This window comes from Grampus griseus (assembly GCF_964374135.1).
Source record: "Grampus griseus genome assembly, chromosome: 17".
In the NCBI taxonomy this organism is placed as follows: Eukaryota; Metazoa; Chordata; class Mammalia; order Artiodactyla; family Delphinidae; genus Grampus; species Grampus griseus.
The window spans coordinates 730,474-839,831 of NC_139011.1; the positions used below are offsets into that span (position 1 = coordinate 730,474).

Genomic DNA, 109,358 nt, shown 5'->3' on the forward strand with positions numbered 1-109,358 from the left:
TTGCACCTGGCCGGACAGGAGGAGCAGGGTGAGAGGTGTGTGGCCGGGATGCAGTGGTGGGATGGGCAGTGCCCCAAACGGTGAGGTCCCTAAGTGGGAGGCTGGTCTGGTCCATTCCCAGAGCACCTGGGCTGCGGGGAGCCTCAGTGGGCCTTGGTTTGGGAGCCTGCAGGTCAGGAGGTGAGCTCGCTGTGGGGGAAGGAGGGTGAAATCCTGCGGGGAAGTGAGCATGCAGAGCCGGAGCCGGAGCCTGCGGCACTCAGCGGCTGAGAATCAGGGGAGGGCTGGGGAGGGCTGGGTGACTGCTGAGGGCAGCACGGAAGTGGGGAGAATGAAGGAAAAGAAGGCCAGCAGAGACTCGGTGAGTGGGACCTTCCAAGAAGCACGTGGAAGGGCCTGCGCCGGCAGAAGTGGCAACAGATGACGGACAGACACTTGGAGACGATGTTAGAAATGGCAAATTCAGAGGGAAGTGAGAGCAGGGCACAGTCAGCGGGGAAGTGTCTCGCCCACCGACACAGTGCGGGGGATGGAGTGCACTTCTGGGTGGCCTGGACGCTCCCTGAGGCCCCTTGAGGGAATCACCCACGGGAGGCTAATCCTTTTCCTTCGTGTGTCACCTGTACCTTGAGGGAGCCCTCCCATTCCCACACTCCCTCCACTCTGGACTCGGGCAGTGCTGTGTGCTCTTTGACACACAAGGCAATTCAACAGGGACTAGATTTACTGAGCAGCAGTTGTGTGCCATACACCGTGCTGGGTATCCAGGTGGCCATGGTGGCATCACAAGCATTACAGAGAATTACAGTAAGTGGAGCACACAGATCGACAGACAGCGACCACACAGTGGGCGAGGGCTTTGCTGGGGAAGCCGAGGCAAAGGGCATCTAGCCCTGGCTGGGGGTCAGGGGTGCGCCCCAGGGGAATGACTTCTGAAGATCTAAACCCTGGAAGGAGCCAGCCAGGTTAGAGGAATATCGGGTGGGGAAAGGGAGGGGAAGGTACAAAGACCCAGAGTCAAGGGAGTTTGGGGCAGCTGAAGTGTACAGAGCAGGGACAAGAGACGGGGAGGCCGGGCAATCGTCAAGGCCCTGAGGCCCCGTCAGACAGCCTGGACTTTATCCTGGGTGCTGGGTGCTGGGTGGAGGGGCGGGCAGTGCTTGTCACCCAAGGGGGCTGTCCATTTGCAAGTGCGTGTGGGCTTTCTCGTGTCACACGGACGGTGGGGTGTCAGTACCCAAAATGCTAAGCCCTCCTGCGCTGTGCTGGGCGGTCCAGCACCACATGTTTTCTGCCCAAACGCAGGAGTGTCTCTGTTAGAAACACTGCGTCTTCAATGGGCAGCCAACAAAGAGTATTTTAGTTTCCAAACGTTCGTTTTTAATCTTGTTGTTAATTTAAAATTTTGTTACCTTGTGGTCAGAGAGCAAAATTGTTACAATATTGTTCCATGTAGCTGCCATTTCTTTCATTTCGACTGTTGGACACTCTGCCCTTCTGTGCATGTACCACAGTTTATACATCCATAATCTTGTCTGTGGACGTCTGAGTTGCTTACAGGTTTTCGCTAATACGAACAAAGACACTGTGAACATTCTTTTACGTGTCCCCAGGCATACAAGTGCAAAAATTTATGTTGGGCATACCTAGGAGTAGAATTCTGGGTTGTAGAAATGTAAGTTTCCAACTTCACAAGATAATGTCAAATTGATTTGCTAATTGGCTTGCTCACCAGCAAAGCTCAAGTGATCCTGTTGCTGTGTATCTTCTCCAACGCTTGGTATTGTCAGAATTCTTGATTTTTTTTTCCCATTGGATGGATGGTACTGGTATCTCATTGTAGTCTTGGTTTCATTCAGCCAGTGCCAGCCACTGCTTTACGACTAGACTTGCATCCTCTTGATAATTTATAAATTTATTTATTTTATTTTTGGCTGCGTTGGGTCTTCGTCGCTGTGCGTGGGCTTTCTCTAGTTGCAGCGAGCGGGGGCTACTCTTCGTTGCGGTGCGCCGGCTTCTCATCACGGTGGCTTCTCTTGTTGCGGAGCACGGCTTCTAGGCACGCGGGCTTCAGTAGTTGTGGCTCGCGGGTTCTAGAGTGCAGGCTCAGTAGTTGTGGCGCACAGGCCCAGTTGTTCCGCGGCATGTGGGATCTTCCCGGACCAGCGCTCGAATCCGTGTCCCCTGCATTGGCAGGTGGACTCTCAACCACTGCACCACTGGGGAATCCCCCCTTGATAATTTCTGAGGTTAACAGGTCATCCGTCATATGTTTCATGGCCATTTCTCTTACTCTTCTGTGAGATACACACTGCAGTGTCCATCGGGGGATCTTCTTAGTCCACTAAATCCCCAGCCCCATCTGTAAGATGACCAAGGGCCACCCTTGGCAACCGTCTGCTCAGATGTGCAGGAAATACAGTTGGCCAGCAGGGGAGCTACATCTTCTTTTTCTGAAGGAATCATGGAGCGATTTATACAGCCATCAAGGCTACATCTTTGGACCCACAGGTGACAGCTCACACGCAAGGGGATGAGATTCATGCTGGGCAGGGCTTCCAAACCTTACGCCTCACAGGAGCCATATATCTTGCGACAGTTGCATAGGTGTAGCTTCCAGCGTCTCCACAAGAGACGTGCTCTGCTTCAAGAGTCACTGTCCTCCAGGAAGCCAGAGTTATGGCTTCTCTCAGGCGTTCATAGTTCATTTCTAGTTCCTGCCTGTCCACATCGTGCATCTTCTAATAGGGGCGATTGTTACCGTAAGCAGTGTTGCCTAGTTAAATTGTTGACATTCTACCTTTATCTGGTTACCAGGGGAACATAGCTAGACAATTAACCAAAGGGCAAATTCTCAAGCAGAAGAGGAAGCGGTTTTGTTATACTTTTGCCTACATTCATTTAAAAAAATCAACTCTATCAAGGTGTAATTCTCGTGCAATAAAATGTACCCATTTTAAGCATACAATCTGATGAGTTTTGACAAACCTGTATACCATGTGAGCACCACTGCAACAGGGTATAGAATTTTTCTATTACTCCAAAGTTTCCCCGTGCCTTTTCCTAGCAATTCTCACCTCCCATCCCTGGTCCTAATAGATTAGTCTTCTCTGGAGTAGTAATCATACAGTATATGTTCTTTTGTGTTTGCATGGTGTTTTTGAGGTCCGCCCTTGTGGTTGTGTGTGCTACTAGTTTGTTCCTTTTTTATGGCTAAGTAGTATTCTGTTACGTGACTATCACGATTAGTTTATTCCTTCACCCGTCGATGGGCATTTCAGTCATTCCTATTTTTGGTAATTATGAATAAAGCTGCTATGAACACGTGTATAAATCTTTGGTTAAAAATCTAGGAGTAGAACTGCTAGATCATATGGTAAATATGTATTATAAACTACCAAATTGTTTTCCAAAGTGGTTATACCATTTTACTTTTCCACCAGCAGTAAATGAGAGTTCCAGTTGCTCTACATCCTTGCCAGTATGTTAATGTAAATCTTTAAATTTCAGCTATTCTAGTGAATGTAGAGTGGCATCTCATTGTGGCTTTAATTTGCATGTCCTTGATGGCTAATGATTTTGAAAATAATTCATGTGCTTACTGGCCATTTCTATATCTTCTTTTATGAGGTTCCTGAAATCTTTTGCCCATTTAAAAAAATTAGGTTGCGTGTCTTCTAATTATGAAGTTGTAAAAGCACTTGTATGTCTGGATACAAATTCTTTGCCAAATATATGTATTGAAAATATTTTCTCCAAGTTGTGCCTTGTCTTTTCATTTCCTTTTTATTTATTTATTTACTTATTTATTTGGTTGCATTGGGTCTTAGTTGCAGCAAGCAGGCTCCTTATTTGGGGTTCGAGGGCTCCTTAGTTGTGGCAGACGGACTCCTTAGTTGCAGCATGCATGTGGGATCTAGTTCCCGGACCAGCGATCGAACCTGGGCCCCCTGCATTGGGAGTGTGGGGTCTTAACCACTGCGCCACCAGGGCATTTCCTTTTGAGGAGCAAAAGGTTTTAAGTTTATCCAAAAAAATGTGCTAAATGGTCTGTGCTTTTTGTGTCCTATCTAAGAAATCTGCCTACTCTAGGGCCATGAAGATATTCACCTACATTTTCATGTCGAAGTTTTTGTAATTTTAGTTTTTACATTTAGGTCTATGATCCATTTTAAGTTAATTTTTGTGTATGACGTGAGGTAAGGGTTGAGGTTGTTCTTCTTTAATATTGATATCTAATTTTTCCATTATCATTTTTAAAAGAAATATGTGTAGGTCTATTTCTCTATTCTCTAGGTCTGTAGGTCTCTAGGTCTGTAGGTCTCTATTCTCTATTCTGTTCCACTGATCTATATGTCCCTCCTTAGGACAGTATCACACTGTCTTGATTATTATAGCCTTAGAGTGAATTTTGAAATCAGGTCTTCCAACTTTTTTCTTCTTTTTCAAAATTCTTTTGGCTTTTCTAATTCTTTTGCATTTCCATATAAATTTTTTAAAGTATTTTTCATTTACCTTTGCATTAGCACTTAAAATACACACTTCTATTTCAAAATGCCATTTAAAAATTATTCTAATATAACAGCAGCAAACTATAATTCTGCAATTACAAAAGAGCTAAACAGGGATCTATAGTTAAGTTATTCTCATGTTTACAACTATGATTCTGAAACAGATACTACTTCAAAGCAGCTGTTACCAGCTCTTTAGGTTTGGTTTAAAAACACACACATAGTTGCTGGGAGGTTTATAATGTTGTATTCCGTGCACTGTTCTGAAAGGTTTCTTCAAGAGCCAGCCAGACCTTAAAAACAGTACTCAGTCCACAAGGCAGTCAGAAAGAGTTAAATTAAATGGGGTAGATAGGACTCCTACATTACATCAAAAGCATATGACAGTCTGCAGCGACTGGGAGCATGTTGTCCTCTTTACAACTAATTTTATCAGAAGAGTTTAAGAAGGTGGACATTGTACCACTATCAAGTGCATTTAAAAGTGACATGTTTTTGTGCTAATCTGACTCCCCTGAATGACCTATAGCTAGTGAACTAGTCACTAGGCAAATCAAGCCTGCAAGAAAGGAAGCCAGTATTCAAATTACCATGTTATTGTCTGACCCGCAGAATTTATTTTCAACATAAACATATAACCTCAATATGAGATGTCTAACTAAAGCAAGCGCCACCGAGACCAAGACAGCATCTCCTCTTCCAAGGTTTAGGTTTTGCCCAGAATTCTCAATACATGGAATAGCCCATACCAAGAGCCACTGCTCCCACAACAAAGCCTTGGGCTGCCACACGCATGTGGATCAGGTGAACAGACATTTTAGTATTGCCCCTGCTCTTCAATTTATATAATCCATATGCAGCGATTGCTGCAAAACCTGCCATTGCAATGGGGACAAATGGTGCCTCTCTAGCTTTTCGGATGAGTTTAAATCCCTGATCTTCATCATATGAAGAAAGAGAAACATCTGTGTCACTTGACATAGTGATTGAAGAATAGACACCTGCACGACACCGCAGGCTCCAACCGGCTTCTCTCCATATAACTTTAAGGTGTTTGTCAATGTCTACGATAAAGCCTGCTAGGATTTTTTTTTTTTGCGGTACGCGGGCCTCTCACTGCTGTGGCCTCTCCTGTTGCGGAGCACAGGCTCCAGACGCGCAGGCTCAGCGGCCATGGCTCACGGGCCCAGCCGCTCCGCGGCATGTGGGATCTTCCCGGACCGGGGCACGAACCCGTGTCCCCTGCATCTGCAGGCGGACTCTCAACCACTGCGCCACCAGGGAAGCCCACCTGCTAGGATTTTGACTGGGATTGTGTTGAACTTCTAGATCAATTTGTGAAGACTTGCCATCAGTATTGAGTCTGAGGCGCGAATTTGGTACATTCCTCTATTTATTTAGGTCTTCTAAAATTTCTCTCAGAAGTGTTTTGTAGTTTTCAGTAGACAGGCATTGCACATATTTGTTTAGTTTATCACTGTGAAGAAAAGAGTTAACGCAGCAGGCCTGAGACTGCTGTCCTTAGAAAGGTCTGCTTGGAACACAGGCAGGAGTGGCAGCTGCCCCCTCTCCCCGGGGTATGCAGCCCTTAGACATTGCCTCAGAGCCCCCTCCCAGCCAGCGGGGAGATGGACCCCTCCCTTGCTCAGTGCCTCCTGGGCGGGGCCTCTCACCCCAGGGGGTCTATATATACATTTTGTAAGCCCACCCCTCCCGTGCTGCATGCATGCTATACTCTAGAGCCAAAGTATAGCCTTCCCCCTGTAGCCTCTGCCCTGCCTCCTCCTGCTGGGGTTGGGCGGGGGTGACTGCAGTGTCATCCTCGGTGGATTTTGTGGAGGTGGGAAGCGGGGCATTGAGACTCGAAAGCAATAGTCAATCCTCAGATACCACAGTAGATTTGGAACTGCATTTATGTTTTATTTTATATGCATGTATTTTAGGGCTGTAGATTTACTTTCCTAATTTGTTTTCCATCGCTTATTCCTGAGCACACAATGATAATAATCGATTTATACATCACCTTTTTGACTTTTCAAAGCCCTTTTACAACTATCGGCATTTTCCTCACCCCGGCCTTTGCCAGTAGCGTTATCTTTTCTGAGAGACCAGAGGTTGAGAGAGTTCGAGTGTGAGCTAGGACTAGAGAAACTTGGACCTCCCACGCAAGGCTGGGAGGCAGAAGTTTGGCTGAATGAGTGTTAGTTCCACACGGGGTGGGTGGGCGGGCGGGACACTTAAAACCTGCAGTTACTGAATCCCTTCCCCAGGCGGGTCCAGCCGCAGCTACAGGGGTGCAAGCCCTGCTCTGTCCTTAGGCCTTATGGATAAGGGAGCGTGGACTATCGAAATCCTCACCTCCCTTTTTTTCTTTTCTTTTTGTTTGGATGTTTTCACAGGTCTCACTTATACCAAAGGGAAAGAATCTTCATTAAAGTCCATATTTCTTCAAAAAAAAAAAAAAGAAAAAAGGAAAGTCTGCTTGGCCTTGGTTGTCATCTGGAAATTTGATTTCGGGAGAGTTCCCATAATCCTCAGAACTGATAAACTGCTAAGAATGGCTCACTGTGCCTAAGCTGTTGGTTCAAACAACATGGCTCATGCTCAGCTTCTGAGTTCCTTCTGGGAGTCTGGAATTTTGGTACCTGCTAGGCAGAGGGTGCCTGTATGATCAGCCCCCTATGAGAACCTTGGGTGCTGAGTCTCTAATAATCTTCCTTGACAGACAGCATTGCACGTGTGTGGTCCCAACTCATTGCTCAAGGAATTAAGTTCGTCCTGTGTGACTCCACAGGGAGAAGACTGTTGAAAGCTTGTGCCGGGTTTCCTTCACATTTGGCCCCCTGAGTCTATTTTCTGTGCTGATTTTGCTTTATATCCTTTCTCTGTAATAAATCGTAGCTGTAAGCAGGAGTATATGCTGAATCCCCTGAATTGTCAAACCTGGGAGTGGTCTTAGGGAGCCTCTGCCATAATCCCTAAGCGTTTTTAAAAAATAATTGATTAATTAATTTTAATTTTGGGCTGTGTTGGGTCTTCATTGCTGCACACGGGCTTTCTCTAGTTGCGGCGAGCGGGGGCTACTCTTCATTGCAGTGCGCAGGCTTCTCATTGTGATGGCTTCTCTTGTTTTGGCTTCTAGGCGCGCAGACTTCAGTAGTTGTGGCACATGAGCTGAGTAGTAGTTGTGACTTGCGGCCTTTAGAGCACAGGCTCAGTAGTTGTGGCGCACGGGCTTAGCTGCTCCGTAGCATGTGGGATCTTCCTGGGCCAGGGCTTGAACCCGTGTGCCCTGCATTGGCGGGCGGATTCTTAACCACTGCGCCACCAGGGAAGACCTATTTATCCATTATAAATGTAATAGTTTGCATCTACCAACCCCAAACTCCCAGTCTATCCCTCTCCCCCACCCCCACTTGGCAACCACAAGTCTATTCTCTATGTCTGTGAGTCTGTTTCTGTTTTGTAGATAAGTTCATTTGTGTCATATTTTAGATTCCTCATATAAGTGATATCATATGGTATTTGTCGTTCTCTGTCTGACTTCACTTAGAATTATAATCTCTAGGTCCACCGATGTTGCTACAAATGACATTATTGCATTCTTTTTTATGGCTGAGTGATATTCCACTGTATAAGTGTATCACATCTTCTTTATCCATTCATCTGTCAGTGGACACAGGTTGCTTCCATGTCTTGGCTATTGTGAATAGTGCTGCTATGAATGTTGGGGTGCATGTATCTTTTCTTTTCTTTTTTTTTTTTTTTGCAGTATGCGGGCCTCTCACTGTTGTGGCCTCTCCCGTTGCGGAGCACAGGCTCCGGACGCACAGGCTCAGCGGCCATGGCTCACGGGCCTAGCTGCTCCGCGGCATGTGGGATCTTCCCCGACCGGGGCACGAACCTGCGTCCCCTGCATCGGCAGGCGGACTCTCAACCACTGTGCCACCAGGGAAGCCCCTATCTTTTCGAATTAGAGTTTTCTCTGGATATATGCCCAAGAGTGGGATTGCAGGATCGTATGATAACTCTGTTTTTAGTTTTTTAAGGAACTTCTGTACTGTTTTCTATAGTCACTGCACCAATTTACAGTCCCATCAACAGTGTAGGAAGGTTCCCTGTTCTCCACACCATTTCCAGCATTTATTATTTGTAGACTTTTTTTTTTTTTTTTTTTTTTTTTTTTTTTTGCGGTGCGCGGGCCTCTCACTGTTGTGGCATCTCCCGTTGCGGAGCACAGGCTCCAGACGCGCAGGCTCAGTGGCCATGGCTCACGGGCCCAGCCGCTCCGCGGCATGTGGGATCTTTCCAGACCGGGGCACGAACCCGTGTCCCCTGCATCGGCAGGTGGACTCTCAACCACTGCGCCACCAGGGAAGCCCCTGTAGACTTTTTAATGATGCCCATTCTGACTGGTGTAAGATGATACCTCACTGTAGTTTTGATTTGCATTTCTCTAATAATTAGCAATGTTGAGCATCTTTTCCTGTGCCTGCTGGCCATCTATATGTCTTCTTCTTTTTTTTTTTTTGCGGTACGCAGGCCTCTCACTGTTGTGGCCTCTCCCTTTGCGTAGCACAGGCTCCGGACGCGCAGGCTCAGCAGCCATGGCTCACGGGCCCAGCCACTCCGCGGCATGTGGGATCATCCCGGACCGGGGCACGAACCCGTGTCCCCTGCATCGGCAGGCGGACCCTCAACCACTGCGCCACCAGGGAAGCCCTTCTCTCTTTTTTTTTTAGAAATTTATTTTTTATTTATTTATTTATTTTTGGCTGCGTTGGGTCTTCGTTGCTGTGCGTAGGCTGTCTCTAGTTGCGGCCAGCAGGAGCTACTCTTCTCTGGGGTGTGCGGGCTTCTCACTGTGGTGGCTTCTCTTGTTGTGGAGCATGGGCTTTAGGCGCACGGGCTTCAGTAGTTGTGGCACGCCAGCTCAGTAGTTGTGGCTCAAGGGCTCTAGAGCACAGGCTTAGTAGTTGCGGTGCACAGGCTTAGCTGCTCCTCGGCATGTGGGATCTTCCCGGACCAGGTCTCAAACCCGTGTCCCCTGCACTGGCAGGTGAATTCTTAATCACTGCATCACCAGGGAATTCCCCTATATGTTCTCTTTGGATAAATGTCTATTTATATCTTCTGCCCATTTTTTGACTGGATTGTTTGAGTTGTATGAGTTGTTTCTATATTTTGGAAGTAAAGCCCTTGTCGGTCGCATCATTTGCAAATGTTTTCTCCCATGCCGTAGGTTGTCTTTTTGTTTTGTTTATGGTTTCCTATGCTGTGCAGAAGCTTATAAGTTTGACTAGGTCCCATTTGTTTATTTTTGCTTTTATTTATTTGGCCTTGGGAGACCTAAGAAAACATTACTATGAGTTATGTCAGAGAACGTTTTGCCTATGTTCTCTTCTAGGAGTTTTATGGCGTCATGTCTTATATTTAAGTCTTTAAGCCATTTTGAGTTTATTTTTGTGTATGGTGTGAGGGACTGTTCTAACTTCATTGATTTATATACAGCTGTCCAGCATTCCAAGCACCACTTGCTGAAGAGACTGTCTTTTTCCCATTGTATATTCTTGCCTCCTTTCTCTAAGATTAATTGACTGTAGGTGTGTGTGTTTCTTTCTGGGCTATCTATTCTGTTCCATTGATCCATACATCTGTTTTTGTCCCAGTACCACTCTGTTTTGATCACTGTTGCTTTGTAGTATGGTCTGAAGTCTGGGAGACTTATGCCTCCTGCTTTGTTCTTTTTCTTCAGGATTGCTTTGGCAATTCTGGGTCTTTTATGATTCCATATAAATTTTAGGATTGTTTTTTCTAGTTCTGTGAAAAACGTCATGGGTAATTTGATAGGGATCACATTAAATCTGTCGATTGCTTTGAGTAGTATGGCCATTTTAACAATATTAATTCTTCCAGTCCAAGAACATGGGATATCTTCCCATTTCTTTGAATCATCTTCAGTTTCCTTTATCAGTGATTTATAGTTCTCAGCATATAAGTCTGTCACCTCCTTGGTCAGGTTTATTCCTAAGTTTTTTTTTTAATGGGGTTTTTAAAGGGATTGCTTTTTTACTTTCTCTTTCTGATATTTCATTGTTAGTATAAGGAATACAATAGATTTCTGTATGTTAATCTTGTATCCTGCTACCTTGCTGAATTTGTTTATCAGTTCTAGTAGTTTTCGCATGGAGTCTTTAGGGTTTTCTATATATAGTGTCATGTCATCTGCATATAATGACAATTTTTCCTCTTCCCTTCCAATTTGGATACGTTTTATTTCTTTTTCTTGTCTGATTGCTGTTGCTAGGACTTCTAATACTACGTTGAATAGAAGTGGTGAGAGTGGGCATCCTTGTCTTGTTCCAGATTTTTGCAGGGAGGCTTTCAGCTTTTCACCATTGAGTATTATGTTGGCTATGGGTTTGTCATAAATAGATTTTATTATGTTGAGATATGTTCCCTGTACAGTAAGTCCCCTACATACAAACCTTCAAGTTGTGAACTTTCAAAGATGCAAACGTGCATTCACATGTCCAATCACGTAAGTTAGTTCACACGTTTGGCATATTTTGTCACGTGTATGCATCCTCTACAAATGGTTGTGCTTTTGTGCACTTTATTGTACAGAACTGTATAGAGTATAGTAGTACAGTAGCTTTATTTCAAGCCCAGGCTGTCTGGAAGCAACCGTAAAAACGGCGGTGTGTAGCTGGTACTGCTAAGAAGCGCCAAGCGATAACGATGGAAACAAAAGTGAAAATAATTGAGAGGGTGGAGTGACAAGAGGAAGAAGAAGTAACTGAAGAACCGAAGAGATTCACGATGCAGGAAATGGCAAGGGCATTTTCTTTATTTGAGGAGACACTGTTAGTTTTTGAGGCACAGGACCCGAATGTAGAATGGTACACGAAGGTTGTAGCAGCCGTTCAGAATGCAATCCAGTGCTACCGTGTCATCTACGATGAGAAAAAAAGAGCTACTACCCAGAAATCACTGGATCGTTTTTTCAAGAGGGTAGATAGAATTGAATCCAGCAAGGAACCAGAGCCTGTGCCATCAATGTCAGGTGTGAGTGAGATTGCAGCTTGCCTTCCATTTCCTGTTGCTGACGATCCTTTGGCTCTACCATCTCCCACCTCCTCTCCCTCCTCCAGTCAGTAACTCTTCTTGCCTGTTCACTTGATGCCAGCCCCTGTATGCCAGCTGTTGTACTGTACTACTGTACTTTTCAAGGTACTGTACTGTAAGATTTAAAATGTTTTCTTTCTTTCTCCTTTCTTTATTATTATTATTATTTTGCGGTACGTGGGCCTCTCACTGTTGTGGCCTCTCCCGTTGCGGAGCACAGGCTCCAGACGCGCAGGCTCAGCGGCCATGGCTCATGGACCCAGCCACTCTGCGGCATGTGGGAACTTCCTGGAACGGGGCACGAACCCATATCCCCTGCATCGGCAGGTGGACTCTCAACCACTGTGCCACCAGGGAAGCCCATTTTTGTTTGTTTTTTTATGTATTATTTGTGTGAAAAGTATTATAAACCTATTACAGTACAGTACTATATAGCTGATTGTGTTAGTTGGGTACCTAGGCTAACTTTGTTGGACTTACAAACAAATTGGATTTAAGAAGGCGCTCTCGGAATGGAACTCGTTCGTATGTAGGGGACTTACTGTATACCCACTTTGGTAAGAGTTTCTATCATTAATCGATGTTGAATTTTATCAGAAGCTTTTTCTGCATCTATTGAGATGATCATGTGGTTTTTGTCTTTTCTTCTGTTGATGTGGTGTATCACATTGACTGATTTGCGTATGTTGAACCGTCCTTGTGACCCTGGGATGAATCTATCTTGATCGTGGTGTATGATCCTCTTTATGTGTTGTTGGATTCGGTTTGCTAATATTTTGTTGAGAATTTTTGCATCTATATTCATCAAAGATATTGGCCTATAATTTTCTCCTTTGGTAATGTCTTTGGTTTTAGTATCAGAGTGATGGTGGCTTCATAGAATGACTTTGGGAATGTTCCTTCCTCTTCAATCTTAGGGAGTTTTTTTGTTTTTTGTTTTTTTTAAATTACAGATTCTATTTCACTTCTAGTGATTGGTCTGTTCAAATGATCTATTTCTTCTTGATTCAGTTTTCATGGGATGTATCCTTCTAGAAACTTGTTCATTTCTTCTAGTTTGTCCAATTTGTTGGCATATAATTGTTCATAGTATTCTCTTATGGTTTTTTGTATTTCTGCAGTATTGCTTGTTATTTCTCCTCCTTCATTTCTTATTGTGTTTGTTTGGGTCCTCTCTCTTTTCTTCTTGGTGAGCCTGGCCAGAGGTTTGTAAATTTTGTTTACCCTTTCAAAGAACCAGTTCTTGATTTTATTGATTTTTTTCTATTGTTTCTCAAATCTCTATTTTATTTGTTTCCTCTCTGATCGTTATTATTTCCTTCCTTCTGCTGACTTTAGGTTTTATTTGTTTTTGTTTTTCTAATTCTTTTAGGTGGTAGGTTAGGTTGTTTATTTGAGATTTTTCCTGTTTTTTGAGGAAGGCCTATATCGCAATGAACTTCCCTCTAAGGACTGCTTTTGCTGCATCCCATAGATTTTGTATGGTTGTATTTTCATTGTCATTTGTCTCAAGGTATTTTTAAATTTCTTCTTTGATTTCATCATTGACCCATTGGTTTTCTTATTTCTTATTAATTTTCTTATTAAATAAGAAATACTTATTGGTATTTCTTATTTCTCTTTCTATGGTTGATTTCTAGTTTCATGCTGTTGTGGTCAGAAAAGATGCTTGAAATAATTTCTATCCTCTTAAATTTGTTAAGGCTTGCTTTGTGTCCTAGTATGAGGAAGTATGACCATATCTTAATTAATTATATCTGCAATGACCTCATTTCCAAGTAAGGTCACATAATGAGGTACTGGAGATTGGGACTTCAACATTTGAATTTTGAGGGGACACAATTCAATTCATGACAGTGGACTCTTAAAAAAATTGGAAAATTTTAGAGGTAAGCATAACCTTCTTTTTGTGTCAGTTTTGGTAGATTGTGGGTTGATGTCCTATTGTTTGGGGAAATTTTCAGGTGTTATCTCTTCAGACATTACTTCTCCATTCTTTCTCTCTTCTCCTCTGGGACTCTACATATGTGTATTTTTTACTCTTTCCCCACCTATTATACTATTTCCTCTATCCATTCTTTTTTTCCCTTTGTAAGTTTGGATATTTTCTATTGACCTTTCAGTTCACTAATCCTTTCTTCTGACTTGTCTAATTGACCCTTAAACCCATCTATTGAATTTTTAGTTTCAGTTAATTGTATTTTTCCATTCAAGATGCTCAGTTTGATTCTTTTTATAGAATTCAATTCTCTGGGAAATCTCCATATTATCTGCCATGTATCTCCATTTCCCCCTGCATTTTGCTTAACATATCAATCATATTTATTTTAAAGTCCTTTTTTGCTATCTCCCATCTTTGAGTCACTTTTAGGTCTGTTTCTGTCATCTCATTTTTCCTCTTGGTTTTCAGTCATATAGTTCTGTCTTTTGAAATGCCTAGCAATTTCTAACTGACAGCTTGTGTGTTGAAAGACCGTAGAGGTTCCGGGTGATGTTATCTTCTTACAGGAAGATAGAGTCCGCAGATAAAGTGGGGCCAATTACATTCAACCCTTGGGGCAGAGATGAGGCAAGTCCGGATTGTGGCTTTGGTAAGGCTCTGTTCTTAAGGCTCCCTGAGAGTTGAGAGCCTGCGGTTTCGCCAGGGCTCCTTCCCCTGGTAGGTCCTAAATGCTAATTCTTGTTTCCTCAGCACAACCTCTCTAAATCCCATAGCTGTAAGTCTTCCCTCACAGCCGCAGGGTCTCCCTTCACATTTATTTTTGCATTCCGGCTCATTTGTTTAAAAGTTTAGAAGTATTTTATCTGGCAGTTTTATGTGTTAAGAGTAGGAGTCAGGATCTCGGGTCAGTCAGTCCGCCATCCTGACAGGAAGTCCTCTGAAGGCATTTAAGCAGGGACATGCCATCATCTCTTTGTCTGTGGTGCCGAGGATGGTTTGGGTCTGCTCAGAGGTGGTCATGGCCTTGACTCGAGAGAAGGGCATAGGTGAGAGAGGCACTTGGAAGATACCACCCAAAATGCCCCAGGGTCGTCATAGCAGTTGCGGTGGAGAGGAGGATTCTGAACCTGGTGCTAGAGCCCTCCCACATCCGGGAAGCTGCTGGATACCAGCGAAAAGCAGACCAGAGTTGGATGAAGGAGAGGAGAGGGCACAGGTTTCAAAGGAGGAAGTTGCTGCACAAGAGCCCGAAGGTTTGCGGGGGTGGACATGTGGGTGACCTTGTGAACTGGGTCCCGGGGGATGAGGGCCCACGGGGAGAAGAGGCCTTCTTTAGCAGTGAAGGTGGGAGTTGAGAGGTTGTGGGTGTGCATGTGTGTGTGTGTTTGTGGTGGGTGGTTTGCATCTGGGGCGTTCTGAAAGGTCTCCAGTGCCTGACAAGCCTGAGACGAAGGAGACATTCAGGAACACAGAACGTTTGGCAGCAGACGGGCCAAGCCATGCTGCTGGCCGGGGTGCAGCGTCTGGGCCCCGATGGGGAAGGGCTGCCTTGGGAGCTACAGCCCCGGGACCAGGCCTGCACCCATGCCTCCCCTCCCAAGCGCCCTCTGCTCCCCAGGCCCGGCCCTCCCTGCCGCCCCGTCACTGTGGTCCTCGCCGATTTTCCTGCCTTTATTCAAACCACTTCTGGGCTCTTCCCTGGAAAACCCCAGTGGCTCGTCACTGCCTGAGAAATAGAGTTCAGACTCGAGCTTTACATCCACAGCTGTCACACCCAACCTCGACCCCTCAACTCTCCCACATCCACTTTCTTCCACCTGGCTCCCCCAAGTGGGCCTCCATGCGTTTCCTGGGCTTTCAGTCTTGCTGCCTGCACTCCTGAAATGCCCCCTCCTGATGCCGATGCTGAGCCAGAGTCCGGAAGTCTGCAGCGTTCTCTGCCCCGCTCTTGGGGCAGTTGGTGCCTGTGCGGCTCGTGCCATGTAGAGTTCCTCCGCTCATCGCGCGGTCGACACCAATGGCACGCCCACTCTGGACTAGATGCTGGCCTGGGCGTTACAATGCACAGGTCACAGTCCCTGTCCTGAAGGCACTACCAGCTCTGAGATGCTGACGGTAGCCCTGGTTAGCAGGGCAGGTGGCACAAGGCATCTGTGGGCATGCTGAGTGAGCTGGGGTCCTGGGCTGGCCTCTCACCGTGGTTTTCAGCAGGCACCAGCGATGGTGTTGCTTTTTTTGCAGGGCAGGGAATGTGACGGAGACTTTGTGTCGTTTAATCTTTTTTTTCCTTTATAAATTTATTTATTTTAGGCTGCGTTGGGTCTTTGTTGCTGCGCGCGGCCTTTCCCTAGTTGCGGGGAGTGGGGGCTACTCTTTGTTGTGGTGCGCGGGCTTCTCACTGCGGTGGCTTTCCTTTTTTGTGGAGCACGGGCTCTAGGCACGTGGGCTTCAGTACTTGCAGCACGTGGGCTCAGCAGTTGTGGCTCACAGGCTCCAGAGCGCAGGCTTAGAAGCTGTGGCGCATGGGCTTAGTTGCTTCACGGCATGTGGGATCTTCCTGGCCCAGGGCTCGAACCCGTGTCCCCTGCATTGGCAGGTGGATTCTTAACCACTGAGCCACCAGGGATGTCCTGTGTCGTTTAATCTTGAAAACAAGAATGGACTTAATGATTACTCATGTAAATACACACTTTTGATTGGAGAATAAATTAGTCCTCCTCACATAGTGGCCTTAGTATAGCGAGCTGTGTCCAGGCTCCAGAGGAAGCCCACAGGACACCCTGTGGCTGAACAGGTCAGGCTTACTGCTCACTGCGGCACGCGGCGGGGGACCACAGGAAGGGGGCCTGGAAGGATTTCCTGTGGGACTTGGCTTGTTTGGGTGAACTGGGGTGGGCTTAAAGAAGCAGTGCTTTGCTTGGGATTCCATACTGGGTATCTCAACACCTCTTCTTTGGAAGGGGGACGGACTAGGGGAGTCATCCGTGACTGGGTATCTCAACACCTCTTCTTTGGAAGGGGGACGGACTAGGGGCCGGCTCAAGCTGTCCATTCTGAAGAGCCAGCAGCTGCTCAGATGAGGCAGGACAGGATGCACGCAGTAGGTCTTCTTTATGGCTTGGACAATGCCTGCCTCTGGTCTGTGTTCAGACATGATTACAGAAGAGTCCTCTCCTCTTGACCCAATCCGGCACAGAGGGGCCTTGTCTGATGCAGTTCTGCATGTGAAACTGCATATTCTGAACAGCAGCCCACCAGGGCCTGTATCTGAGTGTGCCAGGCTGGCCCCTACAACGCTAGGGCCTCGCTGATGGGACCAGGCCAGCCCCTGGATGTTGGGGGCTGCTCCTCTCCTCACCTGAACAATCTCCCCTGCCGACCTCCCCACTGCTGTGGCTGCTTCTGCACACTCACCCACCCGGTCAGATCACAAGCTGCCCTTTTCTCCTTTCCAGGGGGACACAGCAGACAGCAGGCCAAACTCCATCGGCAGAGATGCCCTGCCCGCCTCGACCAGGCCCATCCTGAGCCCTTTGTGGCACTGCCAGCTGCCCCAGCCCCGAGCCCCACCTGATCCCCTCTCTGCACACCTCATCTGCTTCCTCCCTGCTTTCTTCACCTGTTGGCACCCACCCCTTCTCCTGGACATTCTCTTGCCGGACGCATCTTCCTGAACCCACAGCCAGCTGTGGCTCCTGCCAGAGGCCCCTTCACCGGCAGGACAGGTCCAAGCCCTCACCCACGTGCAGCCCTGGCCTTCCCTCCTGCGGTGGCCCCGCCCTGGCCCACACCTGCAGCCCCTGGTCGTCCCCAGGGAGCCTCTCCCAGGGACTAGCTCAGCCAAGAGTTTGTCCTCCTTGAACTCCCTGAGAAAACACCGTCCCTGCACATCTCGCTCGGCATTTATTCCTGAGCCGCTCCTCTTGCCTCTGCTGGCGTTCTCTTCAACCACCCGGATGCTCCGTGTTTTCTCCCCTGCGTGGAATCCTCACGGGCCTGTGGGCTACCGCGGAGCAGGTTCCCGTGCGCTTGGAGCGCCTGCAGGCGGGGTCCCTTGGATGAGGAGCCGCGCCTGCTCGAGGAGAGGTGGGGAAGGGGAGCCGCGTCGCCTGCCCGCGCTTGGCAGGTGAGCAAAGCAGAGGGACCGAGGGTAGCCGTGAGGCGCGAGGTGGTCTCCAGGAAGGGCCCCGGTGGTGAGGACGGCGGTGTGCGTCGGGCCTGGGGAAGTGGGGCCCGCCTGTGGCTCAGGCCGAGGAGCTCGGGGACAGCGGAAGGCCAACGCAGGCAGCCATCGGGGAAGGGGGACTGCATCCCGCTGGCGACCATCAGGCGGGTGGTGTGATCAGTGTGTCGGAAGCACACCTGGCAGCTGGGCAGAGGCTTGGTGGAGGTGAGCTGACAGATGAGCACGAGGAGGGTGGGCAGGGAGAGGGGGTGGGGCAGGATGGGCGAGGGCAGAGAGGACAGACCCGTTTCCGGCCTGGGGGTCGGGTGGACGCCGACGGAGCTTACGCAGGAGCAGCAGGTACGGGGCAGGCCACAGCCGAGGCGCCCGCGGGCACGGGGGTGCTGGCTCGCAGTGTGGGGGGCCCTTCAGAGATGCTGGGGTGCTGGCGCCAGTTAAAGGAGTGGGTTGATGGGCTCGCGGGGAGGAGGTGAGAGAGGGCTGGATAGCGGGCCCTGTGGGGGAAGGCCACGGTCAGGAGTGTCCCCTGGGGCTAGGAGCTCAGGAGAGCTCAGTGCAGGGAGGCGCTCAAAGCGACCGAGCCCCGGGCAGCGGAGGGACCCCTCTGTGGGAGGCTGAGGATAAGGACAGCTGGCTGACCTCTGAGCGCACATCCCAGGGCCAGGGGTAGGTGCGCACGGCTCTGGAGCTGAGACAGCACGAGCCACGAGGGAGGCCGCGCAGCACCAGCTGAGGCTGAGGGCCACGGCAGGGTGGGGCCTGGAGAGCTGCGGAAGGTGCCAGAGGCAGGCCAGGGGCCCTCAGAGCCTCCGGCCAGCTCTCCCCTGGGGGCTCCGGTGTGCAGGTTTCTCGGGGGGCATGGGGGAGGGGTGCGGAGGGCCTTCGTCTGAGCCAGGCCTGGGCCACGTGTCAGGTGCCCGCTGATGGGCTCCCTGGGGGCCCTTCAGAGCCAGAGGAGCAGGACAGGCCTGCCTGGGGGCGGTCAGTGACCTATGCCGCTGCCCATCAGGCCCGAGGCGAGATGATGAGGGTGTCGCAGCCCCCGCCCCCCCATCATGCCGTGCAGTTCCCAGGCACGAGTGGCAGACACCGTGTGACCCAGGCACCACGCGTAACCACCGGGAGCCTTGGGGTCCCCGTCCATCAGCTGGGAATACCGGCATACAGCTCATGACGTGGCTGGGAAGATTGCAAAAACGGAGGTGGAAGCACCGAGAGAGAAAGATTAGCTGCTGTCGTTAACCTCCACGACCTCCACCCCGAGCCGAGCCCCGCCGTCCATGCCTGTCCTGCTCGCTGCCTCACACTGGCAGTGCCTAGACCCCTCCCCACCTTGTGGAGGAAGTGGCAGTGACGACAGTGATGAAGGGAACACAGAGCGTGGAAGGTCCCATTTATTGTTTAAAGACAGCAGAATGAGAGGAAGGCGTCCTCCTCCCCTGAAACATACCCGTCCTCTCTGCCCTCAGGGCTCAGCACAGGGACGAGACCCTCACACCCCGCAGGTCCCCCAGAGGGCAGCACGCTAGTATGGGGCTGGGGAGGGGAAAGGGACACTTTATGGCAGGCGGGGGAGCTGGACAGGAGGGGGGACGCGCACCCTCACCTCTTGGCTCCATCCCTCTCCCCTGGGACCTGGTGTTGCCCCCAGACCTGGGGTGGGCTGGCAGACAGGGCTCATGCAACACTGAGTGGGCAGGAGGTGGCACAGAAACCTGGCCCCACTGCCCTCTGGCAGGGCGGGAGGGCTACAAGGGGCCATGCTGGCCACAGCGGGTCCGAACAGAAGTGTCTGCAGTGTACACACAGGAGGGTTGGGGAGGGGCTCCCTCTGTCCCAGGCTGCGCGCAGGGATGAGAGAGGGGAGGTACAGAGGAACTGCCACGCTGGGGGCAGGGTCCAGGTCAGCCATGCCACCTGAGTGGGGCCCCGCATGTGCCAGGGGCTCGGGCTACTCCTTGGCACGGCCAATGATGGTAAGGATGTACAGGAAGATGTTGATGATGTCCGTGTACAGGTTCAGCGCAGCAAACACGTACTCTTCCGGGCTCAGGGACAGCTGCTTGTTCCCCAGCAGCAGCTGGGTGTCCACTGCCAGGAACTGGGGGTGGCAGGACGGTCATGTTGAAAGACATCCCACCCCGCCCAGCATCCGCCCACACCGCCCACCCCCATCACTCACGCAGGTGAAGAGCAGAGCGCCGAGTGAGGCGTACACGATCTCCAGGATGCGGTTGCGGACAAAGATGCAGAGGATGGCGAAGACGAGGAGCACCGCCATGCTCACCAGCAGCACGCCCACGCACGACGTGAAGTCGTAGCGCGTCTGAGGGCACAGGGGCACACGGGGCCTGGGTACCGCAGCCCTGGAAGGCCTCTGGGCCCTCAGGACCGGCAGCCCTGCCTCGGGGGGCCCCTTACCTGCATGGAGAAGATGACCACCGTGAAGCAGACGGTCGTGGTGATGCCTACGGCCATGATGACCGCCTCAGTATTGTAGAAGCTGGCGATCATGCCCACCATGTAGGACAGGCTGACGGTCAGGACCGACTGAGGGGAGACGGAGACTTGAGCATGTGGAGCCGCTGCCCCACTCCCGTCCCCCTCTGTCGCTCCAAAGCGTGAGTCACGGGGTGTGAAGGCCTTAGGGTCTGGGGGTTACCAGGGCAACGAGGTTCCAGGGGTGCTTTCGCCGGAAGTCCCCACAGCAGCTGAGGACAATGAGGGAGATGAAGAAGACGGCGTAGGAGACGTAGTAGGTCCAGACGTTCTCCCGGACAAAGCCCTTCACCTCCCCGACGAATGTGAACACGGCCACGGTGGACAGAGTCACGGACAGCTGCAGGGTCAGCACCAGGAACACCTGGGGAGGGAGGCGGCTCAGAGCTCCGGCCAGCACAGCTGCCCACGCCCTCCGCAGCCCCCGTGGCCCACCTTCCGGATGAAGGCCTGTCGGATGCTCTTGTCATCCCAGTTGGTGGCAGGGAAGTCCTGGTTGTCGTAGTAAGATGGGGGACCCTCCTCGTGATAGTTCCCATGCTGAGGTGCTGAGGAGCACGGTGGGCTGGGTCAGCACCCCTCACTGGTGCCAGGAGCCCCTGCCCTCCCCTGCCCCTGCCCCACTACTCACTGCCAGAATCCTGTGCCGGGAAGGCCTGTGGTTGTCCATAGGGGTTGGGGGGAAAGGGGCTCTGTGGATACGGCCCCTGAGGGTAGCCCCCTTGTGGGTAGGGGCCCTGAGGGTAGCCTCCTGGGGGGTAGGGGCCCTGGGGGTAGCCTCCTGGGGGGTAGGGACCCTGAGGGTAGCCCCCCTGGGGGTAGGGGCTGGGGCCCTGGGGATACCCTGGCTGGCCATAGGGGGAAGGCTGGAACGGGGGCTGTGGGTAAGGGGCCCCTGGGTAGGGAGGCAAGGAGGGCTGGGGCCCCCCAGGATATCCAGGGTTGGGGGGAGGATAGCTGTCCGCGGACACCAAGAAACTCTTTTCATGGGACATGGCCTCAGGTTCTGTGGTCTCCCCCTAGAGGACAGAGAGAGAACGGTTAGCCCTGAGGTGACAGGAACCAGCCAGGGGCCTCTCCACCTGCTACCGGGAAACGGGACGGAAGGAGGGGGTTTCGTGACCTTTGCCCCAGGGCTGTCCGGAGCCCGAGCTGGGGGGCCAGGAGAGGCGGGTGGGTATCGGGTGGCTGGCCGTGTGGCTTCAGGAGGGGCCCCTACAGGCCGACCCCAAAGATGGAGGAGGGGATGGACGAGGGGATGACTTTGGCAGCCTCAGGATTTTGGGCTTCTGCCGTTTCTTGCAAGCAACTGGAGGGGCCGTCTCACCGCTGCTGGCCTCTCCGGGTCAGAGCTCAGCGCGGGTCGGGGCTGGGGGCGCGGTCGGGGAGGTGCGGGGGTGTGCCCGGACCCTCCCCTTCACATCCCGCCCCTTAAGCAGCTTTAAGGGGCCAGAGCCGGCGGCTATTTCTATCCCAGGAAATCCCCACGCCATCTGTGACCAGCCAGAACCCTGACCGCCCCCCCCCCCTCCAAGAGCAGGGCCCTAGCGTCCCTCGCTCCCGGGGTGGGGGCAGCAGGCCTGGATCGGCTGCCGGCTGCCGGGGTGCCTGCCAGCGGGGTACGCCAGGAACAGCGGGTTGCGGGGGGATGGGGGGGTGGGGGATGGAAGCGACCAGAGGGCGTGCGGGGGAACAAAGCGGACGTGGGGACGAGGCGGGTGGTGGCGGCGGCCACGGAACCCGCACCGAGGGCGGGGTGGGCCTCCTGCCCGTTCGGGGGGCGCTCGGACCGCCCGTCCGGCTGTCGCCGCAGTGCGCCGCCCCCGCTCGCCCTGGGCCCTCCGGCTTCCCGGCCCCGCCGCCACCGCCCCCCGGCCCCCGCGGGCCGCGCGCCCGGCGGGACCTACTGACCCACCGCAACGCCTGTCTGCTGCGCAGGGCCCGCGCGGGGGCGGCAGTGGCCGGCCGGCTGAGCGAGTAGACGCGCTGCTGGGCTAGGGCCGGGGACTCACCAGTCGCGCGAGTCGCCTCAGGCCTGTGCGCCCGGTGTCCGCTGCGCGACCGCGCGCGCAGTCGACGGCCGCTGTGCCCGCGCCCGCACCCGCACCCGCTCCGCGACCGGCTGGGCTGGGCTTGCGCCTGCGGCTCGGGAGACGCAGCGGGGCCTTGTGACGGGGCGGGGCCGGCGGTGCGGGGGCGGGGCCGTGGGCTGGGCTCCGCGGGGAACGCGGGGGCTTCTCCCGGATGGACCCTACCCGACTGGGTTTCCCTGCTGGCTTCTTTCAGAGCCCCAGGCCCGAGACCCGCGTCCTGTCCTGTCCGCTGAGGGGTGGCCTTGGGCCGTGAGGGCTGTAGACCTCTGGAGGCTGAGACCTAGCCTCTCCAATTTGGGTCAGGGAATTTTGAGAAATTTATTCCTAAATCTGGGATTTGCTAAGTCTGACAAGCACTCTCCATCCCTCCTTGGCCTTAAAACTCCGCTTCCCCTTTCATCCAGGTCTATTCCAAATCAAGAGGCCTAATTCTTTAAATGCTCTATCCTCTCTAGGAAACTAGTCCAGGTCCTCACTAGACCAGTTATCCTTACTTGTCTTGATCACAGTACCACAAGCTGTAACGGTGGCATTTTTTTTTTTTTTTTTTTTTTTTTTTGCGGTACGCGGGCCTCTCACTGTTGTGGCCTCTCCCGTTGCGGAGCACAGGCTCAGGACGCACAGGCTCAGTGGCCATGGCTCACGGGCCCAGCCGCTCCTCAGCATGTGGGATCTTCCCGGACCGGGGCACGAACCTGTGTCCCCTGCATCGGCAGGCAGATTCTCAACCACTGCGCCACCAGGGAAGTCCAACGGTGGCATTCTTAGCCCTGTTTCGCTGCTAAGGGGCTGAGGCTTAGAGATGCCCCAGGACTGGAGGCCAAGTTAAATTCCCTCGGCTTCAGCGGTCCTGAGGAAGTGCTGCCTGCCACCTCCAGGGACATCCCTGCGACGTGGTCCCCTGGAGCCCTCTGCAGGAGTGCCTGTCCACCTGGGGCCTAGGAATCTTACTGTACTTTCCGGCCTTTTGGACAGTGGCCTCTCCCAGGCCCAGCAGTGATTGGGAAGAGGCTCTGTCCTATGCAGCTGGTGTGCTGGTTCATCGTTGAACGGCGGGCCCCAGGGAGGGCAAACCCTGATCGGTACCTTTGCAGTTGTCCTTCATATAAATACCCCACGGTGGCTGATTTCAAGCGACCACCAGTTTAGCAACTGCTTCACAAAGACTCCTGAAAATTGAACAATGTAGTCATGATGTGAGTTGCTCCAGCACACTGCTGCCTGTGGTAGCAGGGATTGGTGTAATAAGTAAATTATACAGTATGTTAGAAGAGGATGAGTTCCATGAGAGGAGAAAATATAGAGCAGGCAGGGATGACTTCAGGTTTTGTAGAACTAGAAGCTCATACAATTTGAGGGGTCTTTTTTTAAGGAAACTAATTTAAAATGACAAATGTGAAGTTGAGGCCAGGGCCCTAGGAGGGGCCCGTGCAAGTCACAGTTCCTGACGGAGGATGGGGGATGCAGGAGGGATGCAGCAGAAGGGACTGGGGCCCGGTCAGTCCAGCCTGGCAGGTCCTCCAAAGGACTCTGGCTTTACTGTGGACCCAGCTGTAGCAGCTGTCGGTGCCACTTATAAGGCTCACGCTGCCCTCTGTTGAGGAGGGACAGTGCGAGTGGGCAGGAGTGGCAGAGAGAGATCAGTTAAGAGGTCAGAGTAGTGATCCAGGCAAGAGATGATGGAGGCTCAGATCAGGGTGGGGGCAGCCAGGGTGCTGGGTGTACAGCTCGGGGCACAGACTGGACAGGTCCTCAATTCCTTGGAGGAGTAGCAGGGCCGGAGGCTGGGTTTTAGTGGCTGAGGGATAAGTGGGAGGTGCGAGATGGAGAGCAGTGGGGGGCACAACTCTCTGAGAGGCTGGAAGCCAATGGAGCACAGGCAAGGGGGGTACGCGGCGGCAGCAAGAGGGATTGTGGACTGTAAAGGTGCAGCTGAGCATGAGGCTCCACGTCCCCTCTGTCACGGGGATGTGCTGCAGCAAGGCCCGTGAGCACAGCATCAGCCCCTTCTGGGGTCAGCCTTGGTGCCGCCGCCACCTCCGAGGACAGTGTAGGCTGGGGAGGCGGGGAGGAAGCTCTCGTAGGTCAGGAGTGGGAACTGCCGACCCACCCTCGCGGGATGGGAGGTCGGTCCCCTGTGTGTTGTTTAAGGGTGAGTGCGGGTGCCGTCACCCAGCTTGCTGGGGCGAGTTGAAAGCCAGCCGTAGCCAGGCCGGCCAGAGCCCCAAGGTGCTCGTGCAATGGGGGAGGGTAACACGGAGGCTTGAGGTCTTGAGTGGAGGGCGATGATTCGAGCCCCCCGTGTGGATTTACCAGGGAGGGTGACTGGCCGTACTGAGGTTCACAGGGCCAGGCCCACGGGAGTGGGGGACCGTGAGCCTACACGCGCCCCACCCTGCCAGCCACTGGGCTGAGGTCAGACAGGTGGGGCGGGTGGGCTGGGCAGAGGGCTGAGGAGCTGGGGGTGGGGCTGGAAAGTTCTGCAGGAGGGGCCGGAGAAGGGAAGCACCCGAGAGGCAGACGCTCTCCCTGGCACTGTGGGCCCCTCCCTCCCTCCGACGGTTTCGCTTTTGTTTTCTTGTCCCAGCCCTTTGGCTTTAGGGCGAAGGGGAAGGAGTCCGGCTGAAGGCCTAGGCTGCGGCGGCCCAGGCAGCTGGGGGAGCGTGAGTGCAGGATGTGGGCCAGCCCCACAGTGAGGGGGGTGCCAGGGAACGCTGCTCAGGGGCCTGCGAGGGGTGAGGCGGGGCTGTGGGCGGCTACCCCACCTGTTCCTTCGGCCCAGGCTGTGATGATGGGTGAGGAAGCGGAGCTGGGGGCAGCCGTGGAACTCAGAGGCCTGCCCCCCGACGTCCCAGACGAGCTGCTCACGCTCTATTTCGAGAACCGTCGAAGCTCTGGGGGTGGACCTGTGTCGAGTTGGCAGAGACTTGGCCGCGGGGGCATCCTCACCTTCCAGGAGGCTGCAGGTGAGTGGACCCATTCAAAGGGGCAGCCTGGGCCCCCACCGGCCGCCGGCCCTGACACCCCCTCCCCCTGCCTGCAGATGCAGCGAGGGTCTTGGCCCAGGAGGAGCACACTCTGCAAGGCGCTCGGCTGAGCCTGCGGCCAGCCCCACCACGCGCCCCTTCGCGCCTACTGCTCCAAGGGCTGTCTGCTGGCACGGGACCCCAGCACCTGGAGCAGTATGTCCAAGCCCTGCTTTGTGCCGCAGGGCAGCCAGTGCAGCCGTGCCGTGCCCTGGCCAGTCCCCGACCAGACCGGGCCCTGGTGCAGCTGCCCAAGCCCCTTTCAGACGCAGGTGAGAGGTGGGATCGGGGCAGACGCGCCTTTCAGGGGAGATGCCCCGAGCTGACTTGCACCCTCCCCACAGAAGCCCGCGTCCTGGAGGAGCACGCCCAGTCCCTGGGCCTGAAGGGGGCTGAGGTCTCCCTGGCCTGGGTGCCTCAGGCCCGGGCGGTGCGTGTCGTGGGGGGCATCCCCCCTGCAGACCTGCTGCTGCTGGAGCTGTACCTGGAGAATGAGCGCCGCAGTGGCGGGGGGCCCCTGGAGGGCGTGCGCAGCCTGCCAGGGCACCTGGGCACCATCGCTTCCTTCCAGCAGTGGCAGGGTGAGTGGGGCTGGACACGGCGGCCCACCCTCCCTATACCTTGGAGCCCTGACGACTTCTGTCCTTTCCCTTCCTCCAAGTGGCCGAACGGGTGCTGCAGCGGGCCCACCAGCTGCAGGGTTCAGAGCTGATCCTTGTCCCCCACTACGATGTCCTGGAGCCCGAGGAGCTCAGCGAGCACACCAGTGGAGGGAGCCGCTTGGCCGAGTTGGGGCCTGGGGCCCCCAAGCATGCTCTCCTGGAGGCTGGAGGGCCAGCAAGGGCACAGAATTGTGCAGGGAATGTGACACTGGGCTCTGAGGAGGCACCGGGGCAAACAGGAGCCTTGCTGAGGACAGGGCATCTCTGGGACAGGTCCTCTCTGGGACAGGCCAGGCCAGTCAGCTCCAGGCCCGTGGGGTCTTCAGAACAGGAGGGGTTGGTGAGCCCGGGGCCTACGGGGTCTCCAGGCCCAGTGGAGATTGCCGTGGAGTCTCTGGAGCAGGTGGTGTCAATGAGCCTGGGCCCTGTAGGGTCACCGGGGCAGGAGGGCCTGGTGGAGGCAGTGCTGCCGATGGAGCTGGGAGCAATGCGCTTCATTCAACTCTATCATGAGGACCTTCTTGCTGGCCTGGGAGACGTCGCCCTCTTCCCACTCGAGGGATCAGATACGACTGGATTTCGGGTAAGCGACCCCTGAGGATTCCTCACCTCTACTACTGGGGGCTCTGGGTGCCTCTCCTGTGCCCCAACCTGCCAAGTGCTCCTCCTCACCCCGCCCCGTGGTCCTGCAGCTCTGCGGAGCCCTGGCCCCATGCCAGGCAGCCGAGGAGTTCCTGCAAAGTCTGCTGGGCAGCGTGAGCTGTCACGTGCTGAGCCTGAAGCACCCAGGCAGTGCCAGGTTCCTGCTGAGCCCAGAGGGGCAGCACCTTCTGCGGGGGATGGAAGCTCAGTTCCAGTGCGTCTTTGGGACAGAGCGTCTGGCCAGGGCTGCCCTGGACACAGACCTGGGAGAGGTAGACATGGAGCCCTCCCCTCCCTTCCCCTCCCCTTTTTCACTCCTCAGCCCCCCCCCCCGTACCTCCTCCACCCTTGCTCAGAGGCCTGGGAGGGGTATGTGTCTGGGGGGTACTGGCATTCTTTCCCAACAGGTGGACCCCACTGAGGCCCTACAGGTGCTCCCTGGCCACTCCCACACCCTGTGGCCTCCAGACAGTACAGACGGTGGCCAGGAGAATGTGAACCTAGGTAGGGCTGCCGGGGGACCCCGGCACATCCTGCGGCCCTTTCTTGACCTCACCCCCTGCTGCTCTGCCCTGTGACCCTATACCCTCTAACCCCGTCTCCATCTTCCACCCGGCCCCTGACTAGTCCTCTCCTTCAGCCCCATCCTGGCTGGACTTGACCCCTGACCTGGTGCCTCTCCCTGTCCCCAGAGGAGGTCCGAGAGCTGCTGGCCGCCCTGGAGGGCCTGGACGGGGAAGACTGGCTGCCACTGGAGCTGGGGGAGGAGGAGCCCGCGGGGCAGCCGGAGGAGGAGAAGACTCCCAGGGCTGGGGAGGGGCCTGTGGCACCCCGCACCGGGGTGCCTGGGCGGCTGCAGGAGGAGGCTGAGCTGCAGCTGGCTCTCTGCCGCTCGCTGGAGCCACAAGGCCAGGTGGCCAAGCGGGAGGAGGCTGTGGCGCTGCAGTGGGCCCTGGCCCTCTCCCTCCAGCCGCCCCCGCTGGAGGAAGAACCGGAGCCCCGGGGTGGGGGGCCTGGCGGCTGGGCCCAGCTGGAGGTGCACGCGGCCTTCGAGCAGGATATGGATGAGCTGGGCCGGGCCCTAGAGGCGGCCTTGGAGGTGCACCTCCGGGAGGAGACGGTGGGGCCCCGGGGCTGCGTGCTGCCCGTGGAGCTGTGTGCCTGCCTGGAGCAGCGCCACGGCGTGAGCGTCGCCCTTCGTGGTGACCGCACCGTCCTCCGTGGCTTTGGGACCCAGCCCACCCGTGCGGCCCACCACTTAGCAGCGCTGTGGGCTGGCCCCCGGGATCAGAGCTTGGCCTTTCCCTTGGAGGCTTCGGGCCCCACTTGTGAGTCTGCAGCCCGCATGGGGGAGGGCAGGGTGGACCGGTGCCCCAGGCATGGCCCACATGCCCTTTCTCCCTGTGTGTCAGTGCCACAGCAGAGGCCGAGGGAGCTCTTGGGCAGGCTGGAGTGTGTGGCCGAGAGCAGCAGTGAGTTCCATACGGTAGTGCAGGCCTTCTACGACACACTGGACGCTGCCCATGGCAGGATCCGTGTTGTCCAGGTGAGTCCACGCCCTGCCTTGCCAGCCGCTGGCCTCCTGGGCTCCTGGCACCATCTTGGCCTTGCAGAGCCTGTGGGCTATCACTCTTGCCTACGTCAGGATCGGCTGGCCAGAAGCTGCCCAGCAGGCTGAAAGCTGTTCGGGGGCAGGGGAGCACCAGGGCTCCGCAGCCCCATTCCCTGCCCGAAGTGTGTTCACGAGTGTGCGGCCAGAGAGACAGAAGGCTGTAGAGCTTAGGGGGTCCCAGCACAGGTCCCCACTTCGCCGGTTACAGCCCGATGCCGGCCAGTTTCTTCCTCTAGAACATGGGGTGGTGATGCCATCTCGTGGCTACTGTGAGGATGACTCATTCCCCCAGTTGTCCTGGGTGCTGTTCTGGGGCCCGTCTGCCTCCCAAGGGGTCTGCTCCAGCAGGAAGAGGGCTGGCTGCAGCGAGGCAGCCTCCTCCTACATTTTCACTTGTTGAACGTGGCAACTCTGAGCACGGTTGGGTTGCGGAAAGGGCTGGGCACCACGGGTGGGGGACCCGAATGAAGCTCTGGGAGCCCCAGTGAGCCCTGGCCACCCAGGCAGGTGGGGAGCGGAGGCTGAGAAGGAGGGGCTCAGAGGCGGGGTGCTGGAGGCAGCGAGGGCGGGAGCGCCTGCAGGGCCAGAAGGAAGGACTGAGGAGGGGCTGTGCGCCAGGCAGGGGTGGAGAGCGGCGGGAGGTGAGAGCTAGGCCGGGCTGAAATGAGCTGGCTGCAGAAGCGAGGAGGCAGAGAGGAGCTGGAGCAGAGTGCAGGGCTGAGTGCTTCCGGCTCAGGGGAAGGAATCTCGGGGCGGTGGAGAGCTGGGCTCACGGTGCGGGGGAAGCCAGGTGGCCCTCTTGACGCACCAACTTGTGGGTGGGTGGGCCTGGGGGCAGGGGGCGGTGAGCAGCAATAGCAACCCGGATCTGTTCAGATACGCAGACCCTCACGCCTTTCCCAGACCGGGCCCAGTCCGCCACCAGCAGCACCACCACCGCTTTCCTGGGGATGACCACTGTAACTCTGGGTGGACTTAGCAGCTGTCACTTCTGCACTTGGAGAGAGGAGGACGCCCTGCACTCATGCCCCGTGCTCCTCCCGAGGCTCTGTTAGTCAGTCACGTGCGCTTGATTCTTCTAGCAGGACCTTTGTGACTTTACGTGGTACACTTGAGTCTTTTTTCCACTTAACGATTTTAGAGACTGTTTCTTGCCTCCCTGCATGGAAGATCAGGAGAATGGGCTTCCCTTCCCCCTTTCACCTCTTCCTCCCTCTTCCATCTCACAGTTTGGCCAGTGACATTACTTTTAAGTTGGCAAGGTTGACAAATGTCATCTTCTATTCTGCATGGCACGCTTCTATTCCAAGCATGAAGCTCCAAACTTGGGCCATAGGTTGATCGAAATATAATGACAATGAACAAATATTTACCACTGGACCAGAGAGGAAAGGGGGAAATGAAAAACCTAGTTATTGAAACCATGTTGCATGAAAGAGAATATTCTAGGATTCAAGGACTAATGGCTCTTTTTTTTTATAATAGACTTATTTTATTTATTTATTTTATACGCTGTGTTGGGTCTTCATTGCTGTGTGCGTGGGCTTTCTCTAGTTGCAGCGAGCTGGGGCTACTCTTCGTTGCAGTGCACGGGCTTTTCATTGCGGTGGCTTCTCTTGTTGCGGAGCACAGGCTCTAGGCCTGCAGGCTTCAGTAGTTGTGGCATGTGGGCTTCAGTAGTTGTGGCTCGCGGGCTCTAGAGCGCAGGCTCAGTAGCTGTGGCGCACGGGCTTAGTTGCTCCGCGGTATGTGGGATCATCCCGGACCAGGGCTTGAACCCGTGTCCCCTGCACTGGCAGGCAGATTCTTAACCACTGTGCCACCAGGGATGCCCAACTAATGGCTCTTGATTTTGTTTACTTTCTTCGTTTTTCTCTGTGGTGCTTGGCTGCTGGCTTACTCTTGGTGACCGTGTCACCTTCTTGCCTAGATTCCTTTTCTGTGTAGTAAAAGTATCTCCTTGAGTGAGTAGTCAACATTTTGGACTTTTAAATGTGTTTTGCCTTTTGCAATTAGAAGTAATTTGCAACTATAATTTGATATTGGTATTTTTTTCAAACAAAAGATGCTATGTGTTTATTAAGACATTTCTGTTAACTTAAGCACAGCTGGTTCTTGCATACCTTAATCTGTCCTTATTTTGTCCTCATCATTAATAGTTTGGTTGGATATAGGGTTCAAGATCAAAATATGTTTTGCTTCAGATCTTTTGAGAGACTTAACTCTTTTTGTTTCCTCCTTAAAATTTTTTGTTCTTGGAAAGGCAAGAAAAAAAATCCTTCTATGGTCTCTTAGCATCCAATATTGCTGGTGAGGACCCCAATATGAAAACGTGAGGTTTTTTTCCATGTCTGTATGTCGACTTTGGGGTGTGTGTGTGTGCACGCGTGCGTCTGGACGCTTGTAGACTTCTCTTTCACTTTGAAGGTTGAAGTTTTCCCATCAGGTAGGTGCCTTTCCACATTGTCTTTGGCATTTTATGGCAAGATCCTTTCCATCTGAAGATGCTCCCTTCAGCTCAGGCAAACTGTCTTCCATTAAGTCCTCACTTGCTCCCATCACCTGTTGGGTGTCTTCTTATGGAGCTCCTATGACTCAGATCATAGAGCTCCTCCCCCCTCCCTCATCTGTCCTCTCACAGTTCCCAACTCTTTTCTTTAGCTCTGCACTCTGAGTCACTTCCTGAACTCCATCTTCATCATCTTATTATTATCCACACCCACTGGATGCAGTTCAGCAATTCCATTCTTAATGTAAGAACTCTCTAATTTTCAGACTGTTTCTTTTTCACAGTAGGTCGTCTTGTTTCATGGATATAATATTCATTTGCATCCCTCTGAAGTAACTAGTTAGAATTTCTTTAGAAACTTTTTGGGTCCCTGAGTTGGCTCCTCTTCGGTTGACTACTGGGTTGGTCACCTTGGTCTCCCATCACTGAGAGGTCCGGGGCATCTCCTGGTGTTGGGAGTGAAGTCCTGCGGGCAATGCAGGCGGGCGGCTCAGCTTTTCTCTGCAGAGGCCTGGCTGTGGGTGCAGGGTTCTGGTGAGTGGATGGGTTGCCTACCCGCAGACCCCCCTGGAAGCCCTCCAATGCCACTTGGGGCTCCGTGGAGGTGGCGAACGTCCGCCTAATGTCTGCTACTGGGCAGAGCATGACAGGAGCTGTGAGGTCTCCCCAGGCCCTGAACTCCTCCAGGAGAGGGCTCTTGATTTCCGGGCTCAGCCCTGTGCCCTGTGGCCCAGGGGATACAATAGCCTGGTTCTGACCAAGGCCGCCCGCAGGTGGAGCGTGTGTTGCACCCGCTGCTGCAGCAGCAGTACGAACTGCACCGGGAGCGCCTGGAGCAGTGCTGTGACCGGCGGCCGGCGGAGCAGGTCCTGTACCACGGCACGTCGGTGGCCACCGTCCCGGACATCTGCGCGCACGGCTTCAACCGCAGCTTTTGCGGCCGCAACGGTGAGGCCTGGGTCCCTGAAGGGGCGCGGTCTCTGCCCACCGTAACCACCCTGACCCCCGTGCCTACCCCCCCGCAGGCACGCTCTACGGACAGGGCGTGTACTTCGCCAAGCGCGCCTCCCTGTCGGTGCTGGACCGCTACTCGCCCCCCGACTCCGAGGGCCACAAGGCGGTGTTCGTGGCGCGGGTGCTGACCGGCGACTACGGGCAGGGCCGCCGCGGGCTGCGGGCACCCCCCCCGCGGCCCCCCGGCCACGCGCTCCTGCGCTACGACAGCGCGGTGGACTGCCTCCCCCGGCCCAGCATCTTCGTCATCTTTCACGACACCCAGGCGCTGCCCACTCACCTCATCACTTGCAAGCACATGTCCCGGTCTCCCCCTGGAGACCCCCCTGAGCTCTTGAGCAACTCCCCAGCCACCTAACCCTAGAGGCCCCGCCCCCTCGGCCCAGCCGCTGGCCTCCCGCTCCCCAGGCTCCCCGCTCCGCACAGCCCCACCGCCCCCTCCCCCGCCCGAGCTGCCCCCGGGGGCGCCCCTGCCTCCTGCAGTGGTGCCCATAGGGGCGACCGGGCGAGGACGGCTTGGGCAGTGTTCCCCGCCCCCACCCCCACCCCGGGCCGGCCCAACCACCAGGGGTCAGCAGAGCCCAGGAGGAGGGGGGCCGGCCCTCGCCCGAGCGCGACCGTGTTGTTTGAATAAATGTGTACGTGAAACCAGGCGCGGGGGACCTGCGAACTTCGGGTCCGACCTGTTTGCGGGGGTGGCTAGGGGCGGGGGCCGGGGCGCAGAGTCCGCTGGTGCTTTCGGGAGGCCCTGGGCAGCCGGCAGAGGCCGGACCCGGCGCGCACCCGAGCGCCCCCGCGTCGCCTTAGTGTCACGCACGCTCCGCTTCCCTAACGACGTCTCCTTGCCGACCGCCCCGCCCTCTGCGCGCGGGGAGGGGGCCGTACCGGGCGGTGGGGGTGCGCGCGGGGGACGGTACCCGGGAGAAGCCGCGCTCGCGCTCAGGCCCCGCGCGCACTCGGACGCAGGGGCCGCACGGGCGGCGCTCGGTTCGCGGCCGGGGCGGGGCTCCGGGCTCGCCCCGCCCGCGCAGCCTGCGCAGCTCTCCCGGCAGCAGCCGTCCGGCCGCACTGGCCGAGCCCAGCGGAGCTGAGCCACCGGGCACGTAAGACCGGGGCCGGGACAGAGAGGCGCGCGGCGGGCGGGAGCCGCGGGGTGGGGTAGGGGCTCTCCCTCCGCAGGCATCGCGGAACCAGAGGCTGCGTCGCTGCCCATCCTCCCTCGGGAGGACGCCACCTCCGCGCGCGGAGACTGCGGAACTGGACGGGCGGTGCCCGGGGTGTGGGCAGGAAAGGCGGCTGGGGTGGTGCGGCTGGCGGTGGGGCGCCGGGCGGGGGGCTGGAGCGGAGGCGCCTTGCGGACGGGCTGTAGGGGGCGGGGCAGGGTGGCCCCCAGCTCGGTGCCCGTCGTCTCCTCCCCAGCCCTTAGCCTAGGGGCGGAGGCACAGAGCCCACATTGTGCCCCCGCGCCAGCCCGGCCCCGCCGGGACAGAGCCGCATTCACCTCCTGCACGGCAGCGCTTGTGGGGCCCGGGAGCTGAGGGGCGTGCACGCGCGGGTGTGGGTGCCCCGCGGCAGCTCCGCGCAGGGCGGGCTGCTGGAGGGGCAGCCCGGGCTCCCACGCAGCCTTGCGGCAGCACAGCTCCCGCGGCCCACGCTGATGCGGCTCTGGCTATTTATAGGCGTTCACTGCGGAGACCGAGGTGGGACTGCGCGGGGGCTGGGCTGGGGTAAGGCGACGGGGAGCGCTATTGGCTCAGACAGCTTGGAGGTAGAGCCAGTGTGCGAGGTGCGGGGTCTGGGAGGGGAGGGGCAGCAGCCAGTGCTTCCTCATGGCCTGGCTTGCTTGCTGAGTCGAGGAGTAGAGGAGATGGGGTCCAGGTTTGGGATGGAGGGGTCAGAGGCCAGTGTCCGAGTGACGGGGTGGAGGGGGGATCTGTCCTCTGATTGGGTGAACCCCTGGGTGACAGCGTGGAGGGTCAGTGTTTGGGTGACTAAGAGAAGAGAGTGGCAGTGAATGTTGGGGGGTGGGGGGTATCAGTGTCCCAGTGATAGACTGGAGGGAGTGAGGTCAATGTCTGGGGGGGGTCTCCGTGTGGGTATCGGAGGAATGAGCTGGAGCAGGTGAGGCCAGCTGTGGATGGCTGCAAAGAGTTGTCCGTGTCTGGGTTGAGAGGGTCGGGGTTCAGTATGTAGGTGAAGCGGGACATAGGAGCGGTGTGGGTGTCAGTGTCCAGATGACAGGGTGGATGGGGTGGGTCCATGTTTAGGTTAAGCATGTGGTGGTCGGTATGCAGTATCCCCCCCATACACGGTGGTGTGACACCCCCTCCCCCCGCTCCCTCTCCAGGAGGCCATGTCGGGCGAGGACCACGAGGTTCGGGCAGTGGTTGAGGATGGCTCCAACGGAGGCAGTGGCTCGCCCAACCCTGGGGACACACTGCCCTGGAACCTGGAGAAAACACAGCGGAGCCGGCTAAGCGGAGGTGGCCCTGGGGGGAATGGGAGTGTCTTGGACCCTGCCGAGCGGGCAGTCATCCGCATTGCAGGTAACGACGCTGAAAAGCTTCGTCTGTCCAATTCATAAACATTTGCTTGTTGACTGAGCACGTGCTGTGTGCTCTGTGCAGGTATAGGACTGGGATGAGAGACGTGAGGGTGATATGCGGGTCAGAGAGGGGCCTCTCCTGTCCCAGGTGGTTGCAGACAGCACAGCGCCACCTGCTGGCTCCACCCGGTCAGCTGCATGAGGCCTGAGGTTGAGCTTGCTGAGCTGGCACCATCATTGGTCTCAGGACAAGGGTCCAGTGCCCAGATGTGATGATGACACTTTCTTGAGATCCTGCGGCAAAGCCGCCTTCGAGGCCCCTGGTCTTGGCTGCCACCATGGGGGTGGGGTGGGTAGAAGCATATAGGAGCAGGACAGGAGGGGCCACCTGGTTGGCGAGAGCCCCAGCCCCTCCCTGAGCCAGGGTCCGGCCTTGCCCTCTAGTAGCTGCCATTCTTGCGGGGAGGATGGGGAAGGCCCAGTGCAAGGCCCCTGACAGTGTCGGGCTGGCAGCTGGACAGTGGCTCCTCCCTTTGGGAAGTAGGTGACCTAGGGCTTGAGGCTATTGGGCAGGGCGTGCTGGGAAGGGAGGAGCAGCTGAGGGTCTCTGGATCAGTCTGTGGACTACTGACCCTGTCCCGTTGGCTAGGACAGAATGATGATGAGGGTCTGGGGGATGGGCTGACCCTGCAGGAGACTGGGAGGGTGGACCGAGGTGCGTGGGAAGAGGCCTGGAAGCCCAGTGCTGGGCGAGGATGGTGGCGGGGGCAGCAAGGAACTCTGTGGGTGGAAGCACAAGCAAGAGCTTGTGGGGACGCAGGGGAGCGGGACAGCGTGAAGGGAAACCTCACCGTCTGCCCCACCCCCGGGAGCCGGTGTGGACATGGCACGGGACCGCCAGTCCTTTTCACATGTCACATCCGGATGTTAAAGGACGAGGTTCTTTTTCACTCACGTGAAAGTGAACCCTGAATGTCCTCTCGCAGCCCTGGACCCTCTTCACTAGCAGGCCCTGCGGGCGCTCTTTGTGTACGCCTGGCGACCCTCTTAGCCCTGAGCCCTGGAAGTGGGGCTTCTGGCCACAGTGTTTGTGGCATTTCCAGTGAGAGGAACACTGCCGGGGGCATTCTGGAGAGGGCATTTCTCAACACTGGGAGATGGGGGATTGCCAATCTGATGAGTGGCAAAGAATTTGTCTTTTTTTTTTTAACCAATCATTTTTTCTTCTGTAAATTCCCTATTTCAGTCCTTTTATTCGTAGTTAAGTTTTTGTGTGTAAGGGTTTCATGTTGAAGATACCCACTCCACCTCCCAGGTTGCAATAGAAGGATCCTAGGTAGCGGCGGTTGGAGCAGAAGGTGGGGGGGGGGCGGCCAGGTGAGGTCGCTGGGTCTGGCAGGGTGGTGGAGAGCTCGCGGCTGGGGACGGAGGGTGCCCCTGCAGCGCCGGGTGCGGAGAACTCGGGCTGTCGGCAGGCCGGCGACTGGGGGGGGCGGGGGCGGGGAGGGGGTGTGCGCCCGCCGGGACGGGCGCGGGACGCAGACTCGTAGCCTCCCAGCCCGCTCCGCTGCGGCTGCCGAGCCGACGCCGGGAGGCGCCCGGGCGCGCTGCCGCCTCTCCCCCGGGCCCCGCCCGCCCGTGGGGCATCCTGGGTGCGGGGCGGGGCGGGGGCGGCCCCTTTAAGCGGCGCGCGCGGCCGCAGGGACCGAGTGGCCGCCGGGGGCAGGAGGCTCGCTCTGCGCCGCAGCGCTGCGCTGTGTCCCGCGCCTGCCGCCGGCATGGCTGCCCTGCTGCCGCCTCGTCCGCCGCCCGACGAGCAGGACTTCATCCAGGCCTACGAGGAGGTGCGGGAGAAGTACAAAGGTACGGCGCCCCCGCCCCCCCTGCGGGCTGCCTGCCGTCTGGCCGGCCCTGACAGGTCCTCCGGCCGGACAGTCCGGCCTCTGACACCTCGTCCGCGGTAGTCGTCCCGATCGGAGCCCAGCCCCGCCCCCCGCCGCCAGCCTCGCTCGACCCGCGCGGCCGCCGGCGCCCGAGGAAGAGGCAGCGCGCTCGGCGGAGCCCCATAGTCATGTCCTTAATAGGCATCGTGCAGCGTGGGTGGGGTGGGTGGGGTGGGCCGCCCCGCTGGGGTGGGCCGCCCCGCCCCGCCCCAGCCAATGTCCTGTGTCCGGAGTCTGTGCACAGCAGACACGTGGTTCAAGGCAGAGCTGTCCTCTGCCTCTCAGTTAGGTGCTTCCCCCAGGGGTGCGGGTGGCTGCCACTGCCTGGCAGTGTGGGTCGCATAGTTGCTGCCTTTCCTCACCTTCCCTAGCTGGTGAGCACCTAGGCCACCACCCGCCTCGGCAGGGACTCCTGTTACGCCCTTCTACTGTTCCCTGGGGAGCAGCTGTGGGCTGGGGAAGTTAGGGCGGCCCCCTCCTGCTCTTCAGAGGAGCTACTCTGTGCCTTTGGCAGACCCCCCTGGCCCTGCTGCACACCCCCTCAGACCTCTGGACCTGCCCAGGCCTTACTGCTGTCAGCTGCCCACAGCCCAGCTGCCTGGGGCGCTGGGCTCTGAGCAGGCATGGACACAGCCCTGGCTCCTGGCCCGCAGAGGCTTAGAGAGGGTCGAGGTGGGGCCCTGGACAGAGCTGACCCAGAGCAGGTCCCAGCTCCACATGGCTGGTTATGCTGGCTCTGCCCCCAAGGGCAGTTCAGGGAGAGAGGTCCTGCTGGGACCTTGCCTGGAGCCTGGGCAGCCGCTGTCCATCCACTGACCTCACCCAGGCAAGCAGGGGAGGTTTCACGGGGCCCAGGGCTCGCCTCCGCCAGGCAGTCCTCCACTCACAGCTTTCCTGGGTCCAGGGCGGTGGATGTGCTGTGTGCTTCTTGTCAGCTTCTTGTCAGCACTGTTGTCGCCGATCCGTTGCCTCTGTGACCAGTTCGCTGGGGCCCGGTAGAGACACTCGTGACAGTGGGCTCCTGAGCCTGACCGCCGCACCTGCAGGGAGGGAGGGTATGCCTCTGGAGGGCTGGCCTGGCCTGGGAGGGTCCATCTGGACAGGTCCAGGGCAAGGAAGCAGCTGCCCACTGGGCCACAGCTCTCCTGGCAAACCCCCAGGACGAAACTGTTTATGAACTGGCCACTCTAGTGAAAGTGGGGACACTTACACAGAATGACTAGTGCTTTGTTCCAGCATCTTCCTCGGTCACATAACGTCGCAGGGCCGTGTGTGGTTCCAGAGGCCGTCAGGGCATCAAGCTAAAGCATCCCAGCCTGAGGAGCTGTGTCCCTCTGCTCCCGGGATGCCAGCCCATCTCTCAGGAGTGAGTCCTGAGGACCCTGTGGGCTTCCAGGGTGGCTGTGAGGGCACACCGGGCTGCCGTGGCCCGTGCCCCCTCCCGGGCTCGCCTGGTTCCTGCCTGCGGGTGCTGGGCCACGAGCCCAAAGTGGACTGGCCACCTCCACGGTGAAGCCCCCCTAGCGTGTGGCACTGGCCGGAGGGCGGGTGAGAGTGGCGAAGTGGGAGCGTAGGAGCCGGGGACGGCCGAGTGGGGCCGAGGGGAGGGGAGCCTTCTGGGGTACCCCGAGTCACCTCCCCTCCTGGCTTGAGGCAAGGGAATGGGGGGGCGGGGCTGTGCCTGTGGCTGGGCCGGGGCCACTGCCAAGGCCCAGGAGTGGCCTAGAGGAGCAGAAGCGGCCAGGCTCTGGGCCGCGGCCTGATCCTGTGAGCCCCTTGGGCCTCCTGGAGGCCTGAGGCCCTGGCCCATCCTGCCCCAGAGAGGAGGCCGCCCCTAGTGAGGGAGCAGAGCGAAGCCCCTGATTCCTCCGCCATTGGGTGACTGCTGGGGGCTGGGGGGGCGCCGCAAGCACTAGCAGGCTCTGCCCTCGGGGACCCCTGGCCCACTGCTGGGCCCACGAAGGGCCCTGGCTTCTGCCTCCTGGCCTCTTCCCTGCACCTGCACTCACCCCCAGCCCCACCTTTGCCCTGCTCGCGCTCGTGAGATGCACTTGCCCATCTGCCTCCAAAACCCAGCTTCTTCGCCCCTCACCTTTATGTCCCCCCACCCCACAGAAGTGGAGGTGTCACTCCCCAGCTCTCCCTGTGGAAATCCCCAGTCCTCCCCACTGGGCCCTGCTCCTTCCAGAACAATCTCCACTTCCTGTCTGCCGGAACCGCTTGCCCCTCCCCATCCTCCCTGCCTTCGCTCCAGGACAAATTCCTGCAGGGCTGAGGCCGCCTGGGCCTGTGGTTGGAGAGCTCCCTGTGGGCTGGCTGGGGTCTGCAGAGCCTGGCCTGCGACAGTTCCGGAGGCGGGGCGCCCGGGGGAGCCCAGGGGGGCCTGTGGTCCCCGTGCACGGGCAGGGCTGGGGGTGGGGGCGAGAGTTCAGGTGCGGGGGAAGGGTGTGTGGGGAAGGAGCCCCCTAAGCTTCCGAGCTCTTTGCACGCAGAGCCAAAGGCCTGTCCAGGCGGACAGGGCATGAAGTACAGGCCAGGGCGTGGGGAGCGCCAGCGGGAGTGTCTGGTCGGTGTGTGTAGACTTCAAGGTTGTGTCATCAGGGCTGGGAGCAGAGTCAGTGTGGATGGGGGTGGGGAGGGGCAGTGGGTGTAGAGAGGGGAGGGCAGAGGGGAGGAATGTTGGTGGGGTGGGGGTTTGGGGGGGCAGGTGCTCCAGGCAGGGCTGGGGTAGGGAGCCTGCAGGAGGCACCCACCTGGAAGGCCTGCGTTGGTCTAGAGAAGGTGGGGCTGGAGAGGCGGACGGGGGTGGGGAGTGTCAGCGCATCTGCAGGGCACGTGCTTTCTTTAAGACTCAGCTGGAAGGGTTGCCCCACCTCCCTATCAGGCCCTGGGCCTGCCTGGTGCCATTGCGCCTGATGTCCTCCTCACGTGTCCCACCGTCTCCCATCCTGGACTCAGAGCTTGGTTATCTGTGTCCCTGGCACCAGCCCCAGGCCCTCAGCCAGCTCTTGCAGGGTGCTTGCATGGGTGAGTGGGTGAGAGCATGGGGTGTCATCCTTGGCGGCCAGAGCTCAGCTGGCAGGATCAGAGGCTGGCAGTTGGGCTTTTGGTCTGTGTTTATGGTCAAAAGCAAAACGTGCTGGGACTTCCCTGATGGTCCAGTGGCTAGGACTCTGTGCTCCCAGTGCAGGGGGCCCAGGTTCGATCCCTGGTCAGGGAACTAGATCCCACATGCTGCAGCTAAGAGTTCGCATGCCGCAACTGGAGACCCCGCATGCCTCAACTAAGACCCAATGCAGGCAAATAAAGAAGTAAATACTAAAAAAATTTAAAAAAGCAAAATGTGCTAGAAACAAACAAACAAGCATTGTGGAAGTATATGAAGAAAAAAGGTCAAAGTCACACCTTGGGCCCCTAGTCTCGCTGGCTGGGGTGACCATAGTGTGTGTGTGTGAGAGAGAGAGAGAGAGGGAAGGAGAGGGAGGGAGGGAAAGAATTCAGTGGTTTTTAGTGTATTAATAGACTTGTGAAACGGTCAGCACAACCCATTTCAGAGCATTTCCATTCCCAGCCCCTGGCAAACGCTGGTCTACTTTAGGTCCCTATGGATTTGCCTATACTGGATATTTCATATAAATGGAATCATACAATTTTGTGCCTGGCTTCTTTCACGTAGCGTAACGTTTTATCCATGTCACAGTGTGTACTGGTTCTTCATTCCATTTCATGGAATAACGTTCCATGGTATGGATAACCTGCATTTTGTTTCTCTCTGGTTAGGTTGATGGCTATTCGTGTTGTTTCCACCTTTTGGCTATTATGAATGTGCTGCTATGAACAGTGGGCCAGTTTTTGTGTGGATGTATGTTTTCATCTCTCTTGGATATATACCAAGGAGTGGAATTGCTGGAACATGTGATAATTCTATATTTAACTGTTTGAAGAACTGTCAGATTGCTTTCCACAGCAACTACACCATTCTACGATCTCATGAGCAGTGTATGAAGCTTCCAATCTCTTCACATCCTCGCCAGCACTTATTATCTGCCTTTTTGATTACAGGCATTTAGTCCTAGTGGGTGTGAAGTGGTTTCTCTTGATTTTGATTTGCATTTCCTGATGACTAATGTTGTTGAGCACCTTTTCTTTTGCATATTGGTTATTTCTATATCTTCTTTCCAGAAATGTCTATCCAGAGGCTTTGTCCATTTTTAAATTGGGTTTTTAGCTTTTTATTATTGAGTTGTAAGTGTTCTTCATGTATTCTAGATATAAGTCCCTTATCAGATAGATATGGTTTGCAAAAATATTTTCTGATTCTGTGGGTTGGCTTTTTATTTTTTTGATGGTGTCCTTTGGAACACAAAGGATTTTAATGGTGAGTTCGATTTACCTATTTCTTTCTTGGTTGCTTGTGCTTTTAGTGTCATATCTAAGCACTGTTGCCTATTTCAAAGTCATGAAGATTTATGGCAATATTTTCTTCCAAGAGTTTTATAGTTTTAGCTGTTACATTTAGGTCTTTGATCTATTTTGAATTAATTTTTGAGTATGGTGTGAGGTAGGGGTCCAACTTTATTCTTTTTTTTTTAAACTGTGCCTTGAGGCTTGCTGGGTCTTAGTTCCCCAACCAGGGATCGAACCCGGGACCCCCAGCAGTGAGAGTGCTTAGTCCTAACCACTGGACCGCCACATAATTACCCCAACTTTACTCTTTTGCACGAGGATACCCAGTTGTTCCTGAACCATTTGTTGAAAAGATTATTCTTTCCCCATTGAATGGTCTTGGCACCCTCATGCTTTTTAATGGGTACTATGTGTTCCATTGCATGGAAGTATCTCTGCTTGCTTATCTGGTCCCTTTACATGAACATGTGGGCTTATCGTTAAAAATGATTGTATTTCTAAATTGTCCTCTGGCGTAGATGAGCCAGCAGATACAAGGCAGACTAGTTCCAATCCCTTGCCAATTGATGGATGAGAAAATTCTAATTTGTTTTAAGTTGCATTCTTTGACTAAGTGATCATCATTTCATAGTTATTCACTCTTTGTATTGAAAAGCATTGTTCATTTCTCTGTAAGGTGTTTTGTTTTGAATTATAAGAGTTCTTTATTTATTATGAGTGTTAACTTCCTTGTGTGTTATCAGTGTTTCTAATTTTTCTTTCAGTTTGTTACATTTTTAAAAATAAATTTATTTATTTATTTATAGCTGCATTGGGTCTTCATTGCTGCACGCGGGCTTTCTCTAGTTGCGGCGAATGGGGGCTACTCTTCATTGCGGTGCGCGGGCTTCTCATTGCGGTGGCTTCTCTTGTTGCGGAGCGCGGGCTCTAGGTGCGCAGGCTTCAGTAGTTGCGGCGCATGGGCTCAGTAGTTGTGGCTCGTGGGCTCTAGAGCGCAGGCTCAGTAGTTGTGGTGCACGGGCTTAGTTGCTGCGCAGCATGTGGGATCTTCCCGGACCAGGGCTCGAACCCGTGTTCCCTGCATTGGCAGGCAGATTCTTAACCACTGTGCCACCAGGGAAGCCCAACAAAGAGGATTTTAAATATCTTTTCTCCCGCCTAACTCAGCTTCCCGAGGGCAAGGTCTGTGTCCTGTTGCACCTCCTTAATGTGGTTTGAAAATGAGCAGGTGAATGGGAGGGAAAGTGGACCCCGAGCTGGACCCCTGCAGAAACCCAGACCCCAGACTGGGCTGCCATAGAGTGGGAATGGAGGTGGGGGTGGGGAGCAGCGGGGGGGGTGGGGTGGGGGGGTGGGGGGTGGAGTGGTGCCTCTGCAGCAGGGGCGGTGGAAGAACAGGAGCTTAGCTTGGGGGCAAATAAACTGAGATGATCGTTGAGCCGGGCACCATGTGAAGACTCGAGTTGCTGGGGGACCAGGCTGGGCACTGTGCTTGGGGCCCTCGCGGTGCGGGGGAGGGGGAAAGCCTGAGGCAGAGGGGGAGCCTTCCCCAGGGGGTGGTCTGGACAGCCCAGTGAAAGGGAAGGAGCGATGAGCCAGGAGCCGGCTGCCCTTAGAGCGCCTGGCGTGGTCATAAGGGATATCGGGACCTTAGGGAGACCTGTTTGGGGGCGTGGTCAGATTGGGGGTGCCAAGGGGTGTGTAGGAAGTGAGAAGGGAGGTGGAGACGGTGAGGGGTCCGGCAGTATGTGAGAGGGAGACCGCCATCCAGGACGGGGCAGTGACCCGGAGGCCGAGCTGTCAGCAGAATGCAGCCTGGGCAGAACACTGGCTGGCAGGGGCCTGGGTGGCCCGAGTGCTGTGTGACCCTTCTCATTTGCCCAACCGCACATGCTGGGGGTGGGTGTGACAGCCCCTTGCCACCCAGGGCCCTGTGGTTCAGAAGGGGTAGAGGCTTCTACAGGTGTGGGGATGGGAAGGCGTGGGGGAGGGGAAGGCGTGGGGGAGGGGAAGGCGTGGGGGAGGGAAGGTGTGGGCGATGTTGCCTCCTGGCCTCCGTTTCCCCAGTGAGACCTGAGGGGAGCCGGCAGCAGGGCAGGGGTTGGCAGCAGGATCTGGGCACCTTGGGAACAGATGCAATGAGGCTGGAGAGGGCTGATGCAGGTGGGAGGCCAGGCGCCCCCGCCCGGCGTGGGGCCAAGGGCAGTGGCCAGAAGCAGGCTCACACTGGACAGGGAGATGCAGGGCTGGGAGAGCTGGTGCTGTGGCTGCCTGCAGGGGCTGTGGGTGGTGAGGTCTGGGACCTAACAGGGGCCTTGGGCTGGGTCATCTGGTGGTGGCCCCAGGTGATGGTGGCTGGGTGGAGGGGGAGTCAGGAACCCCTTCTCAGGTGATGGGAGGCAGGTGCCCACTTGCTCTCCATTTGTGGACCTGTGAAACTAGAACACATGTTGTATACTTCCAAAATACATTGGTGGGACAGGCATAGAGTAGACATCTCCTTTCTCAAAGGGAGAAAGAGAAAAGAATAAAGGGGTAACAAAGAGAAAAGAATAAAGGAGTCCCAAGCAAGTTTGAAATCCAGCAGGGCAAGTTCAATAGGTTTGAAGGCCTGAGAATACTCCTCTGTGGCTTGATGCTTTGCTCTGTACACGTTCAGCTCTGCCGGCCTCTGCCTCTGTGCCCATGGCTCCACCCTCTGGGCCCAAAGCTGTGCCCTTGAAGTCATTTTTCCTTTTTCTTGCCGGGCAGCATATGTTTGAAGCTGAGTAGCTCTGTCACCCCATTTCCTGCCTGTAGTATCCCAGAATTCCAACAGCTTTCCTTCCTTTCATTCTGTCTCTATCCTCTTGCATCCAAGCTGGCAGTGTTTCTGCTGATACAACATTCTTATACACCTTGTGGGTCTCCCATGTATGACACAGAGATCTGTGCCATCAGGTTAGAGGCTTCTCCACAGAGCTTTCCTGGATGACCCTCTCTATCCCCAGCTTGTGCTGCGAGGTTTGAATGCATCTGTGAGTCAGAGATCAAATCTCTTCAGAGGAAGATTGTCCAGTTGCATCCTTGTCTCTCTCTCCTAACAGTGAGTCTCCCCACATTAGCATCTTCTGCAGTCTGAACAGGCCTTGAGTTTCCCAATCACCAGTGCTGGTTCTTTTTTTGCTTAACAGTTCCTTCCACAGTTTACGTCTTTCCTCCTGCACTTTACCGTAAGGAACAGGTTAAAACCAGGTCACACCTTCCACACTTTGCTTTGAAATCTCCTCAGCTAAAGATCCAAGTTCATCACTTATAAGTTCTGCTTTCCACCCAACAGCGGAACACAGTTCAGCCACATTTTTTGCACTGTTTAATCGCGATCACCTTTCCTCCAGCTTCTGGCAGTATGTGCCTCATTTCCTTCTAAGTCATCACCAGCAGCATCTTTAACATCCATATTTCTTCCAACAGCCTGTTCAAGGCAATCTAGGCTTTTTCTATCATGCTCCTCAAAATTCTCCAGCCTCTGTCCATTACCCAATTCCAAAACCAGTGCCATGCTTTTAAATATTTGTCACTCCTGGTAAAAATGTCTTCATTAGTTTCCTGTGTCTGCTGTAACAAATGACCACAAACAGGTGGTCTAAAACAACAGAAGTTTATTCTCTCATACTTCTGGAGGCCAGAGGCCAAAATCAAGGTGTTGGCATGGCTGTAGTTTCTGTGACGGCTCTAGAGAAGACCCTTCCTGCCCCTTCCAGCTTCTGGTGGCTGTTGGTGTTCCTCGGTTTGTGGCTGCACCATTCCAGTCTCTGCCCCATCTTCACATGGCTTCTCCTCTGTGTATCTCTCTTCTGTCTGTTATGAGGACACTTGTCATTAGATTTAGGTCCCACCCAGATAATCCAGGGTGATCTCATCGTGACATCCTTAACTTAATCACATCTGCAAAGACCCTATTTCCCAATAAGGCCACAGTCACGGGTCCCAGGGATTTAGATGTGAACATATCTTCCAGGGGCCACCGTTCAGTGCTTTCCCTTCAAGCTGCCCTGCTGCAATGGTTGATTGGTGTTTTGTAAAACCTCCACATCTTTTTGTTTTATGCTTGTTGTTTGATTTTTTTTAATTAAAAAAAATATTTATTTAGGATGCACTGGGTCTTAGTTGCGGCAGGCGGGCTCCTTAGTTGTGGCATGTGGGCTCCTTAGTTGTGGCTCACTGGCTCCTTAGTTGCAGCTTGCCAGCTCTTTGGTTGTAGCTCGACGGCTCCTTAGTTGCAGCAGGAGGACTCCTTAGTTGTGGCTTGCCGGCTCCATAGTTGTCGCTTGTCAGCTCCTTAGTTGTGGCACTCAGGCTCCTTAGTTGTGGCATGTGAACTCTTAGTTGCGGCATGCATATGGGATCTAGTTCCCTGACCAGGGATTGAACCCTAGCCCCCTGCACTGGGAGCATGGAGTCTTAACCACTCCACCACCAGGGAAGTCCCTATGCTTGTTTAAAAAAAATGTGCACAGGGCTTCCCTGGTGGCGCAATGGTTGGGAGTCCGTCTGCCGATGCAGGGGACGCGGGTATGTGCCCCGGTCTGGGAGGAGCCCGCATGCCGCAGAGCCGCTGGGCCCGTGAGCGATGGCCGCTGAGCCTGCGCGTCCGGAGCCTGTGCTCCGCAGCGGGAGAGGCCACAACAGTGAGAGGCCCGTGTACCGCAAAAACAAAAACAACAAAAAATAATGTGCACAGTATTTTATAGTATAATTTAATTTATTTATAACTTTATAATTTAATATTATGAAGTATTTTAGGTACGTGTAACTTCTTTTTACTTAATGTTACAAGTACATCTTTCTATGACATTAATTTATAATATAATATTCTTTTATATGGTAATCATATCCTATTTAATCTCTTCCCATGGAACATTAGGTTTAGTTTTGTTTAGTTTTGTGCGGTTTTTTGGTATTGTAAACTGCTACATAGAAGAGCTTTGTGGCTGGATCATTGTGTGTCTATGGCTATTGTTAGAAATAGAATTTCTGGGTCAAGTAGTATGCAAAATTTAAGCTCTAGCTACACCAGGGTGCCGTGTTTTCACCTATCAGATTGGTAAAAATCCAGAAACCCAGAATTTCTGGATTGCATTAGTGAACTGGTGGAAACCAGGCCAATGAAAATGTCTGTCAGACCTAAGAACGCAGTGTGTGTGTGAGAGCCAAGGATGGCAGCCAGCGCCCTGAGGTAGGGCGGAGGCAGGGGTGCAGCGGGAGACCTCCCAGGTGTGGGGTCGGATGGTGCAGGCGAGGTGTCACTTTTTTAAAAATTAATTTATTTATTCATTTATTTATTTTTGGCTGCGTTGGGTCTTCGTTGCTGTGATCGGGCTTTCTCTGGTTGGGGCTACTCTTTGTTGCTGTGCAAGAGCTTCTCATTGCAGTGGCTTCTCTTGTTGTGGAGCACGGGCTCTAGGCATGCAGGCTTCAGTAGTTCTGACACACGGGCATAGTTGCTCCGCAGCATGTGAGATCTTCCCGGATCAAGGCTCAAACCCATGTCCCCTGCATTGGCAGGCGGATTCTTAACCACTGTGCCACCAGGGAAGCCCCGAGGTGTCACTTTTTGTGTTAAAAGGGGGGAAAACCAAGAATCATGTTTGTATTTATGTGACTTTCCACATAAAGAAATTTCAGAGGGATAAAGAGGAAGCCAATCCTGACAGTGATTTCCACACTGTGTGCGGGGTGGAGAGGGGACAATCTTGGGGGGAGACTTTTCCCTGTATGGCCCATGTTTGCGTCCGGGGAATAGTTCCTATTCAAACACAATATTTTTAAAAAGTTCCTGAGGTGTTCGCTAGGTACTACAGCAGCGCCCGAAAGGGCTCACTCCCTACACCTGCCCAGCACCCAGTGACAGGGTTTCAAACAGACAACAGAAGCTCGCCGATCTGATATAAAATCATGTGAGTGTCTGAAGGAGGCAATTATTAAGAGTCGGTGCAGCGGGGCTTCCCTGGTGGCGCAGTGGTTAAGAATCCGCCTGCCAACGCAGGGAACACGGGTTCGGGCGCTGGTCCGCGAAGATCCCACATGCCACGGAGCAACTAAGCCCGTGCGCCACAACTACTGAAGCCCGCGCGCCACAACTACTGAACCCACGCGCCTAGAGCCCGTGCTCCGCAACAAGAGAAGCCACCGCAATGAGAAGCCCGCGCACCACAACAAAGAGTAGCCCCCACTCGCCGCAACTAGAGAAAGCCCGCGCACAGCAACAAAGACCCAACGCAGCCAAAACTTAATTAATTAATTAATTAAAAAAGAAAGAGTCGGCTCAGGGCTGGCGGGGCCGGCGGTGGGGTGCGGGGGTGGGTCAGAAGCGCAGTTCTAGCTCGGGGCACAGTGGTCCTGCGAGGTCGGACCTCTGCATTGGGAATGTGAGTCTCCCCATGGGTCTGGTTCTTGCTTTGTGCTTGTGGGCTTTCTGAAGTTAAGTTCTCGCTGATTTTTATTTATCTTGTTCCAGAGTAGTTTCTGTCCTGCACTGCGAATGAAGGTTTTTCCCACCCTCTTTTGCCAGCTCGTTATTGGCCTATAAGAAATGTCTTGGGCCTTTAGAAGGGTGCTGAAAGGCGGCCACTCGAGTGAGCGCCTTTGTCGGTGCTGGTAGGTGGTCAGAGGCACTGGTTCAGGTGCTGAGGAGGTGCAGACTCTGAACGCTTGGCAGATCAGGTTAGAGGCTTCTCCGCATCCGGAGCCTAGGTTCTTTCCCCTCACACGCCCTGGATCAGCCTCACCCGCAGCTGAGCCCGGAGGCTTGCCCTGGCCGCCTGTGGGAGTGGCTTTGGGGGTGTCCCGGCCACCATGCTGAGCCTACAGCCCTGCTACTCCTGCTTCCAGTACTTCCTATGGGCGAGGCCCCTGGGGCGGTGGCGGTGGCCACTCAGATTTGGAGGGACGTCTGTTCTCATGTTAACGGTATGCAGCCAGCCGTCCCCATCCACGGTCTGCAACTGGGGATTTAAGTAATAGATCAAAAGTACTATTGGGGGGCTCCCCTGGTGGTGCAGTGGTTGAGAGTCCACCTGCCGATGCAGGGTACACAGGTTCGTGCCCCAGTCCGGGAGGATCCCACATGCCGCGGAGCGGCTGGGCCCGTGAGCCATGGCCGCTGAGCCTGCGCGTCCGGAGCCTGTGCTCCTCAATGGGAGAGGCCACAGCAGTGAGAGGCCCACGTACTGCAAAAAAAAAAAAGTACTATTGGGGTGGGACTTCCCTGCTGGTCCAGCGGTTAAGATTCTGTGCACCCAATGTAGGGGGCCAGGGTTCAATCCCTGGTCAGGGAACTAGATCCCGCGTGCTGCAACTAAGACCTGGTGCAGCCAAGTAAATAAATAAATAAATGTTTTTTTTTTAAAAAAAGAAGTACTGTGGGGGGGGGATTCTGGAAAGTTCCAAAAGGCAAAACTTGAATTTGCTGTGGGTGCTCAAAGACAGCTATTTACATTGTATTTTTTTTTTTAAAAATTTATTTTTGGCCACGTCGTGTCTTTGTTGCTGCGCGGGCTTTCTCTAGTTGCGGTGAGCGGGCGCTATTCTTCGTTGTGGTGCACAGGTTTCTCATTGCGGTGGCTTCTCGTTGCGGAGCACGGGCTCTAGGTGCGCAGGCTTCAGTAGTTGTGGCATGCAGGCTCAGTGGTTGTGGCGCATGGGCTTAGTTGCTCCATGGCATGTGGGATCTCCGCGGACCAGGGCTTGAACCCATGTCCCCTGCATTGACAGGTGGATTCACTGCACCACCAGGGAAGTCCCTGCATTGTGTTTACAACTATTTACATAGCATTTGCACTGTATTAGGTTATATACAAATACTACTCCAGTTTTTTTGTGTTTTGTTTTTTGCGGTACGCGGGCCTCTCACTGTTGTGGCCCCTCCCGTTGCTGGGCTGCGGCATGTGGGATCTTCCTGGACCGGGGCACGAACCCGTGTCCCCTGCATTGGCAGGCGGACTCTCAACCACCCGCCACCAGGGAAGCCCTACTCCAGTTTTTATAAGGGACTTGAGCATCCGAGGCTTTTGGTGTTGGCTGGGGTCCTGGAATCAATCCCCTTCAGATACTGAGGGTGCCTGGACCTCCTTTCCCAGTTTACTGGGTCACTTTGTAGAAATCAGAAATATTGGTGAGTTTTTATCAAATGAGTTATCAACAGTTTTGAGATCAATATACAGGTTTTCTCCTTCAATCTATTAACGAAGTAAACCTCTATTAATAGCGTTCCTGGGAAGTACCTCATCCTTGAACTGCAAGCATCCACTGCTTGGTTTCCCTGCGTGGACGCCTCTGACCAGGCCTGGGGTGCAGGGGTGCTGAGACAGTCATCCCTGTGTGAGAGCACTGTCCCCACTGTCCCTGCTGGAGGAAACCGCAGAGGGGTCTGTGCAGCAGGACGACACAGGACAGGACAGGACCGGGAGGCTCTCTGTAGCCCTGAGATAGAGCAGGTGTGGCAGCGGGGCTGTGGCCGCTGAGTGCCTGGTGGTGGAAGGCAGCGAGGAGGCCAGGGCTGTCTCCAAGGGGAGGAGGGTGGCGGTGGAGACAGTGGGAAGAGGACAGGTTTGCGAGATATTTGGGGGGGCAGAATGATGGGACCTCCTGATGGACGGAACATGGGGGTGGGACCCAGGGTCCCTGCCCGAGGTCTCTGGCGGACACCTGGTAACGGTGCAATTTTTGAACTGGGCTACAGGGAGAGAGAGCTGGATGGGGCCCAAACGGGAACCCTCTATGCCTCCTGGGCCATCACCAGGACCCTTGGGGCCCTGGCGGCACCCACCGCAGTGCTGTGGACCTGGCCCTGTGGGTGGAGCCGCACAGGGTGGCTGGTCTAGCTGAGCTCCCGCCTTCGTCAGCCAGTGGCTGCCCACGTGGAGGAGCGTTCTCCTCCTGCCCAGCCTGGTAGCTTCCCCAGGTCAGGGTCAATGCCAGGTGACGGCTGTGGGGTGAGGCCTGGTGGTGCAGGTGAGATGGCCCTTGTTCCCACTGCAGGGAACAGGCACAGTCTGTAGCGGGGTCTCACTGGGTGATTATGGGGGACCCTGTGTGGATGGTGTCTACCGGCAGGGCCGACAGCTGTCACATATCACCCCTGCACAGGATCACCTGCCCACCAGTCACTAGTGAGCCCCGGTAGGGCAGGCTGCCCAGGGCTGGGCACAGGAGTGAAGCTGGGGAGCCTTGGTGAGGAACACGGACGGGAAGGCGGACCGGGCCTTGGGAGCAGGGGTGTGGTCTGAATGGTGGGGGCTGTGACCTGGGGCCACACCTGCCAGGGTCTCAGGAGGCTTGTGAGGAGGGGGTGCTTTGTCGCAGACAGAGGGGCTGGGAAGGAGGGGGCCTGGCTGTGGCGTAGGGGCTCAGCTTGGGTCGCAGGAACCACAGGGGTGTCAGCTGCCTCCTGGAATTTGCAGTAAAGCTTCAAGAGCGTTCAGCCTTGCGCATGAGGCGAGTCCCTGGTGCAGGCGACCTGACAGGACCCCGGCTGGGCGTGGGGAAGCCGTGCCGGGTCAGACAGCCTGCTTTCTTGAGGACCCTGGGACTAGATCTCCTGGCAGCGAGACCGTGAAAGCTGAGGACTGTCGGGAGGGCCAGGGCCGTTGCATCTCACCCACCAGAGCCACACTGCCCCCATCTCTTACCCCCAGGCCCTTGCCCACTGCAGTCCGAGGGGCCTCCCTGGTCCAGGGGAACCCCGCCTACAGCTCTGTGTCCAGGTGCCCTCCACGCACACGTTCTCTGGGGTTGGCCAGACTCCTCTTCTCTTGACCTGGGGCCTTCGTATGTGCGTCCGCCTCCTTTGCTGGCTAGCTGCAGCCTGTCTTTCCACGGCCCCACTTTAGCTGCCCCTTTCTCTGGGAAGAAACCAAGGAATGGGCTCAGTGTGTCCCGTGGACTCTATCCTGGGGCCGTGGCCACAGCCCACTTCCCAGGCCACACCATGTGGCTGCCGTTTGGGGCAGACTGGGCAGGGGCAGGCCAAAGGCCTCTTCACTGGCCACCCCTTCTCTGTGAGCCCTCATTTGCAAGTGGCTGCCGGTGACTGCAGTGGCCACTCTCGGGTGGGCAGCGTGACTTGAGGGGGCAGTTAAGGGCCTGGGACATTCCTTCTCTGTCCCCATGGTTCTGAAAAGTTAGGAAAAGCCACCTAATTGCGCCTGATCCTTGTGTTACCCCATTACTTGCTTTCTGCCCTCATCTTTTCAGTAGCTTAAAATTATAATCTTATAAAATTCAATTATACGCAGTTTTGTTTGTTTTTTTGGCCGTGCCGTGTGGCTTGTGGGATCTTGGTTCCCCGACCAGGGATTGAACCCTGGCCCACAGCAGTGAAAGCGCTGAGTCCTAACCACTGGACCGCCAGGGAACTCTCAATTATATGCAGTTTTAAAACTAGAACCAGCACTAATTTTGTGTGTGGGTGAGTTTTCCTATAGTTTTTAGTTCTGTTTAAGTATCTATCTGTTTCATTTGAGATCTAGTTAGGAAGTACTCTTCAGTTACAGTTTGGATTTAGGTTCATCTGGACGTGGCTAATAAAAAAGTAATAGGAATTTAGATGTAAGGAATCACAAAGTCCTCTATTAATTTCTCATATTCCTGTTTATCCCAGGTCTGCCGCTGTTTTTTCCTGAGACCTGCCTGTGCCCCGGACTGGCTGAGTCCTGAGAGGGGCAGGGATGGGGTTGTGAGGGATCCTAGAACATCAGGCCTTCAGCCAGTATAGGGCTGCACCCGCTTCTTTGCTCATCAGCCGGTACCTGCGGGCACCGCGCTCCCCCCCACCACGTCCTGACCCAACACATGGTGGGCCTGCCTGTAGGAAGAGTGGTCGCCTAAAGGCAGCGGCCTGGCTGGGCAAGGTGTGGGCCTCAAGGGGCCGGGAGGGGCCTTGGGGTGAGGATGGAGGAAGAATCTGGATGTGGGCCTGGCAGGAGACGGAGGCTGTGTCTGTCCCCCACAGCCCAGCACAGAGGACCAGGGTGGGGCGGGAGGGCCCAATCCTGGGGCTTACGTTGAAGCCGCGCTTGGGTGCGCGTGCCCGAGGTGTGGGTGAGGCTTGCGCGGCTTCCTGCGGCACCGTGAGGAGGGCAGAGCTGACCCCACACCAGCAGTGCCAGCGCTGTCATTCTCCCCAGGGGGCAGGCAGTGACAGTCAGTGGCCAGGAGGCTGATCCTGTCAGCAGTAGGGGTGGTGGTGCAAGGAGACTGCTGAGCCGGACAGTTGGTGGCAGGTGGACAGACTGGAAGGTGGAGCCACCAGGACCTGTGGGGCTGACCCATGGGGGTGAGGACCCTAGGGTGTTGGCCTGAGCTGCTGGGTGGTAGATGGTGGTACATCCGCAGAGCCGGGAAGACAGGAACTTCCCAAGACAAGCTTCGTGGGTCTTTGCTGAGTTGGAGAGGCAGAGGCTGAATGTGTCACCTTGGGAGTCAGAGTGTCACAGGACCGGGTGAGGTGACCCAGAGGCGCATGTGGGTGGAGGAGGGCCCCCAGCTGAGGGGAGAAGGCAGAGGGCATGGAAGTGGGGGGAAGTGAATGGTGGTGATGAAGGAGCCTCCAGCCTCTGCCCCGGTGGGATCTACCTTCTCTCCTCACCCAGGATGCTGGCTGGGGAGGTCGCCAGGAGGTCCAGACCGGTGGGTATCTCCTGCAGGGAGTGAGTGGCCATGACTTCGAGGCCAGGAGAGCCACGTGCAGGAGCGGCTAGGACGGCACTCTGAGGGTGGCCCGCGGTGGAGGCCCAGGGACTGGGGGGTGGCGTGGGCCATCCAAGCACGCCTGGATCCAGCCTGATGGCGTGGCAGTCCGGCTGGAGTTACCGGGGTCAGGTGACCGGGAGCAGGGGTCTGGAAGGATGGGGGCGGTGTAGACGGGAGCAAGCTCGGGCCGGCCTTGCACTGCGCATTGATTAGTTGAGGCTCCGCCCCGGCTGGCAAGCCCCGCCCCACGCCTCCCGGCTCCTCCCCCAGGCTGCGGCTCTGGCCTGGGCAGTGCAGTGCGGGGCTGGACTCTGCGTGGCGGCCCGCGCACCGCCCTCAGCCCCGGCGGAGACATGGACCCCTCGAGAGCCATCCAGCATGAGATCAGCTCCCTCAAAGGTGCGGGCCGGGGATGGGGACCGAGCCGGGGGGTGGGGAGTGTGGACCAGGCAGTGACCTCTGGCTGGGTGCAGCCCCCACAGGGCAGCGGTCGGGGTCTGCCGCCTTGGGGGCAGCTTTGTGGGTGGGGAGCCGGAGCCGCAGGAGACCCCATGTCCGTGTTCTGCCGGGACTCCACCTGGCGCGAGGTCCGCCTGGAGCTGGCGGGGGTGACTCCAGCCGCAGCCCTGCAGTCCTGCAGCCCTGCAACCCTGCAGCGAGTGTCGGGGGGCGGGGCGGGCTACTGCAGCGGCGGGGGCGGGGCGGAGGTGGGAGCCGGCCTCCGCCACCTCTCGGATCCGCACTTTCTCTCCTCCCGAACTCTGCCGAATCCCGCCCCGCTTGTCGGCCTGCCCCCCAGCGTCGAAGGGGACAGGGCAGGGCCTTGGGGATCGATCACTGGCGGGGGAGGCGCCAGGCGGGCTGGCCCCGGGCAAGTCCACACTGCGGTTCTTTGTTCCGGAATGGGGGGGGGGCTGGGGGCTGCCCAAGGACCCCGACTGGTTGCCCTGGAGATCCGGAGGGACCTGGAGTGGGGTGGAGGAGGCCGCCCTGGTTGTCCGCCCCGGTCCTTCCTGTGCTGAATCAGCAACTGCGGCTGCGGTTCCCGCAGGGTGGGGGCAGGGCAGAAAGGGGTGTTCTCCCAGCCCTGGGACCTGGGGGGCGCGGGGGTGGGGAGATGGGGTAGAGGGAGGCGTGCCGAGGCCGGCACCGCGGGCCAGACCGGGAACGTCTAGTTCCAGGCTCCTGCCTGCTCCTCCCCTCAACCCCCGAGGGCGGGGCTGGTGGGAGGGAGGGGGATTCCCCTTCGTGCCCCGCCCACCCACCCCCCACTTTCTTCAGCGTTGCAAACTGCTGCCCTCTCCTGCGGGGATGGCGTGGGTTGTCACGGGGCTGAGGGGCTTGGCCAAAGACCCGTGCAAGTCTGTGTGGAAGGAGGAGAGACCTTAGGTCTGGGGGCCTTGGGTGTGGCCTGGAATCATTTTGGGAGGGGGCATGCTGTGGGGTCGGTTTGGTAGGAGGCTTGGGGGTTGAGAGGTTAGGTCGGGGAATCAAACCAGGGAAATGTGCGGTGGACGTATGGGGTGGTTAGGAGGGAGAGGAGGTCAGAGTGGGGCTGTGGGGTGGGCAGGGGAGTGCACGGGAGATCGGGGTGGGGCAGGGGGAGCGCAGGAGGTCCGGGGGAGGGCTGAGGGTCAGGCCAGGGGTGGGTCTTCCGTGGGCACAGGGCCGGGCCGGGCCACTGGCCTGAGTGCTGGCCTGAAACCACAGCTGGTGTTGGTTCTCTAAGCCACAGCCGTGGTGCCCGGCAGGGTCCGCAGGCGCCACTAGTCTGAGGGGGCGTGGCCGTTGCCCACTCCAGCGCCTGCTGGGCGTCCTCCCCGAGCCGGCGCCCCGCCCTCCCCGGCCGGTGTCCCGCGGGGATGGTCCCCTTCCCGCCGGCGGAGGGAGAGCGGCGCCGCAGAGCTGGCGGGCCGGGCTGTGGGAACAGTTGGCTGTGCCTGCAGTTTCCTCTGCCACAACTCTTTGTGTGTGTGTGTGTGTGTGAGAGAGTGTCTGTGTGTGTTGGGAGCCGGCTCTGCACTGCCATGGCAACGGCCTCATAAACCCGCCCCCATGCGCAGCTTGTTGGCCGCCTGCCCGCCCGAGCCTCCCACCTCGGGATCCCCCCCCTTCCGCCCTATTTATAAACAGTTCCCGAGTTAGCAGTGCTGGGAATGGGTGTGTCCGCTTGGGGGAGGGGAGAAAGCGCGGGTGCAGGTGTGAGTGGTGCAGCACCAAGTGGGAGAGCGGGGTATTGGGTGGAATGGGGAGGCGCGGGATGTCCGTGGTTGGAGCCTCAGCTCTGAGGGCCTAGGGTGACTGCTGGGCGTGGCCGGGCCAGGCTGCAGGGTGTTCACGTGGAGCACACAGCCCCTTCACCCCCTGCTGCTGGTCCCCCTTTCACTGGGGCCCCCGACCCTCTTCTAGCCTGGTGCTACTGTCCCCTCCTGTCCAGCTGGCTCAAAGGAGGCACTCAGGCTGCCCAGGGTGGGGTGTCTCCTGGCGGCAGGGGCTCTGGGCCGCGGGTGGCTTTGGGTCCCTGTGGCAGCTGAGAGCGTCTGGCCTCCAACAGCTGGCCTGGGGCGGTGGTGGATGGAGGCCACTCAGAGCCCCTACCCTGTGCCCTGCGCACAGTGCTTGGACTCTCAGCCGACTCCCTGTTCCTGGCCCACCCTTGATCTGGCCTGGCATGGCAAGTGTTAAGGAGGGTGGCCGTTGTCTGGGTCCGACATTTGGAGGTGGGGGCTCTGTCCCTTTGCCTGCTTGATGGCAGGCAGCCAGTGGTGCCTCCAGCCTGTCCATGTGCTGCAGCAGCTGCCCCTGCCATTCCCCTCAGACCTCTGCCCCCCCCAAGACCGCAGCTCTTCCCTCAGCCCTTGAGTCCCCCCAAGACCTCAGCTCTCCTCCCTTAGACCTAGAGGACCCCCTGCCCAGACGGCCCAGCCCTCCTCTTCAGGTCCTTGTGAATCCCTGAGGCTCTGAGACCACAACCCTGAGTTGGGTCCCGGGCCTAAGGACCCTCCTGCTCTCTCCGCTCCCGCTTCCCTTCTGCCAGCCTTTTAGATTCTGGGTCCCCAGGCACTCCCGTCCACCCTCCCCCTAATCTTAGGAACCCTGAAGGAAGTGTTTAGAAACTGATGTAATTTCTGACGTGGAGCCGCGGGCCTGGGAGGGGAGGGGACCTGCCTTGGGGATGGCCGCTGCTGCGAGGTGCCCCCCACTCTGCGAGGGGCCCTGTTAGCTGAGGGTGGGAGGGGCCGCCCTTGCTGCTGAGTCAGAGGGGGCCGGCCTGGGCGTCCTGAAGGGCGGGCAGGCGGGAGGCTCGCGCAAGCGGTGGGCAGGCCGCAGTGCCGGCAGGAATCGCACGGAGCCGGAGAGCCAGGCGCCGCGAGCCACAAGCCCGGAGCCCGCGCCCTCGAGCTCAGCGCCACGGCCTGCCTACCCTTCGGCCCCGGTTGCACCTTGTGCCGAGGGCGTCTCCTGGACCTCCTCCCTGTGCCCCGCCCGCCGCCCTCGACTCGCCAGCGCCCTCGACTCACCGGCTCAGGCAGCCATGGTGGCCGGCATGCTCATGCCGCTGGACCAGCTGCGGGCCATTTACGAGGTGCTCTTCCGCGAGGGTGTGATGGTGGCCAAGAAGGACCGACGGCCCCGCAGCCTGCATCCCCACGTGCCCGGTGTCACCAACCTGCAGGTCACGCGCGCCATGGCCTCCCTGCGGGCGCGGGGCCTGGTGCGGGAGACCTTCGCCTGGCGCCACTTTTACTGGTACCTCACCAACGAGGGCATTGCCCACCTGCGCCAGTACCTGCACCTGCCGCCGGAAATCGTGCCCGCCTCTTTGCAGCGGGTGCGCCGCCCTGTCGCCATGGTGATGCCTGCCCGCCGCACCCCCCACGTGCAGGCCGTGCAGGGTCCCCTGGGCTGCCCGCCCAAGCGGGGGCCGCTGCCAGCCGAGGACCCTACCCGTGAGGAGCGGTGGGTCTACCGCCGGAAGGAGCCTGAGGAGGGGGCACCTGAGCCCCCTGTGGTGCCCGCCACCACACCAGGGACCCTGGCGAGGCCTGGCCGGGAGCCTGCCCCAGCCGCAGGTAGCTGTGTCCTGGCCCCAGGGTGGGGGATGGGAGGGAGTGCTGGGGCCGGGGCCTGGGCCTGGTGGGCTGGGGTGGGCAGCCAGTGTGCAAAAGCTTTGCTCCCGCCAGCAGGGGGCGCTGTTTCTGCCTGCGCGCTCTGGTCAGTGGACCCACAGGGCTCCTCCTCCTGGCTTGAGGACCTTGGGGTGGGTAGGCCAAGGAGGAGCCGGTGGGTTACTGCCAGCCCATCCCCAGGCACACCCCGGAGCTAGGGGTGGGGCTTGTGGTTCTTGGACTGGCAGGACCAGCTGTTAACACAGCCCTGGCCGCACCCTCAGCCCTCTCCCCAGCGTTGCCCTTGTCCTATGCCCTGCTCGCCCCCCCCCCGCATCCCCCCCCAGCCCAGCGACTTGTCGGCCCTGAGGCCCTCTCAGCAGGAGGTGGGGGCATGCAGAGGAGGTGCTGGGATGGGACAGCGGTGTAGCTTCTCTCCAACAGTGTGGGTGACTCCCTGACCTTTCTGAGCCTTGAGTTTGTCCAGTTGGGGTGGCACCTGCCCCCATGGTTGTGTGGCACAGACGTGATACTGTGACTGGCCGTTTGGTCGGCTTGGAGTTGGTGATGGCCTAGACGGGCAGCCCTGGGTTGGGGCGAGAAGAGCAGACCCTAGGTAGGAACATCTGCCGCGGGGCCTGAGGCCAAGGCATGGCGGGTGCAGGGCCCAGCCTGGGGTCTAGGCAGATCCTTCCCAGCGGGAGCCAGGTCTCAGAGGATGGGACAGGTCCTCTTGTCCCAGAGGTGGCCAGCAAGCCCTTGCTGTGTCCCTGCTCTGTGGCATCCCTCTGTCCCTAAGCACCTGTGCTGCAGGACCCAGATGGGCAGAGGGTCCCGTGCAGCTCGAGGCTCACACGTGCGCTTCTGGAGCTCATTGGCCTTGGCGTTGAGGTGGGGCAGCCCGCACCTGCTTCCGTCTCTGTGTCTCACTACCTGGGGAGGAACTTGGTTTCTGAGGGGTTGGCAGGGGGGCCTGGGGTGAGGCTAGCAGGGTGGGTAGGAGTTTGCCAGGTAAATGAGCGTGGTCTGGGGACCCAGGCGCAGGCCCAGGTGCTGAGCGGAAGCGCCGGCCCTGGCCTGGTCTGGGTTGGACCCGCAAACTCGGGCCTAGGTGTGGGAGCCCATCTGGGAGGATCAGTGAGGCTGTGGGCAGAGGGGCAGCCTCGGGCTCACCACACGGCCTCTCCAGCTCCTGTCAATGGGGTGACAGTGACACCCACAAAGAGTCAGTAGTGCTTCGCTGGGTGCTTGGTCAGCTGTGACCAAGCACCCGGTGGCCGGCTCTCGGCCTGAGCCTTCTCCCCCAACCTTCACCTCGCTGCTGCCCCTACCCTGCTCAGTGGCTGGTGGACAAGCCTTCTCCCCCTTCTTGGGTCGGGGGTGTGGTGAGCTCAAGCCCCTCCCTCCGCTTCGCTCCTTCCTTCCTTGTCTGTGGCCTGGCTGGGCTGGGTATGGTGGCTGGGCGGGCAGTTGGCCGTGGGCCAGGAGGGGAGACTGGGTGTGGCTGCAGTGGGCAGAGCGGGGGTGGGGGGTGGGGGGGACCCCGCAGCCCTGACGGAGGTGACTCAGTCTTCCCTTCCCGGCCGCAGTCGCCGGTGGCAGCTCAGAGTTTCCAACAGGAAATGAGCTCCAGCTCCAGGATGAGTCAGGGCCGGCGGGTGTGGGCTCCCCTTCCCCTTGGTCCCTCAGGCCTAGCACAGGATCTGAGTGCCACTCTGGGTACAGGAGGACGCCTAGGGTGCCTTGGGTGCTGGGTGTGGCACAGGCTACATCCAGGTCTGCAGGGGTTGTGACGCTCCACACGCTGGCTACGAAGGTTCTGATGACATTTAGAACCATCGACTTCCCAGGGTTTTAAAAATTATCATGTGATGAGCCACACAGCCGCCTCCTTCCTCACAGCCTCGCCCCCCAGTCAGCTTGCAGAAGGACCAGGTCAACAGCCCCTGGGGCCAGCCGCCCTGCTTACCAGAGTGGCCTTGGTCAGGTGGACTGCCTGTGCACGTCCAGCCCCGGCTGGGGAGTGACGGACGCTGCAGGGCAGTCAGCTGTGCCTGCCGCGCCACGGTTCCCACCGTGAGGCCACCCGCCCACCTGTGCCCTGCTGGTCTGCTCCTCCGAGTGGGAAGGTGTCCACTCGCTTGTTCAGCCACTTACCAGCCAGACCCAGGCCGAGTCCCGGCCCGGGAGCCCCCAGCGTCTGGGGATGGGCTGGATGCAGAGCTAGCAGGGAGGGCCCCTGTGTGGAGTGACGAGGACCACGCTTGGCCAAGAGCCGCCTGGCAGGAGGAGGGACAGAGGGAGGCCAGGTGGCGGGAGGGCGAGGAATTTGGGGTTGCTTTGTGTGATAGAAAACTCGTGGAATGGGTTTTTATATATGAATTTCACTTGTTTCAAGTGGTAATGCTCGGCGTGGCTTAAAATTCAGAGTGAACTGAACCTTCTGTAGAGAAGAGGTACCGTCCGAACGCCCTCAGCACCTGTGCTGCTCCGACGGCGTCTTACACGGCAGACGCAGGTTGCCTTCGGGGTCTTGCTTCTCCTGACCCCGCTGTGCACCTGGCTCTCCCACGCGGCTTGTCCCCCACACAGGGGACACAGAGTCAGCGCACAGAGCTGCCGTGCTCCTTTTCACGGCGCGTGGCGCCCCAGCCCGCCTTCCGTGAGTCTGGGCTGTCTTCGGAGAAATCTGCAGAACTCTGGCAGGTTTTCTAAGCAGGGCGCGCGGGGCACGATTAGATTTGTCTTCTCCTGGGTTCTGCGGTGGCTGGGCAGGCCAGCGCCCGGGGAGGGGAGGAGCGCAGAGGCTGGGACTCAGTGAAGAGATGTCACCTTTGTCAGGGCTGGAGGCCGTGGTGGCTGCGCCTGAGCTGGTCGTGGGGGATATGGCGGGGAGGGGTCCAGGAGGGGCCGGGGAGGCGCAGGCTGGTGGGGCCTGTGCAGCAAGGGGGAGGCTGCGGGGTGGGCCGGGGTGGGCCGGGCAGGCACCAGAGGGAGACCGGTCCTCTGGCCCCGCCTGAGGGCTCAGGGGCTGCAGGCAGGCTGGTCCGACCTGTTGATCCGCTGAGCTTCGGCTCTGCTGGGCTTGCTGACTAAGGGGTGGCCGTGAGGAGGAGCCACGGCTCCCAGGGCTCCAGCGAGCCTGCCCTCCGCCTCCCATCCTTTCCCTCCTTCCTGCCTTCCCTTCCTTTCCTCTCTACCAGTCGGCAGCCATGGACAGGTTCAGCATGGAGGAGCTGATTCAGCTGGGCCAAGGTAGGGCAGGGCTGGGCGGGGGCTGCAGGCCTTTGGGAGGGAGGGATCCAGGCCTCTCCCCTCCAGCCTGTGGCCGGGCCCTGGAGGGGCAGGACTCGAGACTCGGGACTCGGGGATGGGCACGGCTCCCTCTCAGAGGTGCCCGGGCGTGTGTGGTGTGGGATGGAGGCTCTGGGAGCTGCAGGCCGTGCCCCAGGTCCCTGGCGGGGGGCGGGGGGTGCTGCCCACCACCCTCGAGCGAGGGACACCCTTGCCTCTGGGAGTGGTTCTCCCCCGGCTGTTGACTCCTCTGAGGAGCCCAGTCCCAGCCTCCAGAGCTGGCTGCTGCAGGCCAGTTTCCTTCAGAAGTGAGTTTCTGAGGCACGGGGTTGATGGGCAGGAGGCTTGGGTGACCTGGCCCTCCACCTCTTCACCCCTCCGGTCCTCTTATCGTTGCCCCTGGCCTCCCCATGTGGACCAGGGGGCCTCTAGCCCGGCGGCCAGAGGCCAAGTGTGGTTTGCCGTGCTTTGCTACAGGCTGACCACGCACTCCAGGCAGACCGCCGGGGCTGACATCACAGCCTTGTGTGACCGAGGGTGAGCCCCTCATCCTTTCTGTGCCTTGGTTTCCTCATCTGTACGATGCAGTAATACACGGGGCTTACTCCGTAGCTTTCTCTGAGGATTGGAATAGAATGGTGCTGGACACAGGGGAAGCGCTACAAAATGGGGTACCAACCCCAGTGCTCTGTCTGCTCGGGCCTGAGGGGTCCAGGCTGCTGGGAGGAGAGGGGAAGGACCGTGACCCCCACGTCCTGTTTCCTGAGCGCACTGAGGCCTGGGTCAGTCCAGGATGTCATGTGGGCCGGTACCTCGGCCCCAAGCGTTCTGCAGACCCGCTGCTGATGGGGTCTGGGTGGGGTCAGCGTAGACACTGGGACTGTCCTGGGGTGGGGAGGCACGGCCCGAGCTGGGGGGCGGGTGCTCACGTGGCCCAGCCCGATTTGACCTGAGATGTCACCTTGGGGAGGCCGTCCCGTCCCTCTGGGCCAGGTGTTGCGTCCTGTGATTTGTGCAGGGGGGTGGGGGGAGCCCTTGCCTGTGTGGCCTTTCCGAGTGCTCCCCCATTGCTGTCCCTACCCCACGAGGCCGGCAGGGCGGGGCTGTGCCCCATTCAAGGGGGACGTGAGCCCCCGAGGCCCACATGCCGCTGCTCGGCCTGTTCCAGGAGGCTTCTTATTATTAGAATCACCCGTGGGAGCCTGGGGGGAGCGTCGGGTGGTGGGGTGGTGCCGCCCAGTCAGCCTGGGCTCCAGCGAGGCTCTGGGCCCAGGTGCCCTCGCTCTGCACGTCATGTTCTAAGTCTGGACACATGACGGGCCTCGCTGGGCCTCCTTGGATATTTATATCCCCCGGGCCCCCTGCCCACCCCTCCCCTCCCCCACGGACACAGGCACTGCTGCTGTCAGCGGCACCACCGCCACTGCCGGGCTCACTGTTCCCTCCGAGGGGCCTGTGACCCTCCCCACACCCCGCACCCATTCCCAGTCGGACCCGTGGGCTCCCGCCACTGTCCCCAATGAAGATTGTGCCGGGTAGGTGGGGCAGCCTTCGAAAGCCTGGCTGGGGCCGCGGGTGGGAGGCTCTGTCCTTACCTCTGTGCACGGTCTGCTCTCCAGGCCGGCACCTGGGCCCCTCCCCCGCACCCTGTCTGTTGTCCTGTGGCGGGTAGGGGCGTGCGTCGGGGCTCTGGCCGCTTGTCTTTGAGGGTGGTTAGGTCAGCTGCCAGCCTGGGAGGCCAGCGAGGGCTGGGGTGCTGGCAGCTGTCACCAGAGGGTACCCTTGGAGGCAGAGTGGGGTGCTCGGGCACCACGGTCGCCCTCCTGGTGGGGGTGGGGGCAGGACTGTGCTGAGGCCGCCCAGGGCCCAGGCTGTGGGGGGGGTGCCGCTCGGCCTGGCTTCCCCGTAGGCCCCTCCTCCTGGCGGGTGTGGCCGAGGGTGGGCAGGGGTTAAGGCTAACCTTGAGCGTGACAGCGTGATAGCTGCGCTGGGACAGCTGAGCCGGCGCCGCCGTGGGAGGGTGGGGAGCGCGGAGCGGCCGGGAGCGGGGGAGAGGGGGGCTGGCGGGAGCACAGTTGGTGCGGCAGCAGCGGCAGCGGCAGCGGCAGCAGCGCCAGGGCCGGTCTCTGGGCGCCTGGCGGACGGTGGTAGGGCGGTCCTGCAGGGGGCGGTCCCTGGTCCCGGGCACCCCCCCGCCGTCCTCTCCGCTCGGGGAAGGGAGGGGGCTGCCCGGCCTCGAGCAGCCCTTCCGAAGGGCGATTCCGCCTGCTCTGCTCTCCAGAGCCATGGAGCCGTCGGGCAGTCTGTTCCCTTCCCTGGTGGTCGTGGGCCACGTTGTCACCCTGGCCGCTGTGTGGCACTGGCACAGGGGGCGCCGGCGGGCGCAGGATGAGCAAGGTAAGCCCGCTGGTGGCTACTGCCCGGGCTGCTGTCACCAGCCGCCACCCCGTCAGGAGGCTGAGGGCGGGGCGGGCAAGGGGCCGCCTCCCTCCCGCCCCTGCGTTTCCCTACGCCCTCCCCTTCCGTCCCGGGAGAAGCGGCTCTGGCACGTGCTCAGAAGCGGTGTTGCCCCCGCCTCCTACCCTGCTTCTCTGGGCAGGGCCGGGGCAATGTGGCTTCATCAGCCTGGAGCCCCCTGCTGGGAGGGGGGGCTCCGGACATGTGGGGAGTGGGTGGCAGGGGCAGTGCAGGAGCATCCAGTCCGGAAGGGAGGTCCCTCCCTAGCAGTCAGGGACAGGGTGAGCACAGGTGACTGTGCACAGAAACCAGCTGGCAGGTACAGGCCGGGTGTCCTGGGGCAGGTCTTGGGAGAGCTCCTGCCCAGGACTGAGGTGGGGATGGGCGTGGGCGGAGCCTCCCCGCCCCTGCGCAGAGGTGAGGCAGGGCCAGGGCCTAGGAACGCCTGGGACCGGCAGCCTGGCTGTGCTCTGCCCGCCCCCTGCTCCAGGTCACCTGCTCTGGGCTGTAGCCCTTGGCAGCAGCGGCGTGCAGCCCAGGAGGGTGGGGCTTCCACTCAAGCGAATGAGTTGGGGGGCGGGGGCATGGGGACTGGGGTTCTGGCCAGAGGGACTGCCTCACTGGGGACCTGCCGGTCCGCACTGGGCATAGCCTGGAGTGTGGAGGCTTGCCCTCAGTGGGGGTGGCCAGAGCTGGCCCCTGACAGGGATGCTGGGCCCGCTGGGCCCTAGGTCTGAGTCCGGATGGGCCTTCTAGGCGTGGCTTTTGGGGGCTGGGGAGCAGCTGGTGACTCAGCTGCAGGGACGGTCAATAAAAGCGCTCGGGCCAGGACTTCTTTGCTGCGGGTTGGCCCTCCCTCCCTCAGCCTGCTGCTGTGCCCTGTCCCCACGTGGGGAAGGGGCTCCCCTTCGGCCGCTGTCCTAGCCTGCTCCCCGTCCCTGCTGCCCTTGGTGCCCCTCCTGCTCTGTTCCCGGCTGTCTCAGCCCCTGCTCCCCGCACTGCCCCCAGCCTCTCCCTCGAATCCTGCAGGGAGCGTCGTCCACGGGAGCGGTTATCTTAGGGAGTTCCCAGGCCTCTTTGTCTTCGAGGGCAGCCTCCCCCTGCCCCCAGTCCTCCAGGCCTAGCCGGGTAGCCGGGTCCTCTCCCTCCACGTAGGGGCGCGGCTTCCAGGCTCACATTGGGCGGGGCGCCCGCCGGGGGGCAGGTTCTCGGCGTCTGGCCCGCCGCCGAGGCTGGGGAGGGTGTGGAGAGAAGAGCTGGCGGCCCCGGCCTCACGGGTGGGCTGGGAAGCAGACGCTGCACTGTCCTGTGTGCTGTCCCCAGGGCGCCCAAGCTCATGGCTGCGCCCGGCACACCGGGGGCGGGAGTCGCTCTTGCCACGCAGAAGGAGGTTGTGCTGGAACGGCCGTGCTGGCTGGATGGGGGCTGCGAGCAGGCCCGCAGGGGCTACCTCTACGGGCAGCTGTGCTGCGTAGGTGGGTGCATGCGGCTGGAGGGTGGTGGTGCAGGGGGGGTCACCTGCCTCTGTCTCCTTGTCATCTCCGCCGGGTGCTGCCCTGCCCAAGTGCAGCCCCACCCGCAGGCTCGGTTCCGGAAACACCTGGGGAGGAAGGCGGAGTGAGGTCCCCTCTGCCCCTTTGTTCCCTCTGGAGAAGGGGGAGGGGGAGGTGGGCGGGGCGGCTTGGGCCTGGGCCTCGGCTTCTGGGCACCAGGCAGTTGGCAGTCGGCCGCGTGAGGGGAGAGGGAGGAGCTGGGGGCGGGGCTGCAGGCCCTCGGCCTCCCGCCTCTCCTGGGCCGAGGTACCCTTCTCCGTCTGCAAGCTTCCTGTCCCAGGAGCGGCTCCACTAATCGTGGCGGGCTTCCAGCCTTAGTTTCCATATCTGTAGGAGGGGGCATCGATATTCTTCAGAGGGCATGGGCAGCTCTAGGGGATGCTGGGCTGGTGGACAGGACAGGGGTCAGGCAGATGTGCAGGCGCACCAGTGCTGGGGAATGTCCTGGGGAGGGCTGGCTGAGATGTGCTGCAGCCTGGCCTGTGGGGAGTCAGGCGGGGCAGGGCCGGCCTGGGAGGGGTTGTCTCTGGGTTTGAGGGCCCGAATAGGATGGACAGGGGAGGGAGCATCTACAGCTAGGAGCGAGGGGCTAGTAGGCAGGGCTGGAGGGAGGGGCTGTGGAGGGGGGAGAGGACGAGCTCTGAGACCCTAGGGGGAGCTCAGAGGCAAGAGGGCGTCCAGGGGGGCCGGGCGCTGGAGCCAGGCTTGGGAGGAGGAGGTGGAACCCCATCCCAGACGGTGAGACAGCATCCTTGGAGGCCCCTCGGTGGCAGAGAGAAATCTGGAGAAGGAGCTGGGGCTGGGGCCTGGGCTGGGGGCTCACCAAGTCCAGTGGGTCCTACTTGTCCTGGATTCCCTGCTCCAGCTCCTGGCTCATTCCCAGGGGCCTCGTGTGTGTGCCCCTCCCCAGAATGACACCCCTACCCCTGCAGGCAGAGACCTCACCTCCCTGTTACAGCTGGACTAGCCCCGAGCCGGCATACAGCAGGCGCTCGGTACAGGCTTTTTGAACTTCTGCTGGGATGAGCGGCTGCGTTTCTGCAGGATCCAAACCCGGGGAGGGGCAGTGGGTGTTAGACCTTCTCGGTGACCCTGTCCTGGGAGTGCTGGCCAGCGTGGGGTCAGATTTGGGACTCTGGAGCGCCTCTGGAGGGTGAAGAGCTGATGTCCTTGGGGCCTCTCCAGGCCCTGCACAGAGGCTGCGGGGTGTGTAGAGCAGATGCAGAGTCTGGGCTTGGGGCCTGAGGGGCCTCTCCGAGGTCGGGAGGGATGTGGCATTCGGCAGAGCCCCTAGGGCCGGGGGTGGGGTGTAAGCAGCTCCACCTGGCTGGGGCACCCCCTACCCCGTGGGGTTTGGGCGCCCTCCTGTGGCTACAGAAGGGCAAGCGGGGATGGGGTGGGGTGAGGTTTCCCTGGAGCAGAGGCCAGAGGCCGGAGGTGCTGTGGGCATGGGGGGGCAGCGCTGACGGCTGCATCACATCACATCTGACTGGAAAATTCTGTGATGGGGCGGTGCATTCTTTCCTGCGGTGGTCGGGCAGCCTGGGCAGTCCCCACGCTTCCAGGGGAAGCTGTGTGCGAGACCAGAGGGAGCAGGCCAGGCGGCACCCCGGTGCCCTTTGTCCTCCCACCTTCACAGCCCAAATAGCTGTTATCTGTGCGCCCCACCCGTCCTGCCCCCACTGCCCCCAGGTGCGGCTTCCTTTCCTGTGAGTCACCGTGCGGGGGAGGGGGGCCTCCCCATCCCTGACTCACTGGCTGCCGCCCCTCCCCCCCACCCCGTGCTCCCCTCTGGCCCCAGACCTCCCCTCCCAACCGTGGGGCAGAGTTCCTGCGGCTCAGGGCTGGGCAGTCCTGCTGGGTGAGTCAGCGCTTGGCTATGTGCCCCCTCCCGCCCTGCTGTGTGCTCTGCCTTCGTATGGGGCACTGCTCCAGGACGTGCCTGGTGGGCAGCTCGGGGAGGGCCCGCCTGGCACTGGACCATAGTGGCCCTGAAGCCAGGGGCACAGTGGAGCCTGGCTCCCACCCCACAGAGGGCATGTAGGTCTATGAGAAGGGATGATTTAGGGGGGCTGCAAGGAAAGGATGGGCGCTTGCCCCCCCCAAGCCAGGTGTCACTCAGCTTGGGGGTCCCTCCTTAGAGCCCCTCCAGCAGGTAGCGTGGGCAGGCACAGGGGTAGCCCTGGGCTCGGCAGCTCTGAGCCGGTGCTTGCCCAAGAGGTGTGACCTGTGGGCTCCCTGGGCCCAGCGGCACTCAGGTACCCTCCCTGTGGGGGGACCCTCCTTCGGAGTGGCCATGAGGAAGGCGTGTGGTTCCCTGTGATTCCGGCGAGGTGCCAGGTCCCCTTGTACCCCCGGGTCCCGCCAGGGGCTGCAGCGGGCTGGGTGGGTGAGGAAACCCCTGGGTTTCCTGTTTCTGTCGGGCTGTGGGTGTGGCCATGGGGGAGGGGTCATCTTCCTCCTTCCCGCAGGGACACTCCCTTTCTGGGGGTTGTGCAGGGTGGGGTGGGGCTCCAGGGGCGGGGACAGCAGTTGGGGAGTACTGCGGGCCGGGCGTGGCCCCACCGACTGGGCTCTGAGCTGAGCTGAGCTGAGCCACTGAGCGAGCACCTTCGGCCACTGTGTGCCGCACACCAGAGCACAGCACCTGGGGACTGAGGGACCGAGCACCGAAGGGGTGGGCGCGGCATCATGTCTCAGAACTGGCTCCAAGTGCCCGAGCCCAAGGGCCTGGGTCACAAGAGAACCAGCTCGGAGGACAACCTCTACCTGGCTGTGCTCAGGGCTTCAGAGGGCAAGAAAGGTAGCGGGCCACTCCTCGCTCGGCAGGGCAGGCGTGGGGCAGGAAGGGCCCAGTTCCTGCCGTGGGAAACGTGGCACTGGGTGGGGTGGGGCCCAGACTCTGAGGGTCTGAATTTGGGGGACAGACTGAGGCAGGTGGCTGGCGCCACGGGGAGCGTGCTGTGTCCTGGCCCAGGTGCAGAGCTGCCGGGGTCGGGGGGCCAGCCACCCGTGCCCAGCACAGAGAGGCCAGCAGTGGCCTGTGGGCCTCGGGTGTCGGGCAGTGTGTGGGGGGACAGCTCTCTGTGTGCCGGGAAAGGCCCACTGCCCCGTGGGGAGGAGAGCTTCACCCTCGCCGCATCCCTGCCCAGCCCAGGGCCCTGGGGGGGCAGCCTGTGGGGGGAGGGGCAGGCCGGGACCTGTGTGCCGTGGCTCCAGACCCTCCCAGCTCCAGGGGGAGACAGTGAGGAGACCCAGCGGTGGGCACCGTGCCTGGCCCCTCCCCACCTGTCCAGGGCTCAGGAGGGCGGCGTCGGGCAGGGGCAGGGAGGCTGGGTTGCCTTGTGAGGCTGAGGCCCCCTTCAGGCGCCAGCCGCTGTTATCTGGCTGTTATCTGCGTGGTGGTCGCCTCCTGGGGGCTCGCAGGGCTCCTCCCAGGCCCCAGGTAACCTGGCCCTGTCTCTCCCAGATGAGCGGGACCGTGTGCAGAAGAAAACGTTCACCAAGTGGGTCAACAAGCACCTCATCAAGGTTGGTGGCATGCGCACACGTGGGTGTGTGCAGAAGCGCCCGCGTTGCGTGCGCGTGTCGCAGGGGCTGAGGAGACTGCGGGTGGGGGTGAAGGAGCGTGCCCCTGGCCCTCCAGCCCGAACAAGGGCCCGCACGCCTCCTGCCACCCAGCCGCTCGGGGCCATCCCTCTCTGCCCTGGGAACTCACCTCCCACCTCTGAAACCTGTCCTTTTCTGTCTGCTTCCTCCCCTCGCTCGCTCCTGCCTCCTGTCTCTGTCCCCCTCCTCCTCCTCTCCGTCTCTCCTGGTCTCTCTGTGTAGCACTGGAGGGCACAGGTAGGTGCCTCCTCGGGGGTGGGTGTCTTCTGTGGTCCCCTGCCTCATGCCCTCTGGGCCTGTTGGTGGTTCTGGGGACCTGCGGCCAGCCCAGTCCTCTGTCCCTGCAGGCACAGAGGCACATCAGTGACCTGTATGAAGACCTCCGTGATGGCCACAACCTCATCTCCCTCCTGGAGGTGCTCTCAGGGGACAGCCTGGTACGTGCGCCCAACCGCCCGCCCCCTCCGAGGCCCCGCCTGCGTTCCCTCCTGGGGTCTTTCCCCGTGCCCTCTCCGTGTCCAGCCTGGCCTCGCCCCCCACTGCGCCTCCTGGTCCGGAGTGTCGGGCCTGGCCCGGGAGCGGCCCGCGGCGCACAGCCCTGCTGCCCTGCGTGCTGGAGCCTTGACACCGTAACCTCACGCTCTGCTCTGCTTTGGTTTCTCTGCTGCTTGGACTCTGAACTTTGATCTCTGCCCTTTACCCTTTGCCCTGCTCTGGCCGGGCAGCCAAGAGAGCGGGACGTAATCAGGAGCTCGCGCCTGGTGAGTGGTTGTGCCCGCTGGCCACGGCGGCACGTGGGCTCCCTGAGACCAGGAGCCCAGCTCACCCAGGGCCGATGGCACTTGGGCTGGCAAACGGCCCTGCATCCAGCTGCCTGCCATCGTGCCTGCCGCACTGCCTGGGCCGGGGCTACCACCACCCGGCAGGAGGACCCCTCCCCCAAAGCCACCGCCCTCCCCCCCCCCCCCGTGGCTTCCTGGCTATTGTCTCCTCCCCTCCCCCTCCTTCCTTCCCGCAGCCTGGTCCCTGCTGGGCCTGGCCCCTGGGCCAGCGGCCCCCCCTTCCCAGCTGGGGCGGGTGGACCCGGGTCAGGGAAGGGCTGCTGCCCCGCTGGGGAAGACCCTCACGATAGATGCCTTGGGGGTTCTGAGGGCGGGCAGACGCCGCAGCCACAGGACGGGCTGTGACCGGGCTCTGGGGCCGCTGACCGGCCCTGCTTCCCCTCCCAGCCGCGGGAGAAGGGCAGGATGCGCTTCCACAAGCTGCAGAACGTGCAGATCGCCCTGGACTACCTCCGACACCGCCAGGTAATGCCGCCCACCTGGCCGCGGGCCCCAGCCCCCTTCTCCGGCCCGCTCGGGGGCACGACTGAGGGCAGCTTGCTCGCAGGTGAAGCTGGTGAACATCAGGAACGATGACATTGCCGACGGCAACCCCAAGCTGACCCTCGGCCTGATCTGGACCATCATCCTGCACTTCCAGGTAGCATGGCCGCCCGCTGACTCTCTGCCACCCCCGGAGTCTCCAGCGGGGCTGGCCTGGCACCCGGCTAGGCGTGCGGCCTGGGAGCTGGGGCCCTCGGCATCCTGGCACTTGGAGCCTTCCCGCCAGCCCGTGCCGCTGCCCTGTGCTAACTCCGTGGCCTCAAGGCCCAGGCCTCTCTCCAAGGCCTGCCTATCCCGTGCCTTCTGGCCCTGACTGGGCAGGGCCCGCAGAGCCTCCCTGCAGAGGAATGCATTCTCTACTCTTGGTGTGGCCTCCTGCCCCAGGGAAGGTTCTAGAGAAGCACCCCACTGCACGGGCTGACTCACCCACTGCCTGCCCGGCCCGCACAGGAAGCCGCAAATCTGAGAGCTGGGCAGGCAGAGCCTGTCTGGCACAGCAGCTGAGTCACACAGGCGGGCAGGCCGACAGACAGATAACTAGGGCCAGGCGGGCGGGGGAGCAGACAGGCTGGCAGACCCAGGCCTGAAGGATTGGACGAGTGCAGGGCCCGGGCATTGCAGTGGCCGCGCATGCTCAGTCCCCGGGACATAACCCTGGCCTGCAGCCAGAGAGGCCCTGCCCCGCCCCCTGCCCCTCGTGACAGCCTTTTCTTGGCCTGGGACTTCTGGGTGAGCTCCATGCGCCCACCATCCACCAACTCTGATCCATGCCTGCCTTGCGGGGTGCGGGGTGTGCCCCAGGAGGAGGGAGCCCAGGGCACCCACCATGTGGCGACGGCAGGGGCCTTGCGGGGTGCGGGGTGTGCCCCAGGGGGAGGGAGCCCAGGGCACCCACCATGTGGCGACAGCAGGGGCCTTGCGGGGTGCGGGGTGTGCCCCAGGAGGAGGGAGCCCAGGGCATCCACCATGTGGCGACGGCAGGGGCCTTGCGGGGTGCGGGGTGTGCCCCAGGAGGAGGGAGCCCAGGGCACCCACCATGTGGCGACAGCAGGGGCTGGGGGCCTGCCATTCCGTGGCAGCTGCTGCCTAGAGTGGCCTCGGCTTGTGACACTGAGGTGTGGCGGGTCCCTGCGGCCCCAGCCTGCCTCAGCTGGCCTGGCAGCTCCCGTGCACCCTGACCGGGCGCCGGGCAGGTCGGTGGCCGTGGCTGAGCTCCCGTCTCCTGCCCGCTGTGTGGGGCAGATCTCGGACATCCAGGTGAGCGGGCAGTCGGAGGACATGACAGCCAAGGAGAAGCTGCTGCTGTGGTCCCAGCGCATGATAGAGGGCTTCCAGGGCCTGCGCTGTGACAACTTCACCTCCAGCTGGCGAGATGGCCGCCTCTTCAACGCCATTATCCATCGGCACAAGTACGCGGCCCGGGGCAGGGAGGGCACTGTGGGTCGGGGGCATCCCTGCAGCCCCTCAGCTGGGCAACTTCAAACGAGTGGGGGCGAGGAGGCGTCTGCCGCCCACGGGGACCTGCCGCCCACAGGGACAGGCACCAGCGCCAGCCCGCCTCCCTGGGAGGGTGCAGGCGAGTAGGCCCAGCCTTACGCACGCCCTTCCCGCCTCCTCCTGGGACCTTCCTGAGGCCGTGCCGGCTTCGAGGCCAGAGGACAGCAGCCTGCTGGTTTTCAGAGCCATGAGCGCTGGCCCCACGTGGACACCCCAGAAGGGGCCTGTGTGGGGTCGGCCCTGCGGGGGGCCCAGGCTGACCGGCACCCCACCCTGTGCCTGTGCCCACTGTAGGCCCCTTGAGCTCCTGGGGCCAGGGCCCAATGTGTGCAGCACCTGCAGGTGGGCTACCTGGGTGGGTGGGACTGGACGCTAGTGGGGTGGGGGTGTTTTTCAGGATGAGCGTGTGCTGGGGGTTCTGTGTCTCTGGGGGCCTGAGGAGGGCATGTCTGTGCGCTGACCTGCCCGGTGGGCCTCGCTGCCCCTGTGTTCCCGCCTGCCTGCCCCACCCGCCCCTTTGCCCACAGGCCTACGCTCATCGACATGAACAAGGTGTATCGTCAGACCAACCTGGAGAACCTGGACCAGGCCTTCTCCGTGGCAGAGCGGGACCTGGGGGTGACAAGGCTCCTGGACCCTGAGGGTACGTGCCGCGGCCCCCGCCTCACTCTCTCCTCCCCTGCCGCTCGCTGAGGCCCCTCTGACCCTCCTCCCCCGCAGATGTGGACGTCCCTCAGCCCGACGAGAAGTCCATCATCACCTACGTCTCATCCTTGTACGATGCCATGCCCCGGGTGCCCGACGTGCAGGACGGGGTGAAGGCTAATGTGAGTGCCGGCCGGCAGGCCCGGGGCGGGCAGGGGATAGGCGGGCCCCTGACGGCCCGTCGCCCCCCTCCCCAGGAGCTGCAGCTGCGCTGGCAGGAGTACCGCGAGCTGGTGCTGCTGGTGCTGCAGTGGATCCGGGCACACACGGCTGGCTTCGAGGAGCGCCGCTTCCCCTCCAGCTTTGAAGAAATCGAGGTGGGTTTCTCTGCTTAGCCGGGGTCCTGTGCCCGCTGTGGAGCCCCAGGTTTGGCTGCTGACACCTCTTGTCCCCAGATCCTGTGGTGCCAGTTCTTGAAGTTTAAGGAGACGGAGCTTCCAGCCAAGGAGGCGGACAAGAACCGGTGCAAGGGCATCTACCAGTCCTTGGAGGTGAGGGGGGTCCTGGAGGGAGGGGAGCGGGGGGCATTCTGGAGGTGAGTGAAGCTGCCCGGGAGCCCGGGGCCTGTGGGGTCCCCTCCAGCAGGCTTGGCCCGGCCTTACCACAGAGCTGGGACCAGGGCTGTTTCAGGTCGGGTGGGCCGGGGGCCCGGGTGGCCCCCAAGCCTCTGCTGGCCCAGGCCTGAGCTAGGCCCTTGCCCACAGGGGGCGGTGCAAGCAGGCCAGCTCAAGATGCCCCCCGGCTACCACCCGCTGGACGTGGAGAAGGAGTGGGGCAAGCTGCACGTGGCCATCCTGGAGCGGGAGAAGCAGCTCCGCAGCGAGTTTGAGAGGTGGGCGGGCGCTGGGGTTGACGGGGCAGCTGGGCGGCGGGTGGGGCCCTGCGGTGGCAGGGAAGCCACCCCGAGGGTGAGTCACTGCCTGGGGAGGAAATGCCCCCTCCCCGAGGCTGAGAAACCCACACTGAGCTGTGGGCCGCAGGCAGGCTGGTGGGCAGGCCGGGAGCAGGAGGGGAGCTGCGCTCTGCGGCGGGGAGCCTGGTGGCCAACGCCACTCACTGGGGGTCCCGTGGCTGCTCTGGGCCGCAGACTAGAGCGTCTTCAGCGTGTCGTGAGCAAACTGCAGATGGAGGCCGGGTTGTGTGAAGAGCAGCTGAACCAGGCCGACGCCCTGCTGCAGTCGGTGAGGGGCGGGCACGAGGGTGGGCCTGGGCGGGGAGGCTTGGGGGAGGGAGGCGGGCCCTGAGCGCTCCTCCCTCTGGGTGTGGAGCAGACTCTGACCGCTAGCTTCGGGCAGAGTTGGCTCCTGGGCACCAGGCCCGCCCTGAGCTGCTGCCCAGACCCGTGGGGCCCAGAGAGGCAGGACTGTGTGGGCCTGGACAGGGGCTCTCTTGGGGAGAACTTTCCAGGGGTGGGAGCTGGAGGACAAGACCACGAACCGTCCGGCTTCTGGGCCCTAGTGGAGGCCTTTGGACCCGGTCCTGGGTCCCCCAGAGAGGTGGGGGCTGCGGGTTTTGCCAGAAACATCAGAAGAATGTGCCGTGGTGGACGGGGAGGAAAGGGAAAGGATGGAGGTGGGCCTGGAGGCAGCGGGGGAGCCCCATGCAGGCAGGCGGGCGGCGGGGTGTCCAGGCTGTGAGTCAGGGCGACCACCTTGCAGGATGTCCGGCTGCTGGCCTCAGGCAAGGCCCCGCAGCGGGCGGGCGAGCTGGAGCGGGACCTGGACAAGGCGGATAGCATGATCCGGACGCTGTTCAACGACGTGCAGACTCTCAAGGATGGGCGGCACCCGCAGGGCGAGCAGATGTACCGCAGGTGGGCCAGGCCCCCGCCCACTCCCAGGGCCTGGGGAGGGCACCCCGCTTCCGCTGACCCCTCCTGACCCCTGCCCCGCCCACAGGGTGTACCGCCTGCATGAGCGTCTGGTGGCCGTCCGCACCGAGTACAACCTGCGTCTGCGGAGCACGCCGAGGCACCCCGAGCTCGAGGACTCCACCCTGCGCTACCTGCAGGACCTGCTGGCCTGGGTGGAGGAGAACCAGCGCCGGCTGGACAGCGCTGAGTGGGGCGTGGACCTGCCCAGCGTGGAGGCGCAGCTGGGCAGCCACCGAGGCCTGCACCAGTCGGTCGAGGAGTTCCGGACCAAGATCGAGCGGGCGCGCACTGACGAGGTGAGTGGGGGCCGGGCGGTGGGCGCGGGCCAGGTCCTGGCCGCCGCAGGCCTCACCCCTCCTCACCTCCCACAGGGCCAGCTCTCCCCGGCCACCCGGGGCGCCTACCGAGACTGCCTGGGTCGGCTGGACCTGCAGTACACCAGGCTGCTCGTGAGTGGCGGCCGGCTGGGAGCCGCGGTGGGGGGGTGGGAGGGGGGCGCGGGGCTGACACACTCCCCGCCTGCCTGCTCACAGAGCTCCTCCAAGGCCCGCCTCCGGTCCCTGGAGAGCCTGCATGGCTTTGTGGCCGCCGCCACCAAGGAGCTGATGTGGCTGAGTGACAGGGAGGAGGAGGAGGTGGGCTTCGACTGGAGCGACCGCAACACCAACATGGCCGCCAAGAAGGAGGGCTACTCGGTGAGGCAGGTGGCCAGCCTCCGGGCCCTCCCCTCCCACGACTGCCCTCCCCAGTGCGGGTCCGGCTCCAGACCCCGGGTGGTGCTTGGCGGGAGATGGGTGGACCCCGACGCGGCCCTGGCACCACCCCTGAGAGCCCTTGCCTCCATGTTAGGCCCTGATGCACGAACTAGAGCTGAAGGAAAAGAAAATCAAAGAGATCCAGGGCACCGGCGACCGCCTGCTTCGGGAAGACCACCCTGCCCGGCCCACGGCGGAGGTGGGGTGGGGATGCGGGGACCCCCCCCGGGCCCCCCTGGTGTGGTGGGGCAGGGCTGGGGGGACCCCCCGGGCCTCTGTGCGGGGCAGGGCCCGACGGGGCCATGTGCTGTGCTGCAGTCCTTCCAGGCGGCCCTGCAGACCCAGTGGAGCTGGATGCTACAGCTGTGCTGTTGTATCGAGGCGCACCTAAAGGACAACACCGCCTACTTCCAGGTGAGAACTGGGCTCCCCAACCCCCGGCTCTGCTGCAGTGACCTCGAGGAGCCCCTCCCCGTGTCCGTGCGGACGTGGATAATCGACCCCGCGCACTGCCCCACGGACCTCGCGTCAGAATCCTCCCCGGTTGTTGGGCCCAGCCCCTCCGGCCCGTGCTGGGGCAGCTTTGGCCGGGGGCTCTCGGCTGTTGGCCTAGCGTTACCCATTTCTGCCGCCGCAGTTCTTCTCGGACGTGCGGGAGGCTGAGGAGCAGCTGCGGAAACTGCAGGAGACGCTGCGCAGGAAGTATACCTGTGACCGTTCTATCACCGTCACTCGGCTCGAGGACCTGCTGCAGGACGCCCAGGTGAGCCGACCACCCGGGCCCCCGCCGAGCCCAGGGCCGTGCAGCCCGGCAAGAGACAGACGCTGAGGCCCGGCCTCTTGGCCTGTGGGGCTGGAGGGGCACAGGCGGCGGCAGGCATCGAGGTGGCAGGGTCCAGGGCCAGGGGGGCACAGGGAGAGGCTGGCCCGGTGTCTGGGCTGCATCGATGCTCTGGGAAGGTCCCTCTGGAGGCGGAGCGTGGTGACTAGAGGTGCCAGCAGGGGTCAGGAGGCACGATAGGGGCTGGAGGTCAGCACAGTGGGGCGGGGGTATGGGTGAACCGAGAGCTTAGCGGCAGGGTCCTGGCCTGGGGGCAGGTGGCTGGCCAGAGCTGGTACGAGCCTCCCCCACCCACACAGCCCCTGAAGGGAGTAGAGGCCTGAGTCAGCTGCTCTGTTGCCAGCCACGTCACCACGGGCAGGTCCATCAGCATCTCGGGCCTGACAGTCTGGGGCAGGCGCAGTCGGGAGGGCTGAGGAGACGGGCAGGTCCATCAGCATCTCGGGCCTGACAGTCTGGGGCAGGCGCAGTCGGGAGGGCTGAGGAGGACACAGAGGCAGCTGAGTGTGCTGCTCAGGTGCCCTGGGGCAGGGAGTGATGGAGGAGAGAGGAAGCTGGCAGGCCCTGCCGCCTGGAGCTCCTGTGGTCAGGAGTGGGGGTCAGCGAAGCCTGGGGTCCAGGAGGCCCCCTCAGTGGCAGCATCGGCCCAGGAGGGGGCGGGAGAGGTGCAGGCAGCTTCCGCGTGGACCCTGACCTGCAGCCTTGGATGGTCCTCCATCCCTCGGAGTGGCTGGATGGGAGGAGGTGGGCGACCTTCCACAGCAGGACAGGGGAGGGCAGAGGGGAGAGGACGCTGTGGGGCCCTCCCCTGAAGGACGCCACATGTGACGGGGGCTGGGGAAGCCCTTCGGTCCTAACTGGGAAGGAAGGAGTGTCGGTGGGACCGGGCTCCTGTCCTGGCTGAGTGCCGAGCCCCACAGCATTCTGGGGGCAGTTGGAAGGACGTGGGATCTCAGGGCGTTGCGGGGGTCCAGGGGTGCTCCTGCATTTCCCGGGGTGGGCACGTGGGTCCTCACAGACGCCCCGTCTGGGTGCTCGGTGTCTGACGCCGGGTGATGGTCTCTGAGCTGCCCCTCCTCTGCAGGACGAGAAGGAACAGCTAAACGAGTACAGGGGGCACCTCTCGGGCCTGGCCAAGCGGGCCAAGGCCATCGTGCAGCTAAAGCCCCGCAACCCAGCGCACCCCGTGCGGGGCCGTGTGCCGCTGCTGGCCGTGTGCGACTACAAGCAGGTGGAGGTGAGGGCTTGGCCGGGCAGGGTGGGCCGGGCAGGGTGGGCATGGGTGTGGGTGGGGCCACGCTGCGATGCTCTGACTGCTTCAGGTGACCGTGCACAAGGGTGACGAGTGCCAGATGGTAGGCCCTGCGCAGCCATTCTACTGGAAGGTGCTCAGCAGCTCCGGCAGCGAGGCCACCGTGCCCTCCGTGTGCTTTCTTGTGCCCCCGCCCAACCAGGAGGCCCAGGAGGCCATCGCCAGGTGCGTGGTCCTGGGTATGCAGCTGGAGAGGGTGGTGTCGGGCGGGTCCCCGGACACCCCTGACTGTGCCCCTGACCTGGCAGGCTGGAGGCCCAGCACCAGGCCTTGGTTGCGTTGTGGCACCAGCTGCACACGGAAATGAAGAGCCTTCTGGCGTGGCAGAGCCTCAGCCGCGACATGCAGCTCATCCGCTCCTGGTCCCTGGTCACGGTACGACCGCCCCGCTGGGCACTGTGGGTGGTGCCGGGCGGCAGGGGTCTTCCTGCGGCCGTGCTCAGCCCTCGTGCCGTCTGCAGTTCCGCACGCTGAAACCAGAGGAGCAGCGCCAGGCCCTGCGAAGCCTGGAGCTGCACTACCAGGCCTTCCTGCGGGACAGCCAGGACGCTGGTGGCTTCGGGCCTGAGGACCGGCTGCAGGCTGAGCGCGAGTACGGCTCCTGCAGCCGCCACTACCAGCAGCTGCTGCAGAGCCTGGAGCAGGGTAGGCGGGTGCCGCCGGGGTGGGGGGTGGCGGCGGAGGGCGTGGCTGGGGCAGCCTGTGAGCTGGACATGTCCGCAGGCGAGCAGGAGTCGTCCCTCTGTCAGCGCTGCATCTCAGAGCTCAAGGACATCCGGCTGCAGCTGGAGGCCTGTGAGACGCGCACCGTGCACCGCCTGCGGCTGCCGCTGGACAAGGAGCCCGCGCGGGAGTGCGCTCAGCGCATCACCGAGCAGCAGGCAGGCCCCGTCCACCCCCCCACCCCACCCCCACCCCGTGCTGCACCCTACCCCCTGCTGCACCCCACCCCGGCCTTGCACACGTGCTGTGTGCTGGGCGTGTGGGCTCAGCTCGCCTCCTGCTCCGTCTCTCGTAGAAAGCACAGGCTGAGGTGGAGGGGCTGGGCAAGGGGGTTGCCCGGCTCTCTGCCGAGGCCGAGAAGGTTCTGGCCCTGCCCGAGCCGTCACCCGCTGCCCCCACTCTGCGTTCAGAGCTGGAGCTGACCCTGGGCAAGTTGGAGCAGGTCCGCAGCCTGTCCGCCATTTACCTGGAGAAGTGAGTGCACCTGACGGCGGCCGGGGGGCTGTGACCGAAGGGGCGTCTTGGGGAGTACATGGACTGGCAGGGCAACGGTGCCAACGAGGTGGGGTCCGCTGGGGGGTCTGGCCACGGGATGGCCGGTGTGGACCAGGGTGGGGGTCGCAGAGGTGGCCGGAGGGGTTCAGTCCTGGTGTGCCTTGCAGGCAGGGCTTCCTGATGACTGGATGTGGGGTGAGAGGGCTTGAGGGGCTATTAGAGGAGGACTTAGGGCCCCCCACCCGCGGGAGGGTCACTGGTGTGGAAGGTGTGTGGGCTGCACCCCAGCCCCGCTCTGAGCCCTGCTCTCCCACAGGCTCAAGACCATCAGCCTGGTGATCCGCAGCACGCAGGGGGCCGAGGAGGTGCTCAGGGCCCACGAGCAGCAGCTCAAGGAGGCCCAGGCCGTGCCCGCTACCCTCCCAGAGCTCGACGCCACCAAGGCTGCGCTGAAGGTACCGCCACAGGCCCGCGCCCTGCCGTGAGGGCCCAGAGACGCCGGGGCCAGCGGCAGGGGCCTCGGGCTGAAACGGCACCCTTTTCTCTGACCCAACAGAAGCTTCGGGCCCAGGCGGAGGCGCAGCAGCCTGTGTTCGATGCCCTGCGGGACGAGCTGCGGGGGGCGCAGGAGGTGGGCGAGCGGCTGCAACAGCGACACGGCGAGCGGGACGTGGAGGTGGAGCGCTGGCGTGAGCGGGTCGCCCTGCTTCTGGAGCGCTGGCAGGCCGTGCTGGCCCAGACCGATGTGCGGCAGCGCGAGCTCGAGCAGCTGGGCCGCCAGCTGCGTTACTACCGCGAGAGCGCGGACCCGCTGGGCGCCTGGCTGCAGGACGCCAAGCAGAGGCAGGAGCAGATCCAGGCCATGCCACTGGCCGACAGCCAGGCCGTGCGAGAGCAGCTGCGGCAGGAGAAGGTAGGTGGGCCCCGGCCGGGCCGGTGGGAGCCGGGCGGGGGCGTGGTGCGCCCTCTGGCTGCTGACCACCCTGCTCTCCCAGGCACTGCTGGAAGATATCGAGCGCCACGGGGAGAAGGTGGAGGAGTGCCAGAGGTTCGCGAAGCAGTACATCAATGCCATCAAGGTGAGGCCTTGGCAGCCTCGTGTCCCAGGGGAGACGTGCAGGTGGTGGGCCTGGGACCTCAAGGGGGCCCCGCAGGCCAGGCCATGCTGGGCAAAGCCTGTGGGCAGGTTCAGGGGCAGGGTGGGGAGGGCAGAGCTGGCGGCCAACCAGCGTGTCCCTGCAGGACTATGAGCTTCAGCTGGTCACGTACAAGGCACAGCTGGAGCCGGTGGCCTCACCAGCCAAGAAGCCCAAGGTCCAGTCGGGGGCCGAGAGCGTCATCCAGGAGGTGAGGCTGAGGGGCAGGGCTGGTGGGTGGGCTGAGCCTGAGTCAGCAGGGGCAGGGCTGACTCTGGGTGCCTCCTCCCTCCCGCCCCCCAGTACGTGGACCTGCGTACCCGCTACAGTGAGCTGAGCACGCTCACAAGCCAGTACATCAAGTTCATCGGTGAGACTCTGCGGCGTATGGAGGAGGAGGAGGTATGACCCGCCGGGGTGGGAAGGCCATCCTGCTGCCCACCTTGCCCCAGATGTGGCCCCTAGGAGCCCGCCTGAGCTCTCCCCACGCCCTCCCCCCCAGCTCCCCGCAGCACGGCCTGTCCCCAGGCTCGCCTGACCTGCGGCCCAGCCCACCTTGGCCCGACGCCGCACTGCCCTCCCTGTGGCGGCTGCTGTGGCGGCTGGCATCTTCTCTTTCTCTTCTGTGTTGGCGCTTGCCCCCACCAGGCGTCCCACCGGCTCTCGTGTGTGTGCCTCCTCGGGACTCTGCATCGGGCTCTTTGCTTGGCCACTTGCTCTGCAAGAACCTTGGGCTGTTGGGTCATGGGGGCTGGGGAGGGGTGCCCCGAGGTGCTTGGGTGAGGAAGGGTACCTTCCCCGTCTTGTTCCTCCTGCCTCCTGGGTGACCCCTCCGTCTGGCCTACCTGCAGCTTCCTCTCTGCTCAGAACCGCAGGCTATCGAGTCCCCCTTCCGAACTGGCTCAGATCTGCGCTGATGTCCCACGCTGGCCACCCTGCCCCGCCGGGTCAGGGAGAGGGGCCCCGTGGCCAGAGCCAGGCCGCCGGGCATTCAGCGGTGCTCAGGCAGGGCTGTATGGCGGGCGCGGCTCCCAGGCCCTGTGAGCCCTTTGCTTTGCTTGCTCTCTCTCTCTCTCTCTCTCTCCCCCCGGCCCCTGTCTGTGTGTCTGTCGCCTGTCTGCGGGAAGAGGGGAGAACATCTGGGTCTCCTATCCCCAGGCTGGTGAGCACTGTGGAGCCAGGTTGCGCTCGCTGCCCCAAGTGCCCTGGGTGGGTGCACGCAGCCTCCCTCGGCTGGGCCGGGACCTCTGTCCCCTCCCGACCCCTGCACCGCGCTGTCAGGGTGAGCTGTGGTGGCACCGTGTCGTGTGCTGGGAGCACCTGCTCCGTGCTCACTCCTCTCTCCGGTTTTCTCCCTCTCTCTGCTGCGGCCGCAGAGGCTGGCTGAGCAGCAGCGGGCAGAGGAGCGGGAGCGACTGGCCGAGGTGGAGGCCGCACTGGAGAAGCAGCGGCAGCTGGCCGAGGCGCACGCACAGGCGAAAGCGCTGGCAGAGCGCGAGGCCCAGGAGCTCCAGCGGCGCATGCAGGAGGAGGTGGCACGCCGGGAGGAGGTGGCGGTGGATGCGCAGCAGCAGAAGCGCAGCATCCAGGAGGAGCTGCAGCACCTGCGGCAGAGCTCGGAGGCGGAGATCCAGGCCAAGGCCCGGCAGGTGGAGGCGGCCGAGCGCAGCCGGCTGCGGATCGAAGAGGAAATCCGCGTGGTGCGCCTCCAGCTGGAGGCCACCGAGCGCCAGCGCGGTGGGGCAGAGGGTGAGCTGCAGGCACTGCGTGCGCGGGCAGAAGAGGCCGAGGCGCAGAAGCGGCAGGCCCAGGAGGAGGCGGAGCGCCTGCGGCGGCAGGTGCAAGACGAGACCCAGCGCAAGCGGCAGGCGGAGGCCGAGCTGGCCCTGCGTGTGCAGGCAGAGGCTGAGGCGGCTCGCGAGAAGCAGCGGGCCCTGCAGGCGCTGGAGGAGCTGCGGCTGCAGGCAGAGGAGGCGGAGCGGCGCCTGCGGCAGGCAGAGGCAGAGCGGGCACGCCAAGTGCAGGTGGCCCTGGAGACGGCGCAGCGCAGCGCCGAGGCAGAGCTGCAGAGCGAGCACGCCTCCTTTGCCGAGAAGACGGCGCAGCTGGAGCGCACCCTCAAGGAAGAGCACGTGGCCGTGGTGCAGCTGCGGGAGGAGGCCACGCGGCGGGCACAGCAGCAGGCCGAGGCCGAGCGCGCCCGCGCGGAGGCTGAGCGGGAGCTGGAGCGCTGGCAGCTGAAGGCCAACGAGGCGCTGCGGATGCGGCTGCAGGCGGAGGAGGTGGCGCAGCAGAAGAGCCTGGCACAGGCCGAGGCGGAGAAGCAGAAGGAGGAGGCGGAGCGGGAGGCGCGGCGGCGCGGCAAGGCAGAGGAGCAGGCCGTGCGGCAGCGCGAGCTGGCCGAGCGGGAGCTGGAGAAGCAGCGGCAGCTGGCGGAGGGCACCGCGCAGCAGCGCCTGGCGGCGGAGCAGGAGCTGATCCGGCTACGGGCCGAGACGGAGCAGGGGGAGCAGCAGCGGCAGCTGCTAGAGGAGGAGCTGGCGCGGCTGCAGCGGGAGGCGGCCGCGGCCACGCAGAAGCGCCGGGAGCTGGAGGCCGAGCTGGCCAAAGTGCGGGCTGAGATGGAGGTGCTGCTGGCCAGCAAGGCGCGGGCCGAGGAGGAGTCACGCTCCACCAGCGAGAAGTCCAAGCAGAGGCTGGAAGCCGAGGCCGGCCGGTTCCGCGAGCTGGCGGAGGAGGCCGCCCGCCTGCGCGCCCTGGCGGAGGAGGCCAAGCGGCAGCGGCAGCTGGCGGAGGAGGATGCTGTGCGGCAGCGGGCGGAGGCAGAACGGGTGCTGGCCGAGAAGCTGGCCGCCATCAGCGAGGCCACACGGCTCAAGACGGAGGCGGAGATCGCGCTCAAGGAGAAGGAGGCGGAGAACGAGCGCCTGCGGCGGCTGGCAGAAGACGAGGCTTTCCAGCGGCGGCTTCTGGAGGAGCAGGCGGCCCAGCACAAGGCCGACATCGAGGAGCGGCTGGCGCAGCTGCGCAAGGCGTCGGAGAGCGAGCTGGAGCGGCAGAAGGGGCTGGTGGAGGACACGCTGAGGCAGCGGCGGCAGGTGGAGGAGGAGATCCTGGCGCTCAAGGGGAGCTTTGAGAAGGCGGCCGCCGGCAAGGCGGAGCTGGAGCTGGAGCTGGGGCGGATCCGTGGCAACGCCGAGGACACGCTGCGCAGCAAGGAGCAGGCGGAGCAGGAGGCCGCCCGGCAGCGGCAGCTGGCGGCAGAGGAGGAGCGGCGGCGCCGCGAGGCCGAGGAGCGTGTGCAGAAGAGCCTGGCGGCCGAGGAAGAGGCCGCGCGGCAACGGAAGGCCGCGCTGGAGGAGGTGGAGCGGCTCAAGGCCAAGGTGGAGGAGGCGCGGCGCCTGCGTGAGCGAGCAGAGCAGGAGTCGGCTCGGCAGCTGCAGCTGGCCCAGGAGGCCGCCCAGAAGCGGCTGCAGGCAGAGGAAAAGGCGCATGCGTTCGCAGTGCGGCAGAAGGAGCAGGAGCTGCAGCAGACGCTCCAGCAGGAGCAGAGCATGCTGGAGCGTCTGCGCAGTGAGGCCGAGGCGGCGCGGAGGGCGGCAGAGGAGGCGGAGGCAGCGCGGGAGCGGGCCGAGCACGAGGCGGCGCAGTCCCGGCGGCAAGTGGAGGAGGCGGAGCGGCTGAAGCAGTCGGCGGAGGCACAGGCGCAGGCGCAGGCGCAGGCGCAGGCTGCCGCGGAGAAGCTGCGCAAGGAAGCCGAGCAGGAGGCGGCGCGGCGGGCGCAGGCAGAGCAGGCGGCTCTGCGGCAGAAGCAGGCGGCCGACGCCGAGATGGAGAAGCACAAGCAGTTTGCTGAGCAGGCGCTGCGGCAGAAGGCGCAGGTAGAGCAGGAGCTGACGGCTCTGCGGCTGCAGCTGGAGGAGACCGACCACCAGAAGAGCATCCTGGACGAGGAGCTGCAGCGACTGAAGGCGGAGGTGACGGAGGCGGCCCGCCAGCGCGGCCAGGTGGAGGAAGAGCTGTTCTCGCTGCGCGTGCAGATGGAGGAGCTGGGCAAGCTCAAGGCCCGCATCGAGGCGGAGAACCGCGCGCTCGTTCTGCGCGACAAGGACAACACGCAGCGCCTCCTGCAGGAGGAGGCGGAGAAGATGAAGCAGGTGGCGGAGGAGGCTGCGCGGCTGAGCGTGGCGGCCCAGGAGGCGGCGCGGCTGCGGCAGCTGGCGGAGGAAGACCTGGTTCAGCAGCGGGCCCTGGCAGAGAAGATGCTCAAGGAGAAGATGCAGGCGGTGCAGGAGGCCACGCGGCTCAAGGCGGAGGCAGAGCTGCTGCAGCAGCAGAAGGAGCTTGCCCAAGAGCAGGCCCGGCGGCTGCAGGAGGACAAGGAACAGATGGCGCAGCAGCTGGCACAGGAGACGCAGGGCTTCCAGAAGACTCTGGAGACAGAGCGGCAGCGGCAGCTGGAGATGAGTGCCGAGGCGGAGCGGCTCAGGCTGCGCGTGGCCGAGATGAGCCGGGCTCAGGCCCGTGCGGAGGAGGACGCCCAGCGCTTCCGGAAGCAGGCGGAGGAGATAGGCGACAGGCTGTACCGCACGGAGCTCGCCACGCAGGAGAAGGTGACGCTGGTGCAGACGCTCGAGACCCAGCGGCAACAAAGTGACCAGGATGCCGAGCGCCTGCGGGAGGCCATCGCGGAGCTGGAGCGCGAGAAGGACAAGCTCAAGCAGGAGGCGCAGCTGCTGCAGCTCAAGTCTGAGGAGGTATCTCCCCGCGCGTGGGCAGGGATCTGGGGCGGGGTCTGCTCTCGGGCAGGTGCTCCCGGAGGCCCGCATGGCCCTGACCGCCCCCTTCCCCCTTCGCAGATGCAGATGGTGCGGCAGGAGCAGCTGCTTCAGGAGACCCAGGCCCTGCAGCAGAGCTTCCTCTCCGAGAAGGACAGCCTGCTGCAGCGGGAGCACCTCATCGAGCAGGAGAAGGCCAAGCTGGAGCAGCTCTTCCAGGACGAGGTGGCCAAGGCGCAGCAGCTGCGTGAGGAGCAGCAGCGGCAGCAGCAGCAGCTGCAGCAGGAGAAGGAGCAGCTGGCGGCCAGCATGGAGGAGGCCCGGCGGCGGCAGCGCGAGGCCGAGGAGGAGGTGCGGCGCAAGCAAGAGGAGCTGCGGTGCCTGGAGCTGCAGCGGCACGAGCAGGAGAAGCTGCTGGCGGAGGAGAACCAGAGGCTGCGTGAGCGGCTGCAGCACCTGGAGGAGGAGCGCCGGGCTGCACTGGCCCACCCGGGGGAGGTCGCTGCCTCTCAGGCTGCGGCCGCCAGAGCCCTGCCCAATGGCCAGGACGCAGCCGACGGCCCGGCCGCCGTGGCAGAGCCTGATTACGCCTTTGACGGCCTGCGGCAGAAGGTGCCGGCCCAGCGGCTGCAGGAGGTAGGCATCCTGAGCACAGAGGAGCTCCAGCGGCTGGCGCAGGGCCGCACCACGGTGGCCGAGCTCGCTCAGCGGGAGGATGTGCGCCACTACCTGCAGGGCCGCAGCAGCATCGCCGGCTTGCTGCTGAAGCCTGCCGACGAGAAGCTGACCATCTACGCGGCCCTGAGGAGGCAGCTGCTGAGCCCGGGCACAGCCCTCATCCTGCTTGAGGCCCAGGCGGCCTCAGGCTTCCTACTGGACCCCGTGCGGAACAGGCGGCTGGCCGTCAACGAGGCCGTGAAGGAGGGCGTCGTGGGCCCTGAGCTGCATCACAAGCTGCTGTCGGCCGAGCGCGCCGTCACTGGCTACAAGGACCCCTACACCGGGGAGCAGATCTCCCTCTTCCAGGCCATGAAGAAGGACCTCATCGTCCGGGAGCACGGCATCCGCCTGCTGGAGGCCCAGATCGCCACGGGCGGCATCATCGACCCCGTGCACAGCCACCGCCTGCCCGTGGACGTGGCCTACCAGCGCGGCTACTTCGACGAGGAGATGAACCGTGTCCTGCAGGACCCCAGCGACGACACCAAGGGCTTCTTCGACCCCAACACGCACGAGAACCTCACTTACCTGCAGCTGCTGGAGCGCTGCGTGGAGGACCCCGAGACGGGCCTGCGGCTCCTGCCGCTCACAGACCAGGCTGCCAAGGGTGGTGAGCTGGTCTACACCGACTCGGAGGCCCGGGACGTGTTTGAGAAGGCCACCGTGTCCGCTCCGTTCGGCAAGTTCCAGGGCAGGACGGTGACCATCTGGGAGCTCATAAACTCCGAGTACTTCACGGCCGAGCAGCGACGGGACCTGCTGCGGCAGTTCCGCACGGGCAAGGTCACCGTGGAGAAGATTATCAGGATCGTCATCACCGTGGTCGAGGAGCACGAACAGAAGGGCCAGCTCTGCTTCGAGGGCCTGCGTGCCCTGGTCCCTGCTGCGGAGCTGCTTGAGAGCAGGGTCATTGACCGTGAGCTCTTCCGCCAGCTGCAGCAGGGCGAGCGCTCCGTGCAGGAGGTAGCCGAGGCGGAGGCCGTGCGGCGGGCCCTGCGGGGCTCCGGCGTCATTGCGGGTGTGTGGCTAGAGGAGGCAGGGCAGAAGCTGAGCATCTACGAGGCCCTGAGGAAAGATCTGCTGCAGCCAGAGGCAGCTGTGGCCCTGCTGGAGGCCCAGGCCGGCACCGGGCACATCATCGACCCCACCACCAGCGCACGGCTGACTGTGGACGAGGCAGTGCGCGCCGGCCTCGTGGGGCCCGAGCTACACGAGAAGCTGCTGTCGGCCGAGAAGGCTGTGACAGGCTACAAGGACCCGTACTCAGGGCAGAGCGTGTCCCTGTTCCAGGCCCTGAAGAAGGGTCTCATCCCCAGGGAGCAGGGCCTGCGTCTGCTGGACGCCCAGCTGTCCACAGGTGGCATCGTGGACCCCAGCAAGAGCCACCGTGTGCCCCTGGACGTCGCCTGTGCTCGGGGCTACCTGGATAAGGAGACCAGCACCGCCCTTTCAGCACCCGAGGACAACGCCAAGACCTACTACGAACCCCGTACGGGGCAGCCCGTCACCTACAGCCACCTCCAGCAGCAGTGCCGCCCCGACCAGCTGACGGGGCTGAGCCTGCTGCCGCTCTCGGAGGAGGCTGCCCGGGCCCGGCAGCAGGAGCTCTACTCCGAGCTCCAGGCCCATGAGGCCTTCCAGAAGGCCACTGTTGAGGTCCCCGTGGGCAGCTTCCAGGGCAGGACGGTGACAGTGTGGGAGCTCATCAACTCCGAGTACTTCACGGCCGAGCAGCGGCAGGAGCTGCTGCGCCAGTTCCGCACGGGCAAGGTCACCGTGGAGAAGGTCATCAAGATCCTCATCACCATCGTGGAGGAAGTGGAGACCGTACGGCGGGAGAGGCTCTCTTTCAGTGGCCTCCGAGCCCCTGTGCCGGCCAGCGAGCTCCTGGCCGCCGGGGTCCTCAACAGCACCCAGTATGAGCAGCTCAAGGATGGCAAGACGTCGGTCAAGGACCTCTCGGAGCTGGACTCGGTGCGGACACTCCTCCAGGGGAGCGGCTGCCTTGCTGGCATCTACCTGGAGGACTCCAAAGAGAAGGTGACCATCTACGAGGCCATGCGGCGCGGCCTGCTCAGGCCCAGCACCGCCACCCTCCTGCTTGAGGCCCAGGCAGCCACTGGCTTTCTGGTGGACCCTGTGCGGAACCAGCGTCTGTACGTGCACGAGGCCGTGAAGGCCGGTGTCGTGGGCCCTGAGCTGCACGAGAAGCTGCTGTCGGCTGAGAAGGCCGTGACAGGCTACAAGGATCCCTACTCAGGCAGCACCATCTCTCTCTTCCAGGCCATGAAGAAGGGCCTGGTCCTCAGGGAGCACGGCATCCGCCTGCTGGAGGCCCAGATCGCCACGGGCGGCATCATCGACCCCGTGCACAGCCACCGCCTGCCCGTGGACGTGGCCTACCAGCGCGGCTACTTCGACGAGGAGATGAACCGCGTCCTGCAGGACCCCAGCGACGACACCAAGGGCTTCTTCGACCCCAACACGCACGAGAACCTCACTTACCTGCAGCTGCTGGAGCGCTGCGTGGAGGACCCCGAGACGGGCCTGCGGCTCCTGCCGCTGAGAGGGGCAGAGAAAGCAGAGGTGGTGGAGACCACGCGGGTGTACACCGAGGAGGAGACCCGGAGGGCCTTCGAGGAGACACAGATCAACATCCCTGGGAGCGGCAGCCACAGTGGCTCCACCATGTCCCTGTGGGAGGTGATGCAGTCGGACCTGATCCCCCAGGAGCAGCGGGCCCAGCTGATGGCCGACTTCCAGGCCGGCCGCGTCACCAAGGAGCGTATGATCATCATCATCATCGAGATCATCGAGAAAACCGAGATAGTCCGCTCACAGAACCTGGCTTCCTTCGACCACGTCGGCCGCCGCATCACCGCCGAGAACCTGTACGAGGCCCGGGTCATCTCCCGCGAGTCCTACAGCCTGCTCCGGGAGGGCGCCAGGAGCCTCCGCGAGGTGCTGGAGGCCGAGTCCGCCTGGCACTACCTCTACGGCACGGGCTGTGTGGCCGGCATCTACCGGCCCAGCTCCAGGCAGACGCTGACCATCTACCAGGCCCTCAAGAAGGGGCAGCTGAGTGCCGAGGTGGCCCGCCAGCTACTAGAGGCACAAGCGGCCACGGGCTTCCTGCTGGACCCGGTGAAGGGCGAGCGGCTGGCCGTGGATGAGGCCGTGCGGAAGGGCCTGGTGGGCCCCGAGCTGCACGACCGGCTGCTGTCGGCTGAGCGGGCCGTGACCGGCTACCGTGACCCCTACACGGAGCAGACCATCTCGCTCTTCCAGGCCATGAAGAAGGACCTGATCCCCACCGAGGAGGCCCTGCGGCTGCTGGACGCTCAGCTGGCCACGGGCGGCATCATCGACCCGCGTCTAGGCTTCCACCTCCCGCTGGAGGTGGCCTACCAGCGCGGCTACCTCGACAAGGACACGCACGATCGGTTGTCAGAGCCCAGCGAGGTGCGCAGCTACGTGGACCCCTCCACGGACGAGCGCCTCAGCTACACGCAGCTGCTCCGGCGGTGCCGCCGCGACGAGGCCAGCGGCCAGCTCCTCCTGCCGCTCGCGGACGCCCGCAAGCTGACCTTCCGTGGCCTGCGCAAGCAGATCACGGTGGAGGAGCTGGTGCGCTCGCAGGTCATGGATGAGGCCACGGCGCTGCGGCTGCAGGAGGGCCTGGCCTCCGTCGAGGAGGTCTCCAAGGACCTGCAGAAGTTCCTCGAGGGTACCAGCAGCATCGCTGGCGTCCTCGTCGACGCCACCAGGGAGCGGCTGTCGGTGTACCAGGCCATGAAGAAGGGCATCATCCGCCCCGGCACGGCCTTCGAGCTCCTGGAGGCGCAGGCGGCCACCGGCTACGTCATCGACCCCATCAAGGGGCTCAAGCTAACCGTGGAGGAGGCCGTGCGCGTGGGCATCGTGGGTCCCGAGTTTAAGGACAAGCTGCTGTCGGCCGAGCGTGCCGTCACCGGCTACAAGGACCCCTACTCCGGGAAGCTCATCTCCCTCTTCCAGGCCATGAAGAAGGGTCTGATCCTGAAGGACCACGGCATCCGGCTGCTGGAGGCCCAGATCGCAACGGGCGGCATCATCGACCCCGAGGAGAGCCACCGCCTGCCCGTGGACGTGGCCTACCAGCGCGGCCTCTTTGACGAGGAGATGAATGAGATCCTGACCGACCCCTCGGACGACACCAAGGGCTTCTTTGACCCCAACACGGAGGAGAACCTCACCTACCTGCAGCTGATGGAGCGCTGCGTCACTGACCCCCAGACGGGGCTGCGGCTCCTGCCGCTGAAGGAGAAGAAGCGGGAGCGGAAGACATCCTCTAAGTCCTCGGTGCGCAAGCGGCGTGTGGTCATCGTGGACCCGGAGACAGGCAAGGAGATGTCGGTGTACGAGGCCTACCGCAAGGGCCTTATCGACCACCAGACCTACCTGGAGCTGTCCGAGCAGGAGTGCGAGTGGGAGGAGATCACCATCTCCTCATCGGACGGCGTGGTCAAGTCCATGATCATCGACCGCCGCTCGGGCCGCCAGTACGACATCGATGAGGCCATCGCCAAGAGCCTCATCGACCGCTCGGCGCTGGACCAGTACCGCGCCGGCACGCTCTCCATCGCCGAGTTCGCCGACATGCTCTCAGGCAACGCCGGCGGCTTCCGCTCACGCTCGTCCTCCGTGGGGTCCTCCTCTTCCTACCCTATCAGCCCCGCTGTCTCCAGGACCCAGCTGGCCTCCTGGTCCGACCCCACCGAGGAGACGGGCCCCGTGGCTGGCATCCTGGACACGGAGACGCTGGAGAAGGTGTCTATCACAGAGGCCATGCACCGCAACCTGGTGGACAACATCACCGGGCAGCGTTTGCTGGAAGCGCAGGCCTGCACTGGGGGCATCATCGACCCCAGCACCGGCGAGCGCTTCCCCGTCACCGACGCCGTCAACAAGGGCCTGGTGGACAAGATCATGGTGGACCGCATCAACCTGGCCCAGAAGGCCTTCTGCGGCTTCGAGGACCCACGCACCAAGACCAAGATGTCGGCCGCCCAGGCCCTGAAGAAGGGTTGGCTCTACTACGAGGCAGGCCAGCGCTTCCTGGAGGTGCAGTACCTGACGGGTGGCCTCATCGAGCCCGACACGCCAGGCCGCGTGGCCCTGGACGAGGCCCTGCAGCGCGGCACCGTGGATGCCCGCACCGCCCAGAAGCTGCGCGACGTTAGCGCCTACTCCAAGTACCTCACCTGCCCCAAGACCAAACTCAAGATCTCCTACAAGGACGCGCTGGACCGCAGCATGGTGGAGGAGGGCACGGGCCTGCGGCTGCTGGAGGCTGCCGCCCAGTCCAGCAAGGGCTACTACAGCCCCTATAGCATCAGCGGCTCCGGCTCCGCGGCCGGCTCGCGCTCCAGCTCGCGCACCGGCTCCCGGGCTGGCTCCCGTCGCGGCAGCTTTGACGCCACCGGCTCGGGCTTCTCCATGACCTTCTCTTCCTCGTCCTACTCGTCCTCGGGCTATGGCCGCCGCTACGCCTCAGGGCCCGCGCCCTCCGCGGGGGGCCCTGAGTCAGCGGCAGCCTGACCCCTTCCTGCACCCCGCCTCCCGCTCTGCATGTGGCCAGACTCCCCGCCCAGGTGCTGGGGTCTTTAATGTTTCAAGGTGTCTTCCTCCCAAGCGGTGCCTAAAGTTTAACCAAAAAGTACAGACTAACACGTTAACATGTATCTGTTGTCCAGACAGCCTGTCTCTTGGGGGCCGGGGCCAGTCCAGCCCCACTGACCACCTCGCGCCCCCCACCCCCCCCACCCCAGGTCTCCCCGCTTCTCTTTACCTGCCACTCACCACAGCCAGGTGCCTTGGAGGGTCCAGAGCTGGGCCCCCAACTCAGCCCTCTCATCTCCCCAGGGGGGTTCCATCTGGGCGAGGTTCCCCCAGCCCTGTAGGCCGGCCCCCCCCCAACCCCCAGCCACCTGCTCGGGCAGCAGGCGTCGGCCCCGCCAGTAGCAGGGCCCTCAGCGCCAGCGTTTTCTCCTGTTTCCGGGACTGACCTGCTTGCTCAGTGGGCCTTGCTGGGGAGGGAGGGAGGGAGTCCTGGGTCAGCCATCTCTTCTAGGCTGCCCAGGGAAGCCCCTTCCCCATGGGAAGATGAGGGTCCAGTCTGCAGACCCAGCTGGCCCGGGCCAGGCCCCAGCCTGTTCCCGGCTCCATTCCCAGCCCCCAACCTGTGCCCGAGACCCCACGCCTCTGGCTTCAGCCTTCCAGCCTCAGCTCCCTAGTAAGTGCCTTCTGTGTCCCCCTTCGCACCCCAGGCCCCGAGGACCCAGACCTGGGGTGGGAGACAGACCCTCCTGGTGAAAGGCTCACCACTGCCCAGCTCTTGGGCGTGCCGGCCGGGAATGACTGGGCTTCTGCAGGCTTCTTGCCCTCCGTGGGCCCACTGTCCCCTGGAACCTGTGGAACCCCACCCTGGGTGCTGCCTGCCTGCCTGCCTCTCCCAGGGCTCCTCAATCCCTGTGTTGGGCCTGGGGACAAGGCAGCCCAGCCCGGTGCCACCAGTCCTGTCCCATCCAGCCCCGCGCCCTGGTGGCTTCTGCCCCCGCCTCTGCTCTCCGACTGAGCTTTGCACATCCCACTAACCCAGGTAGGTGGCGGGTGGAGGCCCAGGCTTCGGCTGCCTCTGAGGACAGAACACTAACCCGACCACGGCGGGCCTGCGGCGCTCGCCCAAATAAAAGCAATTCCAACTTTCCCGCGGGTCCTGTCTCACTTTTTGTTCTGAGGTCAGCTTGTGTGTTGGGCTAAGGGGGTGCTGCGGCCCCAGGCTCTGAGCTTGGCCACTGTGTCCTGGCCTGGGGCAGAAGAACCGGGTCTCGTGAAGACGCTGGCCGGGGGCTGCACCCCTCAGAGAAACCCAGGCTGAGTGACCCAGAGCATAGGGCGAGGTGGAGGCCGGGCCAGCTGGGGCCTGCTCAGCCCAGGTGGTGACCTGTCCCTCGGCCCAGCCCCCCAGGCTGGGTTTGTGATTGGCGCTTACGTCTGAGACGGGGGTCTTACGTGCCCTTCGGTCGGTCGTTGATTGTGTGGAAGAGGCAGCGTGACCCCTGGGTAAGGTGGTCCGTGTCAGCCAAGGGTAACCCTCCAGAGAAGGGTGCAGTCACGAGCCTGAGCGGCGGCGGTGGAGGAGGGTGAGTGGGGCAAGCCACCCGGTGAGCCACCGGCTCTGAGGCCATGAGGCCCTGACCCATGCCATCTCCCTGCTTTGCCCCAGGGGGTGGCCCCTCATCCTTGGGGGTCTAAAGTCCTGGTTACCCAGCCCTTGTCGGGCTCTGCTCTCTTGCCCACTTGCAGTTAAACCTGGGCGTGGAAGTACCAGGATGCCCGGGGCAGCAGCCCTGCCTCCGTGGGTGGTCAGGGTCCTCCCGGCCAGGACGGTGCCCACCTGGCCTGCTGGTCTACGGCAACGAGCAGCCGCCTGGCCAGGTGGTAGCCGTGGCTGTGAATTGAGTGGGACACTCCCGCCACGCCCCGGGTGGCCATGTTTTCCTTCGCCGACCAGGACCGCGAGGGTCTCACAGCCTGAAGTTGCGGGGACGAGAAGCACCTGCACTGCGGCGGGTCCCGGAGCCTGTTGGGGCTGGGCCGCTTCTGCTTCCACTCCTGGGTTCCCAGACCCGGTGGGCCGCCTTCTGGGGTCATTGACTCAAGGTCACGCCCACATCCGGAAGGACGGTGCTGCAGTCCCTCAGGGTGTCAGCTACTTCCTTATGAGGCCGTCCAACATTCTGCCAGGCCAGCAGCTTCCTGTAGGCCTGGAGCCCTGCGGTACCCCCGTGCCGGAAGAGGGGTCTGAGGTCCAAGGCGATGTTTTGCAGGAACCCGCAGGTAGGCTGAGAGGCAAAGGCAGCCGAGCTGAAGTGGTCAATGTCCCTCTTGCTGGGTGGCCTCGGGCCAGGCTGGGAGGGGGTGTGTCGCCAGCCTGTGCTTGCTGGGCCGGCGCGGTTGTGAGCCTGGCACCCATTGGGCAAGTCCTGCGGTCCGTGGGCGGCTCAGTGGCTCCTCACGCCGCTCCCAGCAGACGTCAGCACGTGATGCAAGACCTCACTCCCGTGGCCGCCAGCACCTCGTTCCCGTCCTCCACCCCTGATGCTCTCAGGCCCTGACCAGCCGGCCCGGCCGTTCCTCCTGGCCACGCGGGAGCCGCTGTCCTCTCCGCTCCGGGGGTCACCCAGTGCACTGCAGAAGCTCCAGCCAGGGGTTTCCCCAGCCACTGTTGGCAGCCCCGAGTGGGGCTGTGCCTGCGTGCGGCCCGACACACCACATGTGCCATGGTGCACCCGGCCAGGCCTCCTCCTCCGTGCCCTCGTGGGGACCCTCTGCAAGGCTGTGGTCTGGCAGTAGTGGGGGAAGTGGTGGTGCGGGCCACCTGCTCATGTAGCCCTCTGGCTCTGCGTGAGCCAGGGCCTGGCGTCCACTCCCCCTTACCCTAAGCCCTCGCCCAGCCCGCCAACTGTGTGTCGGTGGGTCTCAGGGCACCAGCTCCAGACGGGAGCTGTGGTCGCACCGTCACCCACGTCCTGTGGTCAGATGTGCAGCCCCCCAGCCCCAGGAGCACTCTAGGAACAGCTCTGTGGGGTCCGCACGTGCTCTGTCCTCACTTCAGAGCTGGGGCTCTCCTTTGGGGCCTCGCCGGAGACCCCACATCATGTTCTTGCTGCCAGGGCTGCCGCAACAAATACCACAGGATAGGGGCTTTTAAATGACAGAAATGTACTTCTTCTCAGTTCTGGAAGCCGAAGTCTGCGATCAGCTTGTCAGCAGGGAGGGATGGGAATTCCCTGGCGGTCCAGTGGTTAGGACTCCGCACTCTCGCTGCTGAGGGCCCGGGTTCGATCCCTGGTCGGGGAACTAAGATCCCACAAGCAGCGCAGCGCAACCAGAAAAAAAAAAAAAAACAGGCAGCAGGGCTGGTTCCTCCTGAGGCCTCTCTCCTTGGCACGTGGATGGCCGACTTCTCTCAGTCCTCATGGGGCCATCCTCTGTGCGTGTCTATGTCTCGACCTTCTCTTCTTGTGAGGACACCTGTCGGATTGGGTTGGGACCACCCTCATGACCTCATGTACCTTGATCACCTCTTTAAAGATGCCATCTCCAGACACAGTCCCCTCCTGAGGTCCAGGAATCAGCCCTGCAGCACGTGGATTCGGGGCACACGGTTTGGGCCACGCCCCCGCCATGGTACCTGTGCCCTCCCCCTGCCCATACGCGGCACGTTTCACCACATATGCTCTGAGCACCAGTCCTGCTCTAGGTGCTGGGACTGACAACGTCCACCGCCGCCGGAGGTGAGCCGTGGGCGTCCAACCCCAAACCCTGCTGTGGAGGATGCTTCCGGGACCACGCCCAGCACCACCTGTCTCAGATCAGTTCCCCAGAAGCAGAGCCCACGACGGCGGTCCAGGTGCACCTGGTTTACGGGGGCTGTGCTCTCGGGAGAGGGTGTGAGAAAAGCAGTGGGCGAAGGTGTGGCTTCCGCGAACCCCACCACGCGTGGCCTGATCCGTGGGTGTCACAGGACTGTGAGTTTCACCTCAGAGAGCTGTTTCTCCAGCGACAAGGGGTCTAGGCTGATATCCCCCCTCCAGCCGTGGACTACGGGCTGCCCTGGGTGGGGGCAGGCGGCTCCCAGGCACCTGTTAGCCAGGCAGCTCTGTCGTCCAAGGGCACCTCTCGCTAAGGGCGCTGGTGTGAGTCCACAGCAGCTGGGGGATGGGCACACCCACCCCCCAAGATGGGCTCTGAGTGGATCACCAAGTGCACCTGCTTGAACAACGACACCTTCACAGCGGCAGCAGCATGACAGACCCAGACACCCCGGAAAACCCTCCCACTGTAAATCTCCCACTGTAAACCAATACCTTGTCAGGTACCTGAGGTCACAAGAAAGAAAAGGAAACCCTCAGGGGTGAAAACTGAAGCAGAACTTCAGCGTGGGGGCTGACACTTCCCTGAGGGGTCTGCTGACCCTAGAAACCCCAAACCTCGGGCTGCCGCAGATCCTCAGGGGCAAGAACGAGGGCTTGGGCTGCACAGGCAGGTGCTACACGACGCCTGTGTCCCCAGTGGGCTCTGCGTAGTGAGCACGTGCGCTCGCGGCACCCCAGCACGGGCAGATGCTGACGCAAGGAACCTCCCTGGGTGCAAAAAAAAGTCTCCACTGGACATTTGTCACCTCAGGTCTTGTGCCTGTACGTTCTGGGGAAGCCCACGTGGAGAAACTCAGCCCGCGTGGCCCCAGGTGGGCTGTGGCTGTGCCTGACCTGAGCGAACACAACCTTCTCTGGGGATCTTGCCCGCAAGGCCTCACGGGATTCCCAGAGATAAAACCCAGTCTTTCAAACACGATCTCACAATTCCAAATTACAAGGCAAATGAAACCAAACCATTATGAGTAAGTCAGCATAAACAAAAGCAGAATTAGAACCCAAGGGACTTAGGACATTGGATTATTCAATAAAGAATATATAGTAAGTTTGCTGAAAATGGTTATGAAGTGAAAGAATTTACAATATGAGAAATGAGACTCCATCTAAAAGGCTCAAGAAGATTGTGAAGGAACTTAGTTGAACTTCTAGGAATAAACCATACAATAATGTTGAAACCTCAGTGGATTGATTCAGCAGTGGGTTAGACGCAGTTGAAGAAGAGTAAATTGGAAGATAGATCCGAAAAAGTTACTCAGAATTCATTCCAGAGACACAGGGAAATATGAAAGAGGTTAACAGACAGCATATAACACAATACTCTAACATCGGTCTAACTGTAGTTCTAGAAGATCCTGAAGGAAATAGGGAGATAAATTTTTGAAGAAATTATAGCTGATAATTATTTTCCAAAATGATGAAAAGCATGGGTCATTATATCCAAGAAGCACAATAAAATCCAGTCGTGGCAAATGAAGTATCCATATCAAAACACACTGTAGCAAAATCATAGAAAACCAAAGACAAAGAGAAAAAATTTTATTTTATTATTATTATTTTTTTTGGCTGCACTGCTTGGCTTTCGGGATCTTAGTTCCTCGACCAGCGACTGAACTCGGGCCACAGCGGCGAAAGCACAGAGTCCTAACCACCGGACCACCAAGGAAGTCCCTGAGAAAAAATTTTAAAGCCGTCAGAGAGAAAAAACAGATTACCCACAAAAGGATGACATTTAAACTCATTAGCAAAAGTGAAATCTTCTTAAAGTGTGGGCCATGCACCATGGATCTTTTGGAAACGCAGGATCCTGGGGCCCTGCCACAGGTCCACCGAGTCACAATCTGCATTATAACAAATAAGCACATTAATGCCATTTAAAAATAAACTTTAAATTGTAGAATAGTTCAAGAGTTACAGAAAAATAGTGACGATAATACAGAAAGTTCCCATATACCCCATACTCAGTTTTTCCTATTAACATCTTATAGTAATATGGTACGTATGTCACAATTAGTGAACCAATATCTTACTGTCAATTAAAATCTGTATTTTAGTCATATATTCTTCTTCTTATTTTTTACCTCATGTTCTTTTCATGTTACAGGATCTCATCCTGGACACCGTATTACATTTCGTCATCATATTACCTACCTTAGGCTCCTCTTGGCTAAGATGGTTTCTCAAAACTTTGCTTTTGCTGACCTTGACAGTTTTGAGGAGGACAGGTGAGGTATTTTCCCACGTTAATGCTTGAGAAGCACTAAGCTAAATTTGTGTCAAGCTTTACCACTTAAGAAATAAGGTGAATAAAGATGTCCACTTTTCCCACATCTGTTGAGCATTGTATTTGAGATTCTAGCCAGGGCAATAAAGCAAGAAAATGAAATAAAAGTCAGCAAGATTGGAAAAGAAGAAGTAAAACTCTCTTTATTTGCAGATGACGTGATTTTCTATATAGAAAATCTTAAGGATCTACTAAAAAAACTATGAAACCCAATAAACAAGTTCAGCAAGTTTGTGGGATACAAGATCAGTATACAAAAACCAATTATAGTTCTATACATTTGTAATGAACAATTTGAAAATTAAAAAAAGAATTCCATTTAAATAGTATCAGAAAGAATAAACTTGGGAATAAAGTTAGCAAAAGATATGCAAAACTTATATTCTGAAAATTACAAAGCATTGTTAAAAAAAATTAAAGAACTAAATAAATGGAAAGGCATCTCATGTTCATGGATTGGAAGACTTAATATTGTTCAGATAGCAGTACTCCTCAAATTGATCTACAAAATAAATTCCTATAAAAATTCCAGCTACATTCTTTGCAGAAGTTGACAAGTCAATCCTAAAATTCACATGGATATTAAGGAATTCAGAATAGTCGAAACAATCTTGAAAAAAAAAGAACAATATTGGATGAATCACACTTCCCAATTTCAAAATTTACCTCAAAGCTACAATAATCAAAACAATGTGATGTTGGTATGACGATAGACATATAATTGGATGAAATAGAACTGAGAGTCCAAAACTAAGCCGATATATCTACGGTCAATTGATCTTTGACAAGGATACCAAGCCCATTCAACAGGGAAAAGAACAGTTTTCTCAGTAAATGGTGCTGGGAAAACTGGATACGCATATGCCAAAGAATTAAATTAGACCCCTACCTCACACTGTACACATAAATTAAATCAAAATGGATCAAACGCCTAAATGCAAGAGTTTTAGAAGAAAACATAGACGTAAATGTTCATGACCTTGGATTAGGCAATAATTTTTGTTTGTTTGGTTTTGTTTTCTTTTGTTTTCGGCCACGCCGCACGGCATGCAGGATCTTAGTTCCCCAACCAGGGATCAAAACTGTGCCCCCTGCAGTGGAAACATGGAGTCTTAACCACTGGACCACCAGGGAAGTCCCCTAGGCAATAATTTTTTGATATGACACCAAAAGCACAAATGATCCATGGAAACAATAGATAAATTTGACTCTATCAAAATTTAAAACTTTTACACATCAAAGGACACCATCAAGAAACTGAAAAAAAAACCTCAGTGTGGGAGAAAATATTTAGATATCTCATATAATCTGAGAAGGGCCTTGTATCCAGAATACATAAAGAACACCGACAACTCAATAATAAAAAGACAAAAACCCAATTTTAAAATGGGCAAAGGAGCTCAACAGATATTTCTCCAAAGAGGTTTACACATGGCCAAAAAGCATATGAAAACATGCTTAATGTCATGAGCCATCAGGGAAATGTAAATCAAAACTACGATAAGGCACCACTTCCCAGCCAGTAGGATGGCTATGATAAAAAAAAAAAAAAGACAAATAACAACAGGAGAGGATGTGGGGCAGTTGGAACCCTTATACCTTGTGAAAATGGAAAATGCTGCAAGAGCTTTGAAAATCACCAGTTTCTGTCAGTTTCTCAAGAGTTAAACATAAAGTTACCATATGACTGGGCAGTCCCACTCCTAGATATCTACCCAAGATGAGTGAAACATATGTCCACACAAAAACTTGTACACAAGTGTTCACAGCAGCATTACTCATAATAGCCAAAAAGTAGACATATGTCAAATGTCCAACAAGTGATGATGGGTAAATAAAAGGTAGTACATCCATACAATGGAATGTTAGCTAACATAACAGGAGTGGACACTAATGCCTGCTACAGCAATGCCACATCAATAGAGGAACCTTGAATGGACACTAATACATGCTACAGCAATGCCGCATCAATAGAGGAACCTTGAAAACGTTATGCTAAGTGAAAGAAGCCAGTTATAAGAGACCATCTATTGTATGAATCCATTTATGAGAAATGTCCAGAATAGGTACATCTATAAGGACAGAAAGTAGAGTAGTGGCTATCTAGGGCTGGGGAGAGGGATTGGTAGGAAGTAGGGAGTGACTGTTAATGGGTACAGGATTCCTTTGGGGGGTGATGAAAATGTTCTAAAACTGACGGTGGTTTCACAAGTCTGTGAATGTGCTAAAAACCATCGAATCATACACTTTCAAGGGGCGAGTTGTATAGTATGTGAATTGCATCTCAATAAAGCTGTCCTTTAAAAAGGAAATCATTTCCAGTGGCTGGGGGGGAGGAAGAAGAGTGTTTATGGGTGTGGGGTTTCCGCTTGGAGGAATGAAAAAGTTCTGCAAGTAGATGGTGGGGATGGTTGCACCACGTTGTGAATGTACTTAATGCCACTGATTGTACACTTACAATAGTTAAAATGATAAATTTTATGTTAGGTGTATTTTACTACAAGTTTTTTAAAGATTTAAAATAACATTCTTTTAAAGAATGTTATTCTTTTAAATTTGAAATAACATTCTTTTAAAGACAAAATCTATGATGATATAAAACCAAGAGATTCTCACCAAAGAAACTCCTAAAAGTTACATCAGGAAAAAAGAAAATTACCTTAGAAAGATCGTCTGACATGGAAGAGGGGGAGCAAATAAAATGGCAAATATGCGACTTTGTCTAAACCAGTTGTTTTCAAATCTTTGGTCTCAGGACAACTTTACAGTCTTAAAAATTACTGAGGGGCTTCCCTGGTGGTGCAGTGGTTGAGAGTCCGCCTGCCGATGCAGGGGACACGGGTTCGTGCCCCGGTCCGGGAAGATCCCACATGCCGCGGAGCGGCTGGGCCCGTGAGCCATGGCCGCTGAGCCTGCGCGTCCGGAGCCTGTGCTCCGCAACGGGAGAGGCCACAGCAGTGAGAGGCCCGCGTACCGCAAAAAAAAAAAAAAAAAAAAAAATTACTGAGAACCACAAGAGTTTTGATGATGTGGGTCCTATCTATCAATACTTACCATATTAGAAATAAAAACTGAGAAAAAGCTAAAAACAATAAGCCTGTCACCTATGAACATAAACAACATTTTAAATAAAATATAACAGTATTTTCTATGTGACCTCCTGGGATTGTTCTAATTCTTCTGAGTGTTCTTTCCCCAGCCATTTCTCACACAAGTGCACTGATCGGGACTCAGCTGAATACTCGAGGCTGATTTTTATCATAAGAAAGCCGGAGAGGCTCTGCTACTATTAGGCAAAGTAGATTTTAGAGTAAAGGATATTGCCAGGGATAAAGAGGCTTATATCATAGTGGCAAAGCAGTCAATGCATCAGGTGGACATAACAATCCAATTTTTATGCACCTAATAACAGTGCTTCAAAATACACAACGCCAAAAGTAACAGAAATGCAACAGGAAATTGACAAATCCACTCCCTCAATAACTGATAGGACAAATAGACATAAAGTCAGTAAGATTATAGAAATCTTGAATAGCACTACAACCAACCTGACCTAATTAACATTTAGAATACTCCACCCAACAATAGCAGAATACATTCTTTTAAGTGCACACATAACATTTACTAATATAGACCATATACTGGGCCATAAAATAAATCTTAACAACTTTAAAATGATCCAGGCATTAAAAAGTGTGCTGTCTGACACAGTGGAATTAGATCAATGGCAAAAAAGTATCTGGAAAATCCCCAAATGTTTGGAAACTAGATAATAAGCTTCTAGATAGTTCATGGGTCAAAGAAGTCAAAAGGGAAATTAGGGAGTATTTCAAACTGAATAAAAATTAGAATACAGCATGTCAAAGTTGAGAGATACAGCTAAAACAGTACTTAGAAATGTATAGCATTAAACTACAAAGCTACAGTAATTAAAACAGTATGGTACTGGCACAAAAACAGAAGTATAGACCAGTGGAACAGGATAGAAAGCCCAGAAATAAACCCACGCACCTATGGTCAATTAATATATGACAAAGGAGGTGAGAATATACAGTGAATATACAATGGAGAAAAGACAGTCTCTTCAATAAACAGTGCTGGGAAAACTGGGCAGCTAATGAAACTAGAACCTCCCTAGGGACTTCCCTGGCAGTCCAGTGGTTAAGACTCCGTGCTCCCAGTGCAGGGAGCATGAGTTCAATCCCTGGTCAGGGACCTAAGATCCTGCATGCTGCATGGCCAAAAAGCAAACAAACAAAAACTCCGAGAAACAACAACAACAAAACTCCCTGACACCATACACAAAAATAAACTCAAAATGGATCAAAGACCTAAATGGAAGGCCAACACTATAAACTCTTAGAGGAAAACATAGGCAGAATGCTCTGACATAAATCACAGCAATATCTTTTTTTTTTTTTTAGCAATATCTTTTTTGATCCACCTCCTAGAGAAATGAAAAATGTTTAAAAAACAAAAACAAAAGCGAATGGGACCTAATCAAACGTAAAAGCTTCTGCACAAAAGAGGAAACCATAAACAAAACAGAAAACCCACAGAATGGGAGAAAATATCTGCAAACAAAGCAGCTGACAAGGCATTCATCTCCAAAACAGCTCACGCAGCTCTGTGTCAAAACAGCGAACAGCTCAATCCAAAAAATGGGCAGAAGATCTAAACCGACGTTTCTCCAAATAAGACATACATTTGGCCAACAAATACATGAAAAGATGCTCCACGTCACTAATTATCAGACAAATGCAAATCAAAACTACAATGAGGGGGCTTCCCTGGTGGCGCAGTGGTTGAGGGTCCGCCTGCCGATGCAGGGGACGCGGGTTCGTGCCCTGGTCCGGGAAGATCCCACATGCTGCGGAGCGGCTGGCCCCGTGAGCCATGGCCGCTGAGCCTGCGCGTCCGGAGCCTGTGCTCCGCAACGGGAGAGGCCACAGCAGTGAGAGGCCCGTGTACCGGAAAAAAAAAAAAGAAAAAGAAAAAAAAAAAAGAAAAAGAACCCAGACAACAAAAGAGCACACATTGTTTGATCCCATTTATATAAAGTTCTGGGCAACGCACAGCAACCTAGAGTGATGGCAAGCAGCTCATTGAATGCCTGGGGCTGAGGGGTTGGAGGGGGTCGAGGAGACTCAGGAGGGCCTGGGGAACCCATCTGCCAAAACCTACTTAAAATCAACCCTGTGATCTGGCTTTTTCACAAATAGGTCTCTACAGTGAGAAATCTCACACGTGCCCAAGGAGACGTGGCCAATTTGCGGCATTCTTGGACAGAAGGTAAAGTTGGAAGTAAACCACTATCGATGAAAAATTAATCAGTTGATCTGAGAAAGAAATGGAAAATTTTATTTGAGCCAAATTTGAGGATTATAACCCAGAAAGAACATCTCAGAAAGCTCTGAGAAACTGTTCCCTGGTTAGACGTCAAGACACAGTTTATATAAGTTTTTTGAGACAGCACATCAAATGATGTATTATTGGCAGTTTACACAATCCAGGTCTAAGCGTCATCCTGGTGGGTCATGTGCCCCCTACAGGATGGAGGAGGAATGTTACCTTTTAGGGAGCTGTCTTGTTGATGCTGGGAGAATGTTGCTTTTTACGGTTGAGCAGGTATTTCTGCCTCTGGGGAGTTCCGGTCGGTGAGTAATGCAGATACTTGATTCATGGTGGGGGGAGAGGAGGCCAAAGGGCAGAGACTTTTTGTTTAAAAGTTTCTTGTCTTGCCATAAAATATGTTTTATTTCACACCACGTAACCCAAGTTACTTCCAACGGGTGAGATATTCATGTACTGTGACAAGTAGAGGTTAAAATGAGAAAGAAACGGTGGATTTAAAATTGTATCAGACATCAGTAGCATGTAAGGTGGAGCACACCTGGTTAAAACACTTCAATGCCTTAGCATTTTTCAGGACGAGGAGGTGGATTTTGATTGACTCCGCACTTCGTTAAATATTCATGTCAAAATTGACCCTTAAAGGAGTGGAGATGCAGTGTGTCTGTGGTCGGGAGTCCTGACATGAAGCAGGGGAGGTGAGGCGTGTGTGACAAAGGGACCTTTTACAAAGATGTGGGCGGGAAGGCCACCGGCTGGGGCCTGCGTGGCCTCAGGCCGATCTGGGCTGGGAACTGCTGAGCCTGCTGTTGACTGAAAAGAGCGCACAATGGAAAAGCTGAGAAGCATGTTTTCTCTGGCAGACAAAACCGAGGACTTGCGCCCGGAGGACAGCCTCTCAGATGGCTCTGAGGTTCTGCTCCAAAGAGGTCAGGGAGGGGCCGAGATACACGGCAGTTTCAGCAACAAAGATCAGGTAGTCGGAACATCAAAAGATTACTGTTCATTAAAGAAACCCAGACGTCTCAAGTGAAGGAATTTAGCGCTCTTCTATGTATGGGAAGATGCAGGAGTCCGGCTCACGGAAACTCCTTTGACCTGCACCTCGGCTACCTGGGGCTGTATCCTGTGCTTTCGTATCCTGAGTCTCCTCAGGACGCACCGTGGCAGGGTGTGGGTCGCTGCAACATCTGTTTACTGATGTGTGACGGGATACTCTTCACCCACACTGCTACGGCAGAACGGGTTTCTCTTTCCCCTGTTTCTAAGGGGTCTGTCTGCTGTTTACTAGCCTGGCTCTGCAAGGTCCCTGGGTGACCACGTAATACATCAGATTTTATTGTCAAAACAGCTGACCCCAGTCAGGGAGCACAGGGGTGCCCAGAAGCTCTGGAAACCCAGTGATTGTCACACTCGTGCTGCCAGCAGGCACCTCCTGGTCAGGCTGCTGGGCCCTCTCCAGTCTAGGAATGGACTGAGATGCAGCCAGACGGGGCCAGAGCCCCTGGCACATATGGGGGGTCCATCCTTCAGGGACTGAGGCAGTGCTGCCCCCTGGCATGAAGCTGAGCCTGTGGGTCCAGGTTGAGCCCTTTGGGGACCACGCACGCTGCTGGCAGAGGGCCTGGCATGAGGCAGGGGAGGCAAAAATTAACTTAAGACCTAAAACTATAAAACACTTAGAATAAATCATCGAATAAAAGAATGCATGACTCAGCGGCCATGGCTCACGGGCCCAGCCGCTCCGCGGCACGTGGGATCTTCCCGGATCGGGGCATGAACCCGTGTCCCCTGCATCGGCAGGCGGACTCTCAACCACTGCGCCACCAGGGAAGCCCAAGAATGCATGACTTTTGATTTGGCAGTGACTTCTTAGGTATGACACCAAAGGCACAGGCAACAAAAGAAGAAAAAAGACAAATAAGACGTTATGAAAATTTGAAAATTTTGTTTATCCAAAGACACTGTCCTCAGAGTAAAAAGGCAACCCGCAGAATGGGAGAAAACATTTGCAAATCATATACCTGATTATTATTCAGAACTTATAGAGAATTCCTAAAACTCAACAACTACAAAACAAACAAGCCAATTCAATAATGGGCAAAGGACTTGAATAGACATTTGTCCAAAGAAGACATTCACATGGCCACTGAGTGCACAAAACTGTGCTCAACACCACTAATCGTCAGCGAAACGCAAATGAAAACTACAGCGAGATGCCTCCTCACATCCGTCTGCACGGCTGCTATGAGAAAACCGAAAATAACAAGTGCTGGCGAGGGCGTGGGGTAATGGAGCCCTTGTGCCCTGTTGGTGCGAATGTAAAATGGTACAGCTGCTGCGGAAACAGTATGGAGGGTCCTCAAAAAGTTAAAACTATAATCACCACGTGATCCAGCAATTCCACTTCCAGGTGTATACACAAAACAATTGAAAGCAAGGACTCGAATAGATATTTGTACACCCATGTTCAATGCAGCATTATTCAGAATAGCTGAAACATGGGAGCAACCCAAGTGTCCACGGATGGATGTGTCAATAAGCAAACTGTGGTCTGTACATACGATGGGACATTATTCAGCCTTAAAGAGGAAGGCAGTTACGACATGTGCTACCACCATGGATGAAACTGGACGACAAACTGCTCAGTGAGGTCAGCCAGTCTCAAAAAGACAAGACTGCAGGATTCCACTCATGTGAGGCACCTGGAGTCGTCAAAATTATAGAGACAGAAAGTAGAAGGGTGGTGCCAGGGCTGGGGGCAGGGGGACAGTTGTGGTTCCATGGGTACTGTTTCTGTTTACAAGATGAAGGGTTATGGTCACGAATGCACCTAATGCCACTGAACTGTACTCTTCAAGAAATGGCTCAGGTGATAACTTTTACGGCATGTGTATTCTACCTCAATAGCAAAAAAAGGAAAGAAGGGAATAATTGTGAAAAACTGGAAGCGACTTAAGTATCCAAGATTTGGAGAATTATTAAATTGAAAAAAAAAAAAAAGAATCAAGCATTTATCCTGCTTTTGCTACACAGACAGGGACACTGGGTAACCAAACAGTAGGAGACAGGAGTTTCTTTCTGCAGAGACGCTCCAGCCAGTGAGCACGGACGGGTAGCAGGTGGGAACGTCCGCATGGGACACAGTTGCCACCCTGAGACTCCTGACGGAAGCCAGACCGCGAGCAGACCTGCCAGAATCCCAGCTGCTTTCACCCGTGTCCCACCCTGATACATTTCAGAGCCGGGGGGTTCCCAGGGGGCACCACGGGGCCGTGAGTGCTGGACAAGGGCCCTGCAAACAGGGGAGTGGGCTGACGGGTTGGGGTCTTGAGCGCCCACTCCCCCCCCCAGGGGCAGCCACACCCTGAGCGACCACGGCCAAGGTGAAAAGGAGGGCAGAGGCTGGGAAATGCGCCTCCCCCCACCATCCTGGGGAGGACAGGGGCTTCTCCGATGGCCTGACCTGGCCACTGGACAGAGACGGTGCAAACACGGGTTTGCCCTGACCCTCTCTGGGCCGGCGGCGCTTGCCACCCTCGGACAGCCTTCGCGGCCCGCCAGGGAACCAGGGCGTGGCGGGGTCTACATCTGGGTGCTCGTTTCACGTCCGCCGCCTGGTCCTCCTCGGTCCGACTCTTTCTTTCTTCACGATTGGTCCAGGCCAGGCAGCAGGAGCGGGGAGACTTACGGGCTCCCTGACCGCGAGAACACCCGCTCTAAGGAGGCACCGGCGCCTTCCCGATTCAGAGGGGTGCTTCTCGTTTCCACTGTAACGCATCTCAGTTACGGCTTCACGGCCTCCAGCGATTGGCGGCAAAAGTGGATATTTATTCTGAGAGTTCTCCAGCAGGTGGCAGCAAAGGGTCTGTTCGAACAAAAAGTCGTATTTCACTCCAGCTTCCTGTTTTTTAATCTTTCTCTTTCAGTTACCATCCTATATTACTTAAAATGTATATATATTGGGGCTTCCCGGGTGGCGCTGTGGTTGAGAGTCCGCCTGCTGATGCAGGGGACGCGGGTTCGTGCCCCGGTCCGGGAGGATCCCACGTGCTGCGGAGCGGCTGGGCCCGTGAGCCATGGCCGCTGGGCCTGCGCGTCCGGAGCCTGTGCTCCGCAACGGGGGAGGCCACAGCAGTGAGAGGCCCGCGTACCGCAACGACAACAAAAAATATATATATATACAGACATATAGTTTAAAGTATACGGCAAAGTGTTTCAGTTATACAAATATATACAATTTACCCCAGCTTTCTGACAGAGAAAGGGAGTGTGGTGTTTGGTCTGGGAGGCTCCACACCAACTCCTGAGGAAGAAACAGTCCAGTCGCTGAAGGGGCTGATGCTCTGACGTCGTCCAGAACAACGCGTGCTTCTCAACACGCAGGGGCTCCTCAGCTAGAGAACTGACCAGCAAGCGTCTTCAAGGAAATCCCCCACTGGGAACATCAAACACGGGACGCTGGTCCTGAAACCTGTCCGCCGCACATACAGATTTCTAATCTCCAAAACAGCAGGCACAGGTAGGACGTTTTTGGAAACTTATTAAACATGTATTCTTCCAAAAGGTGACATTTAACAAAATGTAGAGCCTGGTTTTTTTTGGCGGTACGCGGGCCTCTCACTGTCGCGGCCTCTCCCGTTGCGGAGCACAGGCTCCTGACGCACAGGCTCAGCGGCCATGGCTCACGGGCCCAGGCGCTCCGCGGCATGTGGGATCCTCCCGGACCGGGGCACGAACCCGTGTCCCCTGCATCGGCAGGCGGACTCTCAACCACTGCGCCACCAGGGAAGTCCCAGAGCCTGGTTTCTTTATAATATATAACACTCAAAAGATTATGTATTTTGCTTTGATCTCAACCTCTTTTGGCATGAAAAAAATGAACTGATGAGTGAGGATGGGGACAAAGCATTTATCCACAGTCTTAGTAAACATGAAAATGTGATTTGCACATCAGTAATAATAGCGAGTGTGCAAAGTTTTTTTAGAGTTTGAAAAAGATAACCTATGCTATGGAATAGACATTATATGAAAAAAAAATTTAGGCCGTGTACTGTGATTGACTGATCACACACAGGCTTCTTCCCTTTAATGGCAAGAGAATATTCCCAAGAATTAGACATTCTCCACAAAAATAGCAGTTGGACATCTACGTGGGGAAAATTATAATGTAACTAAAAGCCACTCAGTGCACATACAGATAAGTGAGTGTGAAGTGCTAAACACACTGCTTCCCAAACACGGCGATGAACACGGATGCTAACAAGTCCATCTGCAGGGACGTGGCTTCTTTTAGTCCCGCCCCATCCCACCACCCACACAGACATTTGTTGACCCCGAGCTTCGTACAACACCCTCAGGTGGTCATGGCCATCTAGCCATCCTATCTGAGGTTTCATTCAAGATTTCCCCTGCACACTGTTCGATTAAAGCTCGTTTATTGATTTGGGGTGATGTGAAGATAAAATGTTCCTGTGTAAATATCGCTAGAAAGAGAACTGAGTGATACACATGTTCTAAGAAGTTCAGGTTTTAAACCCCAAGTTATCCAATGGCAGAAATGTTACCTTGTAGGTGGTCTCTGGGCTGTGCCTGTAGTAGGTTCAGCTTTGGGCGAGGCGCTGTCTAGGGGTCAGAAGAGCATCCGAACAACTGCACACGTGAGATAAAGTCAAGTTTTCACTTGGCAGAAATCATAGGCACCTGTCATAGCACGATGCCAGATCACTTATGAGGAAAGCAATCATCAGCGTCAAATTGTGGTACTCATTATTCAGAGTGGGGTCCCCAAGCCCCAGGCTGCGGACTGGTAGCGGGCAAGCGAGTGACGCTTCATCTGCCGCTCCCCACCGCTCGCTTTACCTCCTGAACCATCCTTCCCCCTCCATCCCCGCATCATGGAAAAACTGTCTTCCACAAAACTGGTCCCTCGTGCCGTAAAGTTGGGGACCGCTGATTTAGAGGATGAACTACAAAACTGAATGACTAAAATCATGACAGGTGGGATAAGTGTGATGGTTCTGAATGAGGGGCTGTGTGGCCACGACTACTGTTCACCAGCGCTACTCCATCCAGTGCACAGGAGGACGGCATTGCCACCCCTCGTGGTCAGGGGGACCATGTGACCAGTGCTGGCCAGTGGGGTATGAGAGGAAGTGGCACGTGGCCCCTTCACACCAGAGCATTTAGCTGCCAGTATAAGACCTTCCCAAGTTCTCACTCCTTAAACCAGGAGGACCAGCGATATTCCAGATTATGGTCATTTCATCAGCCTGGATCCTGAAGTGAAGGTGGCAGAGCGGAGCCTCAGCCAGCCCCTGACGTGCAACATGAGTGAAGGTAAGCTTCCAGAAGGAAAGACGAAGCAACGCAAGAATCCACCAACAGATGAGAGCACAAAGCACACTGGGTAAACACACACAGTGGAATACGGGGCAGCCTGTAAAAAGAACGAAATCCTGATGTCTGATACAGCCCGGATGAAGTTTAAAGCCACTATGCTATGTAAAGTAAGCTGGACACAAGAGGACGAACACGGCATGATGCCACTTATATGCGGTCCCCAGAGTGGTTATTCATAGAACAGTGGTAACCAGAGCTCCAAGGACGGCAGCAGCTCTGGCTGACCAGGGACAGCCCAAGGGCCTCGGGAGCAGGACGGGCATCGAGGCTTGCCCCCCGGGAGGGTTCCTGGAAGATCTGAGCTGGAGGCCACCACAGGGGGCTACAGCCACAGGGAGAGGAGCCGGAGGGATGAGGACCAGTGGGCACGGCTGGGGCAGGGACGGCACAGGCAGGCGTGCTACCCACCCCTGGGCACAGAGAGACCCAGGCCTGGGCAGCCTCACATCTCCTTCCCACAGCGAGGAGCGGGCCCACACCTGGGTTTCGTGGCCTGGCAGCAGTGCTGCCTGCAGTGACCCGACCCCACGGAGAAGAGGCTCCGGGCTGCACTCCCGGCCACGAGCCACAGCCAGCTCGGAACGTTGCCCAGCGGGACCTCATGGACGGCGTCCTGGCGTTTGGTGAGCAGAGACGGGGCGAAGGCAGCTGGCCTGACATGCCTTGGGCGGGGGGGGTAGGGGCCCAGGCTGGAGCTCACTACTCTATCAGGTCAGGCCTCTCCAGCGGCCAGCAGCAGCCACATAGCATAGCCAGGGTGAGGTACGCAGACAGCGACAAGGACACAGGCGGCCAAAGGTCGGCCCCGGGTCCAGGAAGCCTTGGTGAGCAGGTGTGAGCGTGGGCCTGGGGGTGGGAGTGAGGACAGAGCCACGGGAGCCAACACTGGCACCCTCTACCCTGGAAGCCCGGCCCCCCAGCCCCTGTGCCTGCGCAGGTGTCTCAAGGTGCTCTCATGGTACGTGTCGGAGGTGGCTGGGTGGCCCTGGATGAGTATCTGGTCGAGAACGACCCGGAAAGAAGAGGCCTGGGGAAGGGGAAAGACTGAGTCCTCAGGGCCGGGAATGGGGACAGAGGAGGACAGTCCTTGGGTCCTGACCCTGGGGGGCAAGGGGCACCTGCTCCACCCCATCCATCTGGGATCTCTGGGCAGCAAAGGGGAGGACCAGCCAGAAGATCCATGTGTGGCTCCTGTCCTGGGCTGTGGCCCCAGCCTGCCAGGCTCTGGCCCTTCTTCCTCAGCTGCTCCAGGAGTCCCCGGCCCCGGAAGGTGGGCGCTGGGACTGGCGCCTGAGAAGGGGCCCAGGTCCTCCTGCTGGACAGAACGCCTGCTCCGATCCCAGGTGGAGGTGCTGAACCCATGGGGCAAGGCCTGGTCATCCCTTCCAGACAGATTGGAAGCCTGCTGGGGACAGAGACCCCATCTCTTCCACGGTCAAGGCAGGGAAGCCACTCGGTCATGGAGGCAGCCTCTGAGGACAGCCTGGCCCGGCAGCCGCAGGACGAAGCAGCAGCGCAAGCCGCCGGCCCCGAGGCGGGAGCGAGGCCTGGACGACGAAGGGCACTGGACAAGAGGGGCCCCTGGGTCGAGGTCAACACCTGCACCAGCGGCCCCTCGGGCCCCCTTGGGCGATAAAATCACGTTTGTAAAGCGAAACTCTGCGCGCGGCGGGCGGGGCCGCATTTACCTTGCAAACTCCGTTCAGAGGCCGTCTGGGCGGCGCGGGACGCACCCTGCTCCCTGCGGCCGCCCGCGTTCCTTCGCGGTGACTCTGGGGGAGCTGACGAAAGGGGCTGGGTAGGAGCGAGAGGACCCTGCTCCTCGGCAGCCGCCCTCCTCCCCGCCTAGGGGTGTTCACAGACCGTGGCGGCCGAGGGGAGCGCGCGGGGGCGTCGACCCAGCCCCGCGTGGGCTTCCCGGTCCCGCGCCCCTCCCGGCTTCAGGGCGCCCGCACCCATCGGAAGCACCACGTGCCGCCCCGGGGAGGGGCCTGAGCGGGTTTAAACCGGGAGGCGCCGGTCGCAGGCACAGCAGCGAACGGAGGGACTGCGTACGGAGTGCTGCGGGCACCGTCCGGGCAGGTGGGACAGCCAGGCCGGCCCGGGCGGGGCGGCCGCCGAGCGAAGCCGAGACACCCACGGGGGCT

The 109,358-nt window shown here is 59.0% G+C and overlaps 4 protein-coding genes across 16 annotated transcripts; 2 read left to right on the forward strand and 2 right to left on the reverse strand.

Moving 5' to 3' along the window:
- Nucleotides 1–5,188: 5,188 nt before the first annotated feature.
- LOC309835651 (HIG1 domain family member 1A, mitochondrial-like) lies at nucleotides 5,189–5,492 on the reverse strand (the record flags this gene model as incomplete). The annotated part of the gene is made up of 1 exon (XM_082675255.1): nucleotides 5,189–5,492. One exon carries the CDS (start codon nucleotides 5,490–5,492, stop codon nucleotides 5,238–5,240), a length of 255 nt encoding a protein of 84 aa, XP_082531381.1. The 3' UTR covers nucleotides 5,189–5,237.
- A 13,649-nt stretch (nucleotides 5,493–19,141) lies between these two features.
- On the reverse strand, nucleotides 19,142–22,403 carry GRINA (glutamate ionotropic receptor NMDA type subunit associated protein 1). Of its 2 annotated transcripts, none has more exons than XM_082674541.1 (7): nucleotides 22,279–22,403; nucleotides 20,898–21,285; nucleotides 20,702–20,814; nucleotides 20,430–20,630; nucleotides 20,189–20,317; nucleotides 19,950–20,093; nucleotides 19,142–19,868 (listed from the first exon to the last, which is right to left on the reverse strand). In XM_082674541.1, the coding sequence occupies exons 2-7, from the start codon at nucleotides 21,259–21,261 to the stop codon at nucleotides 19,719–19,721; spliced, it is 1,101 nt and encodes a 366-aa protein (XP_082530667.1). In that variant the 5' UTR covers nucleotides 21,262–21,285; nucleotides 22,279–22,403; the 3' UTR covers nucleotides 19,142–19,718. The 2 variants fall into 2 exon arrangements, with proteins under 2 accessions (XP_082530667.1, XP_082530668.1); XM_082674542.1 differs by having other exon boundaries at nucleotides 22,182–22,360.
- A 2,546-nt stretch (nucleotides 22,404–24,949) lies between these two features.
- Nucleotides 24,950–32,461, forward strand: PARP10 (poly(ADP-ribose) polymerase family member 10). 2 transcript variants are annotated; one of them, XM_082674728.1, is made up of 10 exons: nucleotides 24,950–25,022; nucleotides 25,142–25,325; nucleotides 25,403–25,657; nucleotides 25,730–25,966; nucleotides 26,047–26,630; nucleotides 26,740–27,193; nucleotides 27,382–28,017; nucleotides 28,102–28,235; nucleotides 31,584–31,758; nucleotides 31,836–32,461. In XM_082674728.1, the coding sequence occupies exons 2-10, from the start codon at nucleotides 25,148–25,150 to the stop codon at nucleotides 32,180–32,182; spliced, it is 3,000 nt and encodes a 999-aa protein (XP_082530854.1). In that variant the 5' UTR covers nucleotides 24,950–25,022; nucleotides 25,142–25,147; the 3' UTR covers nucleotides 32,183–32,461. The 2 variants fall into 2 exon arrangements, with proteins under 2 accessions (XP_082530854.1, XP_082530855.1); XM_082674729.1 differs by lacking the exon at nucleotides 24,950–25,022 and having other exon boundaries at nucleotides 25,140–25,325; nucleotides 26,740–26,961; nucleotides 27,097–27,193.
- Nucleotides 32,462–36,089: 3,628 nt separating this feature from the next.
- LOC309835591 (plectin) lies at nucleotides 36,090–90,441 on the forward strand. 11 transcript variants are annotated; one of them, XM_082675165.1, is made up of 33 exons: nucleotides 36,090–36,232; nucleotides 67,335–67,396; nucleotides 67,697–67,711; nucleotides 67,822–67,911; nucleotides 68,704–68,781; nucleotides 68,864–68,956; nucleotides 70,102–70,268; nucleotides 70,884–70,999; nucleotides 71,077–71,183; nucleotides 71,259–71,378; nucleotides 71,457–71,552; nucleotides 71,766–71,893; nucleotides 72,149–72,242; nucleotides 72,720–72,874; nucleotides 72,960–73,230; nucleotides 73,306–73,383; nucleotides 73,468–73,629; nucleotides 73,784–73,888; nucleotides 74,008–74,103; nucleotides 74,327–74,452; nucleotides 75,615–75,767; nucleotides 75,853–76,007; nucleotides 76,091–76,217; nucleotides 76,304–76,487; nucleotides 76,566–76,723; nucleotides 76,861–77,039; nucleotides 77,377–77,515; nucleotides 77,617–77,973; nucleotides 78,056–78,139; nucleotides 78,303–78,407; nucleotides 78,500–78,598; nucleotides 79,573–82,953; nucleotides 83,056–90,441. In XM_082675165.1, exons 1-33 carry the CDS (start codon nucleotides 36,148–36,150, stop codon nucleotides 89,272–89,274), a joined length of 13,584 nt encoding a protein of 4,527 aa, XP_082531291.1. In that variant the 5' UTR covers nucleotides 36,090–36,147; the 3' UTR covers nucleotides 89,275–90,441. The 11 variants fall into 11 exon arrangements, with proteins under 11 accessions (XP_082531291.1, XP_082531292.1, XP_082531295.1 ...); XM_082675169.1 differs by lacking the exon at nucleotides 36,090–36,232 and adding an exon at nucleotides 55,959–56,525; XM_082675167.1 differs by lacking the exon at nucleotides 36,090–36,232 and adding an exon at nucleotides 61,244–61,390.
- Nucleotides 90,442–109,358: the final 18,917 nt, after the last annotated feature.

Coding starts and splice junctions, on each gene's coding strand:
- LOC309835591 (XM_082675169.1), top strand. CDS start 55,988: ATGGTGGCCGGCATGCTCATGCCGCTGGACCAGCTGCGGGCCATTTAC. Junction 73,384..73,467: donor TGCAGTACACCAGGCTGCTC/GTGAGTGGCGGC, acceptor GCCTGCTCACAG/AGCTCCTCCAAGGCCCGCCT. Junction 74,453..75,614: donor ACCTGCTGCAGGACGCCCAG/GTGAGCCGACCA, acceptor CCTCCTCTGCAG/GACGAGAAGGAACAGCTAAA.
- PARP10 (XM_082674728.1), top strand. CDS start 25,148: ATGATGGGTGAGGAAGCGGAGCTGGGGGCAGCCGTGGAACTCAGAGGC. Junction 25,967..26,046: donor TTCCTTCCAGCAGTGGCAGG/GTGAGTGGGGCT, acceptor CCTTCCTCCAAG/TGGCCGAACGGGTGCTGCAG. Junction 31,759..31,835: donor CAGCTTTTGCGGCCGCAACG/GTGAGGCCTGGG, acceptor ACCCCCCCGCAG/GCACGCTCTACGGACAGGGC.
- GRINA (XM_082674541.1), bottom strand. CDS start 21,261: ATGTCCCATGAAAAGAGTTTCTTGGTGTCCGCGGACAGCTATCCTCCC. Junction 20,318..20,429: donor CCTGGAACCTCGTTGCCCTG/GTAACCCCCAGA, acceptor GTCTCCCCTCAG/TCGGTCCTGACCGTCAGCCT. Junction 20,094..20,188: donor TGGTCATCTTCTCCATGCAG/GTAAGGGGCCCC, acceptor CTGTGCCCTCAG/ACGCGCTACGACTTCACGTC.